Here is a 120,634-nt window from a genome sequence, read left to right as displayed (position 1 = left end):
TACTCTCTGTGGGAAGAGGCAAGAATGTTGCAGTGTTGTCTGAAGGAAAGGATACTTTCAAGCCTATTACAGTGTTCTCTGAAGGAATTGGCACCTGTAAGACCGTTGCAGTGTTCTCTGAAAGAAAGGGCAGCTGTAAGACCGTTGCAGTGTTCTCTGAAGGAATTGGCACCTGTAAGACCGTTGCAGTGTTCTCTGAAAGAAAGGGCACCTGTAAGACTGTTGCAGTGTTCTCTGAAAGAAGGGGCACCTGTAAGACTGTTGCAGTATTCTCTGAATATGGGGGAACCTGTAAGATTGTTGCAGTGTTTGCAGAAGGAAGGGGCTCTTGCAAGATTGTTACAGTATTCTCTGAAGGAAGGGCACGTGTGAGATTGTTACAGTATTCTATGAAGGAAGAGGCACCTGTAAGACTGTTGCAGTGTTCTCTGAAGGAAGGGGCACCTGTAAGACTGTTGCAATGTTCTCTAAAGGAAGGGGCACCTGCAAAATTCTTACAGTATTCTCTGAAGGAAGGGGCACCTGTAAGACTGTTGCAATGTTCTATGAAGGAAGAGGCACCTGTAAGACCGTTGCAGTGTTCTCTGAAGAAGGGGCACCTGTAAGACTGTTGCAATCTTCTCTGAAGGAAGGGGTACCTGCCAATTGATTGTATTTACTTACATAATCCTATTTATGCCAGTAATTACTGGTACAGATGTTTAATGTGATTGGTAACTCATGTTTGAAATTGGTGTATTTCTTTATAGATCAGACTCTTATTCTATGTAATCTACATACGTCACAGGCATCAAGAGATGTTGGTTTGATGTGCACTTTGTTACAGTTATAGCAATGTCTGTCAAGATCATCTATCTTTTATTACATTTTATGGTGATATCAGTTGTGTGGTTACATATCAGTATTCTCAAGCCAAGGAAGTCATTCTGTGGCTTGATGGCTTCCACCATGTTCATTGAAGCAAATCCAGACGATGCAACTGACCTCGTGACCCAGATTCAATGCAAGTCCATCATAACATGCATGTATTAAACAAAAATATATATATATCTTTCATATTATGTAGCTTGTTCAGGATATATTTCAAGTTGTAGTGCTTCAAAGTTTGGATTCAGGGTTGGCAAGATTGGTGTGTGATTTCATTGTTATTCATTCGGATGTTTTTGCCTCTGGGGAGAGTATTGCCAGATTGGTTTCTTGCTTGTCCCAAACTTTTCATCTTCCCTATCAGGGGTCCGGAAAATTTAAAATCCCAATCGGACATTTGCATTTAGGCCACGCCCCCTTCAAATAGCGTATTTTTAGTACGACTTTTCACACACATTACAAGTTTACGTATTCATAATATGATGAATTATGAATTGTTTCAATTTAAATTGTTTAATTCACCGGACGATTAATAACAAATAATATCATTTTAGATTTACATGGAAAACATACGTTTGTTTCTTTTATAATAACGATCTGTTAACGTAGTGAACGGTCTAATTAATATTCATGAGTTATATTCATGAGTCTGCTCAAGTGTACGCGTTGTAACATTTGGATCGAGACTATTATCCCATATTTGGTTATCACGTGACCTCACGGGAATTATTTTTTTTAAACTAAAGATTTTTTTAAAAACAAGACAGATAATTTAATCACAAATACAAAAATATCGTTGATAGCAATAGTTATTTGAATACTTTTTTCATCTGTACTTATTTATTGACCATAAAAAAATTGGATATCGATCGTCCAAGAAAGCAAAATGGCGGTCAATCAAGATTCAATATACGACTAGCTACTGAAAACAATAAAATGTATTTACAGCAATCAAAACAAACAAAGCTTGTCAGTGTAGTTAATCTTCATTGTGTTGCAACTGCAGACAGAAACTGCTCAGTCCTAACTGTTGATCATGTCCGGTCAAAATTTAAGAATGTCCGGACAATACTTTTTAAAATGTCCGGTAAGCAATATTTTAAAACGGACATTTGAGATTCCCAATCGGACATGTCCGGCGCATATGACGGTTTCCGGACCCCTGTTCCCTATCCATCTTAGTTACCTTTCATCCTGCGTTTCTGTGTGGGACGGTCTTCATCTTGTAATGCTGCAATATTGCCAAAACATGACCTCCTCTTCCTCTGTTCCCGCACTGTTCTCATCTCACAGCCAAGTTCTCTAAAGCACTGAAGAGTTGCATCCCTTAGGTGTACCCGAATCCGATGATCGTGGGTTCTAATCCTAGATTTGCCCTGGTTTTGTTTCTAGGATTGTCAGCACCATACCATGCTCACAGGTGTGGTGCCCTCTTTGTTCTGACCCTTACTTGCCTGCCTGCCCTAATATCTCTCTATTTAAGCAGGGACCACTGGCATAAGGTGACCAGTGCTACGACTATATCTCTCATACTTAGATTTGCAATGGTCGTATTACATTCCCTTTATGCAAGTGGTCCCCATACGTAATTTATATAACAATGTTGTATGTGCATTTTTGTACTGCATTTAGGAGTCGTTGTTGTCTTTTTATGGCTTTATGTATTTATTTACTGTTACTATGACATGGAAGGCACCAACTATCTCACGGGGCTGTCTGTGCATGACCCAGCTGATATGACTCGTATCACACCTGCTGCCAAGGGAGTACACTACTCTAGCAAGTGGAATCTCGTATTTCCCTTTTAGCAAAACACTGCCAGTTTCATGAAGCTAATTCCATGCAATAAAAAATCTTGTGTCAGGCAACCATCAATTTCTTTTCAGTGGTAGAAGAAGCCTGACGTTTTCTGACCATTCTTTACGAAATATTTAACAGAATACTTAGCACCTTCTGTATGGCTGTGATATGTATCTAGATGAGTGTTGTCATGGTGACATGGCAGAATAGTCGTTGTGAGTTATTTTTTTAATTTATCATTCTTTGAGTATTCAAGTTCTGTTGTACAAGACGTGAGCCAAGCTGAGGCGACTGTGTATAGAAGCTGATGAAAACGTTCTTTTATTTCTGATTGAATTTGAATGTTATATTTTATAATCGTGTGATAACTTGATTTGCTGTATCTGACTGTTGTATAAATCCTCCAGGAAATACCTTGGTAAGGAGTTGTACGTTGTGTGTTGGTGTGCTTTGTACCTTTCTTCAACACACCAGTGGGCAAGCGGGCACCATTAAGTTCCGACTCTTCTGTGTGAGGACTGACTGAACCGTCATGCTAGACAACAAATTAAACACAAATAAAAACTCCAAATGTTAAGTCACTTGAGTTGTGTTTTCTTTGGGGATTCGACCACCTCCCTGGTCTAGTGGTAGAGCGTCTGCCCGGAGAGCGGAAGGTCCGGGGTTCGATCCCCGACCGCGTCATACCAAAAGATATTAAAAGATGGTACTTGTTGTTACCCTGTCTGGCGCTCGACATTAAGTGGCTAAAACAAGGACTGGTCGGCTCGGAGTCAGTATACTGTGTCTGAGTGGGGTATTCATGTTAAACTGCGGCATGGTATCTCAGTGAGCTAGCACTATAAATCGGCATCAGTCCGAACTAGTACAAGCAGCCACACAAACACACACACGTACATGCACGTCGCTATATAAGTGCAATAATCTTGGACGCGACGATAAACCCCATTTCACCTCACCTCATCTCACCATCTTTGGGGATTCAGAGACAGAATAGGTCCCAGTGCTTGTCTTAAGATCAAGTGTTTTAGACTCGGTGACTTTGGCGTGTTGGGGTGCCATTAGCAATATTCCATCAAGGTGGAGGACACAAGAAATGGGCGTCGCTCATTGTACTCAACTGGAGTGTCGAACCCGGACTTCAGCATACGAATAAATGCTTTAACCCCTATGCTACCCCACCACCAATGGTTTGGGTCTTTGTTGATTCTGTTACTGCTTTGTCCTAAAGTAAATGTTGTAGTGTATGCACTATAGAGAAACATACCTCATACATGTATGCACAATGCAGAAACGTACCCCAAACATGTATGCACTATGCAGCAAATAGGAAATGAGACTGCCAAAATATAAGTGATGTAATGTAAGTAAAACGAAGACAAACTACATATGATCACGTTTTCCTATTAATGGAAACCAGTTTTGTAAATTTCAGGGTACATTTCCTGTATCCTGTTTTTGACCAGGGTACATGTCTGAAGTAACCATGCCACTGAGTGAGTGAATTGCTGGTCCAAACTTGATATAAAGAAATACAAAGGAACAAGCACCAGGTTAATTACAAACCATCATGATGTAAGTGGAACATTACTGACTGAAGTACTGATATAAGAAATATACAACAATAAACATGATGAAATATAGGTTTATTCATAAATCATTGCACCTGATGGACAGGATGAGGGGCCCAACCAGTACCCTCTCACGTCACAACAAAACTTCTACATACAGTGCCTTCCCGAGCAGCCTTGTTATAATGTTGTGAGAGGAAACTAGATGGTGCCTGTATGTTAACAGGGTCACGATGATCAATGTGGGACAGGCAGCGATAATACTGTACATCATCACAACAGCCCTACATCCTACAGCAGCTGCTGTGGTGACAGCAACAAAATGTCTCGGGGGAGGGGTGGGGGGGCGTGGGGAAGAGAAACAGGGAGTTGCAAGTATTTGAAACTTGTAATATCTATCACGAATGCTTAAGTCTACATATGAGGCGAAACATTTTCATTTTCCTGTTAAATATCACCCACCAAAAGCACAAAAGATTTGTGATTTTAGGCTTCTTGTGTTCTGGATGTTATTTCATACAACACAGAACAAAATACAACTGATAGAAATGATAACCGTTGTCTAAATGACTGACCACTGAAGAGAAATTCTCAGCTGAAACTGCTCAAGTAGAAACAGCTTGTGAATGAGGAAAATCCAGAAATCCAATCAACCAAAATATAAAAAATATATGAGAAAATGACAAAAAGGAGGAGGATCATGTTTACAAAGAGGGAGGGGCATGTTTACAAAGGGGGAGGGGCATGTTTACAAAGAGGAGGGGCATGTTTACAAAGAGGAGGGGCATGTTTTACCAAGGGGGAGGGGCATGTTTACAAAGGGGAGGGGCATGTTTACAAATAGGAGGGGAATGTTTACAAAGGGGGAGGGGCCTGTTTACAAAGAGGTCAGGGGACTTCTCTGATATAACAGTGTTGAAGTGTCACTGACAGATCAGTTTTAATAAGTTTTTAGGACTATCATGATCCTATAAGTGTTACCCTCGAAGTAAAAAATGAAACCAGTTTCCCTCAAATCATTTTTGGGTGTGTTATTGCATTTTCCCGCTTTTCACAAATATTAATTATTTTTATCTTTTTCTACATTATATTTGTGGAATCGGTATTATACCCCCCAAAAACATAGAGCACAGACCTCATGCTTTATATTGCAGGACCACAGGATACTGCCCAGATGACAGTTTCAACATTAAGTAAAAGAAACACTATGATACATTTCTTCATGTTGTTTCCCTCTGTAAGGTATAAATGAAATATTTCAGTACCACGATCAAACACTGAATAACACACAGCATGAAAACAACTCTACTAGCAACCGCCCGACTCAATCTTCACAGTTCCTTCATACTTCAAAAGCAAACAAACCTTCTGGTGTTGGCAATAGAATAACCTGAATTACACAGATAACGATGCAACAAGCAGCAATCAACCAACACAAAAACAAGGCGAGATATCTATTGCACGCAACCTCTGACAAGAGTTCTCTCCCCCTTGTCCTTAAGGGATGCTCAATCTGACTTCAACATTGAAACGACCACACACACTGAATTATTTGACAGTGCATCTTGTACGCTCCATGAAATTCTGCCTTCATACACAAGGGACCATTCATTATTTGTGGATTGGGGGACGATGATTTCCAGTTAAATCATGCAGCAAAAAAAAATCTCCAACCCTGTAATATTCTCAAGTCACAGAGTAGTGTCCCCTCTGTACAAAATTACCCCCCATCCAAAGTTTGAAGTGATTAGTAATGAGTTTCCGATGTGTCATGATATGTACAGCTATTTCTCCCGACCACACACCTGATATGAAGTGAGGCAATGATATGAACAAGCAGCTTCGCATAAATACATACATAACATTAAACACAGGCTTAAAGTCCTTGAATTATATCAACATGCACATTAAAAACTCTTGGCTGAAAAGTTATTTACACAAACAGAGTTGCATCAAGAAGCATTGTTCTATCTTCCCCAGGTAAGGGCATTAACTGACTGAATAAGTCCAGTTTCCACCCTTGCCTAACTAGGCTGGAATTTCCAGGCTCGGTCGGAATGCCACCAATGGCTATTACGAGTTATGTCTCTTCTATGTCCCTCCTTTTGACCAATCAGATTCCACCTCTCATATCACATGCATTTGCTTCAAACAAAATGGCCGTGTCCAATCAAGACAATCTGATCAACATATCAAAATCAATATTGTAATAAAACGAGTCTTACCCCACGAGGTGTATCAAATAACTTAAGTACCTTGATTAAAAGCATGAAATGATATGCAAAATATCTGTTAATGCCCAGATGTTTTGCAAATCCTGAAATCTGCATGCTGATTACCAACTGAATGTCTGGTTGGTCACACGATTTTGATTGGACAATGCATAGAGTGAGTGAGTGAGTATGGTTTTACGCCACTTTTAGCAATATTCCAGCAATATCACGGCGGGGGACACCAGAAATGGGCTTCACACATTGTACCCATGTTGGGAATCGAACCGGGGTCTTCGGCGTGACGAGCAAACGCTTTAACCACTAGGCTTTCCGACCGCCCCGACAATGCATAGACTCATCAGTCCAGCCAAAATGCAACTCTAAAATTCCAGCCTAGTTCAGCAAGGGTGGAAACTGGACTTTTATCGTCAGTTAACTCACTTCCACCCAGGGCCACACAGCAGTCAGCAGGTGCTTGACAAGCTCAGATCACGGCAACACAAAGTAGAGCCCTCAAGTACAACAACAGCATCTTATGTCCTCAACAATAATTATCTGATAATAAAAACTGCTTGTTGAAATTATGGAACAAGTCGGTTGTTCTATCTCATATGATGCACCTCCGAAAAAGTCTTATCAATATGACAGAACTGAAGACTGTGTGAATACCTTAATATCAGGAACCGAGGAGCTCGGTGCAACAGAACAAGTCAATTGCCTACTGATGTGGGAATACAGATGGAGATGCTATTTCTCAGCATTCACCCAAAATGTCAGATTATCATCTACCTGTAGAAATTAAGGTAAGCTAACATCTACCTAAAGAATCAAGGTAAGCTAATATCACCTGTAGAATCAAGGTAAGCTAACATCTACCTGAAGAATCAAGGTAAGCTAACATTACCTGTAGAATCAAGGTAAGCTAACATCACCTGTAGAATCAAGGTAAGCTAACATCTACCTGTAGAATCAAGGTAAGTTGACATCTACCTGAAGAATCAAGGTAAGCTAACATTACCTGTAGAATCAAGGTAAGCTAACATCTACCTGTAGAATGAAGGTAAGCTAACATTTCCTGTAGAATCAAGGTAAGCTAACATCACCTGTAGAATCAAGGTAAGCTAACATCTACCTGTAGAATGAAGGTAAGCTAACATTTCCTGTAGAATCAAGGTAAGCTAACATTACCTGTAGAAGCCAGGTAAGCTAACATCTACCTGAAGAATCAAGGTACTGTATTTTCTTGAGTATAGTGCACAATTTTTTTCCAAAAAATACAGCTGTGCAGAAGGAGGTGCGCATTATACACGCAATAATGAGTTTTGATGGTTTTTCCCCCCCTGGAAAGACATTACCTGTGAGCACGTAACACCGGAAATACCATGTCAACAAATCCATACTGAAGTATGCAAATTAATCATGTAATCACACACTCTGGCTATAAAAAGTGTTCTTTGTATACCTGGACTTATGTTTGTAACTTATTTCATAAATTTTATTAAAAATTCCTTTTAATATTGTTTTAATTAATTTCGGCGAAATCGTGTGTGAAGCGATCGGAAGATTGCACAACTCACCGTTATAACCACATCCACAAACAGATTACCGCTATATGTCAACATGTAGTTCTCGAGATCACGTGCACAGGAGCCTCGACGGTGACTGGTCAAACTGGTTCCATGTGAAAAATGATAACCGGCAATAGCGATCAGCTGCTTCGCTTAGGGTTATAATTATTTTTAATATACATTATTTAGTAAAAACTGCGGCTAAAATAACAAGATATTATTCCTGATAAAAAAAAAATAGTTTCAGATACAGTTTTCCCGATCCTTGCATTAAAACAATGTAAAGTTATATCATTGGGTGTGTCTTGACCGAATCACCGGTAGATTCCAAGAAAACGTGTGTACAGCTGATTGCTGTTTCCGGCTTAGTTTACAAGAAATTTCACAAGGTATTCTTAATCCCTGGATGTAAAACAATGCCTAGCAGAACAAAAAATACAACTTAAACGGTAAATCAACATGTCTGGTGATTTTTTTATCTCTATTTTCAAATTTGTACTGACCAAGTTTCTCATCACCCGTTCATTTACCAGAATTTGGTGAAGGCATACAGTGTAATTATTTTTCTGCGCATAATATTTGAATTATTTTTTTTCAAAGTACTGAATCCGCTAGAGGGGGGTGCACATTATACTCAAGAAAATATGGTAAGCTAACATCACCTGCAGAATCAAGGTAAGCCAACATTACCTGTAGAATCAAGGTAAGCCAACATTACCTGTAGAATCAAGGTAAGCTAACATCTACCTGTAGAATCAAGGTAAGCTAACATCTACCTGTAGAATCAAGGTAAGCCAACATTACCTGTAGAATCAAGGTAAGCTAACATCTACCTGTAGAATCAAGGTAAGCCAACATTACCTGTAGAATCAAGGTAAGCTAACATCTACCTGTAGAATCAAGGTAAGCTAACATCTACCTGTAGAATCAAGGTAAGCTAACATTACCTGTAGAATCAAGGTAAGCCAACATTACCTGTAGAATCAAGGTAAGCTAACATCTACCTGTAGAATCAAGGTAAGCCAACATTACCTGTAGAATCAAGGTAAGCTAACATCTACCTGTAGAATCAAGGTAAGCTAACATTACCTGTAGAATCAAGGTAAGCCAACATTACCTGTAGAATCTAGGTAAGCTAACATCTACCTGTAGAATCAAGGTAAGCCAACATTACCTGTAGAATCAAGTTAAGCTAAGATTACCTTTAGAATCTAGGTAAGCTAACATCTACCTGTAGAATCAAGGTAAGCCAACATTACCTGTAGAATAAAGGTAAGGTCCCAACATAAGACTCAAGTACAGTTTACAACATGGCACAACATGACACAAAAACATAAACTATAAGTTATGAGATTATCTCCTGCTTCCCCTGCTGTAAATACAAGAAGAAATAATAGCCGAGGTGTGAACATCATCTCACTCATTACCATATTGGGCTCTTCTGTCTGGGAATCATTGGCTGTCCCACCTGTCAACAACCACTGTTTAGAGGGGACAATGCTTGGCTAATGGGCAGACAAACAAATCAGATTCACAGCCCTCGAACATGTTCTTCGTCTCCAAGTTAGTTTGTCTTCCAATTCAGCAGTCAATGATTACCCACATAACACAGAGACAATGTCAACGTTCCACCCATGATATCAACTACGACGTCTGGATAGAGATTATTATACGATCATGTGTGTCATACTGATTTTATGAAACGAGTGTCAGAATTCTTGTATTTCCCGTGGGAGAGAGAGGGTAAAACATGAATTCTTACACAAGGTTTCGTAAAATCAGTCAACAATCTTCAACTTTGACATTGTTTCTAGTCTGACATCATTCGTCACAATAAAATTCCAATGATGTCAACAATGCCGTCCGGATGATGGAAACAATACACTGGTGCACGATAATAATATATTAAAATAATAACATGTATAACATACATGAGGGCAAAGAATAGGGTTAATACAAAGATTGCATTTTCCAAAGAATATCAGAATGTACGTTACCCTGAAAAATATAAAGTTTTACAGAAAGATCATGTTTTGACCTGAGTGTGGTTAATAGCAACATTTATCATTTATGTTTTGTCACTGCCACTGTTTTAGACTCTTAATCAAAAGCAATAGATGTAAACATAACATTTTCATCAAAGCTGGGATTGAACTCCAAATCCTGTTCAATAATCTGAAAAATCTCCAGTTTGTGAGATAGAAGGAGTGGTGACCCTTTGAGGAACAACATGGCCACCACTGAAGTGTTGCAAGCTGCTATTAGTATTACTCGATGTTACTGTAACATGTCCATGTTGATTTTTCTCACAAGACTATCGCTCACCAATTTGAAGTACGCTTAGAAAACATTATCTCAAATAAACCACAAAAATATGATGCAGATTGTGAGTGATGCAATGAGCCTGGCTGATGCTAAACTATCATGGCATGTCATTATCACTGAAACGTATGGGTCAAGATCGATCAGTAAAGCTGTTCATTCAGAAATTTCTGGAACTCTTAATAACATGTCCAAATATCTCGTAAATAGCTCGTATTACACAGTTGGCAAACACAATGTATATTTCATCCCAGGAAATTTGAATTGTGAAGCAATGTATGAAACTATGAACTTCAGACTTCTTGGATTGTTCCTGACAAAGAGTGTGACTAGTCATTGTCCAAATACTGTCTCATTGAGCACTAGCTGTACGTCCTCTAGGATCACAGAGATCAGCCAACAGCATGAGGATACCTTTAAAATATAAAGTAGCTCTCGAAACATACATATTTACAGACTAACATCTATTTTCAGAAATGAAAATATTTAACAGAAAAAAAAGTTAAATTATCTTAAAAAAATATAATAAAAAGGAGCCCAGAGACTCTCTTCATTTCAAACTGGAGTAATCTATATTTGCCAACTATTACAGACTTCAATAGCTGTATTACCGGTAGATATATTTGTTTCAGGGTTTTGATGACAGACTAAGTAATTTAGAACAGTTAAGATATTATAAAGAACTTAGGTTTAAGGTCAGAGGAATTATGTCTGCCATATCCACAATGTAACTGAATGGAATAATAATTCTCGGAGACAAGGGCATGATTAGTAACACTTGGATCTGTTAAGGTTACAGCTTTGGGGAAAAAACATTTTGGTTTATACAATGTTAGATAAGCAATGAAAATCTTCTCAACATCTCATCACAGATAAAAACATTTTGGCTTCAAGCAAATTAGGACTTCTTGTTTCCATTGCTGACAGCTTGAAACAAATGCATTATGAAGCAGCTAAAACAAAACTTTCACAGTTGTCCATTTACATGTACACAGCCATTGCAGGTCAAGGACCGACCAAGTACTAAACAGTGGAGGAAGGGAGGGTGTGTGTGGGGGGAGTATGTGTGTGTGGGGGGGAAATTGTTGGTAGCAATTTCAGTCACTGTTTCAAGACTCTGATTCTTTTCCTTCAAAAAGGAGAAGCTAGACACTTTTCTTCAGGACGTTGATCATGTCCAGTGTTAAACTGGAAGCAAAATTAATATTGACAGAATATTCTGGAATTATTAATATCCCAGTCCCCCTCCCAGAATATGACATGGTCGGCCTTAACAAACAAGTCTTCTATTCCATCAGAAAATATTGCATTTGTGATGAAAGAACAAGTAATACTACCAGGCATACGGATGCATGACAAGCTTACACATGCTTCTAGAAAAATACTGAGGGTTGCTACCATTTCAACACAAATGATTTGATCATTCTCTCCGGAACAAGATGACTTCGTTAACTTGAAAAGATCTCATGATAAATTAATCCACATCATCTGGAGAGAAAGCCCCACAAAATCTGGCTTGTCCTGTGACACAACCTCGTACATTAAGATGACAAAATATTCGGATGAAACATTCACCACATTACCGGGTGATAATCATATTATTTGAAATGGAACAATGTTATTGTCAATCTTGTAAATACAATTGTTCAAAGTATATGTCCTTCCTTCTCGGGAGTCCAGCTTCTGAAATCCAAGATGGCCGACTGTGACGTCTGCTCCAACTATCACCTAAGTGTGGTGTTTCTGTACAAGAAACTCAGGCACATTTCATGGTCCCTTTGATCACCCCATCCACCATTAGCTTTGGGGTCTCTTAGTTTGAAACGGGAGTCCCCTGCCACTGATAGCACATTAGGAAACAGAAACTGTTTGTTTTTAGCAATTAGCTCCTCTACTTTCTTCAGCTTGCCCCCAGGATTGCAGCTCTTGCCCTTCATGTGCATCCCACTGAAAGAGAAATCAACAAATTGTTCACCAAGCTGACAGAAAGCTTCAAGACGTTTATCTCAAACCGACTAATGTTGTTGTTTTTGTTTTTTTGTTTAACGCCACACTAAGCAATATTCCAGCTGTATGGCGGCAGTCTGTATATAATCGGGTTTGACCAGACAATCCAGTGATTACTATCATGAGCATCGATCCACACAAGTGTGATACTGACACTCACCATTCAACGATGTTGAAGATCCAACACTCACCATTCACCGATGTGAAAGATCTGACACTTACCATTCACTGATGTGGAAGATCTGACACTCACCATTCACCGATGTGGAAGATCCGACACTCACCATTCACCGATGTGGAAGATCTGACACTCACCATTCACCGATGTGGAAGATCTGACACTCACCATTCACCGATGTGGAAGATCTAACACTTACCATTCACTGATGTGGAAGATCTGACACTCACCATTCACTGATGTGGAAGATCTGACACTCACCATTCACCGATGTGGAAGATCCGACACTCACCATTCACCGATGTGGAAGATCTGACACTCACCATTCACCGATGTGGAAGATCCGACACTCACCATTCACCCATGTGGAAGATCCGACACTCACCATTCACCGATGTGGAAGATCTGACACTCACCATTCACCGATGTGGAAGATCCGACACTCACCATTCACCGATGTGGAAGATCCGACACTCACCATTCACCGATGTGGAAGATCTGACACTCACCATTCACCGATACAGAAGATCTGACACTCACCATTCACCGAAGTGAAAGATCCGACACTCACCATTCACCGAAGTGAAAGATCCGACACTCACCATTTACCGATGTGAAAGATCTGACGCTCACCATTCACTGATGTGGAAGATCTGACACTCACCATTCACCGATGTGGAAGATCCGACTTGCTTTCATCTTGATGGTCCGGATCTTGTTGGGAATACACTTCATGCTGAGATGCTGGATAGTCCAGTCCCAGTTGTAGTCATCATGGAGACAGAACTCCTGGCAGACAAATAATTTACAATTACAAATGATGCACTCGGGAGGAAGCATAGGTTGCTTAGGTTGCTGGGGACCTATCTAACCCAAAATCCCCATGGAGTGTCAAGCATAGGTTGCTGGGGACTGATCTAACCCAAAATCCCCATGGGATGACAAGCATAGGTTGCTGGGGACTGATCTTACCCAAAATCCCCATGGAGTGTCAAGCATAGGTTGCTGGGGACTTGTCTGACCCAGAATCCCCATGGGGTGACAAGCATAGGTTGCTGGGGACTGATCTGACCCAGAATCTCCATGTAGAGTCAAGTTTAGGTTGTTGGGGACTGATCTGACCCAAAATCCCCATGGGGTGACAAGCCTAGGTTGCTGCGGACCGATCTGACCCAGAATCCCCATGGGGTGACAAGCATAGGTTGCTGGGGACTGGTCTGACCCAGAATCTCCTTGGGGTGATAAGCATAGGTTGCTGGGGACCGATCTAACCCAGAATCCCCATGGAGTGTCAAGCATAGGTTGCTGGGGACTGATCTGAACCAGAATCCCCATGGGGTGACAAGCATAGGTTGTTGGGGACTGATCTGACCCAAAATCCCCATGGGGTGACAAGCCTAGGTTGCTGCGGACCGATCTGACCCAGAATCCCCATGGGGTGACAAGCCTAGGTTGCTGGGGACCGATCTGACCCAGAATCCCCATGGGGTGACAAGCATAGGTTGCTGGGGACCGATCTAACCCAGAATCCCCATGGGGTGACAAGCATAGGTTGCTGGTAAAACAATCTAATCAGGTTTCCCATGGGTCTGGTCTCAGCGAGCATCACTCACTCACCCTAAAGCATTTCTTGATTTCATTCCACAACACCCTGGTGAAGACCATCCCCATGTTGTGTTTGGAGGAAATCCAGTAGGCCCTCTCAACCTGAAAAAATACACCCACAAATAAATAAACATTCAGAAAAGATAAAAACGAGTTTTAGATGCTTTACTGGACACATGGTTTATACAAAACTAAACCAAAATCATCACACTCAAGGGGAATAACTCCTGCAGGACTGTCAAACTCAGTCTGCACAAAAAGTGGTTGAACTTGATCATTGATAAAAATTATTACTGGTATAGAAAAGAAATCAGAACATTCCTCCTGTCTCAGGTTATTTGTAGAAGGCTGAAAATACCTAACAATGATTTAGTCATTAAACTGTGGATTGCATTAAAACAATGTAAAGTTATATCATTGGGTGTGTCTTGACTGAATCACCGGTAGATTCCAAGAAAATGTGTGTACAGCTGATTGCTGTTTCCGGCTTAGTTTACGAGAAAATACACAAGGTAATCTTAATCCCTGGATGTAAAACAATGCCTAGCAGAACAAAAAATACAATTTAAACGGTAAATAAACATGCCTGGTGATTTTTTATCTCAAATTTCGAATTTGTACCGACCAAGTTTCTCATCACCCGTTTGTTCACCGGAATTCGCTGAAGGGGTAGATCTACAGTGTAATTTTTTTCTGCGCTTGACATTCAATTTTTTTCTCCAAAATACTGAATCCGCAAGACTATACTCAAGAAAATACGGTAGTTCAGAAAGTATGGCTTTTCACACTGTTCTTTGAACAACATTGAACTAATTGTTTAAGGTTGCCACAGAATGAGTCAAGTGCCCATAGTGGGGTCAGATACAGCTGTTTGCTACTGTTTCCACCTCCAGATAATCAGGGTCCAGGCGTGGTGTGGCTACTTACTTTGCCGGAGTTGGCCTGGTAGTTCTGCACCTTGTCGTAGTTGCCGATGACCAGCATACGGCAGTCTTTACAGTCCCTGTCAACAGATACAGACCCCTGTCACATGAACCATGACAGATATGTGATGCCATAACTATTGTGATGTCATAATTATTATGATGTCATTTAATGTGATGTCATAACTATTGTGATGTCATATTGAATGTAATGTCTAAACTATTGTGATGCCATATTTAATCTGACGTCATAACTACTGTGATTTCATAATTCATGTGATGTCATAACTATTGTGATGTCATATTTAATGCGATGTCATAACTATTGTGATGTCTTATTTAATATGTTGTCATAACTATTATGATGTCTTATTTAATGTGATGTCATAACTATTGTGATGTCTTATTTAATGTGTTGTCATAACTATTATGATGTCTTTTTTAATGTGATGTCATAACTATTATGATGTCTTATTTAATGTGATGCCATAACTATTGTGATATCTTATTTAATGTGATGTCATAACTATTATGTCATATTTCCTGTGATGTCATAACTATTATGATGTCTTATTTAATGTGATGTCATAACTATTATGATGTCATATTTCATATGATGTCATATTGACATTGACTTTTGACAGAGTGGTATTCCCACAAAGATCAACGGCCGATATCAATAGTAGCACAACTATTGATAGCATGACATTTCACAAACTGCCGACATCCATTTTTGGGGCGAGAACAAACCCCCCATTTTTAAAGGTCCACAGAAATGGAAATTACTTGATTCTGATTGGTCAATCAGAGGTTATTAAATTACAATGGAGCCCTGTGATTGAAACAGTCGATTATTGATAGAATAGTACTTTATTGTCGGTCACTGTAAGAAGGTATTTCAAAATAATTTATAATATGTACAATTCCTAAAGTATGTAAAACAAATGCTTGAGAATATACAGTACCATCATTTTGTTTAAAGGCTGTTGTTGGTGATTCCGTAATTGACACTGACAACACCCTCCAAACACTGGACTCAACCCAACTTCACTCAATATATTTGCTGACACCAAAGAGTTTGAATTTTATTTAGTCAATGAGTGAGTAAGTGAGTGAGTGAATATGGTTTTACACCGCTTTTAGCAATATTCCAGCAATATCACGGCGGGCGACACCAGAAATGGGCATCACACATTGTACCCATATCGGGAATCGAACCCGGGTCTCCATGTGATGAGCGAACACTTAAACCACTAGGCTACCCGACCGCCCCCAAGGTAGAATGAAGACAACCATACTTTTAAATGTAGAGCCAAGTTAATGGTAAATTTATGTTCTGAATCCTCACACAGCGTGTTCGGTTCCAAATTCAAATTTACACAGTTAAATGTACAGAAAACCCAGCTCTACATTGAAAGCATGTTTATCTCCCAGCAGTTACAATGGCTATATCATGGCATGGGGGAGCCGGATTGCCTGGCACCACAGCACAACCACACAGAGGCACAACCCTGAGACATTGATTTATGCAGACGAGGTAGACTATAGCTAATTTACTTTCAAAATGACAGAAGGACAATGACCAAATGATGGGAAATGACTGGACCTTGATAACAGTGCTACTGTATTTAATTCCACCTGTCTCGCACCACGGTGGAAGGGGCTGCCAGACAATTGAATATTCAGATTACAGATATTGGACAGATCTGCGATATTCCCTGATGAGAGGAGCCTTAGCTGCAAAGGACATCAAACTGACTTGATAAGGAGGGGCAGTTTTTGAAATAGCTTTCCAGCTGCCCAACCTCAAATCCCATGTGACCTGGCAGTAAAGCAACACTCCCATGTGATGTTCTCTGTGTTAACAGCGAACTATTTGTCTAAAGTCCCTGCGTCTACGTCCTGTGTCTAGGTCCTACATCTACGTTCTACGTATACGTCCTACGTCTACATCCTATATATGTCCTGCATCTATGTCCAACATCTACGTCCTACACATATGTCCTGCGTCTACGTCCTGCATCTACGTTCTGCATCTACGTCCTGCATCTACGTCCTGCGTCTACGCCCTGCATCTACGTACTGCATCTACGTCCTGCGTCTACATCCTGCGTCTACGTCTGGAATCTACGTCCTGCGTCTACGTCCTGCATCTACGTCCTGCATCTACGCCCTGCGTCTACGCCCTGCGTCTACGTCTTGCGTCTACGTCCTGCGTCTACGTCCTGCGTCTATGTCCTGCGTCTACGTCCTGCGTCTACGTCCTGCATCTACGCCCTGCCTCTATGTCCTGCATCTACGTCCTTCATCTACGCCCTGCATCTACATCCTGCATCTACATACTGCATCTACGCCCTGCATCTACGTCCTGCATCTACGCCCTGCAACTACACTGTGCGTCTACGTACTTGTGAGCAAGGTTCTGCATCATCTGCAGGATGGTGAGGACGTCCTCTGTGACGTAGTAGTCATCCTCCAGCAGCAGCACCATCCCCTCGTAGTCCTTCATCACATCCAGGTCCTCAAACACGTGGTGAAGCTGTAACACAAAGCATCCAATCAAACATCAGCAACAAAGTGAATTTGTTCGTCTATCAATGTCACATACAAGTTGCCATCTACCTAATGGTGAAAGTGCTAGTCCACAAGGAAATGTCACTAGTCCTGCTAGAGTTGCCATCTACCTAATGGTAAAAGTGGTAGTCCACAAGGAAATGTCACTAGTCCTGCTAGAGTTGCCATCTACCTAATGGTAAAAGTGGTAGTCCACAAGGAAATGTCACTAGTCCTGCTAGAGTTGCCATCTACCTAATGGTAAAAGTGGTAGTCCACAAGGAAATGTCACTAGTCCTGCTACAAAGTTGCCATCTACCCAATGGTAAAAGTGGTAGTCCACAAGGAAATGTCACTAGTCCTGCTACAGAGCTGCGATCTACCCAATGGTAAAAGTGGTAGTCCACAAAGAAATGTCTCTAGTCCTTTCTCAATTTCAATACCACAATAGTTTCAGGCAAGAAGAGGTATGTTTCAAACTAGCTATGCAGTAAGAGTCACTGAGTATAAAATCTAATAAAAAGAAGCAGACATGTTTGACACAACAGGAAATAGAGAAGCCCAGACAGCCATCATCCAGATGGTCCTTATCTGTTGAACATATAGATCATCCATTTATCAGGTAAATGTGGACACGTTTCTCTGTCTGTTGCTCACAATGTATAGATTCGATTGTGGAATTGATTTGTCCAGGGAGACAGTCATCTATCGCCACATGAACTCCGGATGGATGATTGTAAGGTCTTGTCTACAATGAAGTAATGGAATGTTACGTCTGGAGAGACAGTGTTGTTCTGTACTCCTTTATACTGTTGTTTCCTTTATTCCACAGTGTGAAACACACGTAACAACCCCAGGCCATAACTGTAATCTATTTTACTGACCATAAAAAAAGTCAAACAGTCAGAGTTTCTGGGTTAGAATGGTTCCCAAAGGTGGTCAGACGAGGAGTGAGTAAATATGGTTTTACGACGCTTTTAGCAACATTCCAGCAATATCACGGCGGGGACACAGAAATGAGCTTCACACATTATACCCATGTCGGAAATTGAACTCGGGTCTTCAGTGTGATGAGTGAACGCTTTAACCACTAGGCTACCCGACTGCCCGGTCAGAAGGGGAGACTCAATGTTATAATGACGTAGTGACTTGGTAGACTGTGTGTCATTGTGGGTCAATGTGAGACAATGCTCATGACATCAACCATTTGATTGTCTGGCCCCGAGTTGATTCTATCCAGTCTGCCATCATATATCTGGAATACAACAAAGAATACACCCATTCTTCCAGTTTCACTATCTGTATGTCCCTGGCAAACACCCTAGCTTGTATTCAGGGGAATAGAAAATAAGTGCTTTTCAGATGTGTAATTTATTTTTGCAGAATCAGCAGAATCAACCAATATCAAAAAAGTGTTGCCTGAATATGATGACCTTAGCTTGTATTCAGTGGAATAAAAAATAAGAGCTTTTCAGATTTATTCCACCTTGGAGGTTTTAGCAGAATCAGCAGAATGTGTCTGTAGACATCAAATATGTAAATGTCAAACTGGAAACAAAACAAGCCCACATGCACACAATGACCATCTCAAGTGAGGTCTCGATTCCATCTCGGCCCCCTAGGGGTGGGTCCCGTCCCGTGAGCAGAACGAAAACAACATTCACAAAAGAATTACCAATTTTACACATCAATTTTAATTTGTCACTTCAATTTTTTTGGTCTCTGTGTTCACACCAAGCTTGATCAACAAAGAAGCGGATGTGTCAGATGCAGCCAGGGCAATTGACTGTGTGCACAGGCTAACCCAATTGTGTTAAAGACCAACAGTGTTTGTGGAGACGAGAATTACCACTGAAAATTACCAATGAATATTTCACTCAGCAATTACTACAGAGAAGAAACCATCAAACAGGTTTGGAGGCTTTGTTGAAAAAAAACCCCAACTGACCTACATGCATGGAGGTGCAGGTAAAGAAGACTGTTGTTCTTATGTGAGTGAGTGAGTGAGTGAGTGAGTGAGTGAGTGAGTGTGAGTGAGTGAGTGAGTGAGTGAGTGAGTGAGTGAGTGAGTGAGTGAGAGTGAGTGCACACGCAGGTGGGGATGTGAGTGAGCGCAGGCAGGAGTCAGTGTGTGTGAGAGTGCACACGCAGGTGGGAATGTGAGTGAGTGAGTGAGTGCATGCACAGGTGGGTGTTTGAGTAAGTGAGTGCCCGCCCAGACAGGGATGTGAGTGAGTGAGGGGGCACCTGCGCAGGTGGGTGTTTGAGTGAGTGAGTGCACCCGCAGGTGGGGATGTCAGTGAGTGAGTGTGAGTGAGGGTGTATGAGTGAGTGAGTGAGTGAGTGTGCATGTATGCGTCAGTGAGTGGGTGGTTGTTTGAGTGAGTGAGTGGGTAACTGAGAGTGTGCATGCGGGTGAGAGTGAGTGAGTATATGCAACTAACTTTTCAGCTTAATGCCAGATGGAAGCTGAAAGTGGAACCCACTTATATGTGGCTTCTTAGGTTCTTTCTCCCTTGTAGCTATATTGGACTTATTATTTCTGACCTGAACATTTCTTAATACAATTCCTAAAAAATATTTATATTCTAAGGCCCCAAAGTTGAACGTAACAGAACCCTCTTAATATCTAACAGTGCCTTCAGACACAGTGACATCACTTCCACAACATACAAAGGTTCGCCTTCGATGTGAGACTTGAAGGTGGGATCCCCACAATTGATACAAACATAGAGGGGGCACAGGTGGCAGGCGCCGCGATTCGCTGTGCAGAGTTGCGTCCCTTGGGCACACCAGAAACCTATGATTGTTGGTTCGAATCCCTGTTCGCCCCGATAATGTTTCTAGGTTTGTCAGCACCAATCCCATGCTCGTGTGTTTCACCGAAGTGGTAAACGTCTTAGACCTGCATCACTTCAGCTTTCCTCCCACATTAAGCTGACACGCCGTGATATCACTGGAATAATGTTAAAAGCGGCGTTAAACCCAACTCACTCACTCACTAGTTGTAATCAGCATGACACATTAACACTACTGGAAGAGAATAACACTGTACAGAAGCACCTCACAATCAACACTGGCGTTAAACCCAACTCACTCACTCACTCACAAACACAGAACCAGGACAATATTTGGGGTCCTGCTTTGTGGCTGGTTTCTTCCTACAACCCGTGTCTATCTCTATCAGTAATCCCAACCAGGTAGCGGTACCAGCCTACCACACCAACATTCCCTCGGAGACCTGAAGGTAACAAGCCCGCTTTCTATACTGTAAATCTGGTAGGTTGGTTGGTTGGTTTGTTGTTAAACGCCGCACTCAGCAATATTTCAGCTATAGGACGGTGGTCTGTAAATAATCGAGTCTGGACCAGACAATCCAGTGATTAATATCATGACTTTAAATCTGGAAATAAATGCGTCTCCAAATGCTGCCCCCACCCCTTCCCCAGTGGAATGATACATATAAGCCTGCAACCTCGGGGTATCGTGGTACTTGTCATGCACCCTAAACGGAACAAAATGCACTCACTAACCTTTATGATTATTCGTGTTCTCTATATCAGATGTCATTTATTTGATCTAACAATGCATATTTTACTGATAAAAGTTCATTATTTACGTTAGTAGCTCCGAGTAAAAGCCGGGCCTCGCGCTCAGTTTGACAAGGGAGAGAACTCCATTGTATCACGGTACAGAGAAAAGTTGTGTATGGAGGAAATCACAAATGCCGCGATACGATGAATGCCACGGTACCACAGGGTCCGAGTATACTACCATAATCAACCTTACTTAATCCAATCAAACAGCAAATAACACCGCTTATTAGCCTTGAGTAGAGCACTTCCGTAAAAACAACAAACAGTGTTTTCCTAAAAACAACACAGTTTATATGTTTACTCTGTTGCCTGGCATTAAGGAAGTTCAAAGGCAATAAAATAACTGAACCAACAACAGTTCACTGATTGGTATGCGGTGAAGGTGTCAACAAGCTTGACACAAGTGGGTAGAACTCTTGACCCCGGCAGCGATAACTCACCGGATGCCCATTGTGTAATTCCTATTCTTTGAATGACATTGTTATGTACTTGTTACAACTGCTGCTCAATAAACCGTGTTTGAGTTTATATATTCAATTTGGCATTTCCGCGATCCAAAGTGTGCAGTGAGTCCGTCTTATTGTTGATAGTCATTTTGGAGACATAAATGCGAAGTTAATTAATGCGGTCAAGACCACTCACATTTTTCACATTTAATCCATGCTCGAATTTCAAGATTTTTTTTAGTATTTGCCGCACTAGAAAATTTGTTCTGTTTAAGACGCAACGTGGCTGATATTTACAAACAAAATACATTTTCTGTTTATATATATATTGTTCATTGAATGCAATTGTGTATCAACTGGAGGTGTAATGATACGGTGTGGTTGCGATATGATACGCATCCTGATACCATGGGTGCGATACGATTTGTATTCTGATACAGTACTGTTATTTCACAAGCTCATATTCTTTCCTTCTGCAGATGAATCACAACCTTGAAATATTTGTTCAGAGATCAAAGATGGGATATTGTAGGGCAGGAATATATTGGCTGGAGGGCTCAATGTCAATGTTATGCTTTTTATGTTCAACCCTGGCATACTCAAGTATCTGCATAAGCTGGTGGTTGAACAGCTTCTGTTATTAGTCACATGTTATTAATTTTAAGTAATATATGTTTCCTTGAATTATCATGTCATAACATTATAAGGGTAACGCTATTTGTCAGGGCATTATCATTTGCAGAAGCCTGAGGTCTTCCATTCACTGCCCGACGAAGGAGGGCAGCTGAAAAGATCGAGGGCTTCTGCAAATGCTAATGCCCTGAAAAATAGCATTACCGTTATTATAGCTAAAATGGATGGAATTTGTTATCAAATAAAAAGAAACAACAATATGGGTTTTGAAACATTTACTCTAATCAACACGAATGTCACTGACCCATTTTTACAAATATGGAAATGTCATAGAACAAACCAGATGACATCACTATTGAACCTGACGTCACCTATCCCTATCCTATGACATCACCTAACAAGGGGCGTGATAATGGCCTGGTCGTCAAGCAATATGAGGCCATTATCATGTTACAGAGGCCTGCTCATTTCTGATAACATGCAGGCGGTTTACTGATAATTCCATCCATTTTAGCTATAATTTCTAATATCAATAGTATACAAACTGTATATCCTCTCATTTGTCCTGTTAGACCCTCTGTAACACAGATGTTAAACCCTCTCATTTGACCTGCTAGACCCTCTGTAACGCAGATGTTAAACCCTCTCATTTGACCTGCTAGACCCTCTGTAACGCAGATGTTAAACCCTCATCCGTGGTGTTCCTCAGAGCACCCACTCACCCTCTAGTGTTTTCCCTTATGATGAACAAGGCGTCAACAATCAGTTGTCAAACCCCTCAAGCCATCCAAGCAAACACAATTACATTTTACAACCGATTTCACCAGCAATAAATTATTCATGGTACACGGATAGCTACACACGATCTATATAAATTGATGAGCTCCATCTATTGGCTGAACTGTGCCTTGTCAGCAATAACAGAAATTGACAATGCTTCAATACTGTCTTCAGATGTAGGACTCAAACAAAAGGCATTAAACTTCAAACAAACATGCATGAGATCAGCAAAACTAACTGTGAGATTATCGTCATGTTAAAATACTGCCAACTCCCCTAGATACTCTCACACATACAAACAAGTACTCAAACTTATTGATAAGCCCTTAAGTTACCGTATTCGACGTAATAAGCGCCCAGGGCGCTCTCAAAATTAGAAATAAGGGGCTCTTATTAGAATATAATTTTGGTGAAAGAGTTGAAAGATCGTAAATTGTGTGGTTTATGATGAGAGTCTGAAATGATACAAAAGAAACTCTGTGCGTAATATACACGACAGATTTATTTTTCCAGAATTTAATTGCTCGTAATTAAGGGTGCATATAATTAAGGATTGCGTACTATACACAAATAAATAAGTCTTGTGTACATTGATCAATCGGAAGGGTGCTTAAGGGATTGTTCACTAGCCAATATATTAGCAAATATCGCCATGGGCGCTTATTAGAGCGGGGCGCTTATTACGTCGAATACGGTATGTGTATCTGCAGTATCTGAAAATGAAGAGAGTCGCTGGGCTCCCTTTAATTATATTTTTATTAAGATAACTGAACAACTTTTTTTCTGTGCGATATGTTCATTTCAGAGACTAAATGTTAGTCTACTACTGTAGCACAAACTCCAAAGGAGCCAGTACTCAACACTGACAACACTTGACCTGGTTGACCTCAGGTTGACCTGAAGACCTGGAGTTCTGGCCGACCACTTGATGATAAAGAACCTATCCATGTATGTACCATGGCCACAGGTGCCCATATACACAAGGCACCACTGACAATGGCAAAGAAACCAGTCAGCACTGATGAAGACTTATTTCTGATGTCTTGTACCTTGCCGATATACGTATAAGACCCCACTGACGAAGATTTACATCTGATTTCTTGTTAAAAGACAAAAGATTCACGGATGGTGCATACATCATTGTGTTCTGTAACAAGTTTAGCTTCTGCAGACAATGAATAATTCACCGTAGGAATAACATGGGCATCCTCCCTGTATTGATCAACGGTTTTTGATGTTATTAAAACAATTCCTGACTGGCAGTTCCAAGTGTGCTCAACCTGGAACCAAGGATGGAGGGGGAGGGGGAAGGGGGAGGGAGCTTTTGGGGGGGGGGGGGCTGAGTGTTCATCACCCTCTGGCATGCAAGATACCATGATACACAGCAGTATCGGTACACATGGCTGAGTGTGTGAGTGAGTGAGTTTGGTTTAACGTTGCTTTGAAAAGTACTTCAGTTACACTGCTGTGTGTCAGCTTCATGTGGAAGGATTCGAGACCAAATGCAGTAAGTCTGGCTGCATTCCCACAGCAATCAACTGCATGGTACGATTGGACCAGATTGGCTACTCCCCTCAACGACTATTGGCTCGTCCCCTCAATGACTATTGGCTCGTCCCCTCAACGACTATTGGCTCGTCCCCTCAATGACTATTGGCTCGTCCCCTCAACGACTATTGGCTAGTCCCCTCAATGACTATTGGCAAGTCCCCTTAATGACCATTGGCTTGTCCCATCAATGACTATTGGCTCGTCCCCTTAATGACTATTGGCTCGTCCCCTCAATGACTATTGGCTCGTCCCCTCAATGACCATATTGAACAGTCTCCTCAATGACCATATTGGCTAGTCCCCTCAATAACTATTGGCTAGTCATCTTAATGACCATTGGCTAGTCCCCACAATAACCATTGGCTAGTCCCCTCAAAGACTATTGGCTAGTCACATCAATAACTATTGGCAAGTCCCCTCAATGACCACATTGAACAGACTCCTCAATGACCAGATTGGCTAGTCACCTCAATAACTACTGGCTAGTCCCCTCAATGACCATATTGGCTAGTCCCCTCAATGACAATATTGGCTAGTCCCCACAATAACCATATTGGCTAGTCCCCTCAATGACCATATTGGCTAGTCCCCTCAATGACCATATAGGCTAGTCCCCTCAATGACCACTGGCTAGTCCCCTCAATAACTATTGGCTAGTCCCCTCAATAACTATTGGCTAGTCCCCTCAATGACCATATAGGCTAGTCCCCTCAATGACCATATAGGCTAGTCCCCTCAATGACCACTGGCTAGTCCCCTCAATGACCATATAGGCTAGTCCCCTCAATGACCATATTGGCTAGTCCCCTCAATGACCATATAGGCTAGTCCCCTCAATGACCATATTGGCTAGTCCCCTCAATGACCATATTGGCTAGTCCCCTCAATGACCATATTGGCTAGTCCCCTCAATGACCATATTGGCTAGTCCCCTCAATGACCACTGGCTAGTCCCCCTCAAGTTTGACCTACACTACCGGTGTTATATTCTATAATTAATCTTAACACAGCAGTAGTCTTCCCATATAAAAAATAAATGATATGATCTGAGTCATGCTGAAAGAATCCTACTGATTCAAATGATAACAATGTTTGTCGACACACAAACTAAATAGTCAATATATTTTCAAAAGGGGGCTAAGGTTGAAAACTGTTCCCACCTAGCAACCCAAAAATTGAATGACAGAGTTATATGTTAGCCACCTGCAAACAAAGCCGACATGAACCGAAGTACGTCTTTCACAGCTACGAAGTTCATGATCTGACCTTACGGCAAACATTTTTTGATAGTTTTTAAAAACTTTTTAAACAGAACAATGTCTTGTACTTTGTGATGAGTACTTCACCATGTAGAATATGGGTGTGCCATGTCATATTTCGGCCTCTAAGTGTACCATACTTGAGTGTTGGTCAGCTGTAACTTGACACAGGATGACCTACTTCCTACTGGAATAGTTGTCATGTGATGTCATGATCATAACCGCGCCACTGCTTTTGTTATAACCGCCCTTGTGAACCAACCAGCTTCCTATGAAATACATGATTCCCACTATATTTCTAACAGAGACCCCATCAGAACATGCCTGCAATAGTTCTACACTTGCTCATTAGCAAATAGTCTCATACAAGTGCTAAAGAACAGACAACGTACATATCAAAAGAAAAGGTCAGTTGGGTAAGGCTAATGATAACCCTCTTCACATTTCAGTTTAACCCTTGCACAGCTCCAGGAGAGGTTATGGCAGGCAGACGTCAAAGGCGGCCATATTGATTTTGTTCACATGACTTCACTAATGAGCTGTAGGAAGCTTCTAACTTGTGAAAAGCTGCGATAAACGTTACTAATGACTTAACACCAATCTCCCTGACATTTGTCTCCCCTTTAGTGACCAATCAAATCTCTTTTCTCTTATAGGACCCTATTGACCAATCAAATTTATTTTCTTGCATGTTCATGGCCAACTTCAGCAGACACTAAGGATGTGCGTAATTACTAGTATCTCGGTAAATTAAGGTTCATTCTCTCCACGATGCGTGTATCGATATATCGGGTGATGTCAAATACCGATTTTTTAATGTGATTTTCTTTCCAAATCCCTTCACAGCCCGCAGCATGCATCCAGGGCCGCAAGACGGCTGCATATTCATTGACTGAGTAAACATCATGTTGTACCAGTATCTTGTTTTGTTCCATTAATGAACTTTAATTCATACCTTAATGTATCAGGTTGCTGCTAAATTCAAAATTTAAAATTATACAATGTATCGTGATAGGTATCGCAACATCTAGTCATTTCTCTGTAGACTGCTGTAATATTTGGCTACTTCCAATATTGGTTTCAATTTAAGCACATGCTACCCAGCTCAATCAATAAAGACATGCCTGAGTATTCTACAGGCAGGATTACAGCACTCCGGTAAATTTCCCACAAAGCTCTGCACCTTTCCCCCGAGGAACACTGGATACAACAATGTCACCTTGACATGCATGTTCCAAATCTGGGATTTAAAAATTCATTTGTACATGCTCTTTGTCTTCTCCGAATTCAGACATACCGTTTTCAACATAATAAGTGCCCGGGGCACTCTCAAAATTAGAAATAGGGGACGCTTCTTATTGGAATATAATTTTGGTGACTTAACTGATAATTAGGGGGCACATATTATACAAGAGTGCATATTATACATGAATAAATAAGTTTTGTCTACATTGTTCAATTGGAAGGGACGTTTATTGGGATTGTTCCCTTGCCAATATATTAGCAAATATCGCTGTGGAGGCTTAGTACGTCGAATATGGTAACAGCAAAACATCTACACTCAATGAAATTCATGTGAATCACAAATTGACACAGATTGTTGAACAAATATTCAGCAGAAGTTGGTTTGAGATTATGTTTTTCAAAAAGTAAAACCCTGTGTTCCCAATCTTGCACATAGGTAAGGGAGTGTAAATATTGGCTTTGGGATTTAACGAACAATTTGAAAACCTTTTAATGCTACCAAAGAGAAAAAACCCACAGAGAAACGAGACCCTGAATTGTCAACAACACGTATAACAGATACGAGACCACAGAACACGCAGGAATGATATCAGAGTGTTGAATAAACACAACAGGTAAGATGTACATGCTGATTTTCAACATGTTCCATTAATCCTTTCGTCACGCAAACTTCCATTCGGAGTAAACAGTAGGTCCCAAATGCTGTCTAAACACCAGTCCACACATAGACGATAATACCAGCTACTGGCATTGTTTGAACAAAAGATTGAAGGCACAAAACGATCATTATCTGTTGTAAATAGCTATTAAGGAATAATGGACATTGTCTTACTTCCAACCATCAAAACCCTGACGAAGCAGGCATTAACATGATGACTGGGTGACATGGTGATAGCCATAGTAACTGGGCTCATCGGTATTGTCGTTTCAGTACCATGTCGTGTCTTCAATATCACACTTCCTATGCTTGTCGTAAGAGGTGACTAACGGGATCGGGTGGTCAGGCTCGCTGACTTGGTTGGTGCATGTCATCGATCCCAATTGTGTGGATCGATGCTCATGATATCAATCACTGGATTGTCTGGTCCAGACTCGATTATTTACAAACCGCCATCATATAGCTGGAATATTGCTGAGTGCAGTGTTAAACAACAAACAAACCAATCATGTGTATTATATACTTGTATAACATTGTATAACTCTGTGAGTGCATGGAAGTTAACATTGTATAACTTTATATCTATGTGTGGATGGAAGTTAACATTGTATAATCTAATATCTGCGAGTGGATTGAAGTTAACATTGAAAAGATTATATCTGTGATTGGATGGAAGTTGATATTGTATAACTCTATATCAGTGAGTGGATGGAAGTTAACGTTGTATAAGTTATATACTGTGACTTGATGGAAGTTAACATTGTATAAGTTTATATATGTGATTGGATGGAAGTTAACATTGTATAACTCTATATCAGTGAGTGGATGGAAGTTAACGTTGTATAAGTTATATACTGTGACTTGATGGAAGTTAACATTGTATAAGTTTATATATGTGATTGGATGGAAGTTAACATTGTATAACTCTATATCAGTGAGTGGATGGAAGTTAACGTTGTATAAGTTATATACTGTGACTTGATGGAAGTTAACATTGTATAAGTTGATATCTGTGATTGGATGGAAGTTACCATGGTATAATTCTATATCTGTGTGTGGATGGAAGTTAACGTTGTATAACTCTATATCAGTGAGTGGATGGAAGTTAACGTTGTATAAGTTATATACTGTGACTTGATGGAAGTTAACATTGTATAAGTTTATATATGTGATTGGATGGAAGTTAACATTGTATAACTCTATATCAGTGAGTGGATGGAAGTTAACATTGTATAAGTTATATACTGTGACTTGATGGAAGTTAACATTGTATAAGTTTATATATGTGATTGGATGGAAGTTGATATTGTATAACTCTATATCAGTGAGTGGATGGAAGTTAACGTTGTATAAGTTATATACTGTGACTTGATGGAAGTTAACATTGTATAAGTTTATATATGTGATTGGATGGAAGTTGATATTGTATAACTCTATATCAGTGAGTGGATGGAAGTTAACGTTGTATAAGTTATATACTGTGACTTGATGGAAGTTAACATTGTATAAGTTTATATATGTGATTGGATGGAAGTTAACATTGTATAACTCTATATCAGTGACTGGATGGAAGTTAACGTTGTATAAGTTATATACTGTGACTTGATGGAAGTTAACATTGTATAAGTTTATATATGTGATTGGATGGAAGTTACCATGGTATAATTCTATATCTGTGTGTGGATGTAGGTTTACATGGATAATGTGATCAGGGTTAGTGGGGAAAACTAGTTAGTTAGGGACCTGCACCTGCCTATCATTGAGTAGGCCCATGAGTGGTCACCTGTCTGTCAGGGGATTATGTAGTGGTCCCAGCAGTGTGACATGTGCAGGACATCAATACTGTACTTCCAGCTGTGGCCTATAAGCAATAAGGCAGGTGAGACGAGGAACAGCTGTCTGCAGTACCAGATCACCAAGGCTGATGATGGAATGAGATATGGATGGTACCCACTGCTGATGAGGCCAGCTGCTGATTGCTGGTATCATATGTGTGTGGTATAACTCTCTACATCTGTGAGCAGATGGAAGTTATCATATGGTATCTTCAATGTGATGTTGCTCCGAGCAGAAAAGTCCTTGTTTCATCCCCTTAATGACGAGGCAAGGTATCAACAAGTACCATCATTTAACATCTTTTGGTTTGATTTTGGCCGGGGATCGAACCAGTGAGCTTCCACTCTCCGGGCACATGTTCTATCCACTAGACCATGGAGGCAGTCACATATCACAGAGTGGCTGTCCTACGAAGTTGAGTTCTGGAAGTTAAGGAAGTTTCTGATGCTGGGGTTGTCTAGTTCTCTTACATCTATATCTCAGGTCTTGACATAATTCAGCAATTTGAGCCACCAGTCCCAAGAACGAATCTCATTAAATCTCTTTCAATCTATTCCATAGCTATACTAATCCCTGTACTAAGACTATATCTACTGAAAATACTGCCAAAATACACATTCAGGTTCTTCAATAAGGCTCATTCAGGCTTATTCAGGCTCATTCAGGCTCATGGACACATGAATCCTATTCGATTATATATTGAAGAGATAGTGAGTGAAGGAGGGTGATTTTTAGACCACTTTAAAATGCTTAAATAATAGTGTAGCTATTTATAGGTACACATAAAAAGGCTGCATCTGCCGTACCAATGCTGGGCATCGAACCCATCTGTAAGTCTTCAGTAGAACGAGGGAATCCATTAACCAGTGGCTTCCCTACTTGTTTCCCAGAATACCACTGGGCGAAACAGATACAGGAAGAACATCTGTGTCAACTGCAAGAGAGGGTCATTTCCTTGTACAATACCCGGAAGCTGCAACTTGAGGCAGTCACCAAGTCAGTAAACCAACAATGTTAAGTGATTAGTACAAGTGGGAGAGTGAGTGAGTTTAATTTAAAGCTCCTTTGAACATATTTCAGTTGCATCACGGCGTATGAATCTGATGTGGGAGGAAAGGTCAAGGTCAGGCAGGTTTAGTCATTTACCACTGAGGCCCACAGGGGATGGTGCTGACACACCTAAAAACACAGGCAAATATTGGATTTGAACCCACAATAATAGGTTTAGGGCACCCCTAACAGATGCAGCTTGGCACATTGAATTGAGGTGCCCCTAGACTACTGGCCTCGAACCCCTTTAGCGATATGAAAGTATAGCAATCACCTTGTCAGTCACCCATCAATTCTAAGCAATACTAAAATTTCGTCAATGACACTTTGTACTTGAGTGGAACACTCAAGGCGTAGCATCCCCATCCTTCATTGTCTATAGTTTATCTACTTGTTAGGAATAGATGATGCCCTTAAGAAAGTGGTTGAATCATATGTTATATATGGGATTACACTTTCTTAGTAAAGTGCAAAATCTTGTAATTTTAGGTGGAGTCCCATTCGGGAATCAAATCCATACTCTCAGAGTATGGCACCTAATCGCCATCCCACATATATTCTCAAGTCTCACAACAGATTTCTTGGGACCAATTCCAATCCAGTTTCTACACACATGACAGAGCCACATGCTTGGACAGCAAGGCTAAGCTGTAAATACACCATTACCAGGTGTCAGTGTTCCACCTATCAGTGTAGTCCGCTCATGGCAGGGTCATCCAGTGGTGTTCCAATTGATCTGATCAAAACCATGTCGGTTGACCTCAACGATTTATTGATCATGATTTCCATAGATCGACTTGGCTTGGCTGTACAGGGTGAAGGCAACAGTGGGTAACTGTATTTATGTTTATCGCAATATTTTGTGTTATCCTAAGTGATGAATAAATCAAAGCACGACTCAGATCAATCATTACACGATCGTTAATCATCTACCGCCAGTGTTGATTGTGAGGTGCTTCTGTACAGTGTTATTCTCTTCCTGTAGTGTTAATGGTTCGGTGTCATGCTGATTACAACTAGTGAGTGAGTGAGTTGGGTTTAACACGCTTTTAACATTATTCCAGCTATATCACGGTGTGTCGTGGGAGGAAAGCCTGAAGTTTGCAGATCCGAGACGTTTACCACTTCGGTGAAACCCACGAGCACGGGCATGGTGCTGACAAACCTAGAAACAGAATCGGGGGGAAGTAATGCTTACCCCTAGCTGGTACTTCTCCCCTGATACTTGACCGTCCTCATTACACAGCAGTATGTCAACCAGGAACAAATATCAAGTTCCAACATGCCCCCCACAGCACTACAATGTTTACGTGGTCCAATATGCCCCCCACAGCACTACAATGTTGACGTGGTCCAACATGCCCCATACACATGGCTGTACAATGTTTATGTTGTAAAATATGTCCCACACACAGAGGTACAGTGTTTACATGGTGTAATATGCCCCATACACATGGAGGTACAATGTTTACGTGGTCCAATATGCCCCATACACATGGCTGTACAATGTTTACGTGGTCCAATATGCCCCATTCACACGGAGGTACAATGTTCACGTGGTCCAATATGCCCCGTACCTACATGGTCCAATATGCCCAAACACACGGGGGTACAATGTTTAAATGCTGAAATGTTACAATGCTGAAATCCCAGCCAATTCCCAAGACTATACACAAAATTGAATATTTTCTCATTACGAATATCTCCGTCTATATCAGTAACTTCAGCTATTAAGCAAAACGTGCGTTGATCAATATGCTGAGTGACATCACAATAACACATTTCACCACCCGTAAGGGTTAATTTTCTATATTTCTTAAAATGACGTGGATTATTTATTCATTTATTTCTAATTGCTTACAACTCAGGGGAATTTGGCTTGTTTACCTTTTGGTTGTCACGACAACACAATCACAACAACAATAAGAATCAGACATGTTTGCACATCTGTCAATAGTGCTATAAAAAACACTTGAATACCTGCCAAGCCACACTTGCATCAATATTAACACAGTCTCTGTTCAGACTGGACCAAGTCATTCACACTTGAACACAATACCCACTCCCCGTGGATACACCGCGTTAGTTCAGCCATTATCTAAAACACCTTTTGAAAGGATAACATATTACAAAATTGATACTCTGCAATTTGATCCAAAGAAATTTCGCTGACCCAAACTGAGGCTTTGTCACACTGACCTATACAGCAATTGTACTCAAACACTGTCTCTAAAACTGTAATCATCAGTGTAAGTTAGGTGTCATAGCTGCTTGATGCTATGGGCTGTGAACAAAACAAGGTCTGAGTGATATTTATCACATCTCCTGATGCCGCCATCCCCTGTTGCTAAACAGCCCCAGTCACTTCAAAGGGCCGAGTCAATTCAGTCCTGACAGTAAGTAACAATTGTGGGCCACGTCAGTAATGGTCCCTTGGTCAACCATAGCTGCTATCTGAATACAAGGCACGTCGTAAAACACAAAGAGCATACAACTATTTCTTTATAGATAGTGTCGTACCGCCCAGCCTGTGAATATTACATGTATATCCTTTGTGCATGTTTCTTTGTAGCCAGCCAAAAATAAACATATATTTATGGTATGAATATGAATAATGTTCAGCGGGTTAAAAAAAGGTCTCAGTCAATCAAAAAATCGGAAATGGACACAGAAGTTAAACAAAGGGAGCTCTACAGGACTAAAGCTGACTGTTAACCCCGTAACTTCTAATCCAAAAACCTGAAAGAGTTTCACACTACCCCAAACCTATTAGGCAAAGTTGCGCATCACATTTTTTCTCTCGAGTGATCAAAAGATTATTTTTTCCTTTCAACCTAAAACTCAAACGAGCGTTATTGACGCTGAAATGTTTTCAAGGAATGGCCACCGACATTTTCATTCCTTCGGGATTCAGCTGAGGTGAACCGAGGCTGGCCTGAAGGGAGTGCCATCCATATTTGATGACACCCTCACAAGAAGTGTGTCTTGGCGATCCGAGCAAATTGGTATGCACCATTACTGACTGACAGTTGAACCATGGGTAATGAAGTTATTGCATTCATCCGAGGGAGTCTACATCGTGAACTTCACGGCAGGGCTCCTGGGACGCACACACATCAACCGAGGTGGTGGTGATGGCAATTACTGCGTCTCTATGTTATGCAGTCACACAATTCTGTCAAGACATTATTCTGACAGTTTCACAGTTTCAATGTTGATTAGTTATCTATGTTTGAAGTTTGAGTTTGGCTCTGTGTAAAGATGTTGAAATTATATGTATCCTCCTCCATCAGGCACAGCTGTCATACTGCCCTGTTGGGACTTTTTTGTTCATCTCGGCTCGCAAACCAACACATCTGTTTCTCAAATTCTGATATGCATCGTGTTACTCAAAATCAATATGACCACAAACTTTAATGAAATCTGTAGATTTGAAAAGAAATCTTGTTGCAGGTGTATCATTATCGTTATATTTGAATGCTATGTTGCTTCTGTTTTTCTTATAATACTCCAGTCAGCACTATTCACCCTACATCACAGCCGCATGCAAATAATGAAACCCGGGCTTTGAGAGCATTTGACATCCAAACTAGAGGTAGAGAGCATTTGACATCCAAACCAGAGGAAGAGCATCTGACATCCAAACCAGTGGTAGAGCATTTGACATCCAAACCAGAGGTAGAGAGCATCTGATGTTCAAACCAGAGGTAGAGAGCATCTGACATCCTAACCATTGGTAGAGAGCATCTGACATCCTAACCATTGGTAGAGCATTTGACGTCCAAACCAGAGGTAGAGAGCATCTGACGTCCAAACCAGAGGTAGAGAGCATCTGACATCCTAACCATTGGTAGAGAGCATCTGACATCCATACCAGTGGTAGAGCATTTGACGTCCAAACCAGAGGTAGAGAGCATCTGATACCATACCAGTGGTAGAGCATCTGATGTCCAAACCTGAGGTAGAGAGCATCTGATGTCCAAACCAGAGGTAGAGAGCATCTGACATCCATACCAGTGGTAGAGCATCTGATGTCCAAACCAGAGGTAGAGAGCTTCTGATGTCCAAACCAGAGGTAGAGAGCTTCTGACATCTAAACCAGAGGTAGAGAGCATCTGACATCCATACCAGAGGTAGAGCATCTGATGTCCAAACCAGAGGTAGAGAGCATCTGATGTCCAAACCAGAGGTAGAGAGCATCTGACATCCATACCAGTGGTAGAGCATCTGATGTCCAAACCAGAGGTAGAGAGCTTCTGATGTCCAAACCAGAGGTAGAGAGCTTCTGACATCTAAACCAGAGGTAGAGAGCATCTGACATCCATACCAGAGGTAGAGCATCTGATGTCCAAACCAGAGGTAAAGAGCATCTGACGTCCAAACCAGAGGTAGAGAGCATCTGACATCCATACCAGTGGTAGAGCATCTGATGTCCAAACCAGAGATAGAGAGCATGTGATGTCCAAACCAGAGGTAGAGAGCATCTGACGTCCAAACCAGAGGTGGTAGAGCATCTGATGTCCATACCAGAGGTAGAGAGCATTTGACGTCCAAACCAGTGGTAGAGAGCATTTGACATCCAAACCAGAAGTAGAGAGCATCTGACGTCCAAACCAGAGGTGGTAGAGCATCTGATGTCCATACCAGAGGTAGAGAGCATTTGACATCCAAACCAGTGGTAGAGAGCATTTGACGTCCAAACCAGAGGTAGAGAGCATCTGACGTTCAAACCAGAGGTAGAGAGCTTCTGACGTCTAAACCAGAGGTAGAGAGCATCTGACATCCATACCAGAGGTAGAGTATCTGATGTCCAAACCAGAGGTAGAGAGCATCTGACGTCCAAACCAGAGGTAGAGAGCATCTGACGTCCAAACCAGAGGTGGTAGAGCATCTGATGTCCATACCAGAGGTAGAGAACATTTGACATCCAAACCAGTGGTAGAGAGCATTTGACGTCCAAACCAGAGGTAGGGAGCATCTGACGTTCAAACCAGAAGTAGAGCATCTGACTTCCAAACCAGTGGTAGAGCATTTGACGCCCAAACCATTGATAGAGCATTTGACGTCCAAACCATTGATAGAGCATTTGACGTCCAAACCAGTGGTAGAGAGCATCTGACATCCAAAACAGTGGTACATTAGGAGCCAAGTTTTTAACCTAGTTTGTGTGTATGTTGTTTAACACAGCACTAGGCAATATTCCAGGAATGTGCTATATAATCTGATACCCATCACTGGACAGATGAACCCTTGTATCCCCATGATCACATTTGGAGTCCAAACATTCATCACAAATGTCTCAGAGGTTAAGGTCAGTAAAGAATAAATGCCCCAAAGGTAAAGATCTGTTAAGGACAAATGTGCCAAAGGTAAAGGTCTGTGTAGGACAAATGTGCCAAAGGTAAAGGTCTGTGTAGGACAAATGTCCCAAAGGTAAAGGTCTGTGTAGGGCACATGTCCCAAAGGTAAAGGTCTGTGTAGGGCACATGTCCCAAAGGTAAAGGTCTGTGTAGGGCACATGTCCTAAAGGTAAAGGTCTGTGTAGGGCACATGTCCTAAAGGTAAAGGTCTGTGTAGGGCACATGTCCCAAAGGTAAAGGTCTGTGTAGGGCACATGTCCCAAAGGTAAAGGTCTGTGTAGGACAAATGTAAAAAAAATAAAGGCCTGTTAAGGACAAATGCCCCAAAGGTAAAGATCTGTTAAGGACAAATGTGCCAAAGGTAAAGGTCTGTGTAGGACAAATGTCCCAAAGGTAAAGGTCTGTGTAGGGCACATGTCCCAAAGGTAAAGGTCTGTGTAGGGCACATGTCCCAAAGGTAAAGGTCTGTGTAGGGCACATGTCCCAAAGGTAAAGGTCTGTGTAGGACAAATGTAAAAAAAATAAAGGCCTGTTAAGGACAAATGCCCCAAAGGTAAAGATCTGTTAAGGACAAATGTGCCAAAGGTAAAGATCTGTTAAGGACAAATGTGCCAAAGGTAAAGGTCTGTGTAGGGCACATGTCCCAAAGGTAAAGGTCTGTGTAGGGCACATGTCCCAAAGGTAAAGGTCTGTGTAGGGCACATGTCCTAAAGAAACATTTCATGCATTGAAAATAAGGAGAAACAAAGTTCAGCACACTTGCATCTATACAAATTGAATCTGACAAAAAGTTTGCCAATTACACAGTACATCGATATTCTGTACATTCTTACTGCTTATTACGGCAGACTTCTGTTGTTTTATCTACCAGTAACACACAACAAATACATTTAAAACAAAGACACTTTTTTTTCCGAGTCCCAGATCAATGAGAAAGCTATGTTTGATTATACACCCAGACAGTGGATAAATTGACTTGAAGAAAGGCACCTGCAAGATATGTCCCTCATCCAAGACAAACCTCAATTCATCTATCCCCAAGCTCCAACCAAAACCATATTAGCCTGCTAAAATGAGTTTTATTCATGAAAATGCCTTTCATGTGTTGGTGAGTTTGTTTGTGACGGACACAGAGAAGGGACAATTAGCCATGATGCCTGTAGCCTGCCTGTCATTATCACAGCACAAGAGCCAGTATCGGCCATTAGAGTCCAAGACTGGCGCCTCCTGGAGACATGATTGATACACCGTTATTCTCCTAATAATCCACACCTGAGTCAGCCAGTGTCCTCACTGGCTTTCACTGACTCCATTGTCTGTCAATCCCAACCCACAAGAGACAAACACAATTCTCCGTCATTCTCGACCCACAAGACACAAACCTCATTCTTGACCCACAAGACCTAAACTCCATTCTGACATTCTCAACCCACAAGACACAAACCCCATTCTCAACCCACAAGACACAAACCTCATTCTCGACCCACAAGACCTAAACTATATTCTCTGACAATCTCAACCCACAAGACACAAACCCCTTCTCGACCTACAAGACACAAACCCCTTTCTCAACCCACAAGACCTAAACTCCATTCTCTAACAATCTCGACCTACAAGACACAAACCCCTTCTCGACCTACAAGACACAAACCCCATTCTCGACCCACAGGACCTAAACTCCATTCTCTGACAATCTTAACCCACAAGACACAAACCCCATTCTCGACCCACAAGACTTAAACTCCATTCTCTGACAATCATGACCAACTGTCCAAGATATGACCGTCATTCTCTGCCAATCGTGACCTAAATGCACAACAACTGCATATCACATTTAGCTGATAAAGCACTATTCCATTAAATCTCTCTCATCATCAGATGAAATCACCAGATGGCCTTGCAGCTGTGGTGTGTAGGTGTCAATTGGAAGGAATACAAGTCGTGGACACAAGCCTACAGCAAGAAGCACCCTCCACAGCAACACTCAGATAATTAGTTGCATACAAGCACTATCTTTGTGATCTTCACTGGATGCCTTAAGCAAGCTCATCTATGTCAGTCTGACTTGTATTAAGAAAATGTTGTAAGACTTTGCGATGTGTGTGTGTGTGTGTGTGTGTGTGTGTGTGTGTGTGTGTGGGGGTGTGTGTGTGTGTGTGTGTGTGTTGGAGGGGGGGGGGGGGGGAGAAAAAAGAGAGGTTACGGCTCTTCGCCCTAAATATTCATGATGGTTCCAATTTCAATTAAATACTTTCCTCTTGGAATTCTTCATAATTTATTGTGTTTTGAAGGTTTTGAGAAACATGTTTTTATTATCGTTTTTTCAAGAATTTGTTTCTTTCGATTGTTTTTTGCTCACATTTTACATATTTCTGGCCGGAGGAATTAAAAACACACTTATTTTTTTTATATCTTATTTTCACATTTCAATTTTTTGTAGTTGGCGGATTCCTAAACAAAGTTTTAAAAAATGTCTGTCCTAAATTAGCATTTTGGGTTTATGATTTATCATACTTATGTCTGCCAACAGTGGCTGTCATATAGATGTAATTAGGGTGACTGAGGACAAACGTCACTCACTCTTTCACAACCATGTGAGCAAATGCTTCGAAACAGGTTGCTGGGGATCAACACTAAACCTGAATCTCCATGTGGTCTCAGTCACAAGTATATGATTAAAAGCGTCAAGGGATAATAATAATAATAATAACAACAACAACAGACTACTTATATTGCGCATATTTCTATACCACCCAGAGGCATGCTCAAAGCACTATTATTAGCCAAGTCACTGGTTCAGTGTGCACTCAAGAATCATTCTCAGCTCCCTGGGGAGTATACAACCAAGGCTTCTTGTTAAGTGCTAGAAGGTTAACAATCACATTGCCATCTCATCCTACCGGGTACCCATTCACTGCTAGATCAACAACAGCAGCTACATAAATGGAGTGGACGCCAAATGGCCAACAATTTGAAACTGCAGGATCTGCATCAGAAAGACTCGACTGTCGACACCCCCCAACCTGATGGCATAGACATGTTTTAAGGTTGTTCTTATCTTGTACTAGACATTTTTAGAATGGTTGGACTGACCCAAACAAGTGAGAAGCAGCATTCTTCATGTTCAACCTACATCACATCAAGCTTTGAACCAATGTTTGGCATCGAACCTATGGTTTGACCACTTCACTATCCACTACTCCAGACTGCCTGGAGAACCACACACACTCTCAGCAACACACACAGACAGCCACCAACCACCATAAATTGGCTTCGAAGATAATTAACATTTATTGGCCCACCAAGCAGTCGTGACCAAGGTTTAACTGCTTCGAAAGTCATTCACTAAATCTAGTAGATGAGATAAGGGACGCTTATGGACAATGAACAGCACCCAGCACCCAAGTTTAATATGAGAAAGCTAAGCTCTTCATCTCCCAAGGCGCTTTACATCCCTGAATGTTCACTTCACACTATTAGATGCAACATTGCCTTTTTAAGAAAGGAGAGCATGAAAGAACAAGAAGGGACTTTGTCAAAATTAATTCTTCATTATTTCCACTTTATTCGCCTCCACGTGGAATATCATTCTTCCACACTCCTCAGTCTGAATCAACTTGAAGTATTTCCCCATCTACTTGGGGGATTCTTCCTGCCAATAGGGCAAGGTGGATGTCCATTTCCATCTTGAAAATTACAAGGTAATTCTCCATGGATGTAAGTTTTTCTCAGAAAATGAATATCCCTGTCATCAAATTAAGGGTAACGTGCGGACCTGGGGACCAATCATGGCTGCGCAGGACTTGGACCAGATGAAAGACTAACCTATTGGGAGGAGGAGATTAAGCCTTTTCCTAGGTGTTCCAGTCTTAAGTGTCTGCATTAACCTGTGAGGTGAAATTGGGTTTAACGTCGCGTCCAAGATTATTGCACTTATATAGCGACGTGCATGCACGTGTGTGCATGGCTGCTTGTACTCGTCCAGACTGAGGCTGATTTATAGTGCTAGCTCACTGAGATACCATGCCGCAGTTTAACATGAACACCCTACTCAGACACAGTATACTGACTCCGAGCCGACCAGTCCTTGTTTTAGCCCCTTAATGCAGAGTGCCAGACAGGGTAACAACAAGTACCATCTTTTAACGTCTTTTGGTATGACAGGGCTGGGATCGAACCACAGACCTTCCGCTCTCCGGGCGGACGCTCTACCACTAGACCACGGAGGCGGCCTTGCATTGACCTCTTCCTGTCTGATGAAGCCAGCTTGAAAGTAGAGGTGAGAACAGGGATGTCTGCTTTGGAGGAAATAGCTGAAAGAGATCAGACCCCAGAAGGAAATACAGCTGTCTACTGAATACTGTCTCAGTCCACGTAACTACAGCTGTCTACTGAATACTGTCTCAGTCCACGGAACTACAGCTGTCTACTGAATACTGCCTCAGTCCACAGAACTACAGCTGTCTATTGAATACTGTCTCAGTCCACAGAACTACAGCTGTCTACTGAATACTGTCTCAGTCAAAAGAACTACAGCTGTCTACAGAATACTGTCTCAGTCCACGGAACTACAGCTGTCTACTGAATACTGCCTCAGTCCACGGAACTACAGCTGTCTACTGAATACTGTCTCAGTCCACGGAACTACAGCTGTCTACTGAATACTGCCTCAGTCCACAGAACTACAGCTGTCTACTGAATACTGTCTCAGTCAAAAGAACTACAGCTGTCTACAGAATACTGTCTCAGTCCACGGAACTACAGCTGTCTACTGAATACTGTCTCAGTCCACAGAACTACAGCTGTCTACTGAATACTGCCTCAGTCCACAGAACTACAGCTGTCTACTGAATACCGTCTCAGTCAAAAGAACTACAGCTGTCTACAGAAAACTGTCTCAGTCCACGGAACTACAGCTGTCTACTGAATACTGTCTCAGTCCACGGAACTACAGCTGTCTACTGAATACTGCCTCAGTCCACAGAACGTTTCTTTTGGCAGTGCGTATAAATACCAGACAGTCGGTCGAGTCATATACTGCAGATATATAACAGACACTGGGGCTGACATTGAATGTTTTGTCCACCTGTTGCCATGTTCTCTGCAATGCATAACGCGGGGTATCATGTGTCCGGGGGTGCATGCTTTTGTTTGTTTGTTGTTTAACGCCACACTCAGCAATATTTGCTATATGACGGCGGTCTGTAAATCATCGTGTCTGGACCAGAAAATCTAGTGATTGACATCATGAGCATCCATCCACGCAATTGAGATATAGGACATGCATCAACCAAGTCAGAGAGCCTGACCACCCAATCCCGTTAGTTGCCTCTTACGACAAGCATAGTCGCCTTTTACAGCAAGCATCAGAAGACCTATTCTACCCCGGATCTTCACGGGTAACGCCTTTGTTAAAGCAGGGAGCTAAGATCCCCTCAGCGCTACAATTGCCTTCAGGAAAAGACCCTTGCCACTATTCTGCAGCACTTCAAAGATCTACTACAATGGTGAGAGTATCCAAACGGCGGCTGTGTGATACGGTTCATACCACCATACAAGAACAGGGTTCCCGCTGGCTTTTGAAACGGCAAGTCCTGGGCCCCGTTCCTCAAAGCGATCTTAGCGCTAAGGTGATCGTAAGTCCCATACTTTAACATAGGCTTACGATCATCGCCGCGCTAAGATCGCTTTGAGGAACGGGACCCAGGTGGACTGGCAACTCTAAAACAGACCAGTCCCACCCATACTTTTTGTCAGTCTCAACTTTCAAAAACAAAAAAAATCATATAAATCTTACCTGGTCTTAATTCTTTCAACATGTTAAAATCATTGTACATTCATAGCTGACAAATGCAATGACATCATCCCTGAAGTAACTTAGTTAAATCTACACATCATTCACACAAAGTTCGGTCACAATTTTCTCTCTTTATTTGAATATTTCACTTTGGTTCGAGACTAAGTTGCTATAAATAAATATATATATATATATATATCCTTGAAGCAAAGCAAAATAAAAAATAGACCAGGGGAAACCCTGATGGTAACAAACAAGCTGACTTCGTTAAAAAAATATACTTTTATGAATATCATCAATGTTTTGTTCAACAACCGGTACTTTATTTGCGGGTCCACAGAGACTGACAGTCACATGAATTACCGGTCCAAGCCTCATCTTACCGGTAAAAAACGGGTAATTGCTGGTTAACAGGACACTGAAGAAGTGTAATATCCCGATACGACATATCTACTTGACACGACTGGTGTATCTTGTATCGTGACAACATGCTGCACCACCAGTCCCTGGTTTGCCTGCACCAGGCTTGACCTGACAACACTGTACAAGGCTGGAGCATGACCTACCTTCCACATCCAGTGGTGTTTGGCCTGGCAGTACTTGGCTTCCCGGTAATGGCCGTACTTGTCTGGGTGGGCAGCATTATTACAGTTGCGTTTTAAAGCTCTGCAAGAACAACAACATCAGTGAGTGAGTGAGTGAGTGAGTGAGTGAGTGAGTGAGTGAGTGAGTGAGTGAGTTGGGTTTAACACCGCTTTTAACAGTATTCCAGTTAAATCACGGCGTGTCAGCTTAATGTGGGAGGAAAGCCAGAAGTGATGAGGGTCTGAGACGTTTACCAGTTCGGTGAAACCCACGAGCACGGGTATGGTGCTGACAAACCTAGAAACATAATCGGGCCGAACCGGGATTCGAAACCACAATCATAGGTTTTTGTGTGCCCAAGGGACGCAACTCTGCACAGCGAATGGCGGCGCCTTAGACGACTGGGCCACCCGTGTCCCCAACAACAACATCAGGCATGTGTCATAACACTTGTCGTTCTGTTTGATCCGGTTTGTGTTCTGTTAAGGGTAACACAAGCGTCACTGGACATTCATTAAAAACAAGAGTCATCAGGAGATGACATATCCCCCAGTTACTTCTACCCCACTTTTGGTACATTGCCATTGGATACCTTCAGTTCGGTGAAGAAAAATATAATGCTGTTCAGTATTTTTCAAAATCCCTAATCATCAAAAGGGACTTAAAATAAGTTCACCACTAGACTGATGTGTATAGCAAGTTACTCTGATCGCTACATCCCACCATTTTTCAAGCCGGGGGATAATAGCGTACAAGCCAGTGAAGCAAGTATCATTATTGGTAACAAATGTCCAGTTATGTGTGCATGTCTGACTCAAAATACAAAGTACAACAAAATACTGCATAATCAGATTTAAAAAACAGCCTGAAATTGAAAAAAAATCAATAAATAAACAAGAGGAAAAAAACCCCGACCCGCCTAGTGTGTCAGTTGTTTCAAATTAAATAGCTAGGATAGGGTAAGGGTTTGAAAAATGCACACAAAAAATGGAAAATTAATAAAAACAATTTTCTTTCTTTTGACAGCACCCCTCCATATGACACAGATTATATGTACTAAGTTTGAGATGAATCCACTGAGTAGTTTAAGAGAAATCGCGCGGACAAAGTTTTTGGACGGACAGACAGAGAGATGGACAGACAGACGGACGGAGCCTTGGTATAACTATATACCCCTGACCTTTAAGGTCGGAGGTATAATTAATATACAAAACACAAATAGGCCTCAAGGAAAGTTCATGCAGCACTTTTGTAATACATGAGAATCTTTAACTTGTGTTATGATTTTCCATGCCGCTTTTGAACTAGCCTGCATATCAGGTTCATGAGGCCGACCCCTAGCATCTAAAAGGTTGCCCCTTAATTAGCATCTCACTGTTCGAGGACAAGTGGAGAGCGAGATAACAGTATCTGAACACAAATGGTTCAAGACAATGAAAGCTGACTCTTGTTTAACGCAGCACTCAGCAATATTCCAGCTATATGACGGCGGTATGTAAATAATCGAGTCTGGACCAGACAATCCAGTGATTGATATCATGTGCATCGATCCAACCAAATGGGATCGATGACATGCATCAACCAAGTCAGTGAGCCTGACCACCCGATCCCGTTAGTCGCCTTTTACGACAAGCATAGTCACCTTTTACGGCAAGCATGGGTTGGTGAAGATCTATTCTACCCCGGAATCTTCACGGGTCGCTGACTCTAGGGCTTGCAGCATATACCACATATACCAGATACATGAAGGTGATAAATACCACCAAAAGAAACGTGAATACCATGCTGAGCGACATAAAAACAGCGTGGTGTTCTGCACAGGGGGTATCATGTGGCAAGTGGAGTGTGGTGTTCTGCACAGGGGGGTATCATGTGGCTGGTGGAGCGTGGTGTTATGCACAGGGGGGTATCATGTGGCACGTGGAGTGTGGTGTTCTGCACAGGGGGGAATCATGTGGCACGTGGAGTGTGGTGTTCTGCACAGGGGGGTATCATGTGGCAGGTGGAGTGTGGTGTTCTGCACAGTGGAGTATCAGGTGGCAGGTGGAGTGTGCTGTTCTGCACAGGGGGGTATCATGTGGCAGGTGGAGCGTGGTGTTCTGCACAGTGGGGTATCATGTGGCAGGTGGAGCGTGGTGTTTTGCAAATTGGGGTATCATGTGGCAGGTGGAGTGTGGTATTCTGCACAGGGGGTATCAGGTGGCAGGTGGAGCGTGGTGTTCTGCACAGTGGGGTATCATGTGGCAGGTGGAGCGTGGTGTTCTGCACAGGGGGTATCATGTGGCAGGTGGAATGTGCTGTTCTGCACAGGGAGGTATCATGTGGCAGGTGGAGCGTGGTGTTCTGCACAGGGGTGTATCATGTGGCAGGTGGAGCGTGGTGTTCTGCACAGGGGGTATCATGTGGCAGGTGGAGCGTGGTGTTCTGCACAGGGGTGTATCATGTGGCAGGTGGAATGTGCTGTTCTGCACAGGGAGGTATCATGTGGCAGGTGGAGTGTGGTGTTCTGCACAGGGTGGATCATGTGGCAGGTGGAGCGTGGTGTTCTGCACAGGGAGGTATCATGTGGCAGGTGGAGCGTGGTGTTCTGCACAGGGGGTATCATGTGGCAGGTGGAGCGTGTTATTCTGCACAGAGGTGTATCATGTGGCAGGTGGAGCGTGGTGTTCTGCACAGGGGGGTATCATGTGGCAGGTGGAGTGTTGTTCTGCACAGGGGTGTATCATATGGCAGGTGGAGCGTGGTGTTCTGCACAGGGGGGTATCATGTGGCAGGTGGAGCGTGGTGTTCTGCACAGAGGGTATCATGTGGCAGGTGGAGCGTGGTGTTCTGCACAGAGGGTATCATGTGGCAGGTGGAGCATGGTGTTCTGCACAGAGGGTATCATGTGGCAGGTGGAGCGTGGTGTTCTGCACAGAGGGTATCATGTGGCAGGTGGAGCGTGTTATTCTGCACAGGGGGTATCATGTGGCAGGTGGAGCGTGGTGTTATGCAACGGGGGGTATCATGTTGCAGGTGGAGCGTGGTGTTCTGCACAGGGGATATCAGGTGGCAGGTGGAGCGTGGTGTTCTGCACAGGGGGTATCATGTGGCAGGTGGAGCGTGTTGTTCTGCAATGTGGGGTATCATGTGGCAGGTGGAGCGTGTTATTCTGCACAGGGGGTATCATGTGGCAGGTGGAGCCTGTTATTCTGCACAGGGGGGTATCACGTGGCAGGTGGAGCGTGGTGTTATGCACAGGGGGGTATCATGTGGCAGGTGGAGCGTGGTGTTCTGCACAGGGGGGTATCATGTGGCAGGTGGAGCGTGTTATTCTGCACAGGGGGTATCATGTGGCAGGTGGAGCGTGTTGTTCTGCACAGGGGGTATCATGTGGCAGGTGGAGCGTGTTATTCTGCACAGGGTGTATCATGTGGCAGGTGGAGCGTGTTGTTCTGCAACGGGGGGTATCATGTGGCAGGTGGAGCGTGTTATTCTGCACAGGGGGTATCATGTGGCAGGTGGAGCGTGTTATTCTGCACAGGGAGGTATCATGTGGCAGGTGGAGCGTGTTATTCTGCACAGGGGGTATCATGTGGCAGGTGGAGCGTGTTATTCTGCACAGGGGGTATCAGGTGGCAGGTGGAGCATGGTGTTTTGCACAGTGGGGTATCATGACATCAAAGAAGCAGCAGCATCTGCTGATGCTCTATCCTCACTAAAAGTGTGTCACCGTCACACTTTGATTCAACTCTTTCACCTACATAGACTTTCCTATGAGAAAGTTGTAAACATCACATAGAAGCGTTTCTATTTATGCATGTACATTTCGTTAAGTTGCCTTCTATAAACTTTATGCTGATGGTGCTAATCTACAACAACAAAACTCAATATGTAGTCAACGGTTTAAAAAACTGTTAACAAAGGCAGCTAAGAGCTGCCGCCATCATTGATTTTCACATATTTTCTGCACAAGATAACTTTGATCCAGAGGATAAACACAGTGGAAAGAATTTTGTAGCATCCCTACCGATTGATGTCATATAGCGCACATGTGTAATGCAGAAGATAAAACAAATTGTAATTTGCATGTGGTACCTTCAGAATCAGGAATGAGAATATGGCCCTATTGGGTTTCAATATTTATGTAATATATAAGTAGAAAACAAACATATTATGAAAACAGAACTCGCAGTATGTTTTCACAACAATGACTTCTTGAAACATTTGTTATTTTTTTCAAGGAACATATGGGGGTATTAAAGCCCCACCCTGACTATAAATAGCCCGCAAGGTGGCAATGTTTCAGTTTCGAACAATGACTGACAATGTAAACACAACAGAGTGTCGGGAGACGTTTTTTTAAAACCATACGGGAACGAGATCACCATTGACCATCAAACTTCGTATCAATTTGAATGACAAACCATGGATACAACAAATGGCTCCATATCAAGATATAAGTCAATAAATTTTCTGTAGTTTTATCCTAAAAAATCGAATCGATCGTGTTTGGCGTCTGCATCGATCACAGTGCTCATGTGCATCACGACAAACGTATTTCGTTCTAGTCCAGAGATCTAGAACTATCATTTGTGTGTTGGATAAATCGTGGACATTCACATGGTATCATTTTATGAAGATGTGAAGACGACATGGCAGGTAGGTTTTGAAACCAAAGATGTACGCGTTTGTTGAAAAGTCTTGGAATCGTTTGGCAGATATTTATATTACCATTAAAACTTACGTCCTTGTTGTCAAACGACCCACGTGGGTTGGTGTTTACATGACGTCAATCGTTTACGCATTAACCAATGAAATGTATGTGTTATCATGACGTCATATTGACCTGTCAAATCACTTGTATAAGCTCCGCCCACTAGAGTGCGGTAGTTACTACCGCAGATGGGGCTTTAAGTTGACTCAATCATAGTGGTATACATGATACTGTTGACATTGATATATCTACAGTGGTAAAGTTATTAATATTATTTCATAATTAATCTTTTCAAAGCAACAGCTACATTGTTGTAGCATTATTTTATAATTTAAATCTGTACATGGAGACATGCCGATAATGCTAAAATTGAAACCCAAAACGTTGTGAGTGCGTTTGTTTTTTTGCAACCATGAACCCATGATGGTTACCTCCCTAGTGGTAATATGTTTACCCCTGTATTCTGACACGTCAATTATTCACACTGTCCAAAAGTGCTAATATCCCCCTAAACGGAAACTGGGTCAATGTTTCTCCCATAGCGATATGTTGTGTTCCTGTTCATATCATAAATGTGTTTAGTGTAATAATTTACAGTTAGGAATGTTTTCAAAAATATTTTAATAAGTTTTTACATATTTGGGTTGAAGACCTATTCTACCCTGGATCTTCACGGGATCTTCATGGGTATCCATGACATAAGCTCACTTGACTTGAGCTAAAACATTATGATGATTTAAGGTAAACCTGTAAACTCTGCATGTGAGAATGTCCCGTCATGTTGTAGGTGATCAAATGTACTTACTGGTCCTTTTTAATGTCTCTGGGACAGTCGTTTGGATGCTCTGACGGAAACCCAGTTTGATATATTTGTTGAGAAAAGGGAAAGAATATCTGCATGACCTGAAACGAGAACAAACAGATTGCAGTGTGACTTATAATCATGATAATCACAACCAGGGCGGAGACATGCTGGTAATCCCAATTAGTGGTGTTCTGCACAGGGGGGTATCATGTGGCAGGTGGAGCTCGGTGTTCTGCACAGGGGGGTATCATGTGGAGCGTGGTGGAGGTAGTGCCAATTTCTAACGCTGCCTTAGCGCTACGATGATCGTAAGTCTATGTTAAAGTATGGGAGTTGCGATCACCTTAGCACATGGTAGTTTATTCTGTGAGGGGCTTAATGCTGTTTTGAACAGATCTCAGTCATCACAAATCTCATGTCACACTGCTTCAGCTTAATGTCACAGATGTGTACCACTTTAGAGAAACCCACAAGCATCAAAGCCAACCTGGGATTCAATCCATGAAAAGCAGATCCTGATACTGCTAACCTGGATCTTCACAGGGGAGACCAGCATGGTTCGCTGAGGACCACTTGTAACCCGGATCTTCAAGGCTCAATGATTGGATGAGCTATCAATGCATCTATCATGTTATTACCACAGTATAAATGTCCAGGATAGTTGCCCTGAGATCACATGTAAAAAGGTGGCAGTGACAAGGGGGAAATGTATATTATAATACTACTCCATGTCAGAGTGATGAGATCTGATTGGTCCATGTGATCTTGATCTACCTTAGAGGATAATAAATTTGTCAGCGGGAGAATCAAACTCTTATACCTCTGGCTCACGGTATAAAACCTAACCCGGGACACATAAAACCCCATGTACCCCTCATGATCCTGCTACAACTTATAGTTATACCATTGGAGCCATCACGGGTGTGACACTAAAAAAGTCATGAAACAATCCTTCCAATATAGCTGTTGAAAGTGAGAGAGAGAGAGAGAGAGAGAGAGAGAGAGAGAGACACACACACACACACACACACACATAGAGTGAGAGTGACACACAGAGGGAGAGTGACACAGAGATTGTGAGAGAGAGAGAGTGAGCACAGATCACGTGATGAGTGATTTGGGATCTAGTGTCATACAGCGTCTACAGTCAGTAGAACCCTCACTGCTAGAGGAGCTTACAATTACCTGAGAGTGAGTGTGTCAAGAGTGTCAAGAGATTGTCGAGAGAGGGTGTCCAGAGAGAGAGAGTGTCTGTCAAGAGAGGTCGACGAGAGAGGGTGAGAGAGTGTGGAGAAAGAGAGAGAGAGTGAGTGACAGAGTGAGTGAGAGAGTGAGTGAGAGACACACAGAGAGACTGAGAGAGTGAACACAGATCAGCTTCGGGGCACACTACTATAAGTGCTAGTCTCTCCACATGAGTGATCTGGGATCTAGTGTCATACAGCGTCTACAGTCAGTAGAAACCTCACTGCTAGAGGAGCTTACAATTACCTGAGAGTGAGTGTGTCAATCAATCAATCAATCAGTTTATTCATATATAACTGTAAGGCCACAGGACCATAGTACAGAATACATGACAATGTGGAAGCGGTTAGGAATGTTACAAGGATTCATTTCTTAATAACATGGCATGATATATAAAGAGAGAGAGATTTTGTATAGCTGTTTTGCTCACATGTGAAATGAAAGAGATAAACTTGTATTTATTTGGATGTACATAGTATTTCTGTTCATTATATTTTTTCCTTAAATTATCATATTTACAACATACAAGTAGAAAATGAAATTCATCTTCGACAACATTTAAAGAACATTGTTTACATAATCTTAAACATTTGGATATTTTGTTGTGCCTGCCAACTTCAACCATTAACCTGTGTGAGCTGCATCTAAATTGTGTTAATGATATTCTGCATTTTCTTATATTTACATCAGTTAAACATGTTAAATATTTTTCTGCGCATATTTGCATTTTAAAATATCTATAATATTCGCATTTGCTAGAAACATCTACAGTAGATCTCCATGTTTGAAAGTACATGTCAAAAAGCGTCTGCCTTATTTTCGATATGAACATGGCATGATTCTCTAAGAAACATTGGTTTTCCCAGATGTAACCATACCCACATTTATACAGTAGACATTTAACATTGTATGCCCAATTTTTATCTCCATTCTTTTCATACAATAGCATCATATTATAACCTTTTTTTTGGCAATCTACTTACTGGCATTTTTAGTAATTTTAACCAGTATCTTATGATTTTTAAGTAGTGATATATATACAAGGGCATGCGACCACATTCACCATAAACCATTATGTTAGACGTACTATGTTTAACACCAAGAAATCTTTTGCATGCGTATAAATGTACGGATTCAATTTCTTTAGCCTCTGCAAAACCCCATATTTCTGAACCATAGGAAAGAATAGGAGCTATTTTTGTGTCAAAGATTTTGAAAAAAGATTTATAAGCACACTCGCTAAAATGTTCAAACGTTTGTAAAATGCCCAATAGCATCTTTTTAGCTTGGATTGCTGCATTACATATATGTCGGTTCCATGATAATTTACTTGAAAATATTACACCAAGATATTTATATGAGGTTTCAGTTTGGAGTAATTGTCCCCAAAAGTACCACTTTTCGTTTTTTGACAGCGTATTTCCTTTGCTAAATACAACAATTTTTGTCTTATCTAGATTAGCATTAAGTTTCCACGTATCACAGTACAATTCTAGCTGATTTATCAAAGTTTGTAAACCTTTTACAGTACTCGAGAACATGATTATATCATCTGCAAATAGTAACATAAATATTTTTATAAGTTCAGGATGTAATTGTATACCATCATCATAATTTCTTTTGATTTGGGCTGCAAGCTCATTAATAGAAAAACAGAACAAAAAAGGGCTTAATACACATCCTTGGCGTACACCAGTATGACATATAAAAGAATCTGAATACATGCCGTTTTGTTTAACACATGATTTAACTTCCTTATAAATACCACATAACAATTTACCCATTTTATTACTGACACCATGTGAATTAAATAGATACCATAACTTATTTCTACAGACTGAATCGAATGCTTTCGAAAAATCTACAAATATAGCATACAATTTTCCACGTTTACGTTGAATATACCTATCTATAAGAGCCTGGAGAATAAACATATTATCAGTGGTTGAGTAACCTTGTCGAAAACCTGCTTGCTCTTCCTCAATCTTATCAAGTGCTTCCGACCACAATACCAAGCGTTTATTAATAATGCTAAGAAATATCTTACTGAATATACTGGTAAGTGTAATCCCCCTATAGTTTACAACATCAGTCACTGAGCCTTTTTTGTGAATTGGAACGATAGTTCCAAGTGTCCAACCTTTTGGAAAGTAAAAGGTATCCATAATTGTATTGAATAATATTTCCAAATACGACAGGGTATTATCAAGAGAGTATTTAAAGAATTCTGTTATAAGTTTATCAAATCCCGGGCTTTTCAAGTTTTTCAGATTTTGAATAACAGATTTAATTTCTTCTTTTGAGATTGGGGAATCTAATATTTCCGTTGCAAAGTTGATTTCATCATTATCAAAAGAGTTCAACTGGAAGTTATTTGTGGAATCATCACCGCTGAAAAGATTTTTGAAGTAATTAAACCACTCATGCATTTCTATGTTACTTTTAGTTTCCTTCTTTTTGCTGATTTTTTCAAGGTCGTCCAAAACTGTTTTGATGAGCTGATACTTTCTTCTAGTTTTTCTCTGCTTCTATCCATCAAATTTTGTTTCTTTTTTCTGCAAGTAGCTTTATACTTATTTTTCGAATCAGTGTACTTAGCAAGTGAGTCTTTATCCTTTAATTTTCTGAAATGGTTTAAAAGAGTGCATCTTTCCTTTTTTAACAACTCACATTCCCAGTCAAACCACTGTTTACTTTCTCTGTTAGGGGTTACTTCCCTTTTCATTACATTCCCTGCATATGTAACAGCTTCTGTAAATAACGATACACTTTCATCAATATTTGTAAAAACAGAATCAATAGCTTCTCTTAGGAGGCATGCAAGAGTGTGTCAAGAGAGAAAGAGGGTATCGAGAGAGATCGTGTCAAGAGAGAGTATGTCAAGAGAGATCGTGTCAAGAGAGAGTATGTCAAGAGAGAGTATGTCAAGAGCGATCATGTCAAGAGAGAGTATGTCAAGAGAGATCGTGTCAAGAGAGAGTATGTCAAGAGAGATCGTGTCAAGAGAGAGTATGTCAAGAGAGATCGTGTCAAGAGAGAGTATGTCAAGAGAGATCGTGTCAAGAGAGAGTATGTCAAAAGAGATCGTGTCAAGAGAGAGTATGTCAAGCGAGATCGTGTCAAGAGAGAGTATGTCAAGAGAGATCGTGTCAAGAGAGAGTAAGTCAAGAGAGATCGTGTCAAGAGAGAGTATGTCAAGAGTATCAAGGGATGGTCGAGAGAGGGTGTCAAGAGAGAGAGATTGTCTGTCTAGAGAGGTTGACGAGAAAGGGCGAGAGAGAGTGGAGAAAGAGCGATTGAGTGAGTGAGTGAGTGAGAGACACACAGAGAGACTGAGAGAGTGAACACAGATCAGTTTCGAGGCACGCTACAATAAGTGCTACAGTCTCTCCACATGAGTGATCTGTGATCAGACCCTGTACTGACACAGTAGTTTCATACAGCGTCTACAGTCAGGAGAACTCTCACTGCTAGAGGAGTTTACAGTTACCTGGTATTTAACACCATCACTGTAATTCATAGGTCTTGCCACCACAATTATATCTACACTTTCACTGGGACAAGCCATCAATCAGGCCAGGAAATGTATTGTATGCTAATGCAGTGGCCAAGAAAAATGACAGACAATTGAAATGATTGACTAGCTCGCCAGCCTGAGGGCAGGAACACCCTCATATAGATATGTAATCCTGTTGCATTACCGACTTTCTTTGTAAAGTCTTTATTCTCCTCACAGAGATAAACATCAAAAGCCAATGAATCAGCTGTATCACCTTGTGCACTTGAAAACTCCTATAAATTTGCTACATGATATTCATCTCGTGGTTTCTTTGCGAATGAATGAATGTCCTCGGTGTGGGAGACTAATAGAAATGTTCATTAAGAGTTATTTCAATTGTTAAATAATGTGACATTTATCATTTTTCAGCATTTCTCTTGCACAAGAGCTGTTATACTCTCTTATAATTCCTCAAAGAAAATCAAAAGCAAGCCATTTAGTTAATTCCCTGTATCTTCAGCACAATCTGCCCTCAGCCGATACCAGTGTTTATTACCTGCAGCTGCTTGCTCTCCATTGATTAATAAAAACATTCCCTTGAGAACAGAATTACTCCGTCACAGAATGAAGTTCTACTCGCATGAGAAACCACTTCAACTTAGTTAATCAGTGAGAAGAGGTATTTAACAGAGACAAGCACATAGAAGATCTACTCGCATGAGAAACCACTTCGACTTACTTAATCAGTGAAAAGAGATATTTAACAGAGACAAGCACATAGAAGATCTACTCACATGAGAAACCACTTCGACTTAGTTAATCAGTGAGAAGAGGTATTTAACAGAGACAAGCATATAGAAGATCTACTCGCATGAGAAACCACTTCGACTTACTTAATCAGTGAAAAGAGGTATTTAACAGAGACAAGCACATAGAGAACTACTCGCATGAGAAACCACTCCAATTTACTTAATCAGTAAAAAGATTTACTTAATCAGTGAGAAGAGGTATCTAATAGAGAAGGTCTACTTGCATGAGAAACCACTCCAATTTACTTAATCAGTAAAAAGATTTACTTAATCAGTGAGAAGAGGTATCTAATAGAGAAGGTCTACTCGCATGAGAAACCACTCCAATTTACTTAATCAGTAAAAAGATTTACTTAATCAGTGAGAAGAGGTATCTAATAGAGAAGGTCTACTCGCATGAGAAACCACTCTGACTCAATTAATCAGTAAAAAGAGGTATCTAATAGGTGTAATCACATGAGAAAGCACTCCGACTTACTTAATCAGTGAGAAGAGGTATCAATTAGAGAAGGTCTACTCGCATGAGAAACCACTCCGACTTACTTAATCAGTGAGAAGAGGTATCTAACAGAGACAAGCACAATGAAGGTCTATTTCTGGGAAGCACTATCCACTATACCACAGGGGCAGCCTTCAATTATTGTAGGTTGGTTGGTATTCAAGGAGAGGAGACTAATTACTATTGCACTCTGATACCCAAAGTGACGACTGACAATGAAGGGTCTGGATCTGACAGAGGGGAACAAGGCCAATACTTACTGGGACAAAGTCTATACTCTCCACCAACTCATTCAGCTCCTCCGCATACACATCGTGGCTGATGATCAACAACGTCTTGTGTATATTACGCACTTTCTTCAATGAGTCTAATAATATCCTGAGGTAGTCATGGCGATCATGCACCTGCACAACAATGACAACACTCTCTGCGTCCAACTTCAAACCGAAACGATCCAAATTATGAATCTTTTGGGCCTTGTTAATTTTGGCTATTTCAGCCTTGATAAGGCTGATATTTGCTGTGTCTATATTGCGATTGATTGAAATAGTAGCATTGTTGTAGTCCCCCGATTTGGGTGGAATGACGAGTTTTGCTCGTGTAGACTGGGGTAGATTGGAATACGGGTAACCTACGGGTTCTCCAAATTGCACGTGCATTTCACCTAAACTACGGTGGTGACCTTGAAGGATGATCTGATGGTCGTATTCCCCGATGCCATCTGGTTGTGACGTCATCAGGATATGCAAATTGAGCATGACGAAAAGCAACATGGCCACCATGAGGATGGATCGGAAGACGCGGCGCGGGTAGATCCTCATCGTAAACTGTCGTCTGCTACCACACTTCAGAAATCACAGATATGCAAAGCCAGCTGCAGCGTTATAACATCACACGCACCAGCTTAGTTTCAACACAGTTATGAACGTCACCGTCCAAAAACATCACTTCTACGATTGCAACATATGTGTTGAAATAATTGAAAACTAGACCGCCAATATATTCAACAAAAAATTTTCTTCTTAGATTGACTGCTGTGAATGGAGACACCAGCAACAGCAGAAGTAGATTTGTTCAGATAGAAATCAGAGTTCCCTTATATGGAAGCGGTGATTGGATCACAGGTCTGATAGGTGGTATCAGGTCGTCTTTCCACTTGGGAAAAATGTGAAGGGATCCTAGATATCACAGGTATATTCCAGCATCTTCATCTGGTTTCCATGGTGATGGACTGGTGGTGGTAAGATGGGCAGTATGGCAGAAGACCTGCTACACGTTACTCTGCCATCGTGTCCATGTTGGTCTTGGGGGAGGAAGGCTGGCTATCCCTCAGTAGGGGGGGCAGCACCTGAAAGACAATGTACATCATTATTATACATGATAAACACTTTGTTGGTTGTTAAATGCTGCACTCAGCCATATTCCAGCTGTATCATGGTGACCTGTAGTAATCAAACACCACATCTTAAAGTCAAGGGGTTCTTGTCATACCCCACATGTAAAAGTCAAGGGGTCCTTGTCATACTCTACATGTTAAAGTCAAGTAGTCCTTGTCATACCCTACATGTTAAAGTCAAGGGGTCCTTGTCATACCCCACATGTTAAAGTCAAGGGGTTCTTGTCATACCCTACATGTCAAGGGGTCCTTGTCATACCCTACATGTTAAAGTCAAGGGGTCCTTGTCATACCCTACATGTTAAAGTCAAGGGGTCCTTGTCATACCCCACATGTTAAAGTCAAGGGGTTCTTGTCATACCCTACATGTCAAGGGGTCCTTGTCATACCCTACATGTTAAAGTCAAGGGGTCCTTGTCATACCCGACATGTTAAAGACAAGGGGGTTCTTGTCATAACCTACATCTTAAAGTCAAGGGGTCCTTGTCATACCCCACATGTTAAAGTCAAGGTCCTTGTCATACCCTACATGTTAAAGTCAAGGGGTCCTTGTCATACCCTTCATGTTAAAGTCAAGGGGTCCTTGTCATACCCTACATGTTAAAGTCAAGGGGTCCTTGTCATACCCTACATGTTAAAGTCAAGGGGTCCTTGTCATACCCCACATGTTGAAGTCAAGGTCCTTGTCATACCCTACATGTTAAAGTCAAGGGGTCCTTGTCATACCCTACATGTTAAAGTCAAGGGGTTCTTGTCATACCCTACATGTTAAAGTCAAGGTCCTTGTCATACCCTACATGTTAAAGTCAAGGGGTCCTTGTCATACCCCACATGTTGAAGTCTAGGGGTCCTTGTCATACTCCACATGTTAAAGTCAAGGGGTCCTTGTCATACTCCACATGTTAAAGTCAAGGGGTCCTTGTCATACTCCACATGTTAAAGTCAAGGGGTCCTTGTCATACCCTACATGTTAAAGTCAAGGGGTCCTTGTCATACCCTACATGTTGAAGTCAAGGGGTCCTTGTCATACCCCACATGTTGAAGTCTAGGGGTCCTTGTCATACCCTACATGTTAAAGTCAAGGGGTCCTTGTCATACCCCACATGTTGAAGTCAAGGGGTCCTTGTCATACTCCACATGTTAAAGTCAAGGTCCTTGTCATACCCTACATGTTAAAGTCAAGGGGTCCTTGTCATACCCTACATGTTGAAGTCTAGGGGTCCTTGTCATACTCCACATGTTAAAGTCAAGGGGTCCTTGTCATACTCCACATGTTAAAGTCAAGGGGTTCTTGTCATACTCTACATGTTAAAGTCAAGGGCTCTTTGTGGAGTATGACTTGAATGTAAGTCTGTGCAGAAATCAAGAGAGAAAGAAAGCAACCATTGGTCAAGTTTCAAAACACATGCAAATTTTGATTTTGGAATGACAACAAAACAAAACTAAATGAATATGCCTACAACTCTTTCTCCATAATAATGTACAAATTTCAGATAAAAAATGATCATATTTTAGGGGAGATTTGCCTAGCCTTTAGACGGCACTGGTGGAAGAGTTTTCATGAACGTACCCTCGTGCAAGAATGGTCACCATGTGTGAATTATGAATTTTGAGCTATTTCTAGTGGCCAAACAGTAAGTAGAATTTAGATTTCTTAGAATATGCCAAGATACATTTGCTTCCAGATTTGTCCATAAAAAATGAAAACTGTGACTTAATCAGTCAAATGTAAGTCTGATTGTAACTCTCTGATTCGGTACACACTACAGACGGAAATAAGACAGCTAAATTGACGAAAGCACTGAAATGTAAATAATATATTTTTTACACACAAACTGTAACACCATTTACAACAGTCGCAGTTTTCTGTTATCACTTTGAATATATCAAATTACGATCTGAGCACACATTGTCGAAGACCTAGAAATTTGATAACTGCAGATTGTTGTCTCCTGCATGCCAACGACATGAACAGCTGATGGTGGTAAACATGCCTCCATACTGATCTATCATTGTCCTCTCAAATAATTCCTCCTACAGTCGACAATGAACAGAAACAGAAATATGAACAGAAATATATACACCAATGTATTCTTTTGTTAATACTAAGGCTAATCTTAAAAAATATTCGCAGTCGAATAATTAATGTCGAATAATTAATTGCAACATAATTTGAGTCACAAATACCGAAAATCAAATACAGTTTGCACTGTGTAAAGATGAAATATCCTTGAAAATTAGCAAAATCTCATCACACCCCAAAAAATCTTATTGCTTTTGGACCAGGGGATATTTTCTCTCATGGGTAAGAATTTCCAGGATAATCCCTGGGAAATCCCAAGTTCGAACACAAGTGGAAGAAATGAACCTAAACAATTATTCGCCCTCATAGTGATCAGAGAAGTACACTCCTGCAAAGCCCAAAATCACATGTTAATACCTCAGAATAGAGGTGTGATCCCTGTAAATGCTGCAGTCATTACTCAGTATCCAGCTCAAATCACTGTGGGCAGGATCTCTAACTTCCCATGTCCCCAGCATGTCATATATACAGGCAGTCGTAATCTGCACCCTCTGTATCAGAAAGTCCCTCTTGTGTTGAGACAGATATTTCCCCAGCTACAGCTGCAAAACCAGATTTAAAAAGCCGAATATGTTTTTCTAAAAACCACATTGCAACAATGTAATTTTTGTGACAGACAATTTCATTTTTTCCCAACAAAATGAAGCATAATTATTTTTTTCACGGATTTATTTTTCTCAATAAAATCTCAGGCCCCTCCACCCAAAATATTAAATGGTCGGCTCCCTATCACATCAATGTTCCTCAATAAACCGCAGAGAAACCTGACACTTTGGATACCTAACGTGTCTCTGTGAAGGCCGACATGACATAAAGCAAGCGACCTGATAGTGTTGTGATCGACCTGATAGTGTTGTGATCGACCTGATAGTGTTGTGATCGCCCCAGTTCTGCATTCAGTACGATAATCAGATTCAGGTACAGAGCTACACCAGCCACACTACCTACCTAGATGTAACACCTGTACAAATCTAATCACATGACACATGTTCGGAAAAAGCTCATAATATTATTTTTTTTCATTTCTCTCTAGATTAACTATCGGCTGAATACCCGGTAGTTTTACTGATCAATAGTGTTAGTTTGAAAATTCCAAAATGTTTAGGGGCAGTTTCTTTCAGTGATTAAAGTTTCTATTTCCCCTAAATCAGCATTTCTGGATTTGAGTATGAGCACTCCAACAGAATATGCCAATGTATAATGGGTAGCTGACAATATTCATAAACACAAAACAGCTATGTGCAATAAACCCGAGGTTGTTATCCATAAAGTTGTACATTTTCTAACACACAAAACAGAAGAAAATTCATCTCCTATGGAGATCTGAACGAATGTGTGACTTCTTTACATACAGACATGTCTCATGTTTCTCTATTCATCCATTAAGAATAAACAAAGTCACTAAAAAAACACTGTAAACTCAGATCTATGCTGTACATACCAAACTTGAAGTCACTGATAAAACAAATTACACAAAAACAATGTCTTAGTTTCATTCCTGCCACTTGTAACATCCAAGATCTAGGCACTGGACCATGAATTTAGTCCAATCAACACATACAATATGCTACTCCTGGGTTGTGGAGAGCTCAAGTACAACACAAGTGGGAAGAACACATCCTTGTCCTCCAGATTTCATTGTCTCAGACATATATGCCTAACAATAGAAAATTTGATCAACAAAACCACCGCCAGACAAACAGCCCCAGTTTGCTCCTATAGTCATGTGTCAACTTTCTCTGGCCAAACACACACGCAGAGTACCAACACACGCAGAGCTACTGGGCCACAGATTATGTGGGGATTGCGAACGTAACGCCGCTCTCCTGGAACAAACCAGGTACAGTTCTACAGCAGGACAAACACGCATCTGTTTAAACCAATGTGCTGAAAATATACACCCATCTGTTTGGCTTTATCACCTGGACGGAAAGTCCAACACGAGAACCCTCTTACGTCAGCTCTCGTTTACAATACGTATTTACTGCAAACCATCACATATCGGCTACGCACATGTACAAACATCAATATGGACAACCTTTTTTCCAATTCACCTGAAAGGGTCGTGTACTTGAGGAAATTAGAAAGGGTGATATAATCTTGTTTGTCTGGAACTGGCAGATGCCAGAAACTAGGATTAAACATGTTAAAAGCATATTTAACTTTCTTTTCTTTTCATTTCCCACACTCAACTAGTAATGACAAGTACTTAAACATCATTATGATGATGATGATGATGATCATCATCATCATCATCAACAACACCACATCATCATCATCTTCATCATCATCAACAACACCAATATATATCAAACAGGTCTAGAGAAGTCATAAAACTGTTCACCATCACCATGATCACCATGACAACCATCATCTTCAAACTTGATTCTTCCAACTTATCACAAATCAATCAAACAGATCTGGAGAAATATCTTTGATATATGGTCTCGGCAACTTTGATTAGACCTTCGGTATGCCTTTTAAAGGGTCACTTCAGCATAGTATTTCAACATGTTGCCAAAGCATATTTAGACATTCTGTATGCCTCTTAAAGGGTCACTTCAGCATGAAATTTCAGCATGAAGCCAATGCTTATCTAGACCTTCTATATGCCTCTTTAGTTTAGGCTAATTCTGGACAGTGTTGGCAAGGATTGAGGATAGATTTATGCTGCTTTTAGCTATATTCACGCAAATTCAAACATTGATTCCATGATCAATGAAAAATAAAACCTGTCACTCAAGCTCACTGAGCAGATGGACCAGTGTGGATATTGTAACTGAAATTTATACTAATGGGAAACGAATAAAAGCTCCAAGCTTTCAATACTTAATTTGAACAAGGATAAAATGTTGCATAGATCTGTTGTTAGAATGTTAAAATAATGGCTGTAACAGCTGGATGTACACCGAGTAATGTTTCATATCACAGGACGTCCCCACGGACACAGCATCAATAGAATGTCATCAGAGGGCAGGGACCCATCCTGACCCTTGGAGAAACAAGCAACAGGGGACAGGGATCTATCCTGACACATGGGGAAACAAGCAACAGAGTGCAGGCACCCATCCTGACCCTTGGGCAAACAATCAACAGAGTGCAGGGACCCATCCTGACACACGGGGAAACAAGCAACAGAGTGCAGGGACCCATCCTGACACATGGGGAAACAAGCAACAGAGGGCAGGGATCTATCCTGACACACGGGGAAACAAGCAACAGAGTGCAGGGACCCCTCCTGACCCACGGGGAAACAAGCAACAGAGTGCAGGGATCTATCCTGACCCTTGGGGAAACAAGCCACAGAGTGCAGGGACCCATCCTGACCCTTGGGGAAACAAGCAACAGAGTGCAGGGACCCATCCTGACCCTTGGGGAAACAAGCCACAGAGTGCAGGGACCCATCCTGACCCTTGGGGAAACAAGCAACAGAGTGCAGGGATCTATCCTGACCCTTGGGGAAACAAGCAACAGAGTGCAGGGACCCATCCTGACCCTTGGGGAAACAAGCCACAGAGTGCAGGGATCTATCCTGACCCACGAGGAAACAAGCAGCAGGGGACAGGGACCCATCCTGACACATGGGGAAACAAGCAACAGAGTGCAGGCACCCATCCTGACCCTTGGGCAAACAAGCAAAAGAGTGCAGGGACCCATCCTGACCCTTGGGGAAACAAGCCACAGAGTGCAGGGATCTATCCTGACCCACGAGGAAACAAGCAACAGAGTGCAGGGACCCATCCTGACCCTTGGGGAAACAGCCACAGAGTGCAGGGACCCATCCTGACCCACGAGGAAACAAGCAACAGAGTGCAGGGACCCATCCTGACCCACGAGGAAACAAGCAACAGAGTGCAGGGACCCATCCTGACCCACGAGGAAACAAGCAACAGAGGGCAGGGACCCATCCTGACACATGGGGAAACAAGCAACAGAGTGCAGGGATCTATCCAGACCCACGAGGAAACAAGCAACAGAGTGCAGGGACCCATCCTGACCCACAAGGAAACAAGCAACAGAGTGCAGGGATCTATCCTGACCCACAAGGAAACAAGCAACAGAGTGCAGGGACCCATCCTGACCCACGAGGAAACAAGCAACAGAGTGCAGGGACCCATCCTGACCCACGAAGAAACAAGCAACAGAGGGCAGGGACCCATCCTGACCCACAAGGAAACAAGCAACAGAGTGCAGGGACCCATCCTGACCCACGAGGAAACAAGCAACAGAGTGCAGGGACCCATCCTGACCCACGAAGAAACAAGCAACAGAGGGCAGGGACCCATCCTGACCCACGAGGAAACAAGCAACAGAGTGCAGGGACCCATCCTGACCCTTGGGGAAACAAGCAACAGAGTGCAGGGATCTATCCTGACCCTTGGGGAAACAAGCAACAGAGTGCAGGGACCCATCCTGACCCTTGGGGAAACAAGCCACAGAGTGCAGGGATCTATCCTGACCCACGAGGAAACAAGCAGCAGGGGACAGGGACCCATCCTGACACATGGGGAAACAAGCAACAGAGTGCAGGCACCCATCCTGACCCTTGGGCAAACAAGCAAAAGAGTGCAGGGACCCATCCTGACCCTTGGGGAAACAAGCCACAGAGTGCAGGGATCTATCCTGACCCACGAGGAAACAAGCAACAGAGTGCAGGGACCCATCCTGACCCTTGGGGAAACAGCCACAGAGTGCAGGGACCCATCCTGACCCACGAGGAAACAAGCAACAGAGTGCAGGGACCCATCCTGACCCACGAGGAAACAAGCAACAGAGGGCAGGGACCCATCCTGACACATGGGGAAACAAGCAACAGAGTGCAGGGATCTATCCAGACCCACGAGGAAACAAGCAACAGAGTGCAGGGACCCATCCTGACCTTTGGGGAAACAAGCAACAGAGTGCAGGGATCTATCCTGACCCACAAGGAAACAAGCAACAGAGTGCAGGGACCCATCCTGACCCACGAGGAAACAAGCAACAGAGTGCAGGGACCCATCCTGACCCACGAAGAAACAAGCAACAGAGGGCAGGGACCCATCCTGACCCACAAGGAAACAAGCAACAGAGTGCAGGGACCCATCCTGACCCACGAGGAAACAAGCAACAGAGTGCAGGGACCCATCCTGACCCACGAAGAAACAAGCAACAGAGGGCAGGGACCCATCCTGACCCACGAGGAAACAAGCAACAGAGTGCAGGGACCCATCCTGACCCACGAGGAAACAAGCAACAGAGGGCAGGAAGTATTCACGTGGGTCGCCCATCATCAGCAATACTCAGGAGCACACAAGGACACAAGAACTGGCTTCAAATAGCGCACCAATATTAGGAATTAAACTCAAGACAAGCCAACACAGTAACCACTAGGCTACCCTGCTCCCTCAATACTTTAACAGATTCTCTCTCATGAATGGGTTTCTATGTCAATCCAAGGTCAATTACTCATCATTGATTGCTGAAATACACCAATACCAAAAAATGTTGTTGTAACTAATCAGTGGAACTGCATACAGCTTACAAGGTTCACACTTCATCAAGTCACCAATGTCCATTGATTTGCAGGCAGTTTACGATGTTCACAACAGCAGCATTTTATGATAAATGACACAGTAGGCACGTCATCAATGAAAGTAAACAGCACAGATGCCAGATGTTCAACCCATAGATCCATGGTTATAATAACGCTTAGAGTATGTAGAGAAGGGGCAAATGGCCGCTCACAAAGAGCTTGTAATGGTTCTTACTTTCAGTAGCACAAATAGCGACAAGGCTGAACTGGAGCAGTTTGAGCAGGTGAACTGAAAATAACGACAGTGTTGGCTTGTCTTAATTTGTGTCCATGTCTTACGTTATTGGTAACTAGTTTTAACGAAAGACACCAGGATGAAACTATAGGTTTCACAAGCATGTACTATGTGAACCATCTTCCTTCACAGTCAGGGTTGCTATATGGCCGAAAATAATGCTGATGCAACGTTAAATTTTAACTCCTTCATTCCTTCACAGTGTACTTCTGGAAACTCTCACATCGTTAATGTCAAGGAATCATAGAGAAATATCGACCCATCTGGACTAATAATTGTCTTCCCTTTCTACATGTTCTAATAGTTCACAGAGATAATCCGCTTCTATAGGAAATATAGTATCTTAGTACAGATGTGGGGTTCAACACGCTAAGATACTACAGCTATCAGTACAGATGTGGGGTTCAACATGCTAAGATACTACAGCTATCAGTAGAGATGTGGAGTTCAACATGCTAAGATACCACAGCTATCAGTAGAGATGTGGGGCTCAACACGCTAAGATACTACAGCTATCAGTACAGATGTGGGGCTCAACATGCTAAGATACTACAGCTATCAGTAGAGATGTGGGGCTCAACACGCTAAGATACTACAACTATCAGTACAGATGTGGGGTTCAACATGCTAAGATACTACAGCTATCAGTTCAGATGTGGTGTTCAACATGCTAAGATACTACAGCTATCAGTAGAGATGTGGGGCTCAACATGCTAAGATACTACAGTTATCAGTACGGATGCGGGGCTCAACATGCTAAGATACTACAGCTATCAGTAGAGATGTGGGGCTCAACATGCTAAGATACTACAGCTATCAGTACAGATGTGGGGCTCAACATGCTAAGATACTACAGCTATCAGTACGGACGTGGGGCTCAACATGCTAAGATACTACAGCTATCAGTTCAGATGTGGTGTTCAACATGCTAAGATACTACAGCTATCAGTACAGATGTGGGGCTCAACACGCTAAGATACTACAGCTATCAGTACGGACGTGGGGCTCAACATGCTAAGATACTACAGCTATCAGTATGGATGTGGGACTCAACACGCTAAGATACTACAGCTATCAGTACAGATGTGGGGCTCAACATGCTAAGATACTACAGCTATCAGTAGAGATGTGGGGCTCAACATGCTAAGATACCACAGCTTATCATTAACAGGTCGTTACACTGAGGTACAACAAAGCATTTGACCCTTCTACATAACACACATTGACTTCATTCCGTAGACATATAACCTGACAATTAAGCTCCAGTGCTTGACCCTACCTGCCCATGGTGTTGTGCATGTATGGTATTCCACTCCTCAACTGACTCCCCACAACCACCAGTCTACATGCCTTTATCACCCAGCTCCCTGTGCTCCCATAGGTCTTATCCAAACCCTGTTATCTCTGCCTTCCTGTGTATCCATAGGCGTTAACCCACCCCTGTTATCTCCCATCTTCCGGTGTTGCTATTGATGTTATCTCCCCCTGTTATGAGCCGTGGTGGATGGACTATGCCACTGGGTGAGGAGCCTGGAGCCAGCAGCTCCTTAAGCTGAGGCAGATCTTCATCTGATGATACTCTGCAACAGCTTAATGACACATCCCCTTTCCTCACTCTTGCTCCTCACATGGCCCTCAGATTAATGTTATCACTAACTACAGATATGCTTCATAGCACAAACACAAGTACATCATAAGTTTGTAATAGGATCCCCCTAAAGGTCATACCAGGTCATTGGTACCGAGCTCATTTCATAAATGAAATTAGCATATACTAAACATGGTTATGTTGAGGTTGCCTTGTTCAAGTCACAATACGTTAGAGGTGGAGTTGACTGGAAATGTAAGGGCATCGATATATCCATTCAAAAGTATTATCATATATCACATATAATATAAAATCCCATTGATGTCCACATTTAAGACTGCGGAATTTCAAACAAGGCCCACCTATCCGGAGACTCAAACTCTACCTAGTCCATGACAATGGTTGTGTCTTTCCCTGACAATCAGCAGACAATCATGGCAGATGTTTGAAAATGAGATAAAAACTAACGGCCAAAATAATCATGGCTGTATCAGTCTGTATCAGTCAGTGCCAACATATGTTGCCTGATACCTCAAACTTGGCGATTATCATCATTTTTGTACATATTAGTGTTACCATACAGACTTTTATTGACTGATCTTACCAGACCAAACAGATTTTGACTAGACTCAGGCTTCGGACAAGTGGATAAAATCACAGACTGCCCTATAGGTTGTGTTTCACAAACGTCGAGAAAGCCAAAACAAAGTGATCTTATCACTACAAATGTCTTTTGTCTTTGTTAAAATATAAGTGACAACCGTAACAGTGGTTAATGGGCTTAGACCATGAGAAACTGGGCAGCCATGAGCATGATGAGCCTTGTCCCACAAAGATCTTAGGGCTGGCTAGAAATAATGTGAGACTCACGTGATCAATCTACTTTCAACTCACTAAGTCCTCCACCTGAAATCCCTTTTATTTTTAACAAAGATGTCCACGTCTTCTCTGCTGCCTTCCGATCAAAGGAACTTCATAGACATTCCAGCGAAACCTAGACATTACCCAATATCCAACTTGCCTTACAACCGTTTTAATGTCAGTTTGTGAGATGAAAACAATATGATGTCTACTGGGAACTCACCTACAATAAATGGTTTGGTAACAGTTAACATTTAAAGGGACAGTTCGTCCATGGTTCTGTGTGCTTTTAAATCATGCAGGAAATAAGTTCCAAGTGTGACATCACATGCCCCATTCATTTCTCAAATGAAAACAATTGAGCTCCCCACAGCGATGACAACACAAGCACTGTGCAGAGTAAACTGGCTTCGAATCGAAAAGTAAGCTCGCATGTTTTTGTTATGGATGAGTTACTAAATACTAATTGCCAGCTTCATTAGATCAGAAGCCAGTGTTTATCAAAGCCTAGATTACGACATACCGAATTTGACGTAATAAGCGCCCAGGGCGCTCTCAAAATTAGTAATAGGGGGCTCTTATTAGCATATTATTTTGGTGGAAAAGACAGAGTTTAAAGATAAATTTTGTGGTTTATGCTGACGGTCTGAACTGTTTATATACGACAGATATATTTTTCCAGAATTTAATTGCCAATAATTAAGGGTGCATATAACACACGAGTGCATATTATACACGAATAAAAAAATCTTGTGTACATTGATCAATCGGAAGGGATGCTAATTGGGATTGTCTACTTGCCAATATATTAGCAAATATCGCCGTGGGCGCTTATTAGAGCGGGGCGCTTATTATGTCGAATACTGCATATATACCTCAGTCGTATGAAGTCAATCACTCTCCTACCCATAGTTCCTTGCGGCAGACCAAGTTCCTCTGTAACATCGTCAAATCTACCAGAGTCCGTTGATTTGTTTTTCAACTGTTTTCCTTGGGACAAGTCTACACATTACCTAAACATAACTTTCATTGAGAAAATATCCTAAAACGTGAAAAACTATTTTCATATGCGTATTATTCTCCACACGCTGTCATCGAAGCCCAACGGAGATCTAGCTATATATGGTCACTTTGATGTGTAAAGCTATATTGTCATGCACCAAACTGTTGCTCTTAGTAGCATATCTGTATAATAATGCAAAACAATATGCAAAGCACACTGAGAGGCTTGCAATCGCACCATCTGTTCTTGTTTCAGAATAAGTATGTCTGTTTACAAAAAAGGAGAACAGTCCTCCACGTAATAAGCCTACATACGCGGTGCGGTCACTGAGCGTAAAAATTTCCCCTGCAGAATAAGGAGAGCAGAGTTAAATCAGCTTGGTTGTTATAGGCTATTGTTTACAATCAAAGCATCATAGCGTTCAACGTCCTGTCCCTTAATGGTGTCTTGTGCAGAAAATGAATTTCAGTGTGATGTCACGTGATACTTTAGATCTTCCAGTCTTTGAACCTTGTTCAATGATGACCCTTAATCCGCCTACATTTTAAGGATTACAAAATAGGCCGATACAAAAAACCTGCAAAATATCTCAAACTCAAGAAAGTCTTTTGCTCGCCTAAATGTGCCTGTCAGTCTGTCTGCCAGCCTGTCTGCCTGTCCATCCAAAATTGCACTGTGCCTTATTTGTTTTTTGGTTTGAGAAAGTTACAAGGGGATGAGTATAGTTGGAAAGATGTAAACAAACTTTTAAAGAAACTTTATCTTTGTCTCACATATGCATAATTATATGCGTTATACAAAATACTTGAATAAGTATGAAAATATTTTTTTAAACATTCCTCACCATAAATTATTCCACTAAACATGTTTGTGTTATTCGACACTAGGGGTGTCACGATAAATCGAAATATCGATAAAAATGCTATTGGTAAGCACTAAAAGTCAATAAATCGAATGTTAAATCAGTTTCCGATCAATAGTATCGATTTCAATTAGGAATATCAATAGTTTTGATTGTTTTACAGTTTCAATAAAATACATGCAATGCTGTTCAAATTTGTTGTTTTTTATCATGAGTGGTAGTAATTTACACATGGTAATGTTAAAGTTTCTTTTTCTTCAATTATTAGGGTAAAGAAAAAACAAATCAGTCATATCTCAAACTTTACTTTTTATTTGTTGTTATGGTTATCATATTCAAAGGAATCTTCAGTTCCAAGGTTTAATTCAAATCTAAAACTTTCCATATAAAATGATACACTGAAAACTATCGATATTTATCGCAATAGTTGCTTGCAATATCAATAGTTATTGCAATAGTTTCTTTCAATATCAATAGTTATCGCAATAGTGATTTCCAGGCCAATAGTCACCCCTATTCGACACAATCATAAGAGGGGGACACACTCTGTCCTAGACTGATATGCCTGCCCTAGAGCACCTACGCTCCTCGCCTGCAGCCGCTGGGAGACAGGGTACCAGTCAAGCTCTCTCCGACGAATTTCCCTATACAGCATTTCGCTGCGGTAAAAGGTTGACCACTTTCCATGTACATGATTTGCGGGTCTGTCTGTTGAGAGGGATGGCGACAGGCCTACAGCAGATCTCTATGTGGGAAATGTGGACCCAGTTTCCATGTAGCGAGGTATTAGCACTTCTGGACAGTGTGAATCATTGACGTGTGAGGCTACAGGAGTAAACATATTGCCATTAGGGAGGTAACTCTCATGGAGAAGTATGGTTCAGGGTTGAAAAAAACAAAAATGCACTCACAAAATTGTGGGTTTCAGTTTTAACAATATCTGCATGTCTCCACTGATCTACTTTATAAAACATTATAAAATAATATTGCAACAATGGAACTATAACACTGAAAAGATTAATTATGGAAAAATATTAATAACTTTACCATTGCAGATATATCAATGTCAACAGTATCATGTATACAACTATGACTGAGTCAACTTAATACCCCCCATGTTCCTTGAAAAAATAACAAATGTTTCAGGAAGTTTTGAATAATAATAATAATATGTTTGTTTTCTACTTTTATATCATATAAACATGATAAATATTTCATCTAAAATATGCTATATTCTTATTGCTGATTCTGATTTGGTTGTTTTTTTGTTTAACACCGCACTCAGCAATATTCCAGCTATATGACGGCGGTCTGTAAATAAACGAGTCTGGACCAGACAATCCACTGATTGATATCATGAACATCGATCCACGCAATTGGAATCGATAACATGTATCAACCAAGTCAGCGAGCCTGACCACCCGATCCCGTTAGTCGCCTTTTACGACAAGCAGAGTCACCTTTTATGGCAAGCATGGGTTGCTGAAGGCCTATTCTACCCCGGAATCTTCACGGGTCAGCTGATTCTGACCTTCTGGGTTACACATATGCGCTTATAATCATGACCGTATAGTAGGTACTTGCATCAATAGGTAGGTATGCTACAAAATGTCTTTACACCATGTTGATCCTCTGGATCAAAGTTATAATATTCTAGATCCTACCAACCCACCAAACTTCATACACCTGGAGTGAGTGAGTGAGTATGGTTTTATGCCGCTTTCAGCAATATTCTGGCAATATCACGGCAGGGGACACAAGAAATGGGCTTCACACATTGTACCCATGTCGGGAATCGAACCCGGATCTTCAGCCGACGAGCGAACGCTTTAACCACTTGGCTACCTGACCGCCCCTTTTAATGATAGCCCTATACAGGCACGTTAAATGATAATGATCCTGCTCGTCCAGCCATATCTCTGCATCTATCTGTCTAGTACCCTAGCCCGAGGCAGTGCAAGGTGAACACTCATCAATGGACTTGTAAACTGCTGTGCCCCGAGGCTTATAGCACCTTATTGACATAACATTATCTTGTATAGCCTACACATCGCCTGGAGATAGGCCTGTAGACTAACATCTAGTCTCTGAAATGAACACATCTTACATAAAAAAACCAGTTGTTCAGTTATCTTAATAAAAATATAATAAAAAGGAGCCCAGTGATTCTCTTCATTTTGAGATACTGCAGTGATCTAGACTTGCCAAACATTATAGACTTGCATGGGCTGTATTTGATATATATTTGTATCAGGGTCTGTAAGACAGACTAATAGGCCTGGTGTGATTACACCTCAGCCGTCCACACTCTAGGAGGGCAAGGTCACACAGGGTGAGACAATCTAGGCCAGCTCAATTTTACCAATTTACAGTCTGCGGATAATCTTGGTTCATGTGCTTTATTTAGCTTGGGTGTTGAGGTTTACCCGACTCAGTTGTGTGGATTATCCAGCCTTAGTTGTTTGGCTTAACAGGACAATGGTTGTGTGGCTTAACAGGACATGGTTGTGTGGCTTAACAGGACATGGTTGTGTGGATTATCCAGCCTTAGTTGTTTGGCTTAACAGGACATGGTTGTGTGGCTTAACAGGACATGGTTGTGTGGCTTAACAGGACATGGTTTGTGGGGATTATCCAGCCTTAGTTGTTTGGCTTAACAGGACATGGTTGTGTGGATTATCCAGCCTTAGTTGTTTGGCTTAACAGGACATGGTTGTGTGGATTATCCAGCCTTAGTTGTTTGGCTTAACAGGACATGGTTGTGTGGATTATCCAGCCTTAGTTGTTTGGCTTAACAGAACATGGTTGTGTGGCTTAACAGGACATGGTTGTAGTGGCTTAACAAGACTTTGTCCTGTGGCTTAACAGGACTTGAAAGTATGACTTAACAGGATTCAATTATGTGGCTTAACAAGACTTGAAAGTATGACTTAACAGGATTGAATTATGTGGCTTAACAAGACTTTGTCATGTGGCTTAACAGGACTTGAAAGTATAACTTAACATGATTCAATTATGTGGCTTAACAAGACTTTGTCATGTGGCTTAACAGGACTTGAAAGTATGACTTAACAGGATTCAATTATGTGGCTTAACAAGACTTTGTCATGTGGCTTAACAGGACTTGAAAGTATAACTTAACATGATTCAATTATGTGGCTTAACAAGACTTTGTCATATGGCTTGACAGGACTTGGAAGTATGACTTAACAGGATTCAATTATGTGGCTTAACAAGACTTTGTCATATGGCTTGACAGGACTTGGAAGTATGACTTAACAGGATTCAATTATGTGGCTTAACAAGACTTTGTCATATGGCTTGACAGGACTTGGAAGTATGACTTAACAGGATTCAATTATGTGGCTTAACAAGACTTTGTCATATGGCTTGACAGGACTTGGAAGTATGACTTAACAGGATTCAATTATGTGACTTAACAAGACTTTGTCATTTGGCTTAACAAGACTTGAAAGTATAACTTAACATGATTCAATTATGTGGCTTAACAAGACTTTGTCATGTGGCTTAACAGGACTTGGAAGTATGACTTAACAGGATTCAATTATGTGACTTAACAAGACTTTGTCATGTGGCTTAACAAGACTTGAAAGTATAACTTAACATGATTCAATTATGTGGCTTAACAAGACTTTGTCATGTGGCTTAACAGGACTTGGAAGTATGACTTAACAGGATTCAATTATGTGACTTAACAAGACTTCGTCATGTGGCTTAACAAGACTTGAAAGTATAACTTAACATGATTCAATTATGTGGCTTAACAAGACTTTGTCATGTGGCTTAACAGGACTTGGAAGTATGACTTAACAGGATTCAATTATGTGACTTAACAGGGCTCGGTTGTGTGGCTTAACAGGATTCAATTGTGGGTCTTAACAGGATTAAGCTGTAAAAACATTTCACATCTGCTGCATCGATTAATTTTCTATCCATTTACACATCTGAGGAACTGTTTTTTTAAATAGATCAAATTCCTGTCTTTCTCTGATAACCAGATGTGTCAGTAACAGAAGTAACATGAAATCAATACAGAGACCCCACCTCCCTGAGATAGATGTCACAGGCATACCATTACATCAATACAGAGACCCCACCTCCCTCAGATAGATGTAACACGCATACCATTACGTCAATACAGAGACCCCACCTCCCTCAGATAGATGTAACACGCATACCATTACGTCAATACAGAGACCCCACCTCCCTCAGATAGATGTAACACGCATACCATTACATCAATACAGAGACCCCATCTCCCTGAGATGTAATACGCATACCATTACATCAATAGAGACCCCACCTCCCTCAGATAGATGTAACACGCATACCATTACGTCAATACAGAGACCCCACCTCCCTCAGATAGATGTAACACGCATACCATTACGTCAATACAGAGACCCCACCTCCCTCAGATAGATGTAACACGCATACCATTACGTCAATACAGAGACCCCACCTCCCTCAGATAGATGTAACACGCATACCATTACGTCAATACAGAGACCCCACCTCCCTGAGATGTAGCATGCATACCATTACGTCAATACAGAGACCACACCTCCCTCAGATAGATGTAACACGCATACCATTACATCAATACAGAGACCCCATCTCCCTGAGATGTAATACGCATACCATTACATCAATAGAGACCCCACCTCCCTGAAGTGTAACACGCATACCATTACGTCAATACAGAGACCCCACCTCCCTGAGATGTAACACGCATACCATTACGTCAATACAGAGACCCCACCTCCCTGAGATGTAGCTGACATACCTTTACGTCAATACAGAGACCACACCTCCCTCAGATAGATGTAACACGCATACCATTACGTCAATACAGAGACCCCACCTCCCTCAGATAGATGTAACACGCATACCATTACGTCAATACAGAGACCCCACCTCCCTCAGATAGATGTAACACGCATACAATTACGTCAATACAGAGACCCCACCTCCCTCAGATAGATGTAACACGCATACCATTACGTCAATACAGAGACCCCACCTCCCTGAGATGTAACACGCATACCGTTACATCAATACAGAGACCCACCTCCCTCAGATAGATGTAACACGCATACCATTACGTCAATACAGAGACCACACCTCCCTGTGATGTAACATGCATTCACTTAGCAACAGTCATGTAATTATTCCAAAGGTGATGTTATTTTTCAGGGCATCACCATGTGCAGAAGCTCGAGGTCAACTATTCACTGCCCAACGAAGGAAGGAAACTGAACAGATCAAGGGCTTCTGCAAATGATCATTGATGATGATGCCTTGAAAAAAAAGGTTACCGTTATTATAGCTAAAATGGATAGAATTCGTAACTAAATGAACAAAACAACAAACAGCAGCATAACTTCAGAGGCTATTTAAAAAAACTCTCAACAAAGGTCACGGATTAATATGTAGCAACTTCAAAGAACATCATATAGGATGACGCCACAAACAAGTTATGAGACGTTACATAACAAAAGTATAGATAGCAGTTCCCAGCAACCATGCTGGTCATAAAAGGCGACTAAAATGATCAGGTGGTCCGACTTGGTGACTTGGTTGACTGGATGTCATTGTATCCCAATTGTGAAGATCAATGCTTTGACGACATTCCCTGTTGGTTTGTTGTTTAACGGTCACTCAACAATATTCCAGCTATATGACGATGTCTGTAAATAATGAATGGTGGAGTAGATAATCCAGTGATTGATATCATGAGCATCGGTCCATGCTTTTGGGATATGATGGCATGCATCAGCCAAGTCAGCGAGCCTGACCACCTGATCCCGTTAGTCGCCTCTTACGACAAGCAAGGGTTGCTGAAGGCCTATTCCACACCTGACGGTTACGGGTGACATCAATCACTGGATTGTCTGGTCCAGACTCGATTATTTATAGCCCACCAAACACAGATGGAATATTTCTGAGTGCTGCATTAAACAACAAACAAAACATATACTATATCACAGATACATTCCTACATACAATGAGAATGATTGTGTGGTCCGGTCAGACCAAGTCATCTGACAAGGTTGATATATCTTGAGTCATCTGCCTCAGGGTGAGTGAGTTGGGTTTAATGCCACTTTTAACATTATTCCAGTTATATCACGGAGTGTCAGCTTAATGTGGGAGGAAAGCCCGAAGTAATGCGGTCTCAGACGTTTACCACTTTGGTGAAACCCACGAGCACGGGTATGGTGCAGACAAAGCTAAAAACCTAATCACAGCAAACCGTGACTCGAACCCACAATCATAGGTTTCTGGCATGCCCAAGGGATGCAACAGCAAATCACAGCACCTTAGACAACTGGGCCACCAGTGCCCCCTGTGCAACAGGCGAAACTGTTACCTTTATCAGTTCACAAGATTAGGTGTGCAGAGTTGCATCCCCTTGGCTTGCTATAACCCAGAACTCACACACAATAAAAACACATGACGAGATTCAAACCTGAACAATGACAATGTTGCGTTTGAATACCGCACACCAAAATATACAGAACAACATAATTTTTAAACACACATGCCATTTAGAAAGTGGTCAAATGAAACAAATGTTATATTTGGGACAACACTTTCTTAGTTAAGTACAGAGTCTTTTACTTTTCAGGGATTCGAACCCACACTTCACACAAAGTCAGCGATCTAACCCACTCAGACACTGAGGCTTCCAAAATGAAAGTCTAACAACTGGTAGTCTAGATCATGTACTTTGTGTACCCCTCTGACAAGCATAAATGTGTTAAATTTAATTTTTGAGGCCATTTTGCCAAATGTAACAAAAACTTGGATTTGCGTTTTCAAAATGTTCAGGATAAGATTGTAGGTTCGAATCCTGGTTAGCCCAGATAATATTTCCAGGTTTGTCTGCATCATCATGATCATACCTGCTGTGCCCGTGGGTTACATCAAAGTGGTAAACATGGTAAACGTGTAAGACCTGCATCACTTCAGGCTTAGTTTTCACGTGATATGAATGAAACACTGTTCAAAGTAGAGCTAAACCAAACTCGCTCTCCACATCCTATCAGTCATCTATCTATATCTTACCTTTTTAAGTTTCAAGAACGCTCAATTTGAAGATGATGACATCACAGTGTCAAATCAGACAAATTTTCCCTTGGTTTATTCTGTGAGAACAAGCTGAATATGTTGAAACAGCAGATCTAAACTGATTGACTTTTTAGATGTTAAATAAGGCATCCAACAGCTTGCTAAGTCAGACTCTCATAAAATAAACCTGTATCAGTTTTTCTACACCAATGAAATCATCCAACATGTGGACAGATGTTGTTACCAAGGCGAGGTAAAATGGGTTATAACATCGAGTCCAAGATTATTACACTTATACAGCGATGTTAATGCACATGTGTGTGTGGTGGCTGCTTGTACAAGTCCAGACTGATGCCAATTTACATGATTTATAATACTAGCCCACTGAGATACCATGCCCACACTGTATACTGAGTCCGAGCCGACCAGTCCTTGTTTTAGCCCCTTAATGCCGAACGCCAGACACGGTAACAACCACCATCTTTTAACTCCTTTTGATATGATACGGCCGGGGATTGACCCCCTGGACCTTCTGCTATTCCGGCGGACGCTCCACCTCTAAACCACACCAAGGCAAAAAAGCAGATATCTCATAATAAGGTTTTATTTAAACAGCTTTTTTGCTGCCTTGGTACCTTTACCCAGACAGTGCCTCTTCATACTTGTCACCCAGAATCTGAAACTCACTCACTCACTCACTCACTCACTCACTCGCACACACTATCATTCATATCCGCTTACACTCACACACACCGGCACACACTCACTCTCAGTCCCTGAACCATACCATTTTCCCTTCCACCCAGCCCTTTATGTAATGTAAAAGCCCTAAATGAAAAGTCTATATTTTCCTCAGGATCCGAGTTGTTTCTATTGAAGTTATATATCTTCAGAGACTAAGTGTTAGTCTCTAAAAATACATAACTTCAATAGAAACAAATGTCTCCATTTAAATTGAAAAGGATCTCCAGTGAGATGGGAGATAGTCGACCCGTGAAGATCCGGGATAGAAGACGTCTTCAGCAACCCATGCTTGCCGTAAAAGGCGACTATGCTTGTCGTAAGAGGCGACTAACGGGATCAGGCTTGCTGGCATATAGTTGGAATATTGCTGAGTGTGTCGTGAAACAAACTCAGTCACTCTCACCAACACACTCACTTTGACTCACTCACTCTGCAGGTGAGGGTATTGTAGTATGTTAATTTCCCAGCATACTGGTCTTGATATCATCCAAAACTGGCTCCCACAGGAGATATCGCTACAGTGAGTTCAAGGGATATCATTGGTTACCATGACGTCACAATCAAATGACATCACATCACATCACAGAAGCTGTTAGCAGTACTTTTACACCTAAGACACTGCTTATTACTGTCTACAAACTGGGAGATTTGTAGTTGATATATTTGATATCAAAAGACACGAGGGTGAGATTCTCCATCTATTATCTCCCCTGTGTGAATACCAAAACTTGATCACCATGGCAACAACACAGTCACAACCACCATTAATCCCTGTCTCCATGACTACATCTGTTTTCCTTTCCAATGTTCTGTTAAACCAAGGCTCCCCTGTGAGGAATGTGCAACCCCAACATCCCGCTATTTTCACAGCAAGTGTACAGAGGAAAAACCAACACAAAGTCAACCAACGCAGCCTTCTAATTCCTCATGTTGAAACTTCTATTTGGTTTTGTTTTACCCATGCAGTAGTTAATCACTGTCACCTCCATGTAAACCCATCAAACTACTAAAAACTACTAAAAAAAACGAATTACGCTCCCTCTTCCATCAAGACCAGTTCTTCCCTCAACAAGTTGCATGAATTGTCTCCCCAGCCATGTTTTGTGCAGTGACAAGTCACTAATCTGATTACCGCAGCTCCACTATTACATTACGCAGAGCGTGAAGGCACACAGTATCAATCAAAAGGAAAACTATATTCACCAGGGATTCCGCAAACTTTCATCAACTTCAAAATCAAAGTCAAACCTTCCTCATGTTCAAACAGCAGTGTTCACAATTAAACATGGCCGCTCGTCTGAAGCTGGAAAACTTCAGGAAGGACTAGTGACATTTCCTTGTGGACTACCACTTTCACCATTAGGTAGATGGCCACTCTGTAGCAGGACCAGTGACATTTCCTTGTGGACTACCACTTTCACCATTAGGTAGATGGCCACTCTGTAGCAGGACCAGTGACATTTCCTTGTGGACTACCACTTTCACCATTAGCTAGATGGCAAGTCTGTAGCAGGACTAGTGACATTTTCTTGTGGACTACCACTTTCACCATTAGGTAGATGGCCACTCTGTAGCAGGACTAGTGACATTTCCTTGTGGACTACCAATTTCACCATTAGCTAGATGGCAAGTCTGTAGCAGGACTAGTGACATTTCCTTGTGGACTACCACTTTCACCATTAGCTAGATGGCAAGCCTGTAGCAGGACTAGTGACATTTTCTTGTGGACTACCAATTTCACCATTAGCTAGATGGCAACTCTGTAGCAGGACAAGTGACATTTCCTTGTGGACTACCACTTTTACCATTAGGTAGATGGCAACATACTCTAGCAGGACTAGGGACATTTCCTTGTGGACTACCACTTTTCCCATTAGGTAGATGGCATCTTTGTAGCAGGACTAGTGACATTTCCTTGTGGACTACCACTTTTACCATTAGGTAGATGGCAACATACTCTAGCAGGACTAGTGACATTTCCTTGTGGACTACCACTTTTCCCATTAGGTAGATGGCATCTTGTAGCAGGACTAGTGACATTTCCTTGTGGACTACCACTTTTACCATTAGCTAGATGGCAACATACTCTAGCAGGACTAGTGACATTTCCTTGTGGACTACCACTTTTCCCATTAGGTAGATGGCATCTTTGTAGCAGGACTAGTGACATTTCCTTGTGGACTACCACTTTTACCATTAGGTAGATGGCAACATACCCTAGCAGGACTAGTGACATTTCCTTGTGGACTACCACTTTCACCATTAGCTAGATGGCAAGTCTGTAGCAGGACTAGTGACATTTTCTTGTGGACTACCACTTTCACCATTAGGTAGATGGCCACTCTGTAGCAAGACTAGTGACATTTTCTTGTGGACTACCACTTTCACCATTAGGTAGATGGCCACTCTGTAGCAGGACCAGTGACATTTCCTTGTGGACTACCACTTTCACCATTAGCTAGATGGCAAGTCTGTAGCAGGACTAGTGACATTTTCTTGTGGACTACCACTTTCACCATTAGGTAGATGGCCACTCTGTAGCAGGACTAGTGACATTTCCTTGTGGACTACCAATTTCACCATAAGCTAGATGGCAAGTCTGTAGCAGGACTAGTGACATTTCCTTGTGGACTACCACTTTCACCATTAGCTAGATGGCAAGTCTGTAGCAGGACTAGTGACATTTTCTTGTGGACTACCACTTTCACCATTAGCTAGATGGCAAGTCTGTAGCAGGACTAGTGACATTTTCTTGTGGACTACCACTTTTACCATTAGGTAGATGGCCACTCTGTAGCAGGACTAGTGACATTTCCTTGTGGACTACCAATTTCACCATTAGCTAGATGGCAAGTCTGTAGCAGGACTAGTGACATTTCCTTGTGGACTACCACTTTCACCATTAGCTAGATGGCAAGTCTGTAGCAGGACTAGTGACATTTTCTTGTGGACTGCCAATTTCACCATTAGCTAGATGGCAACTCTGTAGCAGGACTAGTGACATTTCCTTGTGGACTACCACTTTTACCATTAGGTAGATGGCAACATACTCTAGCAGGACTAGGGACATTTCCTTGTGGACTACCACTTTTCCCATTAGGTAGATGGCATCTTTGTAGCAGGACTAGTGACATTTCCTTGTGGACTACCACTTTCACCATTAGGTAGATGGCAACATACTCTAGCAGGACTAGTGACATTTCCTTGTGGACTACCACTTTTCCCATTAGGTAGATGGCATCTTGTAGCAGGACTAGTGACATTTCCTTGTGGACTACCACTTTTACCATTAGCTAGATGGCAACATACTCTAGCAGGACTAGTGACATTTCCTTGTGGACTACCACTTTTCCCATTAGGTAGATGGCATCTTTGTAGCAGGACTAGTGACATTTCCTTGTGGACTACCACTTTTACCATTAGGTAGATGGCAACATACCCTAGCAGGACTAGTGACATTTCCTTGTGGACTACCACTTTCACCATTAGCTAGATGGCAAGTCTGTAGCAGGACTAGTGACATTTTCTTGTGGACTACCACTTTCACCATTAGGTAGATGGCCACTCTGTAGCAAGACAAGTGACATTTTCTTGTGGACTACCACTTTCACCATTAGGTAGATGGCCACTCTGTAGCAGGACCAGTGACATTTCCTTGTGGACTACCACTTTCACCATTAGCTAGATGGCAAGTCTGTAGCAGGACTAGTGACATTTCCTTGTGGACTACCACTTTCACCATTAGGTAGATGGCAAGTCTGTAGCAGGACTAGTGACATTTCCTTGTGGACTACCACTTTCACCATTAGCTAGATGGCAAGTCTGTAGCAGGACTAGTGACATTTTCTTGTGGACTACCAATTTCACCATTAGCTAGATGGCAACTCTGTAGCAGGACTAGTGACATTTCCTTGTGGACTACCACTTTTACCATTAGGTAGATGGCAACATACTCTAGCAGGACTAGGGACATTTCCTTGTGGACTACCACTTTTCCCATTAGGTAGATGGCATCTTTGTAGCAGGACTAGTGACATTTCCTTGTGGACTCCCACTTTTACCATTAGGTAGATGGCAACATACTCTAGCAGGACTAGTGACATTTCCTTGTGGACTACCACTTTTCCCATTAGGTAGATGGCATCTTTGTAGCAGGACTAGTGACATTTCCTTGTGGACTACCAATTTCACCATTAGCTAGATGGCAAGTCTGTAGCAGGACTAGTGACATTACCTTGTGGACTACCACTTTCACCATTAGATAGATGGCAAGTCTGTAGCAGGACTAGTGACATTTCCTTGTGGACTAGCACTTTTCCCATTAGGTAGATGGCATCTTTGTAGCAGGACTAGTGACATTTCCTTGTGGACTACCACTTTTACCATTAGGTAGATGGCAACATACTCTAGCAGGACTAGTGACATTTCCTTGTGGACTACCACTTTCACCATTAGCTAGATGGCAAGTCTGTAGCAGGACTAGTGACATTTTCTTGTGGACTACCACTTTCACCATTAGGTAGATGGCCACTCTGTAGCAGGACTAGTGACATTTCCTTGTGGACTACCAATTTCACCATTAGCTAGATGGCAAGTCTGTAGCAGGACTAGTGACATTTCCCTATGGAATACCATCTTTACCATCAACTGGTTTGTGCGCTGTGACCGAACCATGTGGCAATACCATTAGGGTTATGCCCCCTTGATTTTCATGTTGACTTCTGACCGTGGTCTAGTGGTGGAGCGTTTGCCTGGACAGCAGAAGGTCCGGGGTTCGAACTCCGGCCGCGTCATATCAAAAGACGTGAAAAGATGGTACTTGTTGTTACCCTGTCTGGCGCTCGGCATTAAGGGGCTAAAACAAGGACTGGTCGGCTCGGAGTCAGTATACTGTCTCTGAGTTGGGTATTCATGTTAAACTGCGGCATGGTATCTCAGTAAACTAGCATCAGTCCGGACTAGTACAAGCAGCCAGGCAAACACACACACACACATGCACTTTGCTATATTAGTGCAATAATCTTGGACACGAGGCCAAACCCCATTTCACCTCACCTCAGTTTCATGTTCATGTTCACGCTCACGTTCACGTTCACGTTCATGATGTCACAACACTGCTGATGCTGATCATATAACACGTGGTGACTTCCTTCTTCAAAATATAAACTCACAAATCAGAGATTGACAGTCTTATCAGAATCTCTCTTACTTAAACTTAAAATATTACAATTACATTAGGTTTAACGATTCAAACATTCCCTGCACATATGACTCGTGTCCATTCTCAATGTTGAGGCTTAAACACGCTATAGGACATAATACTGTTTGCTTAACAGAGTTAAATCCCTGTTTCAGTCACTAACAATGCTTCTCTAGTCAGCTCCACCTACCCAGGCAAATCAAATAAGGAAATTAGCTCAGTTCTATGAGGGCCAGTGGAATAGTCAGTATGGCCCTGAAAATGGATAAAAAGGATACAGTAAGGAGAAGAAAGCTGAATCATGAATAATTCAAATAGTGGGACAATTGTGTGGGCCTTGCAAACAAGTGCAAAAAATGAAGAACAAGCTGACATGCTGTAAGAAAGGTGTCGCTTATGCGGAACAATCATGATACAGTACAGTAACACACACGCCCTGACTGATAGTGATATATAGTACGGTATCTGCTCAGTTTGCGGCTAATTGGCAGTCGGAGAGACGAGGATGAAGTTGTTCAGTCTCTACTTTGTCTGTCTACCCATATCAGTCAAGCAGTTAAAAATCACATTGAGACATGTCTCAATATCACACTGGCATTGAATGACTAAATCTAGAGAAAACTGGTCAAGCGCATGTAACCACGTTAGTGAATTAATTTAACCATGTTAACGCCACTTTGCACAATATCTTACCGCCACTATCAACAACATCTTAACCATGTCAACAGCCAATGACTACAGCCACAAGTCAGAATCCTGGGTCTACCAAAATGTCTTTCAGTCCAGTAATAGTCCACATATACTTAAAACGTCTTCATACACAAACTGATGCATTGATCGAAAGATAGCATTCACAAATGTTATAAAATCGTGTAGCCCAGGGGAGAGATTTCATACTTCATTTGTGACTGTTGTCCTCTGATAAATGCACACAGCAATAAAAAACGATCGTTATAATTAGAAAGTTAATCGTCCTTTCGTAGATTTTTTTTAAAATGCCTCAGGAAGATGTTTGAAATGTTGCAAGTTGGTGAAGCGATGATGATCATGATCATGGGGAATCTGTCATGATAAAGTAGTTACGAATCGCAGGATTTTTCTGCAGTTATTGATAAATAACATTTAATTTTGATTCCACGTCAACCAATCAGAATCATGGAAAATAGGATAACTCACACATTCCGAAATAACTAGTCGGCATATCAATACAAATATAGACTGAAAATGAGGTCAACTTAGGGAACACACTTGCACAAACGGGCTGTCACTCAGATCATTGAGTGCCATATAGCTCTTACATCCCCCTTTAACCCCCGGCCTGGCCCAGGTTTGGGGGACCGACCACTTGATCTCTTGATATTCTGGGGGGAAGAGGAGGGGTACTGGGATTTAATGGGAAAAAATAAATTTTCCCCGAGAAATCGTGAAAGAAATAATTATGTTGACTGTTGAAAAAATAAATTGCCTGCCACAAAAATTACATTGTTGCAAGGTGTTTTTCCCCAAAACAAATTCAGGCTCATATCTTAAATAAAAAAATACCTGGGTTTTTAGCGGCAGCTGAAAAAATATCCAATCACGATACAAAACGTATGGTCAGTCCCTTAAAACAGGTCCTCCTCGATCTGTGCTTGTTGAACAAGGCTACTTGCTGCGACAGCAGTCATGCACCGGGACTTGCTGGAATTTGTGTCATCACACCCTGATGACGTGAATCGCTGTTCATAGAATTAATCCGCCGTCATATAGCTGTAATATTGCTGAGTGCGGCGTTAAACAACAAACAAACCAAAATCATAGCATCAATCACAAGTTTATCTGGTCCGATAATAAGGCCACTGTCATACAGGAAAAATATTGCAGAGAGTGGCGTTAAACAACAAGCAAACTTTCACCCCCTCCAGCATACACATAGTGTCCGTGTGTTAGGTAGAATGTCCGTGTTAGATGCAGAAAGTTGCATAATCCAAGCTGACTGTTAATGCCAAGGACATTTCCCCTAACTTGACCTACCACAACACTAATCTCCATAACAACCCAAGCTTACACTGTCGTTACGCTTCTTAACCCTTTCCAACGTCACCTTTCTTAACCCTTTCGAACATGACCTGGTTATTCCTATGTCAGCCAACATCGCTAGGCAACACATGCAGGATGCGGTCTCGACTCCCAGCATCTGAACATTACTTCTTTGTTTGTTGTACTTCCTCCTTGCTTCTTTTCACAACTCATGCACCTAAGTGTACTGAGAGACCCATTCTGTAAAAGGCCAACCTTTCATAACTGCTTAAACAGTTTACAGTATATACCATGATATACATATTACAGAATAACAAACAAATATCACAGAATTACGAATGAATATTACAGAATTACAGCCTGAAGTACTTAATAGTAATCATGAATTAAATCATTTTGTTTTTGTTAAATGTACTCATGGATTTGATCATAATGATCAGCCTTCTGTAAATTCATTATACAGTGATCCCTCGCTATTGGGCTCTTCGATAAAGCGCTACCTCGGTTACTACGCGCGGTATCGCATGGCTCCCAAAATTTATGTACACTTTTAATACTGAGAGTTTTACACAGCCGTGATTGTATTGTTGTTCGTTGTTCATTTGCACATAACGCTTCTCATTGCATAATCAACCGTTTATCGCTGAATGGAGTTCTAATAATCTGTTTGAAAACATCCGCGGCAAGTCCCGGAAATACGATTGTTCTACTAGTTAACTTTTCACACTATACACCCTTTGATCTTAGAAGCGCATGCATGCAATAAAAGAGAACCACAAGCGAAGTTTATTTTCTTAATTAGTGGGCAATCCGATTTGAGGCGACACTCAACTCGTCATGCCCGTTGTTAGGTGACGTCATAGGATAGGATAGGTGACGTCACGTTCAATAGTGACATCATCTGGTTTGTTCTATGACGTTTCCATATTTGTAAAAGTGGGTCAGTGACATTCGCGTTAATTGCAGTAAATGTTTCAAAACCGATATTGTTGTTTCTTTTTATTTGATAACAAATTCCATCCATTTTAGCTATAATAACGGTAACGCTATTTTTCAGGGCATTATCGGTCTTTTCAACTGCCCTCCTTCGTCCGGCAGTGAATGGAAGACCTCGTGCAACTGCAAATGATAATGCCCTGAAAAATAGCGTTACCCTTATAATAATGAGGCTTATTATGCCAGAAAGGTTCCATGCCTATGTTAGTGCCATGTTTTTTCCACAACTGTCCACATCTAACCAAAGGGAATCTAAAACGTGTAAAATATGTTTTCAGGGTGGAGAAGTGAATTGGTCGTTGTTCCTTTGTTCCTGTTAGCATCCCTGCTCATCATCTCTGTATTAAACAAATCATTTACAGCTCCAGAGACAGAAACACTGGAATCGACACCAACCCTGGCTTGCATTTGTTCTGTTGAAAGGGATTTGGTTACGAGGAAATGAAAAAACAGTATGCATGTTGAAAAGGTTGAAGTGTGTATCACAGATGTTTCGTTTAAAATCCGGCAAATAATATTGGTATGATAACAACATGTACTTGATACTTTAGTTACAAGTCGCAATATTTCACATTTGTTTTTATTATAGCTTGTACCTGTCAACAATAGGCCTTACAATTAACAGGCCAGTGAAAGAATATGAAGGACATAAATAATACGAAATATCGGTCACAATGTTTCAAGGCTGAATCAAGAATGTATGAATCAATCTATTCTGAAGTTTAAAATAAACCATTCAAGACCGTGTACAGAATTGTGTGTCAATGGCCAAATTGATCACCTACACAGTATATGACCATAGAAAAGCCAAATTTTGAGGACCAGAAAAAAGATCCTGTAGAAAGGGGGCGGCTTATGTATCGTTAAACAACGTATCGATTCAGTCGAATGAACAATGCTATGAAACACTTTTTCAATGAACATGTGATACTTGTGATTAAACATCACTAGACATGATGATTTACAATATGTTGACATTAAATCGTTAAACTACAACATTAATACTACTTTTAATGAATTAATTTTAAGTATGGCAGTTATGATATATGTATCAATTTTCTGATAACTAAGGTTTGTTTCAAGGTGTCAATAGCAGTAATATGATAGCAGTTGCTGTAAATAACGGTGAGTTGGTAAAGCAGCCCTTATGGAAGGGGGCAAACGGAAGTTGTAAGTACCCGATGGACACCGAAAATTTTGGAAATATTATTGAATGAAAGTTTGATTATAATAAATAAAATAGATTACGTAGATTACAAACATGAGTCCAGATATACAATGATATACAACTAAACACTTTTTATTACGGATGGTGTAATGACAGGAATAACTTGTGTAATTCAATACAGATTTGTTGATTTTCTATTTCAGATGACAGATCGTGACAAGACGTAGTTTTTCAGGTTGGGGGTCTGGCTTATCTACCGTACATAACATTATGATTCTGATTTCAAGGAGCAAGTTAATACCTGGGCTTATCTATGGGATCGGCTTATCTACGGTCATCTACGGTAAGCTGTATGCAAATGCTAACCTGTAGTGTGACACTAAAACATGGTGAATGTGAGGTGTGATCGGGGTGTTATTGCAAGCATCGTTATGTAAACAAGGTAAAGAGAGTTTCAGAGCTTTAAGCTTTAAAAAGATACTCAGTATTGACAGTAAAGGGAAGGTATTGGGTGTATTCAAACGTCATATAAATATAGTTGTCTGTATTTACCTATGACTGTACCGACGCTGTATTCTCAGAATACAAATCAACCAAATTGTTTTACAGTTGCATGACAGTGGTTAGGTTATAGCTTCAATCAAGCGCTACAGCTGAAAATCTTACAGAGCCTTCTTAGTGAGTGATTGAGTGAGAGTGATTGAGTGAGAGTGAGTAAGGTTTTAGGCCACTTTTAGCAATATTCCAGCAGTATCACACGGAGGAGACCAGAAATGGGCTTCACACATTGTATCCATGTGGGGAATCAAACCCAGGTCTTTGGCGTGACGAGCGAACATTTTAACCACTAGACTACTAGTTTTAATCTCTAACGCATGCGAGAAATCCTAACCCTGGCCCATGTTCTCTTTGTTTGTATGTTTGTTGTTTAACGCCGCACCCAGTAATATTACAGCTATATGACAGCGGTCTGTAAATAATCGAGTCTGGACCAGACAATCCAGTGACTGACATCATGAGCATCGGTCCACGCAATTGGGATACGATGACATGCATCAACCAAGTCAGCAAGCTTGACCACCTGATCCCGTTAGTCGCCTCTCACGATAAGCATAGTCGCCTTTCATGGCATCTTGACGGGTCCCGTGTTCACCCTTCCATGGACATCAACTCTTCGATGTTATGAATCATATCATTGTTAGCAAATACATCACAGGTGTTGCACAATCAAGTCGGCGAGCCTGACCAGCCGATCCCGTTAGTCGCCTCTCACAATAAGCATAGTCGCCTTTTACGGCAAGGCAAGACATCGTCTACCCCGAATCTTGATGGGTCTCATGTTCACCCTTCCATGGACATCAACTCTTCGATGTTATGAATCATATCATTGTTAGCAAATACATCACAGGTGTTGCACAATCAATACTTTGTGCAATTATTGTATCAATGTAACTACAATGACATAATTGTAGATAACTGATGTAGTAGACGTGGTATACCTGCCAAGTGCACAAAAACTCTCAAAGAGTAGGTTATGTAGGACTACCTCACTTCAATACGAAATAGAAGTGAGAAAATCTCAAGACAGAAGCATATCTCAAAGGTCTATCTTGTTATAGCATGCTCGAATATTTTTTTCTGAAGAGTATTTAATGCTGAAAACGCCACATAAAAATGACTCAAGTATAAAATACTACTCACTCATTCCATCATGTAGTTCCGTAAGTTGACAGACCACAAGTTGGGAAAACAGGATGCTAGAGTGACACAATCCCAAACCCACCTCCCAGCTACCCGTCATGTACTCCACCCAGTAACAGACTAAAAGGAGACGTGGCCTTCACAGTCACCTCACCCAAGGAGGAAGTGAGTTTGTCCTGCTGCGATGTGCAGGCTCTGCATACAGACTGGTGATTAACTGTGGTCCGACACGGTCAGTATAAGCTGTACAAGTTGTCTACAACCTGCCTTGTGTTGTGCAACACATAGGCAATGTGAACTCCTCGACAAGGACCTCGGCTCTCATCACAATGGGGATTGGCTGTAATAGAATTAGTGGATATATCCTACACTTACTTTTAGGAAGCTTACATCAAGGTCTGTTGAACATGTGAAGCAACGATACGTAAAATCTAAGTCAAGACTTGAAGCAATGATTGTGAGACTGGTACCTTGTATTCACCTTTGGCCCTTATACATCACATCTTTTTATCCACGTTCTGAATACAAACTGCCTTTTGATTCGACATCCCTGAATCGGTGCACGCCTATTCACGTCTGGATGCACACGCCCATTCATCCCATTCATGGTTCAGTATCACTGTCTTCCCTTTCCAGCCCCAACTTGCCATTCAGCACCATCTTGCTTAGTAAACGACCGTCTTGGTCCTTGACCTATTACACATAACAATAGGAGTCCCAGGGTGATCTCCAGCATTAGAGAGTGGTCGGGTAGCCTAGTGGTTAAAGCGTTCGCTCGTCACGTCGAAGACCTGGTTCGATTCACGACATGGCTACAATGTGTGAAGCCCATTTCTGGTGTCCCCCGCCGTGATATTGCTGGAATATTGCTAAAAGCAGCGTAAAACCCCACTCACTCACTCCAGCGTTAGAAACTAACATTTTTAGTCCACTAGTCCTTATAATGATAACATATAGCAAAACCCTTAAAAATAGCAAATTTCTACTAGTCCCTATAATACCTTAACTATTGGACAGTTTGGCAAGGACTACAGGACAAGTGCCAATTTCTAACGCTGGATCACTGTGTAGTATGTCTGATGTCTATCATACAATGTTAAACATGGGATTTACTTGGATACAAATTGACATGGACTGTCCATCATTGTATTTCTTACTAGAATAGAAACATGAAATATACTGATGGAATAAATTAAGGGAACACCAACAACAAAGTGTTCAAATGCATTCACTGGTATTGCTTTCTATAGACAAGTGTGAGCATCGAATTCTGTGACTGCATTGATGAAGAGATCGGTTAGGCCACGCTTGTGTATTTTTGCATTCATGGATTGGACCAAACAGTATCACAATTCTACAATAAAATAAAAATAGTTGAATCTATTTTTATTTGCCCAACCACTCTATCTTATGTGGATTAGAAAAATAAGCAGCTGCAACAACAAATACCATACAAAATCTAATAACAATTAACTTTTAAATATCATTATATGAAGTCTCTGGGGACTGCAAACTCTTAGAAATAAAACAACACCGTCTTAAAAGTAAATACATGTGTTACTGTAAAAATACAAAACATTCCACTTGAAACACAATTAGCTTTTATTTATTTCACTAAGTTTATGCCAAATGCAATTTAATAATCATGATAATGCCGAGTCTCACAAACATATCTCTATTTTACAAACCCAATCTATCTGGTCAGCAAAAATATGTAAACCATAAAATAGAAACATTGTGACCATATCTTCAGAGTAAATACAGATGTCACATCAAATACATGCTGCTCTCTCTGTCTGTTCCTTTATTTTTTTTCCATCAGTATATGTTTCAAAATAGTTTCAATCCTTCCAATATCCATATTCGCATCCAGTGGGACTCACAGTGGCTATTTTATCCATACAGGACACATTGTTTGCATTCGGAAAAAGCGAGGAGATGTGTATATTGACCTGGCTCCATGCCAGTTGTGATCATTGATGGCCTGCACTTCATGGTACATAGCAACAGACAGACAGGCCACACGTTAAACCGTTTAATCATGTTAATGACGCTCGGTGATGCTAATCTCAGTGTAACAAAACCAGCTTCATCATCGGTGTCGTTTCATAAACTGGTTTCATTTCCTGGATCATAGAGTGTCTACAAATTTTAGCTGGTCTCACTGGTTTATTATTATTATCATAGGGACATTATTCTGATCATGCTGATAACATCATGAACATGGATGATGGATTGGTGTCGGCATCAACATGTACATATCATGGCTATTAGCCATCAAGCGTTTTTTATTCTGTTACTTGTCAATGTCCACTTGTAAGAGGCGACTAACGGAATCGGGTGGTCAGGCTTGCTGACTTGGTTGATGCATGTCATCGTATCCCAATTGCATCGATCGATGCTCATGATGTCAATCACTGGATTGTCTGGTCCAGACTTGATTATTTACAGACCGCCGTCATATGATTGGAATATTGATGAACGAGGGAATTAAACAACAAACAAGCAAACAAACAAACAAACAAACAAACAAACAATGTCCACCAAGGATCCAGTTACACCATCATCTAAAACCCTTACTTCTGGTCCACCACAGACCAATGCTCATGATCGATTCACTAAATCAATACCATTCGAACTGAATAAATCTTCCAAAGTTTATATATATCCTTATAACTTACCATATTTGCCATAATAAGCACCCCAGGTGCTTAGAAGTTTAACAAAAGAATATGCTTATTGAACCATGTGAGAGCTGGTGAGAACAATCCCATGCTGATGTAACTAAACATTTTGCTATAAAAGGGAACTTTTTGTAAACACTATTATCAATATTATGCTTTTGTTGTAATATATCCCAGAAATAGCCATCATATTGACCTACGCTTTACCATACTCTACTGGTGGTTCAGTTGACAATGCCCTGTTCCACATAGCGCTGTTAGTGCTAGGACTACCGTAAGCCTAGGTTATAGTAGGGCAGTTACGATCATCTTAGTGGTGGTTCAGTTAACAATGCCCTGTTCCACATAGCGCTGTTAGTGCTAGGACTACCGTAAGCCTAGGTTATAGTAGGGCAGTTACGATCATCTTAGTGGTGGTTCAGTTAACAATGCCCTGTTCCACATAGCGCTGTTAGTGCTAGGACTACCGTAAGCCCAGGTTATAGTAGGGGAGTTACGATCATCTTAGTGGTGGTTTAGTTAACAATGCCCTGTTCCACATAGCGCTGTTAGTGCTAGGACTACCGTAAGCCTAGGTTATAGTAGGGCAGTTACGATCATCTAAGTGGTGGTTCAGTTAACAATGCCCTGTTCCACATAGCGTTGTTAGTGCTAGGACTACCGTAAGCCTAGGTTATAGTAGGGCAGTTACGATCATCTTAGTGGTGGTTTAGTTAACAATGCCCTGTTCCACATAGCGTTGTTAGTGCTAGGACTACCGTAAGCCTAGGTTATAGTATATATAGCCTTATATCACCTTAACATGCTTAAGGCTAAGATCACTTTGAACAACGGCACCCAGTTCCACATAGCGCTGGTTACAGTAGGGGAGTTACGATCATCTTAGCGCTAAGATCACTACTTGGAACGGAGCTGGTCATCTACTTTTAGTTCACATGGTCTCAGTGCAAAGATCAAAAGAAAGTTAATCTACAATCATTATTGTGCCACAAATAAAATCATACCTCATGTCCTTATCACGCTACTTCGAGTTTTTTTCTTTTGTGACAAACACTCCGACATACCACACGTTAGTTTTGTGTTTGGAACAGTTTGACGAGTCACTGTTTGCAATCAATCTGTGATAGCGAAAAGGGATACACTCTGTCAGAAGCCTTTGTAATGAAAACAAAACAGTGACTTACAATAGTCAGGTAACAACTATGGCTTCAAATTGTTAAAGTATGGGAGTTACGATCACCTTAGTGCTACAATTGTCGGAAGTCTATGTTAAACTATGAAAGTTACGATCACCTTAGTGGTATGATTGTCACAAGTCTATGTTGAAGTATGAGAGTTACGATCACCTAAGAGGTACGATTGTCGGAAGTCCATGTTAAACTATGAAAGTTACGATCACCTTAGTGGTATGATTGTCACAAGTCTATGTTGAAGTATGAAAGTTACGATCACCTTAGTGATACAATTGTCGTAAGTCTACGTTAAAGTATGGGAGTTACAATCACCTTAGCGCTACGACTGCTGTAAGTTTATGTTAAAGTATGAAAGTTACTATCACCTTAGTGGTACGACTGCCGTAAGTCTATGTTAAAATATGAGAATTACCGGGGTACAATCACCTTAGTGCCGTAATCGCTTTGAGGAACAGGGACAACATGCAGCAACCATGGCACCAAGACCATAGTCTTTCCCATACTTTTACAGTGATGGAAACTAAGCATGAAAGTGACGGGATTCTTGTCGCAACCATGGTGACCCTACGTAACATACAACATGTCACTAGATTCTGGTAGCTGCAGATCTCAAGGCTCCCACCGCCTTAGCATGAACTGAGCAGTCTTTGTACATGTTGTACTGTGATCTTGGTGCAATTGGGACATGGTTTTAGGATATTGTTGGGGCTGGTTTGTCATGTTCATGCCCAGTTTCTCATGACAAAACCAAGATGTGTACATGTTTTGAAACCAGGGTGCCTTGTACAAAACAACCTTAGCACTACGCCTGTCGTAAGTCTATGTTAAGGTATGGGAGTTATGATCACTTTGTACAATGGCAACCAGGGCCCCGTTCCACAAAGCAATCGTAGCGCTAGGACTGTCATAAGCCTATGCTAAAGAATGAGAGTTACGATCATCTTAGCGCTACGATCGCTTTGTGGAACAGGTCCCTGAGCCATAGTATATTCTTTGGGACGGTTTGTTAAGTCCCTGCAGTTTTTCAGGTCATATCTCATCAGGGTTTTACCTTGACTTACAAAAGTAGGGCTCCAGGGGACCCCCAATAATGAATTGTAAGGGTCCCTACAGGCAATATGAGGTCCTGTAAAGTAAAGAGCGCTACGACTGTCATAAACCTATGCAAAAGAATGGGAGTTACGATCATCTTAGCGCTTCGATCACTTTGTGGAATGGGGCCCTGTTCTTTTTGATAAATACTTTAGAGCCTGGAATGAATCATTAAATATAAACAGTGGTCATGATTGATGGATGAAATAAGAGACACCCATAACAATGAGAACTGATCTCGATGCGCTGTCGGTACAATGAATATAATTGTGCATCCGAGGGAAACTGTATACATTTCATTCTGCGTTTGTCCTCTACATTTGTGTGTACCGGATGCACATTTGTGCACCACATAAAACCCTGTCTCATGTAAATACAGCTTAATGACAATCGAGATAATACTGTAATCATATCAGAGTTTTAGTCCTATTTAAATGCAAAACCCCCCATGAGATACTGCCAGTTTCTCCCTGCCACATGTTTCAATGGTGTCAAATTGTACTTCAATGACCGAGAAGGAAAAGGAAAACGTTCTATCATGTTGTAAAGTTGACTTCCTGTTCTCCCTGTCCTCTATGTGCTATTTGCATCCAGAAGTTGTCAACATTTGACATCACCATGTACTGAATCATAGTAGTAGTTTAGTTTAGCAGACCTAAATGTCACATAGTCGTCATGGTTACGTCATGAAGACCCAAGGATCAGGGAGTTGTCATGAAGACCTTAATGTCACATAGTTGTCAAGGCTAGTCATGAAGACCCAAGGATCAGGTAGTTGTCATGAAGAGCAACATGTCACATTGTTGTCATGGTTATGTCGTTAAGACCAAGGATGAAGCAGTTGTCATGAAGAGCAACATGTCACATGGTTGTCATGGTTACCTGATGAAGATCCAAGGATCAGGCATCTCTGTCATGAAAGGACAGGCCAGAAAATCCAGTCCCATCATAGCGCATTTACTGATTTTGTTGTGTACACATGCAGAGAGTCTGCAGGTTATAACTTAGAAAACATGTTTAAGAAAAGATTTCGTTTTGCGTCACAGCGGGGGCAATTTCAATGTCTCCGCCCAAACATTTCGTCTGTAGTTGCCTCAACATAAAACACTCTTTATTGTTACTCAAATACTAAATCCCTGGCTTCAACACTAAAGGAAGGTCCTTGATGCTTCCTGGATCCTACAGTACTGGATCCCAGGGATCACAAACACCTTTATATTTAACATTAGGAAGAAAAGAAAGAAACTTAACATTATACGGTCAGAACCCCCTTTTACTAAGTTTCAATTCATCCAAACTGATTGCAGTGCCCAGCCGTCACTAAAGTCCTATATTTAAATACTGACATGCTCCAAATAATTGTTGTGATCTGTTTGTTTTCCTGAATTTTCTGAAGGGATACAATGTAATTTTTTTCTGCGGAAAACAAACATGTTTTTATTGCCAATGGAGAGACTGTACGTGCTGGTGACATGCTTCATTCCGATTCACTTTTATAGATGGGGTACTGTAAACAGCTTTATTTCTGCGCCGTTAAAATATTGCGAATACCACACCAAAGACAATACTGCGACGAGATATTTTTGCGAGTTGCCGTGTTGAGATGACACCTCGATTACCAAACAATAGACAGCTTCTCTCCGAAGCTAGTTAATCTGAGTTGGCCGGAAAGTTGACCAGTGTCATGAAACCGATTCACGCAAGATGGCTTGTTTCCTGTGTGGACAAAATTGCAAAGGACACTGACGCAATCAAGCGAGGTTGGAAGAAGGCAGGATTACTGTGAGGTAACAGTGGCACTAATTGGTCTGTTTACACTGTCATTTGTGATGTATTGTGTGACCATTCTGCATTCATTTGTGTTTTTAACTTATTGAGTAACTTGTGGTTCTGGTTGATGATTTCAACATTTGATGACGTGTTGCAATGAATAAAGTATGTATGAATTATTTATACTTATTTTTGCCTTTTTAATTTTTGCTACTGTGTCTCGTTCGCAAAACTCGCAATAATAAAACGGTCCCTGTTTACAGTATATAAATCAGCATAGATTTTGAAGGCTTGTACAGGGTGTCGCCTAATATGTGGGGTCGCTTCATAGACGGCGATATACGGTAGTAAAGAAAGTGCATGAGTGAGTGTGTAAACGTTGTTTTATCCCAGTGAGCTGTTAACAGCATCTGAGCCTGCACTACCAACAACCATCACCGTCAGTACTGACCAATCATCATTTAGCCATCACGGAAGACTACCCTGGCATACACCCCTTGAAGATCCGGGTTGGAGTAGATCTTCAGCAACCCATGCTTGTCGTATGAGGTGACTAATGGGATCGGCTGGTCAGGCTCGCTGACTTGATTGTTCAACACCTGTGATGTATTTGCTAACAATGATATGATTCATAACATGGAAGAGTGGATGTCCATGGAAGGGTGAACATGGGGCCAGTCAAGATGCGGGATAGACGAGGTCTTGCCTTGCCGTGAAAGGCGACTATGCTTATCGTGAGAGGCAACTAACGGGATCAGGTGGTCAAGCTTGCTGACTTGGTTGGTGCATGTCATCGTATCCCAATTGCGTGGATTGATGCTCATGATAGCAATCATTGGATTGTCTGGTCCAGATTTGATTTTTTACAGTGTGTACAAACCACAGTTATATACATGTAGCTGGAAAATTGCTGAATGCAGCATTCAACAAACAAACAAACCAAGGGGTGCTGGGACCTGCCCTGCCTCTGATCCCAAGTGAGTGAAATAGGTCCGGAGAACCAACACTGCAACTTCCTAAATCCGTAACTTGATGTAGGTACATTCATGATACGGTAACCACGGTTGCATCTATTGTCCTGATGCACAGATTAATGACAAAATAATCACAATGATAAGCGGTGACTCATCCCGTCATTGAGTTACACACAGCCTTGTGTTCAGATGTAACACATACTATCTGAGGTGCAACTATTCACCATATGTTACAAATACACCCTCCTTCGAGATGAGACTTTTTCAAGAGCTTAAGATTTAGAAGGTCCTTACATAGAAATACTTCGCCATTTAACCCTAAGGACCCCACTTAATTTCAAACACCTACTGTCAGATACGATACAAGTACTGTATTCGACGTAATAAGCGCCTAGGGCGCTCTCAAATTAGAAATAGGGGGCTCTTATTAGAATATTATTTTGGTGAAAAAATCATAGTTGAAAGATAAGTTTCATGGTTTATGCTGACAGCCTGAAATGTTTATAGACGACAGATATATTTTTCCAGAAGGGTGCACATAACACACGAGTGCGTAATAAATAATTGTTCACTAGCCAATATACATGTATTAGCAAATATCCCCGTGGGCGCTTATTAGTGAGGGGCGCTTATTACGTCAAATACGGTATATTATCGGTGAGTCGCGTGAAGATGTAGCAACAACGATCAACATCAAATGACAAGCACACACACAAGGGTAACACGTAAATGGCGTGACCACAAGTTGTCAAATATTACTTTCTGCCGTTAAGGGCAAGCTAGAGGTCACAAGTCTTGTACTAACAGCCTCAACTCTACTACACACGCGTTTTAGTTGGACTTATTCATTTCCTTTGATGATAGAAACGTTTCCTCAGCATGCAAAGTGGAATGTTTTCATGTATTATATTGAAACCTTGCTAACCTTGCTAACGAGACATGTATTGTATTGAAACCTTGCTAACGAGACATGTATTGCATGACACGTCGTGCATCATTACTAAAGCCTCCATACAGCAAACATGAAGAGAGAAGTTCACAGACTTATCAACACCTCCTCTCACATGTCGGAGTCTGCACATTATGTCAGTACAGATTTCGCAAATTGAAAAAGTTCCTATAACAAATGGCTCAGTAGAGATGAGTTCGCTGAACAAACTAGTTTTAATAATAATGATAACAATAATGATAATAATAATAATAAAAATAATGCCGAGTTCCAGCTAGACTGTTCATTGACAATAGGACCAATAAATGCAATGTTAAAATACCTGTGAAATTAAGTGGAAAAAAAGGACCTTAAACAAACGATCCGAATTTGCCTCCTCACTTAGTTTGGAATTTAAAGTCAAAATGCAAATTCAACTAATTGTGGCCTGAGCACTGACCATTTGAAACGGCAAAGCTGTATATTTTCATGATTTTGAAGGTTGGAACAAACTAGTTTTAATAATAATCATCATCATCATCATCATCATCATCATCATCATAGTAGTGCCAAGTTCCAGCTAGACTGTTCACTGACACAGCCCAATAAATCATCATCATCATCATCATCATCATCATCATCATAGTAGTGCCAAGTTCCAGCTAGACTGTTCACTGACACAGCCCAATAAATCATCATCATCATCATCATCATCATCATCATAGTAGTGCCAAGTTCCAGCTAGACTGTTCACTGACACAGCCCAATAAATCATCATCATCATCATCATCATCATAGTAGTGCCAAGTTCCAGCTAGACTGTTCACTGACACAGCCCAATAAATCATCATCATCATCATCATAGTAGTGCCAAGTTCCAGCTAGACTGTTCACTGACACAGCCCAATAAATCATCATCATCATCATCATCATCATAGTAGTGCCAAGTTCCAGCTAGACTGTTCACTGACACAGCCCAATAAATGCAATGTTAAAATACCTGTGAAATTAAGTGGGAAAAAAGGACCTTAAAGAAATTATCCAAATTTGCCTGCTCAATTAGCATGCTTAGCATGCTTAGTTTAAAATTTAAAGTTGAAATTGTGTGAAATTTTAACTTATTGTTATTGTTATGGGCAAGAGTTGAAAGCGGAGATGAAAGGCCACTGTAGTGCACTACATGACCATGCCTGTGCATACCCATACAGTAATTACAGTACTATTATCTATATCTATTAAATTATGGGGAGATATGGCTGTCGGGGCCATTACATGCAGAAACATGATAATCTCTGATCTGGGTAGATAGGCGATATTTCTGACACACTTACCCAGCTGCAAACACGTCGGTGTCAAATGACAAACATGTTGAACTACGTGTTACGCAAATGCATGAGTCAATCCTGTTTGTCAATTAGAAGTCTTCGGTTGGAATAGGGAATCAAGGTAGCTTAGTGGTTAAAGTGTTAGCTCATCATGCTGAATGCCCAGTTCGATCCCCACATGGGTAAAATGTAGAAAGCCTATTAGCATGGTTACTATAGCTTTAAACACACTGACCATGTTGTCATTATAGACACTGGGCATCATGGGTATAGTGATCTACTTCAAGATCCCCCTTATCATGCTTACTGGGCTGTAATACCTTGAAGTCTGTCCCTAGTCATGTGCCATGACTGTGGAATTTATAGGGTAAAAAATATTTTGTTACTAAAAGCCTACACAAGTCAAGATCAAACAAAACCAAGTCGAGGTGCTGGTCTGGTTTTCTTGATTCCACAGTCAGCGTTAGAGACTGGCACTAGTCCTGTAGTCCTTACCAAACTGCCCAATAGTAAACGTATCCTAAGGACTAGTAGAAATTGGCCCATTTTAAGGGGTTTGCTATATGTTATCATTATAAGGACTAGTGGGCAAAAACTGTTAGTTTCTAACCCTGATGTCAGTCTATGAAAACGACAAAGAATACATGATAATTATTCACAAAAACGTTTTAATAACCTATGTGTTAGTATGGTGTATCCTGTGTCCTATGTTACACCATTCTGTAGCTCTGTTACCATGGTTACCTTATCAATAAACACAATTAAACTCTATGCTCATTTCCGAAAAGATCATAATAAAATAGAAGAATACTCTCCTACCCATCTTGCAGCTAATTTAGCATGTGAATCTTGATGTTGAATAGTTGAATAATTAGGGGGTTTAAGTAGATATAAGCATGACAGGACCTGTTTGATCTACTCACTATTTTAGCTTATTCATATTCAATAGTTGAATAATCATGATAATTAATATAATTAAGGGGTTTACAGTAGATATCGGACCAGTGTTTGATCTACTCACTATGTTAGCTTATTCATATTGAATAGTTGAAAATTAAGGAGTTTACACTAAAAAGAGGAGCTGTGTTTGATCTACTCACTATTTTAGCTTATTCATATTGAATAGATTAATATCTAAGGGGTTTACAGCAGACATAATACAGGGTATGAACCTCCCAAAAATTTCAGCCAGACAACAGGACTGGCTAGCTGAAATACTTGCCAGCCCTGACCAAAACCTGCCTGCCCACTATAATCATATGTTTCTCAGGATTAGCTAACGGGGTTTCTTTTTTGGTTACATTTTATCATTCATCTTTACATGTGAATTAATGCTTATCATCGGGAAATATTTAGAATATGAAATATAACCCGACCGTCGGGCAGGGGGATTTGAAGATCTGGCAGCCCGAGTTGAAATCAACCCGTCTCGGACGGTCGGGCAGGCAGGTATTTCGAACACTGCATAATAGCAGTGTTTGATCTACTGACTACTGCTGCATCCCTAGCCATGTCTATAGTGACCATATTACACTGCAGTCATCAGCATACAGACTTCAGCACAGCTGACAGCATACAATGCAGTAAGCAAGTGTGGCCGGCCTCACACACCAGTGAGCGACAGCATGAGCATTGAGCCATGTCCTTGGGCCTGTTGACACACTATAACCATACAAACTGTTTGCCATATGTGTTGGACTGTAGCTAAATATTCAACTTCCTTGTTGACTGGAGCATAACTAACAATTATTCTACTTGCTTCCTTTGACCGCCTCCGTGGCTTAGGGGTAGAGCGTCCGCCCGATCCCAGCCGCGTCATACCAAAAGACGATAAAAGATGGTACTTGTTGTTACCCTCTCTGGCACTCAGCATTAAGGGGCTAAAACAAGGACTGGTCGGCTCGGAGTCAGTATACTGTGTCTGAGTGGGGTATTCATGTTAAACTGCGGCATGGTATCTCAGTGAGCTAGCACTATAAATCGACATCAGTCCGCACTAGTACAAGCAGCCACACACACACGTACATGCACGTCGCTATATGAGTGCAATAATCTTGGATGCGACGTTAAACCCAATTTCACCTCACCCACCTTCCTTTGATATACAACAGGAAGCACAACATAACTAAGAAATGTGCGTTTGGTTGTTGGTTGTTCAAGGCCACACTAAGCAATATTCCGGCTATATGACGGCGGTCTGGAAATAATCAAGTCTGGACCAGACAATCCAGTGACTGATATGAGCACTGATCCACGCAATTGGGATACGATGACATGCATCAACCAAGTAAGCAAGCGTGACCAACCGATCTCTTTAGCTGCCTCTTAGGACAAGAATAGTTGCCTCTTACAACAAGCATGGGTTGCTGAAGAGCTATTCAAACCCAGATCTTCACAGGGTCTTTATGGGAATCAATTACACATAAGCACTCACTGTGTGTACAAGATGTACAAAGACTCATTTATTTCTTTATGAAGATGGTGTTTATATAAGAAGCCTTTACTGTCAAGTGCTTTACTGTCGTCGTCTTCAAACAAAGTTCTTTCTTGCTTGCCGTTCACTCCTTCTCAATACACTCGTGTCAATACACACATAGCATAGAAAAAAATAAAAATAAAATAAAACATGTCAGTTCTCCTTTATGTTCAAGTGACATGCAGACCCAATAAAACTTGTTTCTAAAACATGCAGAAAAGCCAACGCCAGATTAAGGCAATTAGGAATATCTTGGTAACCATGGTAACTGGTGTCTAGAAGTAGTAATTAAAAAAAACTAAATGCAATCCTTCCTGTCATATCTGACCTGATGGTTTCGATGAGAATAAATCTTTATTTGTATTATATTATATTTCCGAAACTCCTCAACATATAAAAAACTTTCCATTGCAAGCCAAAACAGTTCAACTGATTATTTATTGGTTATATGAGACAATGGCTGCAGCAGGGTAAATATTTGATATAAATTAAAAGGAAAGTTTTGGGGACATGATTGATAGTACCGGTATGTGATTGTGACATCATCATAAATCCTGATATATGCAGTTATACAGTTAGTGACATTGATGACAAAACATTACATACATTAAACGTGTTCAATGAAATCTTTTATTTAAGAAATATACGACGAGTGAGAGTCGCTTATCGTACAATAAAACACTGAAGGGACAATAATATGAGGAGGGCAGCCCAGTGTGGTTTATTCTCCCCGCAGTGTTTTATTGTAAGATACACAACAACCACGAGCCGTTTATTTCTTATATGACATATCAACATTATATACAGCCTCTTTAAGGATGATAAAAATGTACAAGCTTCAAACTTATTTACCCGTATTTAAATAATGATTACTACCTCAATAGAATCCGACTTCAGCAATGTCGGACATTCTGGGACAAGTCCATTTTATGCACAGGTGGGTATTTCACGCATTTTCTAACAATCCTCACAATGATTACCCGTACCTTTTCTCCCAACACCGATTGTCCTATCTCCCCACTTATAAACGCGATTGTTCAGCCATCACATTTATCTTCGTTGCCGTCTTACATCTATGGGGAACAACTCACTAGACACTCCCCTCTCAAAAATAACGTCGTCAAACATATGACGTCATCAAATTGTGAGCACATGTTCAAATCTCCAGGAATGATGTCGTGAGATAACAATGTTTAATCGAGAAATAAACCATGCTACGTTCTTCGTTGTTCTTTGAAGTTTATCGCGTAGAAATCTTATACAGGCATTTAGAAGTTGGAAGAACATGAATACATGACACTTTTTATGGATAAATCTTTAATTCTTTGTCACAGTGTTTCAGAGCTACTTATTCAGTATTCACCTGACGAAGGAGCAAGAAGTAGCTCTGAAACATCGTAACGTAACAAAGAATAAAAGAAGTTGTTATCCATAAAAAGTGTCATATATTCGTGTGCAATGATATAAACATAATATCATATAGCATATTAGGTACCGGTAATATTTTTAAGGTAAACATGGTAAGTAATGAACTATGTATCAATAGACTCATTTTGTAATTCTGGTGACATCTTGTTTTGATAAATCCATATTCATATTAAATGACTTTTGAGGACAGCCTCACCTTGAGTAAGCTGTTGCACAATACAAGTGACACTACTCTGGTAATCATGGTAATACCACAGAGCATCTCAGTATGAAGCTGTTAATAATGATGCATACTAGGGCTGGGATGGGTAACTCCAGTACCCGGGTCGGGTGAGTACTGAGTAGGACCCGGGTACCCACAGGACTACCCGGACCCGTGGTTAGTCAAGTGATATATTGTTTAATGACAAAAAATATCTAGAACCCTATGGTTACACTACTAGTCACTAATGTTCGCATTTCTTTCTGACTATGCACCCATTCCTTCTGATGTTTCATATGATTGAATAAAGATATAACTTAATTCAACTTCAGTGTATGAATAACCAGATTGTTTAATGCGTGTATCTAAATACGTTTTTGGCAGGGTTATGATAAAAATATTCCCAATCAGACATTTTGAGACATCTCCTGAGACCTACAGTGGGCACCCAGGTAGGGTCGGGTAATAGTGGGGTAGTAAATTTGGACTCGTCCCAGCCCTAATGCATACAATGGCTCATGTTGCAATGGGCATATCACAAAGACAAATTTTAAGATGACCATTCAAAAAAATTAACTCATCTGTTCCCACACGTTGTCAACCCTTTCTATATGTTTCAACCACGTTGAACCATGTTACATATTTGTAGCAATAACACTATAAGTCAATAATGAAGATTTGGAACAAGGACAAAAGCAGCAATATAATTCCATTGAGCAACTGGGCCCAGCTGGTATTCCCAGACATCAATATATTTGTACTTTACATGCAGTATAGAGAGTTGTCTCCCCTGCCTAAGCGCCATGTGCTACCAGCACTTGACAACACATGCTCCAACCTCCATGAGCCAGTTATCATCAATAACAACACATGCTGATCCCAGTCAATAAGAAGACAGGTGCTTGGCCAATTCAACTAGGCACCTGATGGAAATAATAATATTTTAATATTCTTGAGATTATACAATTATTGGAAATAATGCGGTAATGGTGGCATCATTATTTAACCCAATTTTGACTTGTAAACTCTTTAAAAGGATTAGTGGTAACTGTTGCTTTAATATATTGTATGATAGGCATTACTTTCGACTTTAATTAACATTGATTCAATAACACCATTTCTTTGCTGTGTGCCAATCCCAGTGAGATTGTGAAATAATCATTCAGTGACCTTGACCTCTGTGACCCAGTAACATAATCCTAAGCCCTCTCTTAAAACCAGTAGTGTACTTTACAGGTGTGTCCACTGAAAGATATCGCTTTGGTTATTTAAAGGTCTAGACACAACATTTATAGTTAACCTACACGTAAGAACATTTACAAAACCTCCTCACCTTTTTTTTATTGAACAGAGTCCTTAAGCATGTTAAGTTTTTCTGCTTTAGTATTTGACTAGGGAGCCAAACAACCCTGTTTTCTGACCTTAAGGTACTGACACGAACCCCTTGAGATACCTCTTATATCATTAAACTACATTGACTTAGTATGGTTTTCAATGCTTTTAGCAATATTCCAGCAATATCACGGCGGGGGACACCGAAAAATGGGCTTCACACATTGTACCCATGTGGGGAATCAAACCCAGGCTTGATGAGCCAATGCTTTAACCCCTAGGCTACCCCACCGCCCCATTAAACTACAGCTACATCTAAACTTGCATAATGGAACAAATAACAGCACCTTATTCTAATAGCATCCCTCTTTTAGTCTCTGCACTGCTTATCACTTTCAAATGTCAAATTGGGGGCACGGGTGGCCAAGTCGTCTAAGGCACCGCGATTCGCTGTGCAGAGTTGCATCCCCTGGACACGCCAGAAACCTATGATTGTGGGTTCGAATCCCGGTTCACCCCGATTATGTTTCTAGGTTTGTCAGCACCATACCCGTGCTCGTGGGTTTCACCGAAGTGGTAAACGTCTGGGACTTGCATCGCTTCGGGCTTTCCTCCCACATTAAGCTGACATGCCGTGATAGAACTGGAATACTGTTAAAAGCGGCGTTAAACCCAACTCACTCACTCACCCAAATGTCAAATTGATCTTTGATCTGACAATCTATCTTAAAGTGGCCCAAAGAAGAGGTAACAAATATGTGTAACCATGGTTACAGGCACTGAAGCATAACATACGGCTAATAGGTGGCATCTGAAAGTTCAAACATTCTGCCTTTTGCAATTATATTTTTATGGGCAGCCATATAAACAGTTAAGGAATATAGTTTTAGAATCAACTGCATACACCAGTAGTACATACTATGTCCACTAGAGCTGGGACGAAATACTAACTGTGCAATCCAATACATATCACGATACCTAGCTCGGGAATCAATACGTATCATGATGCTTGCATGTGCCCTTATCTGTGATGCATAAGCCATCTTTTTCATAGACAGGATGGTCAAATACCTGGCACACTACCGATTTACAGTTGGCAGTGTCAAGTATAGCGCAATGGATGAAAATATTTACGTTATTAAAAAATACATTTAAGGTAAGAATCAATTCTTTTTACTTAGTGTGCGACTGTGATCGATACTTGATTCGAGAAGTGAGAAATCGCGATCCACCGATGCATCAGTGCATCGTCCCTCTACTTATGTCCTCAGTGTTGAAAACTGACAAGGCAACACGACAAACACATATCACAGACATACAGTGTGAGAATTAAGATTTATGCAGTAGTCACCACAGAAATTGTCAAATAATAGTTGTGATAAAGTATTTCGGTCTGGAAGAATCATATAGAATTCAAACTATATCCCCAATCCATCTGCCCCACCCACTGAATCCCAGGTTTGTTGGCAGTCTTGCATTTTGGAGGAATTAAGGGGATCCTAGTTCGTTGTCATATGCCATTGGAATCTGGGGACACCTAAAACTTTTGATTTTAAATACTAAGGTTATGACAAGGATCTGTTCACTCTTTTGCTTAGTTTTGGAAACTGGTTATAGGTACAAAAACACATCAGAAAGGTCAGAGTTCAGTGTCATCTTCACATCACCATCACGTCCACGATCAGTGAGCTTCCAATGTGGCCATGCAATCCACTTCATCCATACAAACAATATAAGGTATTGGAATTTGATTACACAAACTTTCTTTCCCAGCCACAGAAAGAACGCCATGTTGGTTTATCATCTGACATAGATGGGGGCACAGAAGGAATGCCAGCTCTTGTCGCCCAGCAGTCCCCGTTATAGGGACAGTAGCTATTCTTTAATGGACGTGAATGGTCGCTCGGCTTATACGGTTCGTGAATGTATTTAGCAAACAACGAATTGGTGTATTTTGTATTAATGACGTTGTATCGCTAGTCCTAGCCCTATGCGTCGTAAATACCTTGGACACCATGTCTGTGTCTGAGATCGCTAGACACTCGTGGGGAGGGGGCATTTTCTGTCACCTAGGCCTACAAGGCTACATATCCACACGAGCGATCTCATAACGAATCACTTACACAATCAGTTAGATGAGATTAAAATATTTGAACACACCACAGAACGAAACGTCGTGTAACATAATATTGTGCGTGCACCGATCTTCGCGAGGACATTATTTTGTTTTCATTAGGCCTAGCGAGAAATGCTGATCTTGAAGTAAGGTACATCTCGCTTCCGCCGGCCATAGCTGAAGCGGGGGTTATTTCTTGCAGAGAAGTCAATACGAGATCGCATATTTCAACAAAGAGAAACTGAGTAACAAACCTGCTCGTTTTCCAATCCAGTAGTTACATTTTCCAACTGACAACTGAAATAATCCTTATCGTCCTTCCTTCTTTTGAGAGGCAGCAGCCATATTTGTTTTCGGAGTGTGAAAACGAGGCCAGTTCCACTTCCTTTGAACTTTGGTCTCTTCTTTCTATCCCAAAATTCGCAAGGCCTACCTCGCTATCGTCGTTCCGTCTGCGAGTGGTGACTCAACACACTTGTCAGCAATAAACAACAGCGTGACCACTCGCAGATGTAGGTGTGCTTGGGTCGACTCTTCCCTCTTGTCATTAATCATTAATTACTAAACAAAGATTCAACTAATTAGCAGCATTGTCCGATCGGGGGGCGGGGCCACACATCGTTCAATTAACTCCACACATGCTGAGCCAGTAAAACACAATCGACAGTGGTTCAAATTACAACAAAGGGACTGTATGCGATTTATGTTTTGCAATTCGACACGGAAACGCCCCAGGCAATCGCTGCAAATACGCACCTGTACTATCTACAAAGAATGTTTTTCATACTTTCAAACAACCGTTCGCGTGATCCTGATAATGATATACTCAGTAGGAAATATATTTTTTTATGATTATTATATTTATGTCAAAGGATGTACTTATGTCTTATTTGTTTCGGGTACTGAACAACATTTTGATTTTCAGAATACCTAGTTTTATAGCGGGACATTGAATACCACGTGATGTAGTTCGCCGTCAACTGATGTTACAGTGTAATTACCAACATGTATTTCCCATCACGCTGCTAAGTGTGGCATGGCTTTGACCGTTAAACGAGAGCCATGCGATGGACGCTACTTTACACGTGTGTGTAGGTAACTGACAACCTTATGGTATACTACAGGCGACACCATAGTGACGCACATACCTCTATACCTGTCAGATGTTCACATTATCGATCACTGGTTAAATCGAAGTATCGTATCCCTCTATACCCTTTCAGATATCCATATCATCGATCACTGGTTACCTGGAAGTATCGTATCCTTCTGTTCCCCAGCAGATGTTTACTTTATCGATCACTGGTTACCTGGAAGTATCGTATCTCTCTGTTCCCCAGCAGATGTTCACTTTATCGATCACTGGTTACCTTGAAGTATTGTATCCTTCTGTTCCCCAGCAGATGTACACTTTATCGATCACTGGTTACCTGGAAGTATGGTATCTCTCTGTTCCCCAGCAGATGTTCACTTTATCGATCATTGGTTACCTGGAAGTATCGTATCCTTATATTCCACAGCAGATGTTCACTTTATCGATCACTGGTTACCTGGAAGTATCGTATCTCTCTGTTCCCCAGCAGATGTTCACTTTATCGATCACTGGTTACCTGGAAGTATCGTATCTCTCTGTTCATCAGCAGATGTTCACTTTATCGATCACTGGTTACCTGGAAGTATCGTATCTCTCTGTTCCCCCGCAGATGTTCACTTTATCGATCACTGGTTACCTGGAAGTATCGTATCTCTCTGTTCATCAGCAGATGTTCACTTTATCGATCACTGGTTACCTGGAAGTATCGTATCTCTCTGTTCCCCAGCAGATGTTCACTTTATCGATCACTGGTTACCTGGAAGTATCGTATCTCTCTGTTCCCCAGCAGATGTTCACTTTATCGATCACTTGTTAAATCGAAGTATCGTATCTCTCTGTTCCCCAGCAGATGTTCACTTTATCGATCACTGGTTACCTGGAAGTATCGTATCTCTCTGTTCCACAGCAGGTGTTCACTTTATCGATCACTGGTTACCTGGAAGTATCGTATCTCTCTGTTCCCCAGCAGATGTTCACTATATCGATCACTGGTTACCTGGAAGTATTGTATCTCTATGTTCATCAGCAGATGTTTACTTTATCGATCACTGGTTACCTCCAATTATCGTATCCTGTTCCACAGCAGATGTTCACATTATCGATCACTGGTTTGCCGATTCCAGGCCCGTTCACTCTTTTCGGGCCGTCCTGATATTCTGTATACTAATGACAGAAGAAACTTCATTCACTCTACCTATGGCCACAAGGCAATGGCTAATTGTCAGGTCGTATTACCTTCTTTGAAATAACAAATACACTCATGAACCCATGCCCTCTAGCGCTTGATTTATTCATCGTATATACATTATATACGTTTGAGCTTTTAACAGTGTATTGCCAGTTAACCCTTATGGCGTCATCAGCCTGGTTAATCCAGTATTAACTGTTGTTTTACGCTTCAGTGCTGAGACTGAATGAGTGTGAGAGTAGATAAGTGCGTCAATGTGTAGTGAAATAGTCCGTATTAAGCTGGTATTATACCGCTTAAAATACATTTCCTATGATAATCAGTTTCATATATAGCCTGTCTTACAGACCCTGATACAAATATATATCAAATACAGCCCATGCAAGTCTATAATGTTTGGCAAGTCTAGATAACTGCAGTATCAGGAAATCTGAAAATGAAGAGTCACTGGGCTCCCTTTTATTATATTTTTATGTAGATAACTGAACAATTGTTTTTTTCTGTACGATATGTTCATTTCAGAGACTAGATGTTATCTATTTCATATACTACTGTCCAAACTACATAATCATGGAATAATTCACTCACTTACTCACTCATTCACTCACTCACCCTCAATATGAAATATTTTTGTTCGTATAATTACAACTTTAAAAGACGATATATACATCATGATACAAACAAATCCCGGCAGTATTATGCTGTGAAATATATAATTTCAGTGTCAGATTTGATTCGTATCTGTCACTAGAGGGGGTCCGATTCATAAAAGTTTGCAGTCTTTGTGCGTTTGAGTCATTAAAACAACACAGCTGCGTGTCTTTTCAAGCGTCGGCTTAACCAGCCATAACCGATGGATATGATTACGTATATACGTTTTCACTGTAATGACAGCGTAGAAGACGAGGTCCATGTTTTGTTTCACTGCGCATTATATGATGATATCAGGGCAACTCTTTTTAATGAATGTATTGCTAAATCTTATGATTTTTTAGATATACCTGATATCGACAAACTTTATTTTATTTTCATAGACTCCAGTGTGTGTTTTATACTTGCCAAAGTCTGCTTTTTAATTCTTAATCGTAGAAAACATCTTTTATATGGATAACTTTTTACTATATCATCTTTATATCATTTATGTATAAATTCTGTGATAATTCGTCTCTCATAATTCTATTGAATGGTTCTGTACATTTTATCTATGTCAAGTTGTACAAAGCTGTTTTATGTATGTACAGGAGTGAGACGTTAATAAACTATTGTCTGTCTGTCTGTCTGCCTGTCTATAGACAACACATCTACAGTAGATAGAGTAGTAGTACAATGTTCATTAAAGTGTCACACGCACAACATGTATAATATAAAAGCGATGTACATACGATAAAAGGTGTATTTAGTGTGTCCAGCCAGACATTGGCTTATGAGACACTACAGTAAACTACGGTTATAACGAACACGCTTATAACGAACTTACGGATATAACGAACTTACTCTTTTGGTCCCGACTATTTGTGTTAGTTATGCTGTATATATGCTTATAACGAACTACGGTTATAACGAACTAAAATTAGTAGTCCCTTTGAGTTCGTTATAACCGTACTTCACTGTATTTACAATATGAACAAAATATATACATAAAACATATAATGTGAGAGGTGGGAAATTTAGCTACGAAATCAGAAGACTCACAGGAAACAATAACAAACTTCTCGATTCAACAACGAAAGAAAGGATAGGTAGAGAGAGGGGTAATTTAATAATCATGGCAACGACTGTCGTCTCTAAAACACTTTGAAAAGCGTTGCGGCAAGCAATTTTTGTAAAACGTTTGAATTCATTAAGTAAATAAATTTCTCTTCTTCGCATATCACATTAAAATAACGGTTGTTTTTCTTCAGCTGCACAATATAAATCATGTCGTAAATGTTCATAAAAAACTGCATTATAGTAAATAATCACATTCATCTTCCACCAAATCACAAATGCAATATCTACATAACCTCTCCGATAGTGGTATATAGGAGGCTTGGAATATCTGCCTGTCTCAACAAACAAAGGTAAAATTCCACATCTAAACTTGGCTAAAATACGGCGGTGGTCTCTATCAAATATTTTTAACCTAGAAATCAACAGAAGGTGTACACTTATATTTCCTGTAGGTACGTAACTTATAGATAGTAATTGCATTGTCAGGCTCCAGATTGGGCGTGTGCACCAGACCGTTAAACCCATCCTAAAATAGACATGTGTATATTCTTACAGTGCAACAAGTAGACACGCCAAGCTCCTACAAGCCCCAGTCGTCTAAGGCGCCGCGATTCGCTGTGCAGAGTTGCGTTCCTTGGGCACGCCAGAAACCTATGATTGTGGGTTCGAACCCGGTTCGCCCCGATTATGTTTCTAGGTTTGTCAGCACCATACCCGTGCTCGTGGGTTTCACCGAAGTGGTAAACGTCTGAGACCTGCATCACTTCGGGGTTTCCTCCCACATTAAGCTGACACGCCGTGATATAACTGGAATACTGTTAAAAGCGGCGTTAAACCCAACTCACACACACACCTTCATCAGATGAAACATTGTGTTCCTCATAATAAGGAAGTTGACATCCATAAACTCTCTTCCTTATGTGTATCACTTCTAAATGCCTTTCAAAGACTTGATAAGCCTTTTTCTTTTTGTTATAATCAGTTTAAATCCCTTATGAAAAATTGAAAAGTATTTTAACGAAAGATCTTCCTCAACATATGAGTACATCCTATTTTAGATTTGGAAGTTGCACGTTCAAGCTTGCTTCTGATGCTGGCAGACATAAATATATCCTTAATGATGAAAAATGTATGTCATCCAGGCTTATTTAGACTATTCTGCTGTTAAAAGATGAATTGCACATCTTCTGTGTATGTGATTCCTACTCTGTTTGAGTGTGAGTGAGTGAGTTTGATTTTGCGCCGCTTTTAGCAATATTCCAGCAATATCACGGCGGGGGACACCAGAAATGGCCTTCACACATTGTACCCATGTCGGGAATCAAACCCGGGTCGTCGGCGTGACGAGAAAACGCTTTGACCACTAGGCTACCCGACCGCCCCCTATATTAGTAAATATCCTACAATTACTACTTCTATTACCGTCACGCAGAGTAAGAGCACTCGTATTAGACATGTCTGTCTTTTTTCTACATCGTGTAAATGGAAAATGAAACACCCATTTGTAAATCTGCTATAAAATGCGTCTGTCTGTCCGTCCATCCACCCGTCCGTCTCCTACCCAGAGTTCCATGCGACCAACCTCGTACCCCTGCCAGGGGCCAGCGACTCGTCACATCTTACAGCCCCCACTCGAGATATTGCATACACTATAACGCAAAAGTCTGTTATTGTCTTCTGCTGTAAACTTGCGAATAATACGCGGATTTCAGCGAAAACTATCTACGTTTGATAATTATAAACTTCCAGTCTCGTCATCCTATTGTTCTCCAGTGGGGTTAAATCTCTTCAACAGAGGTGTTATAATAATATCCCCGGGATTTTAGTAATACAAGTTCCGTTTACATATAAATGATTCTCGCGAGAAATATTTTTTGCGTTTGAACACAATGCAGTGACATGAAAAATCAATGACAAATGTTTCTTTATGTTCCTAACGCCAGCAACAGATATTTTACGCCCGCCTCCTAAGGTTCATGGAAAGTATGTTTGAAACAAAAACATGTTGATAAATGTCGTTTTAAGTTTCTTTTTTCGGTTTATAAGTAAAAGGCAATTATTATTATTTTTAAATGAATATATGTTTATTCGTCTCATTTTACAACTTTTGACGTACAATCGAGCATGCTATTTCTACCAAGATTTAAAAGAACGTCATACAACTCTTTTTCAGAAGTTGTTTGATCTAATGTGAGTGAGTTTGGTTTTACGCTGCTTTTAGAAATGGGCTTCACACATTGTACCCATGTCGGGATTCGAACCCGGGTCTTCGGCGTGACGAGCGAACGCTTTAACCACTAGGCTACCCGACCGCCCTGTTTGATCTAAGTTACAACACCCAAGGCCTCAGTAAAGCTTTCAAAACGTTTTATGGTAGGCATGTGGAGGCCATACATGTTCCCGTGTTTTTTCAGGTGAACACTTGACTTACCTTTGCATGTGTTTGTGACGGGTTTCACCGATGTGGTAGGATACGCTCGCCTTTGCGCGAATACCTGTTATCATCACTGTTTGATAGTGATTCATAAACACATGATCATGATACAGTCGGAATGGTACAATCGCTTTTATTTATATCTAATGTGCTGGTTTTGCAAATATGACTTGTATTTTATGACTAAGGCAGAGAAAAAGGCTTTAATAATACGTAGTTTTAAATGATCACATTGAATGTGCAATTTCAACTTTTTAAAATCCTAGTAGTTGACAATTTTATTTTTTTCTTAGTTTGCCTGCCACGAGCACTAAATCCCTATGATGACGCATAAATATGTCACATAACCTTTTGTGCACAATGAATCAATATATCACTCACTACTTTTTTATCTGCCCTTTGTGACATTACCTTGAGCAGTTGATTTTGGTTGGTTTGGTTACATGAATGTGAACGGCTGGAAATTGCAGAGATAATTATTGAATATTTTATTGTCATACAATCGTGTTTCTTCTGTTATATTGTATACTAAAACAATATAGACTAACTGAATTCTGGAGTCAATATCAATGTAAAGAATTGTAGATTATGAAAACATATCACATGCTTTTGACACGCTGAACTGAGTGCAGTGCGAATGATGACCGATGAGTGAGTGAGTGAGTGAGTTGGGTTTAACGCCGCTTTTAACAGTGTTCCAGTTATATCGCGGCGTGTCAGCTTAATGTGGGAGGAAAGCCCGAAGTGATGCAGGTCCCAGACGTTTACCACTTCGGTGAAACCCACGAGCACGGGTATGGTGCTGACAAACCTAGAAACATAATCGGGGCGAACCGGGATTCGAACCCACAATCATAGGTTTCTGGCGTACCCAAGGGACGCAACTCTGCACAGCGAATCGCGGCGCCTTAGACGATTGGGCCATCTGGGGGACTTTAGGGTTGCTTATTTAATTTTGGGGAAATTTGGAATTTGGAAGAATGCCGTGCTATAGGTTGGGGATCTAAAGGAGTTTGTGTGGTTGTGTGGGTTTTAAAATTATTTTTTTAATTAATTTTTAGCGTTTAAGCGTGGTATAGAATGGTTTTGTAGTTTATTAGATGCGACCTAGCAGACCTGTTTTAATTAGGAAAATGCCTAATGCCTTGAAGTTTTGTAGGTCGTTTATTTGGTTCAGAAGTGTTGCCAGAGACATTTGGTTGTTACAGTTTATTGTGGATTTGAGGGTTGTTCTGTGTTGTTGGTGGTGTGTGCAGTGTAAAGGTGCGTGTTCACGTGTTTCTATTTGGTTACAGTGAGGGCATTCACCTGTTTGATGTTTTCTGATTCTGTGTAGCTGAGAGTTTAGTTTAGTGTGTCCTGTCTGTTATTTGAATTGCCCTGTCGATTTCTTTTGATTAATGAAGAACTTTTGTTGTTTTAGTGGCTTTTGGAGCACCTGTTTTAGTTTACAGTTTGATTTCTGATATTGGTTTTGGCACTTTGGAAGAATTTTACTCTTAGTAATACTTTTAATCTCGTTTTTTTATATTGACTGTTTTTTTGCATCAGATCAACGTAGTAAATGTTCGACTACGGCAACAATGTTAATGCATTCTCCATGTTAAGTCATTTCCAATATCCCCCACTAGTTATTAGAAACAGTTAGCAACAATTTGCATTCTATTCTTAAGCCAAATGTATCTCATCTTTGTGAGATGTGTATGTAATCCATACAATAAATTAATATCAATTCATAAATAAATTGATGGGTGTGGTGAATTGACCCTCTATTCGTAGTGAACTGTGGGAAAATGTCTGTGTGGGGAGGTGCCCAAACCCCAATAACATTCTGAATGACAAGGTGTTGAATTAAAAAAAATGGTTTGTTCATTTCATGGACTAACAAATAGGTAATAACATAATGAAATGAAAAAAATAATCTTTCCGTGACATCGTACCGACGGTTATGTTCATAAAGAAAGAACGAGGGTATTTCTTTGACATAAATAATTCAACGCTCAAATACAACCAAACACACCTGTATCGAAATGAAACTTCCGGTTGAATGTGCACGTGCAGAGATGTCGTGACTACAAAACTTGATGCACATGGTGAACAAGTTCATGTTGATAGTGGGTTTAAGCTGCATGCTTTCGGGGGAAATCGTTCGTGGGAAATAATACACGGTTGGAACAATACAATGACGGTAAAATGGTGAAGCAATTGAACTGAAATAGAGGTCTTGAATATTAATAAAAATCGACAAATATTATTCTGTTAACGAGTTAACCATGTTTTCTAAATGTCATTCTGTACCATCGATTATACGAAATTTCAAGTATAAGCTACTACCGTTTGAATGTGTCTAACTGTTACCGCGTAAAAAGGTGTTGACATCTGGTTCATAGTCAAACGTATTTACATTTATCTTCATACGCTCGGCTTTATATATAAATAGTCATTTAGTTTAATGTTGAAATGTTGTATAGGTTCTACGACACCAAATCAGAACCAGTTGCCTTCAGTGCAGATCGAGAGATATCTGCAGGCTGTGATTGGAGGATATTCTGTAAGATTTTTATGTCTTTCAAATGTACATCCACCCAGTTATTAAAACTGACCATGTTTTTCTATATTTAGTACTGTCTTTTTCAACATGATGACTTATGCTGAATGTGACCACAGCTATTTTCAAGTAGGTGACATTTGGTGCGAAACTGGGGGTGGTGTGTTTAGCTTCCTGTACTCGGAAAAGGAGCTGTTATGTTTTTATTGCTGCTCTAAAGCCAAACTGTGCACACACGTACAGGTAATAGCTGTTGAATGCTTAGTTATTTAAAAAAATATATATAACGTTGCTGTAGAAGTCTATGGGAAAACATTTGGTTGTTTTGTAACCTGTAGCACTTGTATAAGAAACACATTCTCCAGAAAAAATAATTAAGCATTAAGAAGCCTGACACATAGTTATGACGTTCAATACGTGATTTCTAGGTTTGTTCACTTGACATCGACGGGTATTGTACTGCATCTCTAATCTGTTCAATCTTACCCGACTGCAGTAAGACATTCTACACATCAATGGTCACATCCAAATTTATAACCCAATCGTTCATTAAATAATTACCCCAGAGAAAAGAAAACGCCAAATGTGTACCACTGATTGCTATATACCAGACGCCATCGTACGAACACACATATTGAAGGCAGGACAGAGGGCTGATACCACTCATTATACCTTACAGCAATACAGAAGAAGACGCAAAATATTTTAATTACGTGTCACATATTGCACGATACGTTAAATCACATAAAAAACAAACGGTGCAATATCCGACCACAGGGCCTATGAGACACGAACATTCACTATTTACATTTCTTTAAAATTTAAAAAACATTTGAGCAATGTAACCTGCTCAAAACAGCCGATATGGGCTTAACATTATACTAATAAATTTATCACACACAGCGCTAGACGCTTATTAGATGATATACTTCTCTCATACACGCAGCGCTAAACGCTCATACAACTTCCCCGCCCACAGCGCTAGACGCTTATTGGATTATTTACATCTTTCTCTCACACAGCGCTAAAAACTTATGGATAATTTGCAACAGTTTCCTCCCACACAGCGAATAACGCTTATCGAATAATATACATTATCTTCCATACACCAAGCGCAAAACACTTATGGAACAATATTCAAAATTCTTCTCTCACACAGCGCTGAACGCTTACTGAATAATTTATAACTCCCTCACACACATTGCTGAACATTTAATGATAATAATAATGATAAGCGCATTTATAATGCGCCAGATTCCATTCACCAAGTGGATGCTCACAGCGCTACACTATTATTACCCCGGTCAATGGATCAGTGAGCACTCGATTTTCATTCTCATCTCCCTGGGGAGTATACAACCCAAGCTGCCTATGAGGCGCTAGAAGGTTAACAACCACATTACCATCTCATCCTACCGGGTACCCACTCACTGCTGAGTGAACAGAGGCACATTTCGAACGAAGTCACTTGGTTAGGAGACACCACATTTAATAGGTAGTGCACATCAGCTTCTATACACACTTCGCTAAACGCTTATTGGATAATAACAACTATAGTAGTGCATGTATTCCACGTTGGAACATGTGTGATATAGAAGCGGCTAGAGGTTTACAGAGCTTCTCACATTGCAGCATAAATATAAACTGATCACTTGGAGATAAATAAGGGAATGGTGGATTTAATATACTAGCTTGGTTATACAACTCATACCTAATATCTGAATACTACGGGCAGATAGTAAGGAAGTGACACACATCCTCGATATCCACGGGATTACAATATTTACATTTTCTTTCCCGAAGAGGCGTCAGTGGGCAACGGAAACGACCCAGTTCGATCTCTGGTGAGAGTGAACCACATCTTAAGCCCCATTCACATGGACACTTTTACTTACGTGAGTATATATACTTACATAAGTAAATTTACTTATGGTGGCATGTGAACGCATTTGCTTACGTGAGTAAATATACTCCAGGAGTAAAGAGGCATGAGTAAAAGTATATTTGCTACACCTGATGAGGTCTAGTAAAAGTATATTTACTCATAAGTATAAATGCCCCTGGAGTATTTCTGGTCATGTGAACAGATTCTCTATTTGCTTACGTAAGCAAATTAAATCCAAGATACTGATAATCAGGAACATACGGCTGTAGTTCCTTGCAAAGAACATAACATGTTCATAAAATGTTTAGCGTGTCATGCGAAAGTTATCGATCCACAGTTTATCATCAAATGATCGTTTGACGACATTGTTCCACCAGTGCTGAGAACGTTCTCTCTTCCACAGTTCTCTTTCCTGGCATAATCCTAAGACTAATCCCATACTAGGAAAGTATGGAAAGTCTCTCTTTCGCCTCTGGTTGACTATCTTCGACAGCGACTTGGCCTCAAAGTCCACAATTTATTTATGAAATGATGTTTACTTCAGCCTTGCATAAAATTCATGTGAACGCAATGTAAATATACTTTTGCTTACATGAGTAAATATACTCCATGAGTAAATTTGCTTACATGAGTAAATTTTGTCCATGTGCAAGGGGCTTAGATTGGCTAAAATACTCCGCTGCCGCCTGTTGATTACATTCCGAACATACGGTTCCATATTCGGGTTATACTTGAACTGTCTATACGTACGTAATCTATTCCTATTAACTTGTCCTCTATCATTCCATAGACCGGATAGCTACCTCCTTGCATCTGTGATCATTAAACAATTCTTAATAGATTCCAGTTCTTGATGGGAAGTGTCATACACGTTCGGGATACGAATCTGGAGACTGTGTAATATTGACAAGACAGATTGAGTCCAAGACTTATAATTACGATACAGTGTTGACCATGAACAGACAGCCAAGATAAGAAATGGGCTTCACACAATGTACCCATGTCGGGAATCGAACCCGGGACTTCGGCGTGACGAGCGAGTAATAGAGATTGAGTATTCTCATTCGTGACCAACTCGTGTTATTCCGAGACAAGCCGAATCGTTACGGAAAGAGGCGAGTGGTGACGAATGTGAGTATTCTCTGATGTTGACGCTATATATTTTATTCAAGCTACAGACTACTGAGTTACCTCATTCTGTCTCTTTTAGGGTCTTTTATCATAATTAGTTTTCAAATTTATTAACTGAGACTTTAAAATCAACGTTTGAAGTCTGAATTTTCTTATAAACTTAGATTTATCTGGGGAGTTATTTGGACAACGTATGTAGAATTATCTAAGTCAATTATTCCGACTCCTTCCGTGTTTAGTGAATATGTCCAAGTTTGACATCGCCTCAGCAATCTTTCAGTTTGTAGCGACGACATTGTGTGGTATATTTTAGTATTGTTAATAATAATCTTTAATATTTCTACATTACTGTTGTATTTATATTGTACCACAAATGGACTAGTGGTAGAGCGTCCACCCAGAGAGCGGAAGGTCCGGGGTTCGATCCCCGGCCGCGTCATACCAAAAGACGTTAAAAGATGGTACTTGTTGTTACCCTGTCTGGCGCTCGGCATTAAGGGGCTAAAACAAGGACTGGTCGGCTCGGAGTCAGTATGTTGTGTCTGAGTGGGGTATTCATGTTAAACTGCGGCATGGTATCTCAGTGAGCTAGCACTATAAATCGGTCCGGACTAGTACAAGCAGCCACTCTCTCACACACGTGCATGCACGTCGCTATATCAGTGCAATAATGTTGGACGCGACGTTAAACCCCATTTCACCTTACCTATCACAGAGGCTTCAGCAGGTTATTATCACACCAGTAGTAAGAATGGTATGTTATATACCACCGTTGTTTTTAGAGAGTAATATAACCGATTTAATGTTTTGTATAACAGCATATGTTTTGTACCAAATAAGTTTCGTCGAATACTTAAATATTTTAATAGGCAAATATTGGTAGGGTGTTCAGGGTAACATTCGAGCTGAATTCGTTACTAATTGCTGCTTAAATAAGTAAATAACTTACAATATATGAACTATGACAAGTGTCGAACTGTCATGGTCACTTTATACCCGCGTGAGAATGGCAGTACGTACACGAAGGAGATTTTTATTTCGGGGTCACGCATTGTAAAGTACAGAAATTGCTTCTGGTAGATATGTACAATGCCCGGTCAGTATGACATACGAGACATTTTAGTCTTTAAAATTAAAAGGAAACGCTACAAGTCTGTTTATAATCAATACGCTCCAGTTTTAAATTAAAACATTACAGACAACCCTTGCACTCAGTGAATCGGGAGATAGATATTTGGGGATTTTACGACCGCTTCAGCCGTAGGCTTTGTCGCAGTCGGGGCCAGACGGGTTGAGTAAATAGTAATATTTGGGAATAATTTACAAACGTCTGGCCCGAAAAACTATAAATGAGGGTGAGTAAAGTTAGAAAAGAAAATATTAAAGAGGGATGAATGGGATAAGGAGGCGTTAGAGGCAATGAAGAACTGTAGAGCGACCTTATCTGTAACAGAGGAATATATAGTTGATAAATGTATAGTACTACAATAATATAATATTCAGCTGATCTATTACTCTAATAAACATGATATTATTTGTAAAAGAAAAGTGAGTAAACTAGTAAACCTTTTAGAATAACAATTGGGCCTAGCACGGGGGGATAAGGTGCGTGGGGTGGGTGACTGCTGGCGATGTCCTTTGACTTGGAGGAGTGGCTGGATAAATGGGTCTTACTGTTTAGTAGTCTGGATATGGTAAAATTTAGCGCTGACAGTCTGGTCCGATATCCTCCTCAAACCAGGGATGCGTCCTGCAGACTCCGTAGCTGTGGCATTGCGATGACGTAGGTGGAACAGTCGAATGTAGCGATCCTGTGCAGAGGTGGTTACTCTTGGTCCGCCGGTTCTCGGACGGTCTGCAGTGGAATTAAACTGTGTGTATCGGCCCCAAAGGCGGCAAATGGTGCTGTGGTGGACGTTGAAGTGGCGTGCAACAGAAGACTGCGATTCAACTCTTTGGATACGTCCTATATGGCGATGTTCCGATCGGCAAAACCGAGTCTCGGCATTTTTTAACTTGAACAATGTTGAAATTGAATGACAAATTATTGGCTTATGCTTGCGTTTTTATAGCCACTACCACGAGTTACGAATGCCATAACTTGCACGTGCATTTTGCTTTACTGTTTTCCTCCATGGCATTTTTGAACAAGTGTGAAAACAATGCCGTTTAAGACATTGCAAATCGACAATGGCTGCGTTTTGACGCACCGTTTGTCGAATATCAGGCCACCAACATTTTCCAATAACATATAACCAATTTATACACCAGATTTTTTGTGTAGTCAGGTTCAGTGAACAACATACAACCTGTGCATTCATTGGGGTTTTTCCCTGGTTTTAGAACCGGTACTACTAAAGCTGATTTCCACGTGTTAAGTATATTCGCGGAGGTCCACATCTGGCTATAAAGGTGTAGTATAGTAGTAGTTTTTGATTTTTTTTAGTATAATGTCGCCAATGTGCTCTGGGCTTGTGGCTGAGGTTGTATTTTTGTTTTTTAGTGCAGTTTGTAGTCGTGTAAGTTGATTATTTTGTTGAATGGGTGGTGGGCTTGGGCTGGTCTGTGAATGTACTTGGGGTGGTTCTTAGTTGTATTTTGCATGTTTTTAGTGTAGTTGGCGGAGCTACTAGAGGCCGAGAAGTGAGCAGCCATGGCATTAGCCTTTTCTTTGTTCGTATTAAGGTTCAGAATATTGGGGGTAGAAAAAGTTTTTGAGTTTCCTTTAATAGCCTTAAACTTTTTCCATAGAATTTTGGTGTTTTGTTTCCCCAAAGTTTTCAAAGTACTTGTGAAAGTCTCCCAATAGTTTTTTTTGGCTTATACGTCCTTTCGTTGTGTTTCTTAGTTTCTGGCCATTGAAGGGTAGTTAGGTAATATCCCGTTTGGCTTTATTTTGTGTTTTTTTCTTTAATTTCCTTGATTTAATTATTTCTGGGCTCCACCAAGGCACGCGCGCGCGTGCGTGCGTGCGTGTGTGTGCGGTGTTATTTTTGTTGTGGGTATGCATTATGTTGCTATTTAATGTATTGTGGAGGTAAAGTTGGTGTTGAAGATGTCACTGTTGGAGTTATGGATGTCGTGGATGTTTATTTGGTTGCATAATTTGGCGAATGTCTGCCAGTCAGCCTTTTTTGAAAATAAATTTGTTTGCTGGGAATTATTGAACTGTTGAATTTGGAATTTCTTTAGAAGTAGGAGATAGTAATATTTATAGGGAGGTGATCACTGCCCCAAGTGTCCGAATGTACGTCCCAGCTAAGTTTGTGATGTAGATAAGTGGTTGGAATGGGTAGATCGACTGCTGTCTGTAGCAGGTTGAGTGGGAGCCTAGTGGGTTGATTATTGTTTAAATAAATGAGGCCGATGGAATCTAACCAGTGGTTTTGTAATTTTCCATATTTATCTTTATGGTCTTCTGTGCCCCATAGTGGGTGGTGCGCATTGAAATCACCTGGGAAAAGGGTATTGGAGTTAATACATTTTGACAGGATTTCTAAATATTGTATTGTAAATGGTTTTGCTTTTGTATGAAATATATTTATAATATTAATTTTGTATGATTTATGGTTGTTTTGAGTGCCAGGTCTTCTAGATTTGGTGTTTGGATATCTAATGGCTCATCTTTAATGAAAATGCCGAGGCCCCCATGTGCGGGTCTGGGGAGGTTTGTGGGTCGCGGTCTATCTTGACGAATGAAATTTTCGCCTGGGATTTTGAAGGCTATTTTTGGTGATATTTTGGTTTCTTGAACAGCAATTATTAAGGGCCTTAAGCTCATGCCCGTTTGAGGTGATTACATTACAATTCCAATGTATAAACACCATTTTCGGGTTTTAGAATGAGATGGGATTTTAAGAGAGGTAAATGGTGTGGGGGCTGAATCTGGAAGATGCTGGGTGGGGTGGTTTATTTACTTGAGTGCCTTAAGGGCTGTCTGGAAATTCCGAAATGACTTATGATAGAGGGTAGAGACCAAGGCCAGGGAGCGACCTTTTTGGCTGTCGAGTTTTTAAGTTGGATGGCTGCTGACAGAAAGGTGTGTTAAAAGTTGTTTTCTTGTTGAGTTTGTTTTGTAGGTGGCTTGTCGATTTCTTCTCTGTGGTGTGTGTGTGTGTGTGTGTGTGTGTGTGTGGTGTGTGTGTGTGGTAGGTTGGTGAGGGGGTTGGAATGGATCCAGGGGCTGTTTGGGGGTGGGGGGAGGTGGTGTGGGTAACAGGGTCTTTTTGGGTCTGGTTTGGAGTTGAGGCCTGTTTGGGGGGGGGGGGGGGGGGGGGGGGGGGGGGAGGGAGTTATGTAGTAGGTTGGTTGGTGAGTGTTGCAGCTGGAATTGGGCAGGAGAAAAGTTGCTTGCGTTTAGTTTTAGGGGATTAGGGTGGTGATGGAATGGGGTCCGGGAGGGTGCAGGATGGAGTGTCAGAGGTGAGCTCATCATATTCAGGTAGTGAATTGTATGTAATAAGTGTTGGAGGTTTTACGTAGGTATTCCTGTGTTATGTGTTTGTTAATTCGCAGGATGTGTTTCTGTGGTGGGACAGGTGTTTTGGGTAGCAGTGTGTCCTTCTATTTCCAATGTATACAGTAGGGTGCCCATGTGCACTCCGCGGCCTCATGTCTATTTGAGCCGCATTTTTGCAAATGGGTG

General features: G+C 41.0%; 1 protein-coding gene and 1 long non-coding RNA gene across 10 annotated transcripts; one reads left to right on the top strand and one right to left on the bottom strand.

Moving 5' to 3' along the window:
* Positions 1-6,779: 6,779 nt before the first annotated feature.
* LOC124136605 (alpha-1,6-mannosyl-glycoprotein 2-beta-N-acetylglucosaminyltransferase-like) lies at positions 6,780-104,389 on the bottom strand. 9 transcript variants are annotated; one of them, XR_007220152.1, is made up of 10 exons: positions 104,254-104,389; positions 54,217-55,304; positions 47,905-48,002; positions 42,385-42,484; positions 17,463-17,593; positions 15,059-15,134; positions 14,144-14,233; positions 13,191-13,315; positions 8,682-12,288; positions 6,780-7,639 (listed from the first exon to the last, which is right to left on the bottom strand). XR_007220152.1 is itself a non-coding variant. In XM_046502575.2 (9 exons), the coding sequence occupies exons 2-9, from the start codon at positions 54,775-54,777 to the stop codon at positions 12,066-12,068; spliced, it is 1,404 nt and encodes a 467-aa protein (XP_046358531.1). In that variant the 5' UTR covers positions 54,778-55,304; positions 104,254-104,389; the 3' UTR covers positions 7,787-12,065. The 9 variants fall into 9 exon arrangements, 3 of the variants coding, with proteins under 3 accessions (XP_046358531.1, XP_046358534.1, XP_046358532.1); XR_007220154.1 differs by lacking the exon at positions 6,780-7,639 and having other exon boundaries at positions 7,787-8,709; positions 8,796-12,288; XR_006861401.2 differs by lacking the exon at positions 6,780-7,639 and having other exon boundaries at positions 7,787-9,193; positions 9,251-12,288.
* LOC125378249 lies at positions 7,205-7,776 on the top strand. The gene is made up of 3 exons (XR_007220155.1): positions 7,205-7,283; positions 7,369-7,539; positions 7,653-7,776. It is a non-coding gene; the product is annotated as an uncharacterized LOC125378249 (long non-coding RNA).
* Positions 104,390-120,634: the final 16,245 nt, after the last annotated feature.

The sequence above is a fragment of the Haliotis rufescens genome, unplaced genomic scaffold (genome assembly GCF_023055435.1).
Source record: "Haliotis rufescens isolate VD_foot unplaced genomic scaffold, xgHalRufe1.0.p SCAF_12, whole genome shotgun sequence".
Lineage (NCBI taxonomy): Eukaryota > Metazoa > Mollusca > Gastropoda > Lepetellida > Haliotidae > Haliotis > Haliotis rufescens.
Note: the sequence above shows the minus strand (reverse complement) of the source record. Positions and strands in the feature narration are given on the sequence as shown.

Bases quoted from the DNA above. Each gene is read 5' to 3' on its own strand.
- LOC124136605 (XM_046502575.2), bottom strand. From the start codon at position 54,777: ATGAGGATCTACCCGCGCCGCGTCTTCCGATCCATCCTCATGGTGGCC. The intron at 48,003-54,216 runs GTAAGTATTGGC...TTCTCGTTTCAG, and splicing joins AGAGTATAGACTTTGTCCCA to GTCATGCAGATATTCTTTCC. The intron at 42,485-47,904 runs GTAAGTACATTT...TTGTTCTTGCAG, and splicing joins AGAGACATTAAAAAGGACCA to AGCTTTAAAACGCAACTGTA.